The sequence below is a fragment of the Bombus flavifrons genome, chromosome 16, assembly GCF_040668555.2.
Source record: "Bombus flavifrons isolate JBK064 chromosome 16, iyBomFlav1_principal, whole genome shotgun sequence".
Lineage (NCBI taxonomy): Eukaryota > Metazoa > Arthropoda > Insecta > Hymenoptera > Apidae > Bombus > Bombus flavifrons.
In genome coordinates, this window is record NC_138457.1 from 3,910,568 (window position 1) to 4,054,746 (window position 144,179).

Consider the following 144,179-nt stretch of genomic DNA (forward strand, 5'->3'; position numbering starts at 1 on the left):
CAATCGCAAATATCATAAGATTGAATGATGGAAACAATATGATTATTAAGGTATTAAAGAATAAGGTATTAAACAATGTGATCATTGAATTTGTTCTTTCATGTTCTACGAGGATATCGAAAAATAAACATAGGTTTCTATTTAAAAAAATGGTGATTACCTTGAAATACTGTCACTTCGTTCTAAGAAGTTTTTTCACATAATAATAAATAAGGCAGATATTTAGCAGTAGGTTATTTTTAGGAAATATAAAATGATGAATTTTTTAAAATGGCATATATTTATTATCACTTCCATTCCAATATAGGAAAATATATTTATATATATAATTTTTTTGTACAATGTCTCAAAAGTATAAAGGCTATGTATTTTTAATCGCAATAGCTGCTTTAATAATTCCTTTTTCTTTTTAATAAAAATATTGTAACATTTGGTGAATATTTCACTTTGTATATATCATTATTACATCATTAATATTACATAATAAAATAATTTGGTTCATCATCTCGTGTCTCTTCTGTACCAATATTATGTAGTATTATACAGGTATTACGCACGTTAAATGTAAAATTATATTTTAAATTTGTTATTGCACTCTTAATGAGTCCCAGAAAAATGTTAATGCTGCAATTATTTAACATTGTGATATAGAATAGATTTTTTTATACAAATACGTTAACTACTTATGTATAATAAATACAATTAGTGCTTGTATGATTTTGTTGATGTATACAATTATCAATTAGTACTTTAAGCGATTATATGTATATCGTACAATTGCACGAAGATGATTATCGTTAACCTTTCTCATAAAGGCATATTTAAAAAAAATTTTAACAATTTAAGTTATAAATATTCGTGACATCATAAATTAAATACCCTCATTCAACTCCATACATCACTCGAGTAACGTTTCTGTGAGTCCATTTTCTTGATGTAATCTGCAGCATCTGATTCTGACATTTTTCCTTTTTCCATTACAACTTTTAATAAAATATTGTGTACATCACGTGCCATATTTTTTGCATCTCTAAAATACAAACAAATATACATATATTTCATGAATATATATCACGAATTACTACACAATAAAAAAATATATGTACATATATATGTTGCAAATATTTTTGTTAATATGATTTTATACTAACCCACACACATAGATATGCCCATTTTGTTCACCGATAACTCTCCACAATTCTTCTTTATTCTTTTCCAATAAGTGTGTAACATATATTTTTTGAGCCTGCTCTCTACTAAATGCAGTATGTAAGATTAGAGTACCACTCTTTACGTACTCCTCAAGTTCTTTTCTGTAAAGAAAATCTTCATCTTTTTTTCTACATCCAAAATATAAAATCGTATCTCCAACTTCTTTTCCTAAAAGATTAAAAATGATACATTTATTTAATTTACGATTTATTTAAAGAAATACAAATAAACTTAACTTTTTTTTGTATTGTATTTACCTTCCTTTCTGGCAAAATCACGTTCTTGTATAAATGCTCTGAATGGTGCTATACCAGTACCTGGACCAACCATGATTATTGGAATCGACGGTCGGGTTGGTAAACGAAACTGAGATTTTCGCACAAAAATAGGAACATAACATGGTGGATCTGAAGGATGCTTTTCCTTTAACCAACTAGTTGTTACACCTTTGTTAACTCTACCTGTAGGTGTTTTGTATTCCACTACAACTGCAGTAATATGGACTGATGTTGTGTATAGCTGAAAATTAATCAAGAAATTGTTTTAGAACTCCCTAAAAAGTTTTATTTAATTACAACAATAGAGAACAAAAAATTAAGAACTGTACTTTTTATATAAATTATACAATCTTATTATTTTACTATGTTTAAATATTTAATGTTATGTAATATTGCTTATATTATTCAATGTTCATTTCAAATTCAAATTCAAGTTTATGCAGTAACTTGCTGCAAAATAATTCCAACATACCTTGGGAGAAGAGGAAATCGAATAATATCGACATTGCAATCTTGGTAGAAGTTCACAAAGATGATCTAAGGCGGGCTTTAAACTAGGAATGTCTTCCAAGATATGTACAATATTTCTATTTTCTTGAACTACCCATTGCTGATATGCAGCTTTGCCTTCTGCGCTGGTTAACGCCATTAATTTTAATTTTTCTTTGTCGTTTGGATCACTGCAATATTCCGCTAATTCCTTAAGAACATGGGTGCGCGGATTACTAGTAATATCTAAGTAATGTGTCAAAGCAGTTCTGTAAGAACATGGACAAGGGAATGGATGCTTCTTTGTAGATTCCTCTGTAATATATAAAAAAATTCACATTATAAAGACACTAATATTAATTAAATTCATATTTAGTTGATTTCTAACTTACCATCTGTATTCGTAAGAGTGAACACTGTGTCTAGATGTACACCACACTTTTCTCCAATTTTATTTACTAGTTCTGCATTATTTACAGGGTATACTGCTAAATGATCACCAGCTTCATATCGCATTTTTGATCCCTCTATGTAAAATTCTATATGCCTACATGATCTTTCTGAAGTTGGGCCATGAAGTTCACGGTTTTCGTGTACTGGAGCTAAATAAGGATTCTTCGCATCAAAAGGTCTGTAGAAATTAAATTAAGTTAGATAAATATTTTTATGATCTCGATATATTTACAAAGAGATAAATTAAACATACGCTCTTTGATTCTTAAATGAGTGAAGACGAGCTATTTCACCAGTGTAAATGCGTTCAGGTGGTATGTCAACGTGTTCAGTTAGCTTGTATTGTCTAATGCTAACATCTTCACCCGTACCTTCGATTCCAAAGAATTCACAAACTGTTGGCCAGAACTTGTCCTTCCATGTGATGAAATCATCTTCTATACTATAATTATTTATTTTATATATTATTATTTATTATATGTATATACATATATTTATTGTATATATATATATTATAATTTTATATATTTTATTTTGGTGTTATCTTGTATAAATTTATACAAGTAACTTTACCATTTGAGATATGAAACTGTTATTGGTATTTCTATAAACTTACTTGGCATCGTCATCTCCCAAACCAAGTTCGAAAACACGCGTAGCACCAAGTTGCTCTAATCTATGATCGACATATATAGCTACCTCATTGTAATGTTCATATGTTTTATTTCCAAGACCAAATACCTGCAAAGTAAGGCGAAAAGAATGATAAATAATAAATGAATGTATACTTTTTATACTTTATGCAGTAATCGACGAAAATATTTGAATACTTATCATAGAAATATTGTATATATATATATTACGAATGTGTTATATAAAATATTTAAAAATTTTATTATAATGGAACATGAATAAATATATGACAAATTTTAATAAAATATGTTTATAAAATTTAATTGTAAAAATATAAACATCGGTAGACAAATTTCTAAATATTAGTTCATGTACCTCAGACGTTGGCGCTAAAACTAACATTGAAAAGCGCCGTTGGGTAGCGCTGTTGCATCTATAATGCTTCATCATCACTCGGAAGAATTTGTCGAACTTTTTTACGTTCATTGTCAGAATGTTTTTCGAGGAATGTTTTACAACTTACTAAAAGTTCTGCTGCTATTATAACCGTAATAATTATAATAAAGAATTATTTTTTCACAATAAAGGACACTATCACACGTTAATAAATGCTATCTATGTAGCTGCACACGTGACTGCTATGAAGTACTTATGTAATATTCCATTATTGTTACATAAATGAAAATTTCATCACAGAAGAAAGTAATTGATGATATTATTTATAATGTAACATAGATTATTATAATATTTAATGTAATGCTCAACGCAAATGAACAGTATAACAGTACTCTGATTTTGTATTACTCTAATGCTATAACCATGTGAAAAGATATACAACGCCATCTAACAACACGAAAATAAGTTCTAATTTACTTTTGCATCATACTATATTTTACTTGTTATTTTAAATTATGATTACAAATATGCACACATTTGCACGATTGTATTATAATTTTAAAAATGTATTTTTAAAATTAAATGTTATTACATATATAGATGTAATACTAAAACCATATAATTATAATTTCAACTTCAATATCAGATATAAAGTACTTACAGCATAATTTAATCCATTCAAATCAGCATCTCCATTTTTTAGCCAATCAACGAATTCCATAGCATTGTCCGTAGGATCACCCTCTCCATACGTAGCTAAGCAAAATACTGCCAAACTGTTTGGAATTGTTTTCAAGTGTATTAACTCTTCCTGTTATAATAAATTACAATTATTTAAGATCACGAATAAGTGAATAAAATAACGAAGCATCAAAGTAATTTCTCTTTTGATTTACTTAATTTATACTTAAATTCTACTACATATTATTATTGGCTTATTTATTTCATACTTGAATTTTATTATTGAATTTATGTCGATAAATTCTAATGACAATCAAATATGTAGTGGAATTAAGGTATAATTTAAATTACGCAAATCAAAATATCAATGAATATTAAGTGTGATAAAGATAACTGAATATTAAATATAAATGAAATTAATCAATTTTCTACGAAATTTAATTTAATGTTCTAACTATATAATCAATTTTTATTGAAATGAATTAATTTGAAAAAAGAAAATGCTACTTCTTAAATGAAACAAAGATTAAGATTAGTAGTTTGTGTTTCTGTCTTAACAAATAAATCAGTACCATATCACATTCTTCAGGATCAGCCACCATGCCTTTCATTTTATACCGGATGCCTTCTTTGGCCAGTCTACCGGCAAATTCTTCACCGGTTCCGGTTTGACTGCCGTAAAATACTACTAAACTTCTCCCGGAAGCCTTCAACTTTTTTATGAATGAATTTTCTGATGTTTGTACCGCAGGGAACATAGTTGGCCTGTAACACAAAATTTATTATGACATTCCGCCATAGGTCCTCTATAACAGGGAAATCGCATAATGCAGGACGTATCTCCCATGTTATATGAAAGATACTACATACTGCATTTATAGTATTGTACATACTTATAGTTATATATATGATTATATTAACAATGGCTGAGTGTCATCCGAATTTTATAGATTTTTCTCTGCGAGCTGTAATAGGTTTAAATATACTATACCATGACATTTAATTAATGCAAAACTACTCAAAAATGTTTAGTCCATAATATTCATCTTGTTTTAATTATTCGAAAAAATTTAGCAACGCGGGTCACCGATATTCTCTGTCTCAATCAATATGTTAATGATATTAGTAATAATAATTCATTATTACTGGATGGAATAGGATTTCGAGATGGCCGCGTATTCTTCTTGTTTGTTTCTGCGCATCAACCACCATAGTGCAGCCAATAAAAGGGCAGTGAGCAGTATGATGTCGAGGGTGTTGAAGAGTGGTTCCTCGAGAACCTCTGTCTTGTCCTCCATCTCCAGCACCGGAGAACCTGCCATTCTTATTGCCTTTGGTTGTAGCGCGTCTGCAGTCTGAAACAATACAAGAAATTGTCACATTAATTATCATAATATAGTTAGTTAACTAATTGGCTCTATTAATATTAAACAAGTAATCAAGATTTTATTTGATATTTTATTATTCCGGGGGAATCCATTCATTTTGAAATATTGACTGAAAAATTAATATTCTTTAGGATATACAACGAGTTATTAACTTTGAACAGATTAAAATAATCCATAAAATTTCTTCTAGAAAGGTGATAATGTTTCTATATGTATTCATGGATATTTGGTATATTTTATGATACCTTTGTGGCTAATATTTTACTATAACTGAAATTTACGTACTTTGGGATCCCTTTGATTAGTAATATCGTACATGGTAATTGATTATTGTAAATTTAAAAAAGACTCATTATATCATTTGATGCGTTATTTGAAAACATTAAATTTTATTTTATGAATTTTTTTCCTACTTTCAAATCAACTCAGAGCGACTCAATTAACATTTACAGGACTGCAGGTTGTGTAAACCAAATAAATGTCATAGTTTAATAAATCTCATTTAGTTGGTAGAGTCATTTAATAAATTGACGTTAAAGTCAGAAAAATATAATCTAATTTAAAAATATAATCTAGTTGCATTTATCGCTAACGACTGCAGTAATATACAACACGTAGTAAATTTATCACTTGGATTTATTTATTCCTAGATACTGAAACTCACTGCGTAATTACTTCAAAATAGCATATAGTCAAATAAAATGATACACTATTTAACACTTTGACTGCCATATTGATCATATATGACTGGAGCGGACCTTGAACTTCTTACAATTGTAAAAATTGTATGAAAATTGACGGTTAGGGCATTTTGAATATAACCGATAAATAGAAGGTACTTTGAAATAAGAAGTAACCCATTGAACAATTAAACATTTTTATTAGAACATCAATAAAAAAAAAAATGAGAACAAATCTTGCATCTAACGGTGCACTGTGTTTGCCATATATTTGAGGGGTCATCTACGAATATTATTATAAACACAACTTAGAAAATAATCGTAAATGCTGCTTTATAATCATATAATTGAAGTTAGAAGTGTGTGTATACCTTACTATTATATATATATATATATATAAGCAAATGAATGAGCAAATACTGTTTACTAATATCTTCTACACGTTTCAACAATATATCCTGGACGTTTTGCTTACGATGAAGCAATGAATGTGAATGGTTTATTGAAATAAACGAAACCTTATTATATGTCGCTATTAACTGTTACCAAGACGCCACGGTGGTTAGCCGTGACCCCCAATAAGATAAACGGTCCATTCGGGAAGAATGTTGTCTTACATCATTAATTTATTATTGTTTTGCCACTATGTGTTTTGAATAATAAAAATACTCCCGTGGCATCCTGAGCGAAACATGTGATTTCGGCGTGGTAGTCAGTGTTAAGCAATTTAGCATTTCATGACATTCTCAAATATCTGAATATCTGAATATTATAACCGTGCGATGAAAAAAACATTCATATGAGATTTTTAATAAAAGTGAAAAAGAAGCATAAATATCAAAGGAACGAAGTCTGATTTATCTAACGACTGGTTCCAAGCGAATCATTAACAAAATGACACGTGTAAGCGTTCTCTTGAATCAGTTCGGCTTCGGTTCTGTTGTAATCGAGATGAGTAAGCATTTTCGTATTGCTGGAATTTGACAATTATAATTTTGCCGAGGGCACCGTTCAACATCTAGGTCATCAATCTTTCCTGCTATCTACGTGACTACCTGCATAAATTATATTTGTCTCTTATAAATAATACATACGAAGGGACCACCAAGGAAAAAGGGGAAATATCAATTTTAACGAATTTCGAGTTTCACATTTTCTCGTACGCTCCGGCGTATGCTCATTACCACTGAATATATCGCATTAATTTGAATAAAAATTTTTCGAGTTTTACAGTAGTTACATAATAAATTTAGGTATACAACGTACTTTTCACTTTGTACAGTTTAATGTATTATATATTTTTCAGAATTATATGTACAAGTTGAAAATGATGTAGAATAAAGTGAAGAATAAAGTTAAATTATTTTGATATAATATCTATGAGGAAATATGAGATTGTGATATTACATATTGAAAAATAAATTTTCGTTTATTGATAAATTTTTAAAACTTGACATCGCTCGTTTCTCTTCTGATCCCTTCGTATATTTGCGTGAATAAATGGAACGTTTTGTTCGCGCAAACACAAAATGTTATTCACGTAAAATGTATTTATGTACAAAATGTTAAAAATATGACAGTGATTGAAAGAGTTGTCAGATAAACTTTTGAGACGTGCAAACTGAAAGAAAGACTGAAAAACCTTGAGAATAATGGCAATTTAAATTTGAAGCAAATTTACAAGGGAAAAATCGTGCAAATTTACCAAAATGTATCATACTAATGACTCAACAAACAGAACGTAAGTAGCGTAGTAATAAACCATGTATCAATGTATCTGATAACAATGTCAGACTCTCACATGATTATAGCAGTTATATCATCAGTGGATCTAATGAAAATGATTTTTTTAAAGTAACAATGTTGCTCTTATGTTTAAAAATTTAAGACAAAGATTATCTAACATGATATTAACAATTTTATTTCTATTTCAGTGCTTGTTTTGCTTCTGAAAAAGATTCCTGACATAATTGTAATGGTAATGAACTCTTTATATCGTCATATTTAGCGATACCCTAGTATCTATATGTTACAACAGATCCTTCTACGAATAACGATATCTATCAGAACAATTTTACCCAGTAAAGATATTTTTTGTATTCAGTATTGTATTGTATTCAGATATATTCGCGTAGTTTGCGTCAGAAATTCATTGATTCGACCTCCGAACTTTTTGCGTCATAATATAGTTAGTCGTATGATAGCAAAAATTTTTTTTTGATTAGATATGTATTTGAAAAAATATGAATTTACGTAATTTGACCTTTTTTTCCATTTATTTCAATACCACATCCTCAACTACAGTGCCTGAAATGTCGATAAAGCCGCTATACTTTTTGGTGAAATCTTATAATTATTCCATTCTAACAACGAGTTTGTATACGATACCATTTTGGGAACAAATAGAAGAGAAATACACATCTCGATTGCGGTAACAATAGAAGTGACGTTTACACGCACGCGCACACACACACGTTAAAATGTAATTTAACAGGAAACAAAATATAAAATTTCTATAAAGCTACACGCTTTTTAAATAGATAAAATAAAACTTAAATAACAAGTTTGTGTAATTGCCATTTTTTTTCGAATTACATCAAAGATTGATAAAATCAAATTTTGTAAATTTTTGTCTCAATGCGTGAACCGGAGCGTTATCATTTTGATAAATAAAATTATCATCTTCAATTACTTCCGCGAATGGTATTAAAATCATTTCTGCATATATGTTTCTTTTCCAGTTTTTCCAAAATGGTATCATACACATGTGTATAGGATAACACACCGAACAAAAGATTACATTCTTGTTAAAATAATTTATACTTTGAAATTATATTTATTGAAATGATTTATAGTTAAAAGTCTTTGCCACTGCTTTTTATGCAAATGGAACTTGTTTTTTTATATTAAAAGTGACCTCATACAAGATAAGAACAATAATAATGATATACATAGATAAAATATATTTCTTCCTATATCACGTCTTTTCCCAGTAATCTTTATTTATGGAAATTATTTATGATATGCATACAAATTTCCTTGTGACTCACTCTACCTTTAAATCCAACTTTTTGTTAGTATTCAAGATCCTAAAAAATCTGGAGTAATTTGGAAAAGTTGAATTTATTGTAAAATTCCTAAACTATACGCTTTAGTTTGTATAGAATATTTATACATTTTATATTATTTTATTTTATCCTCGCTGAACTATTTTGTTATTTTATTTTGTGTTATATATTACAACATATCTCAAATGTTATATAATAACTTCATCAATTTTCATAGTAGCAATTCGGCAAATAAAAACTACATTCGTCAACTGAATTCGCCTATGAAAACCGTTCGAACGTAATAGTATCATTACAGTCATTTGACACAATTAAAAATTCTATTCGCATAGATGAAAGTGACCTCGAATCACTTTATTGTTTTCCCTTGATATCGCTAAAACAATCTTAAAAAAAGAAATAATATCAAAGATTTTTATCAGGTATTGATAGATTTGTTCGGTTTATAATTTACTGATAAATGATTATAATCAGATCAATATTGTGATGATTCGCTGTCACATGAAAGAAATTGTCCACTATATTGGATAAAAATCTTTTAGATTGTAAAGTTAATTATACTGGTTTTTGTTAAATATTTGCTCAATTTTTTGAGTAGAAGAATCAAGTACCCTTGGTGCTGAAATCGGAATATCATAACTGACTAGTCATAATTTTATTTAAGATAATTTAATAAACGATAAGAAGTTGTATCGAGAGATAATATTTTTGTGATATTATTGTAATCATTCTCCAATAAGAAAATTTGGAAGATGAAAGTTTTAGACATCAGTTGTGTGCAGTTTCAATATTGTTTCCAATGAGGAATTACATATATATGCTGTCTCATACGGAAGCATGGCAGAGCTTAACTCAGCAATAATTATAGTTAATGCTTTCACTCGTAATATTGTTTTAATCAGGTCACGAAAGAGCTCACTATAATAAAATAAAAATATTCATTAATTTAGCAGATAAAATTGTAAGTACTTTCAACATAACATTTAGTTGAATGGTGTTTAACCATAAGAGTTAAATAAATTGCAAAACGAACTGTTATCAAGATTACAAATTATTTATATAAATCGACTCGACTACCCTACGAAAAATTAATCTCCCGTAGCATAAAAGAGAATTGAGAAGATTTATGACAATTGGTGTGTGTATGTGTGTGTGTAAAAATGTCGTTTCTCTAAGTATCGTCTTCCTTCAGCTGCTATTTGCAAGTCTGCAATTGAACAGTTACCGAGATATTGGCTCGCGCAATAGGTTACGTAGCAGAATAGACCAATAAGACAGGCATTTTTCCACTTTATCGTCTCGTTAAATGTCTTTGCTGCAGCCCTATTGTAAACGCTACAATAAAAACAAATAGTATGATCAGGATTCATTTTTAATTAGATTATCTTATCCTTCATGCATTACTAATTCTCTTTATTTAATTACTTCGTTATTTCTAGACTTAGAAGCTGAAATTGCTTTAATTAAGTTTTCTATTAATATGTTCTGAAAAGAACGTATTATCTTTATTATCTATTTATCATTTATTTTATTATCTATATTATGTACTAACTTGTGTTGTATCGAACAAAGATCTGTATTGTTGGTTAACAAAATTTTTTATTTTAATCAAGACGACATCATTGTATAATATTTCCTTCGTCATAAATAATATACTACTTCCTTAATTTACATGCAATTTTAAATATTATCCATTTAATGCTAAGTTAATAAAAGAGTATATAAGAACGTTTTAATTTAAAACAATATTGTCTATAGTGTTTTAATAATTAAATGCGACAGACATCCTAATTTATTTACAGAGGATCAATTCCGTAAAAACAGCAATAAAGTTTAACAACACAAAAAAGAAAATTAAGAAAATTAATAATCTTGTCGAAACGTAATAACTAAAATTATTATCAATTATTAAATATCAGTCAAAGTTTCAAATTTAAAATCATAATTGGATTGGTATCATCAGAAATTAAACGTATATAAAAATTGAAAACTTCAACATGGTTAACTTGTTATATATAAAGAACGAGCATATCACAGCATCATCTATTTCAACCATTTCAATATTTTGCAAAGTTTTTTGTTTCGACTTTAACACTATTGTACAATTTTTTATTATAAAATAAAATTAATAGTAATAAGTATCAGTTGATGTATGCCATTAACATAAAACGACTCTAAAAGCACCTGCTAGAGCTTAAAAAATTATTTCCATACTGTTTATCAATATTAATAAACACTAAACGCATGTGAGAACATTTGATGAAAATCACAATACGCTAGTATAAATAACAGATGATTAGAAATACTTGTTGTAAAATATAGTTAATGTAGTTAATATAAAATATTAAAAAAGGAAATCATGAAATATTTCTTTTCAATTATATTGCAAATATTTAACTGTAATATACTTCTTGTTGGATCTAATAATAATAATAGTAATAATATAATAGTAATAATAATGGCAATAATAATAATAGTTGCTCATTTTCTTTTTGTTATTGAGACCTTATGTAGTGGATACAAAGATTTTTCTCATTTTATACTCCTATATTCTAATTACAATCATCCTTAAATCTATTTACTTAAATAGAAAGCTTCAATATAAATAAATATAAAAATAATGCAGGTCTACAAGGAAACTGAAGGATATTCTCAAGTATCACCATCACCAAGTATACTTCTCGTTATTAATTCGTGTTTATCATAACAATAAATAAGGAAGCTTATCATATTTCGAAATGAACTTTTAAGTGGTTGATGTTTCCAAATTCATAACATTTTTTATTTTACCTAATAAAATGTTTGTAAAATCTTAATTTAACTGAAAAAGATTTTTTCACTCGACTGAATAAAGTTATGGTTATATTCCTATGATAATAGATTCTCGATCTAAACTGTCAGCACTTAGCATACTAAAGAAGTTTTTTCTGTATCTCACGCGCACTCAATGCTTCTCATTCTAACTTTAAAACTCATCCAGATGCAAGCGAGTTATAGAAAAACAGATAATCGTTAATTTCACGAGAGATCGCTTGCGAATTTAGGTCATTCAAATAGCTATAGAGATAACTAGACTGCGGATTTTTATACAAATTTGCTGCATTTATGAAAAGATTTAATACGCATTCTTTGTGCCATTAAATTCTGCATAAATATATAAAAATTGGCTGCCAGGATATAACATTTCAAATTAAGGCTAACTAAATGAGCAGGAAAATAGTAAATACACAATGTTCATGCGCTTACCGGTAAATCCATGCTTCCAAAAGACGTCGCGATGCCTCGTATCGATAAATAGGAGAAGTTATTAAACTAGAGCGAGTTCTCAACGCGACGATCATGCACGGCCCGTTTCGAGACGACACAACATACTCACGCCACAACGAACACGTAACTGCCACCACGTTCGAGACACGCTGAACTGATGCACAAGCAGGACGAAACGAAAAATCAGCGAGTCATTGTCGACCGAGTTTGTGTTTGTAGGATGTATATGTATCTACACAGTGTCCCTCGCAATTGGTATTTTTTGTTATCGTATGGTACATTCTGATACATATATTATCGAGCATGTCCAATGCGCATAAATATTTTCAGACAAAATATACTTCAAATAAGACACGTTAATCTATTTTTCTATATTTTTCCCGTCTATTTTTTAAATTAATTAAATTAATTTTAATTCTAATTTTCACCTTTGATCTTATTTCAGGCAATCGTACACAATTACTAGATATTAATAAAAATAACTAGTTGATATTAATTAGTATAAATAAAAAAAGAATAATTAAGGTGGATAAAAATTGCTTCTACAGGAACACTTAAATTAAGCGACTTTATGTTGAGATCTTGGAATGATTGAAAAATATCAATCTTTTCGCTAAATCGCTTCAAATATCCAAATACTTACATATTCTGTCTTATCTATAATTGCTTCGAGCACAGTGTTGTATCAGTCTTATCTCTGCTTTGTTTTGTATAGTTATACCTTCAGTGTAAATATCATATAGTAATCACATTGTTATATTAGCACCGAATGCGTTAAATACATCATTTACCAATTGTCTGAAACACCCTGTACAGTATTTGTACACGAATCTACGTGAATAGCACATTGGGTACATACACAGCGACACAATACGTATGTATGTACTTACATTTCCGTATTATATACACTTTAATAATGTTCGATCGTAACACGTTCGTGCAACTGATTGCTGTTCTATTGTCGTTTTCTTCACATAGTATTTAAATTTCTCGTCATAAGATTTAAATCGAGTTCATTTGAAAACGCTTACGTAACGTGCGTGAAAATGTTATCGATAGACTAGACAGTTCGTTTTCTTGCAGCATGACGGCAGATTTTTCCCCGTTTCCCCAAAACGTTTCCCCACTATTATTTCTAACAGGTCCACTGCCCTCTGAAATTCCCCCAGAATAAGATTCTTATCATTGAATAATTTTCTAACTGTTATTTAAAAATAAGGCTGCGTTTTTTTAGGTTACTTAAGTTAGAATAAGTATGAAAACTCTATGTTCGACCTTGAGATTGGAAACGACAAATGATATTAGCGAAACAGAAATATACTTTGGTAAATGTTATTCACAACTTTCGAATATAAAAAAAGCTTTCTCGTTAAGCAACGATACAAAGTGGGTCAACGATACATAAAAATAATATACATATATAAATGTATAATGCAATATGTAATATGTATAATATACCATTGTTTTATATTATGTTCGTTGATAAGACAGTTGGCCGAGAAGGAAAATTTTAATTATATATCAAATATATGCAATTACATTGACATTTGTTTCTGAGAACAAAGCGAATTTATCTACTAACCTTCATCGACTACACGTATATTGTTACATTGTATAATTCATGATAAAATACTTAACAGATGTTCTTTGTTTTCTGATTAGTTTTCTGCTTTTAAATAAGAGCATTATTAAATATCAATTAATAGTTGATTTAGTGTTTTATAATTAATCAATAGATTCAAGCGGAATTGTTCCAATCCAATTTCATTGATATCATTAATTCAATTCTGCAAACTGTATCATTTGTATGACAAAGAAATGATCTACCAAATCAATCTCAATGACATTACTACAAAGAAAATCATGCAGTAACGTAACCCAAATCTAAATGTATAAAATAAAAGATCATAATTAAAATTGATAAAATGAAAGTTATTATGAAATATATAGAAATATAAAATTTGTATGAACTGAGCAACCTAACCTAAGTATAAAACAAACGTAATTCCTCGAATAACAATTAATCGAGCATTACGGTAATAATGCATGTATGTATTTGTAAATTGATAGCCTTATTGATCTCGTGACGAAGAAGTAGAAAGCTGAGATACCAGTATTTTGCGAAAGTATTAACGCGATAAAAATCCAACAACATAAACGAACGACATGCATAAATTTATCTCGCCGGAGAAAGTGAAAGGTAACAAGAAAACTGAATCGTTGCCGTTGTAAAAATTTCACTGGTAAATATAGTTTGATGTTCCATTATATGACGCTCGGTAGCGACTAGACTATTAATGAAACAAGCTCTATTTAAAATTATAAGAATAATTTCCTGGATTATTAAGTGATAACTCGACTTTATTCAATCCTTATCATTGATCATTATGTATTCCAAGGAAGAAGTATGTACTTTCTCTTTCGCCTTATTCACGGTTAAGGAATATAGGATGTTTTATTTATTTACGTTAGTATCTTCCTATTTTTAGACGCGAGTTATCATGTTTTTCTTAATTTTTCTTAATTTATTTTCCGAGTTACTTATTATTTGATCGCTTGCATTTATATTAATATTATTTATTATTATTCATACCAATAAGCAAGCGTTTAATAATATTCGTCAAACGATACATACATTATAGGAAATCAAAGGATGAAGCAAATAAAGAAGATAATTTGTAATCAACCTGCGATAATGTTGATTATTTATGACCTACGTAACATGTTACTTTAATCCGGTTTGCATACAGAATTCGATACGTATGCAACGCAAGTCATTACAACAGCGATTGTCATCTGTGTCGTCCAACATTCGATTCGATTAACTATGAACGACTGAACAGTGAACATTTTGATAGAATTAATAAGACTGAACATTGGCCTTCTTCATAGCGAAGTTCATTCGAAGATTGCTCAATCGAGATTCTTTAACTAGTGATGAACTGCGACTATGATCTGGCAAAGGATGACTTTGAAATGCTTACATAATACGTGTGGTATAAATGTAAGGTTGAGAATGTCTTCTCGACATTGTTTCTTCAAATCCTTGAAATCGTAACTCTTTTGAAAATTTTAGCACTTATTTATTTTAATACGACTACGTTGATGTAATAAATGGAGCTATATTGCCATATTTTGATAAAAATGTTTTTATTCTATATTTAGGAGAAGAGATCGAAGATTATTTAGCTATTATAAAAGTAGATCGCGAATCAAAACAGATTGGAAACTCCTAAGTTATGAAATATATTTGATATTGAAGCTCTATGGTATAAATATTTGAAAGTATCTGTTCAAGCTACAGTGAAAAATTGATAAGCAGTATTCTAAGTTCCAAAATCATTATAGCAATTTTAGACAATTTTATTGATTGTTAATTGCTAGATGTATTTGTTAAGTATATATAATAAGCGTTTTATAGATGGATATGTAATTTTGTCCGTTTCCAACTGAATAAGTTATATGTTAAATAGCATTTGCTTGGACATTAATACACACTTTACTAATGTATATAGCTTCCTGAACAACATCTATTTCATAATTTTATTTGATTATATCATATATGATTTCATTTTTTTACTGTCACTGAAAAAATATAATTTTGAAGTTTTAATCAACTTTTTTATAACATTGATTATTAATTAATTCATTGCTTGATTTTATCTATAGAAATTTCGATGGCACACTGTTACTCGTTACCTAATATCAATAAGACAGTGTAAGATTTTACTGTCACTTAAATGACTGTATTACTCAACATGAACCGTGGTTGAAAACAAGAACTAGATAATTGTAAGGTAAAAAAACTTCTTATTACGTTTCATCATGCTTATATAAATATATAATGTACTCCCTGGAAACATATTTCGAATATCATCCTAAATCACAGATTAACTGAAAAATTGCGTTGGCTTATTACGTGAAATGAATTACGTTCGTAGAAAACTTATTAACGTCATGATAATACCTTTCCCTAATTGCATTGTCTCTTTTCGTATTGTAACTTCATATTATAATTGTTTTTGATATTATTATTAAATCATTAACCGAGACGAATTTTTGTTTACTAATACGTACATATTCCGTTTATCTAACACGTATTCAACATATTATTTTTACACCATGATGTAATATTTTTTTACCGAATAACGATTGTTCTCAATGTCATTTAAGTTTTATTTACAACCGCTTTCAAAAATAATATATTATTGGATTTCAATCTTTTTAATTGTTCTAAAGATATAATATTTTTATCTATTTTTTTATTTGTACGTATAATTTATACATACTTTACGAATGAGAAAATTCCCTACAATGCGTTATTGTCAATTTATAAAATATCTATCATAATTATCTGTATTGATAGATAAAATTATCTATTACTTATAGAATAATAATCTGTACTGTACATACATTTTTTACGACGTATATTTCTGCATTAAATTTTACCACTTATTACAGTTGTGTCATTACAATGCTAATAAAATCCTCAAAAACCTCGTGTGGCGTATATGATATGCATAGTTGTAAAAGTTTCTCATAGTTAATGTTCAAACGATTTTTTGAGTCACTGTATATAATAAAGAAAAATCGAAGCAATATTCATTTATATATATTTGTCATTGTTTATGATTGATGTACCAATTCCTTATGTTTCAAAATTATGTCAAGACATTTAGATAGAGATATTAGACATACAGATGTTTATGAGGTATAAACATTTAATGGAAATACCGTTAAAGCATATAACCGTTAATTTTTTTTAATCTACGTTGTCATTCTATATATGTGAAATTGTATTTTATTTATATAATTCATAATAAAATATAATTTACAATAATATAAATACAAATATACTATTTTCTGCATCAAGATAAGCTAGTCTATGCGAATACTTTTAATCGTGACTGAGTATATTACAAATATTGTATTTGTATATACTGTATTGTGAAATTTCAAGAATTATGGAAAATTAATGCTAAAACTGTTGTACCTGATAGTGATATCTACAAGATTGATAGTGATAATGAGTTTTAATTTTAACTTAATATTTTTTAATTTTAAGAAATCAAGTTTCCTTTTTTTGAAAATGTTCCCCATTGATATATTTCTATGTAGTAAAAATTATATGATATTATTTGTAGAAACGTTTGTGTATAGTATATTTTTATTATAATATAGCAAACATCACGGACGAAATATTATAAGAATTTAACGTACAAAACCTAACTTGTCATGTTGATACAGAATAAACAGCGTCGGCAAAACAGTAAGTAAATATTGCTTACCAAAAACAGGAACATCTTATAAATCAACTGTCATAAAACCGTTTTATAAGCACTTTTTGAAACTCATTTCAATATATGCTTATGCCTTCTATCTACTTTGTTATTATAACGCATGACGCACGTAAATTTGAAATGCATACAATCATAAAAGTCTACATACATCTAAATATTTTGTACTATCCTACCGAAAAAGTTAAAAACATACTTTGTTCACTATTATCTATAATTACATATCAATATAAATTACCCTTAATGAGTTTAAAAAGAAATTGAAGTTAAAAGAAAAAAGTGAAAGTTAAGTTAAAAAGTTAAGTTAAAAAGAAAATGAGTTTAAACAAAAATTAAAACGATTCACAGAAAAATCTTGCGATAAAGTTATATCATAAATTACAAAACTTCTAATGAATAAATCAGATTTTATAGTATTGTGAATTTATATTTTTCCTTAGCTATACAAGTTAGTTTGAAATAACTGGAATTTTGATATCGTTTGATCTACTGAAATTTTATGAATGTAAAGAGATAGAATGATATAATATTGTACTATAAGAAGTAACTCAAAAACAAAAATGCATATTATTTATTTCGATTATGCCGAAAATATACTCTTGATAAAATGAAAAGAGGCATGAAAAGAGCTGTGCTATTTTTTAAATATCTTAAGCAAGTAATACTGTCTTAAGAAATTTGTATCTGACTGATGTGATAACGCTATCAATTGCCGATTATACAAAAAAATCGCAGATTATAAAATATATGTATTAAGATAATATGTATAACATATACTATACTTTCAATTTTTAATTTACAATATAAAGTCACTATAGCGTTATCAATAAAAAGTTATGAATAGTGAACAATTATATAGTTAATCCTAATAGAACAAATGAAAAATTACTATATATCAAGTGAAAAATTATAACAAAAATATGAAATAACAACGAACTAGTTGTTTGATAAATGATACATTTGTGTTAGTTCGACTTCAAGGTATTGAAATGCAAAAATTGAATTCATTACATGTTAATTTCCTCCATTTTCGCTGAGAACATTACGAATTCTTTCTTAATTCCAGATGCGTATTAATTTTTATTGTGCATAAACATTATTCTTTAAAATTCTCCACAAATAAAAATAAAACAATTGCAGTGCATTTCAAAATGTGGAAAAATCGATCCATTCTAATATTCATAACATTTTTTTCTCATTTTTCCTCGTAGAATAAATTTGTATTGTTTTATGAAAAAATAACTTTTGGTATATATAAAAAATTATTTAATTTTATAGAAATCAATGTAGGAAATGAGTTTCTGAACACGATTTATGAAAATGCATAAAATAAATATTATAATAAATATAAATATTTAATTCATAATTACTCATAACAAAAAGAATATTTAACTCCAAAAATTTTTATATATAACTTAATCAATTTAATAATAAATAATTAGAAGTAACGATTCAAATTAAATAGAGTTAATAATTAAAACAACATATCTGTACACAAGTACATATAGTAATGATAGAAATAACTGTAACATATACATTTTCGAGAATTAACTGAAATTATATCAATGATTATAAATCTTATTGAAAACTGATTTTTATTTCATGAAGATATATATGTATACTTACAAGTAAGGAGAATATACTATATTTTTCATAAGAAAAGCAAGAAGCAATGCCGAGAAATTACCGTTATTACATTCCACGAACTTTTCTTTTACACATTTCCTCGATCGTATATATAATGTATACAAGTATTAGTAACTACCACCTGTTGGAATGCAACATAACACTTACCTGAGGAATTGTCTTCGAACGAAGGAGATTTTAATTGAAAATTTCTGTCCGATCTCTTTCAGGGAAGGTACGCAATGACCATGTGATGACACTTTTTTGTCAATTCGGTTCTTCGCTTGATCCGTTACACTCGCGGAAAGACAATTCTAATTGCACTGGATTCACCACTGATCGAAATTCATATACGTGCAGACGTGCGCGTGCCAGACACGTCGACATCGAACACATGAAGCGATTTCTTTCGTCTAATATTATCGCCAACTCTATCTATCGAGTCTATCAGTAAAGAACGTACTTTTTCCGAGTAAATTCGATCTCGAGAAAGACAGACAAGTGCGAGTAAGAAAGAAAGACTGCCGGATGGAGTCCATATACGTTACGTAGCCGGAAGATTGTCTCACGCGCGGGGTATTTAAATAACGTTACGATAATAAATCTATTTTTGATAATTAGACTGATTATTATTTTTATGATTTATTATTTTTTGGATTTTTATGCATTTATAAGAAATATGAACATGCAAAATTACTCAGAATATCTATACACGATATAAATTAGCAGTATGAATTACATATTGCAGATATATCTACCACATATATATTACTTTGTTTTAATTAAAGTCTTAGTATCTGATACTATTGTTCATGAGCAAGTTTTAGTGGTTAATAAATTTCTGAGAAATATTATTCACGTTGAACAATCGAAACAAGTATTTCTTCTTTTCCTTGTTTTAATTCTTTCTCGTTGATCATTTAAAGCTGAAATATGAACGTATTTTATCATTTTTAATTGAATGAGTAAAAATTAGAAATAAAAAATTAATACAATCCAAATCAAATTAATTTTAAATAGTAAATAGCTGATAGCCAGATTTAATGGCTTAAGAAAAGATTGTTTAATGTCGTAAGGTATTAAAACATTTTAGATATAATAATATATTATAATTAAATATAATAATAACATTTTAGATATATAACAAATATTCATGATTTCGCAAAATATTTCTATCTATTTTATAGCTATATTACTACGTACTTATTAAATCGGAACCAATGTTAATTGATTCCGGCTTCATATTTTGTAACTCATGTAGTATCATGGCATGAAAAGATAATACGGTTGCTCTTGTGAATAATTCTGATACACCGTCTCCAGTTCTAGCGGAAACAGCCCAAAACTCAGCTTTCATTCTCCGCGCTACTTCAGCCGCTCGTTTTTCCATTATTGTATATACCTGATTGGACTAAAAACATTTATTTTATTTTGTAGTTATAGTCAATCAATGATAACAACATAATTTAAGTATTTCGTAATTATTGTAATTAAAGTAATATTAAATAAAACTACTGTATTAAATTATTGTAGATTATTGTATAAATAATGCAATTTTTAATTAATATCCTATACAAAAATTTGAAGGTCTTCTTTTTGCTAATTTAGTTAATCATCTATTGCATTAGAAATTTAACTATTTCCTTATAATTTACTTTCGATTTTTGTATATGTCAATAAATTCTGCGTGATTTACCAGTAAATCTCGTTTTGTGCCTATTAAAAATATGTAATATGGCTCCGTGTTACTTTGAGCAGCTTCATTTAACCATTGTTGACAGTGTCCCAAAGATATTAAGTTGGCCAAGTCAAAAACAACCATGATTACTAAAATAAAATATTTATAACATAAAACTTTGATACAATTTTTATATTTTACTACACATTTATAACAACAAATTTTTTTATACCATTTGCACTTCTGTAATAAGATGCAGCGATGGATTTAAATCTTTCTTGTCCCGCAGTATCCCATCTGAAATAAGTAAGTAAATAATAAATTTCTATTTTTTAACATAATATTTGTTATGAATATTGTGAAATTAAATAATAAAATATGTTGAAACGCGAAATGAACGCACATTTGTAAATGAAAAGGTACACCCAGAATATCAAACCTTTCTACTTCAAAATCAACACCGATTGTTGCTTTATAGTTATTGTCAAATATTTTGTGGCAAAATCTGGAAAGCAAACAATGTTATGTTTATTTTTTTCTTCATGTAAAGTAATAATAGATATTGTGGTATATTACCGATTTACTAGACATGATTTTCCAACCGAAACATCGCCAATTACAATTGCTTTTGCAATTTTCAAAGATACGCGTTTCGTTTTGCATGAACGTCTAACAATTGGATCAAAATCTCTTTCATTATATTTCGTCATATCAGATGAAAACGGTGGTGGCCAATTATTAACCTAGAAAACGTTTTTATTTTATTATTTGGTACATTTATCTCAAAATTTAACTTTTTAGCAGTATATGTGACTGAAATTAGAAATAAACTTATTATTAAATATCTAAATATATTTTTAAATGTTTTAATCTAAAATAAAGAAACATAATTGCTTCTTGTTCCCTATTTTCATAATTATTATGTTTTGAAGAAAAATATTAATCGATAAAATTACTGAATCGAATTTTGAATTTGATTTGAATTTAATTTCCACCGGATGTCCGGCAGCAATTGACATACTCAGTCTGATTTAAAAATGTTTATCAATAGTATAATTATAAAGTTATGAATTGTTCATTATTTTTCATTAAAAATTATACTCGTATAAGAACAAAATTTTTAAGTCATACCTGTCTATCATCACGTGCCACTTCAATCATTTTATAAATAGCTGAACGTGTTTCTAACATTATTTACACTGTATACTGCTCAATATTTCTTATATTGTAATGCAAATATATACAATTGTACAGCCTTTTATATTTACAATATATATTTATAAATTATTATATTATATTTTATTTATATAATTTCACTTTGAAACATGAGTACAATACACATTTGAAGACTCCATATGTTTAATATTTATGCTATGTTTAAATACATATTTATACAGTAAGAACTAGAGAAGTATTTGCGTGTTATATGTTGCCTACCCATCGCTAACATAAGTAATTTTGAACTAAATGAAAACATTGGTTGCTACGGCAGGTGTATACCATCTAATCTACTCTGCTACAAATCAATTACATATTCTAAAATTAAAATAAAATTTTTCTCATAAGTTTTCGATAAGTAAAATTTATCTAAAATACCAATACCAAAATGTAAAATGTATGTGCAAATACTCTTTTTTTATTAAATTGCATTATCGTATTAAAATATTTTTTTTTGCATAAATTATAAAGTATAAATATTTTACTACTGTAATTGAACATGGAATGTTTCGAAACGCACAATTTTGTATTATAATTATATAGTTATTATTTTATAAAATTGAATTTATACGTAAACGTCTAACGTAGTTCACTGATTATACACATGTCTGTTTCCGGCTAAGACTTTCTTTCTTTTTAGCAAGATGGCTCCTAAAGCGAAGTCCACGGAGAAGTCAGGTATATTTAAAAGTTTTTAATAACATTTAAATTCCGTCTAACAAGTTTGAAAAATGTTTTAATTTAAGCAAACTTATAAAACATGATTAATGCGAATTTGTGATGTAAAAAGTTTGATTAATAAACACGTGTTCAATTTTAACCCTAAACATGTGGCTTGTTGTCTGTTTTGTATATATTTAAAAAAAGTATCGATATGTATATAATTATATTATTGTTCTATATTATTAAAATATTTATTATATCTATTCGAATAGTAAATTTGAAAGAAATTTATAATTTCAAATAAGCTTTTGCATGTTTTACATAACCTAAAAATTATCCACAACAATTCCTTAAAAACTTTGTGTTATAAATATTTGACTAATATAAGATGTAGAATGTATAATATTTTGATTATTTATTTTATTTTTTCTAGCCGGCAAACCAGCTGAGAAAAAAGCAGAAAAGAAAACTGAGAAGAAGCCAGCTACTGCAGCTTCTACATCAAAAGTTACAAAACCAGCTGCGAAAACATCCACCACAGCAAAGAAAACTGCAGCTGCTAAAACGACAACTTCTGTAAAGCCTGCAGCAAAACCAGCAGCAAAACCTGTGCCTAAAGTTGCTGCAAAACCAGTAGTTGCAAAATCTAAGAAAAATGTTCAACCTCCGAAGAAAACATCTAAGGGTGGAAGAACAGCTGCCCCACTTCAAAAAGCACTTAAAACTCAGAAGAAGGTTAATATACATAATATCAATGAAAAAAATTTGATTAATTGTAAACTTAGTAAATTATTTCAATATACATGATGATAAATGTTGGGGAATCTCGTTGAATGACTGTGATAAAAATATAGTCTACTGCTGATATATCAAATCATAAAAAGTGAACTTTTTGGTTTATCATATATATATTTGTATATTGATCATTTGTATTTATTTGCAGGTATTGAAAGGTGTTCATGGATCAAGAGTAAGGAAAATAAGGACATCCGTCCACTTCTACCGGCCAAAAACATTTAGGCCACCAAGGGACCCAAAATATGCGAGAAAATCTGTTCCAAATAGAAATCGGTAAGCATTAAATACTTTTTTTTTTATCTACCTACTTACATACATTTAATTTTATATATTTTATGACATGTATCATTTTATTTATTTATTTATTTATTATAATTTTATATGAAAAATATCTAAAATGATTTTATTTTTTTCAGTATGGATGCATTTAATATCATCAAATTTCCATTGACCACTGAAGCTGCTATGAAGAAGATTGAGGACAACAACACGTTAGTTTTTATCGTGCATACTCGTGCGAATAAATACCATATCAAAGCTTCCATTAAAAAACTGTACGACGTTGATGTGGCTAAAGTTAATACGTTAATTAGGCCAGATGGTAAAAAGAAAGCGTATGTACGTCTAACTCGTGATTATGATGCGCTTGATGTCGCTAATAAAATTGGTATAATATAAATGTACCTATATATGATGAGTAAGGAAGTGTATCTGTATTAAAAAATACCTCTGTACAAAAAATTTTGTTGTTGTATTTCTTTAAAAATTTTACAATATTTCACACATTTCATTGAAAATCTGAACAATTATAACCCTAATCTACTTGGAGTTTTACGATAAGGAGCAGGTGTACCCGGTTCTCTGATACCTGGCGTCAATATTTCCTTCCTGTAAACAATATAAAATAATACCATAAAAATTAATGATACAAAATATCAGATAAATATTATAAAAAACTTATATTAAGCTTTCTATGGTAATTCAAATACTTTTATGGGACACTGATGTATTATAAATTTGAAACACAAGAAACTTACTTCCTGATAGAAGCTTGTTCGCGTTCAAGTTGTTCTTGCGCCCTAGCCTTCATTTCTTCCTCCGCTTCTTTCATCTGCCCTTCCATTTCATGTAAATGTTGCATGGCTTGTCGTCTTTTTGCTCGTCCGCTTCGTCCAGTTTCCTTTACGCTAAAGAACATAGGACCCAACTCGGCTAGCCAGTGGCCATCAACGGCAGTCACACATTGCATGTACTCCTTGCCAGTCATCACAAGTTCATGATACACCACGTAGTCTGGCGTGAAGCCCATACCGAACAAAGCTGACGTCGGATGAAGATGGCATGGCATTCCAGTACGACAATTCACGTATTCGCCAATACCTTTCAAACGAGCTGCTTGGTGAAAGTATGCCGAACAAATACATTTCCGTACAATGTCCCAGTCCGTGCCACAGCTTACAACTTCCATTTTTTGTTGTTTCAGAATTTCTTCCAGCTGTTGTCGAACTTCTCTTACTTTCCGCATAGCTTTCGCGTGAATAAAGTGAACGTTACACCAAGAACTGGAATAACCATTCGCCTTCCACTGATTGTACACATTTAGATATGTTAGGTGGTCAGACTCTGGTACTTGAAATTTCTCTCGAGCTGAATCAGAATCTTCTTCGCGACCTTTGGGTCGGTAGAATATCGAAGGCACTGACAGCATAGAAACTATAATAAGTATATCTGCAGTGCAACCGAGTTGAGAAGCAACAATGAGCATCTGACATTGTGGTGGGTCTAGTGGAAATTCTGCCATTTGTCGTCCCAAAGGTGTTAAACGTCCTGTATGATCTAATGCACCCAAAATCCACAATTGATACAGAGAATTTAATATATTATCTTGTGGTGGAGGATCCATAAAATGAAAACCCAATAAATCTTGAACACCTAAAGACTTCAGTAACAATACAGTATTTGCTAAATTGGTTCGCTGTATTTCTGGAACTCCAGTTAACAGTAGTTCGTCTAAATATTGCCTTCGCGTGTATAATCTGTAGCAGGTACCAGGACCAGTACGTCCTGCTCTTCCTGCTCTTTGATCAGCATTTGCTCTGGACACTGGATATACTTGTAAAGCATCCATACCAATTCGTGGGTTATAAACTTTCAACTTGCAATAGCCCGAGTCCACGACGAATACAATTCCGTCGACAGTTAATGAAGTTTCGGCTATATTTGTTGCTACAACGCATTTTCGTAAACCTCCCTCTGAACGTTGAAAAATTTTAGCTTGTAAATCCGAGGGTAGTTGCGAGTAAATAGGTAAAATGGAAAGTGGAGGAGCTGATTCGATCTCTGCTAAACGTTCTTTCAAAGCCTCACAAGTAACTTCAATGTCTTCCTGACCAGGCATAAAGACCAATACATCACCTGAACGGGGTTGCAAATGAATTTGTAACACTTGTTTCACCGCAGCATCAACATAGTCTTCTACTGGGTTCTTGGCATGTAATACTTCAACTGGAAATGTGCGACCTGGGATTTGGAATGTTGCAGCATTTCCAAAAAATGCTGAAAATTTGCTAGAGTCCATTGTAGCGGATGTTACGATCAATTTCAGATCATGTCGTCTGGCTACAACCTCTCTCAATAAACCAAATAGGACGTCAGTAGATAAAGATCTTTCATGAGCTTCATCCATGATAATTACACTATATCGATCCAAATCTCCTTCCCTTAAGCTTTCTCTTAATAAAATACCATCAGTCATATATTTAATAACAGTATCTTTTGAAGTGCAATCCTCAAAACGAATAGCATAACCAACTTTGTCTCCTAAACCAGTAGCCATTTCATCAGAAACTCTTTTTGCCACGGACATAGCTGCTACTCTTCTTGGTTGTGTACATCCAATTATACCATAGCGACTATAACCATCTTCATGAAGATATTGAGTCAATTGAGTTGTTTTTCCACTGCCAGTTTCTCCAACAATAACTACTACACTGTTTTCTCTAATTACATTTAACAATTCTTGTCGTACAGCAAATACTGGAAGACTTCTCCTCTGGTGTTGAATAGACCTGTATTTAGCTTCTCCAGTAACTTCGTCTCGTATATGACGCGCATATTTTTGACCAGCTTTGAAGTCAGTTTCTTGACCTGGATCTTCCTTATCATCTTTATGTCTATCACGTACACCCATGATATTACCAATATGAGTTCCAGCTAGTTCCCAATGTTTTTTTTGCGCCCTTTTCCGCTCTTTTTGCTCACGATATGCTCGTACCAAGGTCGACCCTTTTCTTGCTACAAGTGCCATATCAGAAGTAGGATCACGTACAGGTACAACAGGCTCCGGTTGTTTAGTGAATACAATTCGACCATCCAGAAATGGTGGAACAACATTATGGACTAAGAGATGTACTCTGGTTTCTCCTTCATCATCAGGATCATCATCATGATCTAAAGAACTGATGACACCAGATGTTAACATTCTGTTACGTTCCCACAATTCGTTATCTTTATTTATCTGTCGCTGTTGTGCGGAAAGACGCTTCTGCCTTTTTGCTTCCAATTCCATTTCCTTTTTACGGGTGTATTCTTCAGAAACGTCAGCAAACGCATGATTTTCTCCATCATCCAAGGCATACCATTCTCTATCCAGTCTTTGTTGCTCTTCTTCCCACAAGTCCCACATTTCTTTTTCTTCCCCAAGTATGTTAGGTGTAGCACCACTAGCTTTCCTATCTCTATTCCAAGGGTTATATTTATATGAAGGTGTAAATTCACTTCTAACACTGTCTTTACCATCTCTAATATTGTATAGGTTGGGTGTTGGATGATCCCAACTGGATTTTCTTGGTTCTTCATCTTCATCATCATCCCAATTACTTTTAGATGTTGAATCCTTTGTTTTAAATATTGGAGTTTGAGGTTCATCTTTAAACCTTAAGGGTGTTTGTCTACTACTATCTCTAATACTGTCTCTGCTTCTACTCCTTTCTCTATCCCTATCTCTGTATCGATCTCTATTCCTATCCCTATCTCTATTCCGATCTTTGTCCTTATAATTGTGCCTATGATTTTTGTCCTGTGCACTCAATCTTTGATGCTTTAATCGTGCTTCTAATCTTTGTTGTGCCTCAGTGTTCACCCCACCAGTATGAGTTGGAGTTTCTTCAGCATAAGATCTGTATTTTCTTTCCTTAATCTCTGATTTTGGTGAACTTGATTCAGATTTCAATGAGTTAACTTCCTGTGAATTTTCTTGCCTTTTTCGTTTTGCAAGTTTGTCAAGACCCAAGACAGATACCTGAGGCTTCTTAAATGTATGATCAGAGGGTTTCTTCCGAATAATCAAACCTCCTGCTTGATTTTTCTCAATCCCTTCTAATCTATACAAATTCGACTCATTTGATATATCCATCTTTTTACACTGAGTAATATTCGTTACTAAATTTTATATGTTTAATAGCGCACAAAGTAGTTATTTTTTAGCAAACATATATAATACAACACTGTAGTATAAAATTACGCTTTAGACACTACGTTTTAGACACTATCCTTTAGACACCACATTCTAGACGTCATCTTACAGACGCTAGGTTTTAGACGCCATCTTAGACGCCATAACTGACTAATTAACTAAGTAAAACTAAATTAGTTTCATAATCTATGGATGGATCTATAGTAAGAGAAAAAATACAGTCAATGACATTCATTGATAGCAATTCATTAAATTCCCTAGAAATTATTATTACTAGTTATTACATATTCATCTGAATACATTATGAACATCTCATCTATTATAAATAAATAAATATATAATATATATAATATATAATATATAATAATATAATATATAATATATATAATATAAATAAAAATTTTACTTGTGAAATGAATTTTCGGCAAAATAATTTTATATTTTATATTTCAAAACTGTAAATGCACTGATATATATTATGAACGGGTGTAGACCTGTAGCTCCTTCTGGCGTGAATATCTTGTACTATAATAGGGTAAAACCTAGTGCGCCGCATTTAACTGCACAACATCGTGGCAACGAACAAAAGATTATTTAACAATTTATTGATTAAATATCAAAATTATTAATCAGTAATAATTGCGATCACTTTCAAATTTCGTATTTACTTTCGTTACCATAGGAAGAAACATTGTCAAGACATAAATCGATCGCTTTCTAATATTATAAACTCCAATTAATAAATTAATGTTTATCAGTATTAGTTAATGGCAACTTATGTTATTGGATAATAAACAAATCGTAGATTGTCATGTAAAACTCGAGTAGATAAATAGGTTATTCTGTGAACCAAGAAGGTAAAATCGTTGAATCGTAAAATCGTTAGAACCGTCACGCTGAGCAAAGAACCTAAGTAAATTTCATTAAATTTCATTAAATTTTTGCTACAAATTAAAAAATTTTTTAAATTGAAAAATGCAATCTATTATAATTCAATCTTAAATATAAATTATTGTTCACGTTAATTTTTCTCGGTGTGCATTTTTTCATTTAAACGTCGAGTTAGGTTTTCGAATTGTTTGAAGTTAAAATGCGAGCAGAGTGCTGAAGCACTTTACGTGCTGCAACCACGCGAAATTCTTCAAAATTTTGGAAAATTCACACAATACGTCAATGCATAAATGCAATCCTATTTTCCCTAGACTTTGATCACGTGGTTTTATTTACTTATGACTCAACTCGTTGGTCAGACGATACAGTATAGTCTGTATAGTGCAGTACTATCAGCTATCAACCTTTCATGATATCCACTTTCCAATTTTGTTTTTTGTAAATATGTAAGAAATGATAGTGTCATAATAGTAGTTAAAAGTAATTATAAAAGGTACTGCTTGAAAGTGATGCTGGAAAAGTATAGGGTGGTACTAAAACATATGTGAATTATCAAAAGATACGTCACAAATTTGAAAAATATATTTTACATGTCATTTATTTAAAATCAGTATTTTAACATATTTCGATTAACATTAGCAAATATACGAAGTAATAATGATAGAATCATCAGCATGGAATTCGAAAAAGGACGAGACCATATACAAAGCGGCAGGTTCGATACATTTACGAAAATATGGACAGTTTTTTGAGAATTTAGCTAAGCAAACATGGAAAAGAGATTCTACATTAGAATATTTCATGGAAGGTCCTCTTCGGCTTGTATACAAACCTGTTGAGGATATCAGCTTGATAAATTTAATAGAAATGGAAAATAAATATTTATCAAAGCTACTTGCTGCAGTTGCTGGTACCTGTAGAGAAATTAGGCTTCTTGTGATGGAAGCTAAGATGTTCTATAAAAAATTGTTTACTCATGGTGAAAGAGGGGCAGAGAATGATCAGAATAACATCACATCTCTTTTGTCTGATCTGCAAGATCTATTTGTTTTTGTGAATAGGATATGGACAGTAGCACACTTGACAACGGAACAGTTATCTAGTCTAGCGGGTGACTCTAATGATATTTATTTACCTGTATTAATAGAACATTTTATTGATTTGTTTATAATCGTTCTGACATTGGATGAAATTATTGAATCCCAGCCTTCATTGTTAGAACAGTGGAAAAAGTACAGAATGAATGTGCGTTCTATCATGCACAATCCATTGCAATTTGGCATAAGTGAATCTAAATTACATACACTGAATAAGTTATTAAAAGATTTACAAGAGAATTTATTAAAGAAAGTTTTATTTTCCAAGACGATTGAACGTATAATGGATGTGAATAAAGGACCTATAATGAGTGAACAGATTACCAATTATTTGAAAAATTTAATGGTAGACATAGAAAATAAACCAAATGATTATGTTTCATTGAATAAAAGTTGGATCAAAATAAATATTGGAATTGTTGTAACAACAAAATTATTTGGCACCTGTGATAGAAGATTAATTAAAAGAGTGCTTGAAAATAATAAAAAATTTTATGCTGTAAATTTAATAGGAAATGTCATATGGATTCCCAGTAAATTTTTAAGTGATTTTTTGCCAAAAGAAGCTGGTAATGCCATTGGTCAACAAGTAGGAGAAAGAATACTATGTTTGAGGATACAAAAACTTTCCCAGACTGTGAATGGCTTAATTCAGAAAGCAGTAACATGGTGCATTGAAATGCAAAGTATTTTAATGAAAACAAGTCTTCAGATTTCAGATATTGGGCAGAAACAAACTTTATTAATTGATTTAGTTGCATTGTTATCTCAGATTAAAGAAATTGTATCTTTTATAATAAATATGCATGCGATTCTTATTAAACCAATGAATCGTAACACTGTTCAATTAATTTGTAGATTAATAGAAGTACAAAAGTCTTTGCAGACTACGTTTTACATATTGGGACCAGTTATAGTGCAATCACAAAGTCAAGTATTACAATACTTGAGTTATTATATTTTAATTACATTGGAAACTGCTCGGAAGAGTTTAATTCAGAAGGATAAAGGTTATAGCAGAGAAAAATTGGATGCATTGTCACTAGTGGGTTTAAGTATGAGATTATTAAATGGACCACCAAGTGCAGATAGAAGATTAATAATCAGATGTGCTCTAGCATGTGCTAGTCAATTAACAGATACTTTTAAGGAAGAGGACATGGTGAAATTGAGATTTTCATTGAACAATTACGATATTGTTGCTGAATTGTATAATATCATTACAGATATCTGTGATTACTCTATATTACTATATCATCAGAATATAATTCCAGCTTATCTTTCTTCTGTAATAGATGGTAATTTAAGTATAAATCACATAGTTCATTTGTTTAATGCATTTAACAGCACCATTAGTGAACAAGAAGGATTAAATTTAAAACAGAAAAGAATTATGCAATTAAGAGAAATGTTGACTAAGAATATATTAGAACCTGTTTGTCACGAGATTGAAACTAATCTAAGACTTCATGTCCATGCACATTTAAAATTAGATTCTACAAATCCATTCAATATTGGGGCAAAAGATGGTGGAAGAATCGTACGATCATTACCACTACCTTTAACAAATAGTATGATATACGCTAAAAGATTCATTGAACATTACCTTGATGATATGTTTTACAATCTCACTACAGTAGCACTACATGATTGGAGAACATATAGAATGATGCATGCTTTGGCACATTATAAATTAAATCTAGATACTGTACAAAACTATTTACCTACACAGACCTTGGAACAGGGCTTAGATGCTTTAGAAATTATGAGAAATATTCATGTATTTGTATCAAAATATTTATATAATTTAAACACTCAAACTTTCATTGAACATACTAGTAACAATAAACATTTAAATACCATTGGAATTCGACATATAGCAAATTCTATCAGAACACACGGAACTGGTATTATGAGTACAACAGTTAACTTTGTATATCAATTTCTTCGTATAAAATTACATACATTTTCACAATTCCTTTTTGATGAACATATAAAGTCGAGATTAATGCGAGATATAAGGTTCATCAAGGTTCAAAGAGAAAATGGTAGAACGCCTTATACATATGAAAGAGCAGAAAAATTTCAGAAAGGGATCAGAAAATTAGGTATGACACCTGATGGTTTAAGTTATTTAGATCAATTTCGACAATTAATAACTCAAATTGGAAATGCATTGGGGTATGTACGATTAATTAGATCTGGTGGATTGCATGCTAGTTCAAATGCTATTTCATTTCTGCCAAACATCGATTCATCTGTACCATTTGAATTAATGTGTAAAAATTTACGTTATGGTGTAACAACTCAATCAGCAGCAAAGTGTTTAGAAAATAATATTGAAAATTTAATACGAAACTTTACAGAAGGAATACAATACTTCAAACTTCTTGTTGATGTATTTGCATCTGCTTTTCGAGATACTGAATCACATCATTTGCAACAATTTTATGCTATTGTACCTCCATTAACATTAAGTTTCATTGATAACTCAATATCGAATAAAGAAAAAATGTTTAAGAAAAATCAAACAGGTGCAGCTTTTACTGATGATGGTTTTGCAATGGGAATTGCTTACATAAATGCTCTTTTAAATCAGTCATCAGAATTGGATAGTTTACATTGGTTCAAAACAGTTGAACAGCATATAAATGCAGAACAGCAGGCTGCAGAAAGTAAAAATGTTCAAGGAGATGAAAAATTGCAACAAACAAGAGCATTAACATTAAAACGCTTAGGTGAAAGAAGTGCTGAATTCCAATTGCTCTATTATAGTTTGTCTGGCGCTAGAGTATTCTTTAAACAGTCTGATATGTAATATTCCACAATCTGTAAAATGTATTATGGAATTAATTAATTACAATGTGATTGTTAAGTATTTTTGTTTCATATTTCTTATTACTATTGTATAAAGAATGTCAAATTATATACTGTATAATACTATTATGTGCTTTATAAAAAATAGCTTTAAAACACTTTATATGCTATAAATTTACTTTATTTTCGTAATCCTTTTGTAACTTGTATTATATATATATATATATATATATTACAATAATGAGAAAATAAAAATACAGGATAACATGTCAAATGAATCTTAACTTATTAAAGAGACACTAAAAATTACGTAGTTTATTTTTAAATAGTTAAGTTCGGTATTCTTAAGCTTATACTTATGCCTGTGGCACATACTGTGTTTAATTACACTCATTTATATATATAAAGGTCTTCTACACCAACATATATATATGTATAATTGCAATCCTTGATATTTATTACTCAATAAGTAGTATGGCTAGATGAACAGACTAGAATTTATTACACTTACAGCTCTAAATAGATAGGAGTTTCTCAAAAATGTAATTATAAATATGAAAGCGTCGTTATTAATCCGCATAGCAATATAAAAAGAAATCTATTTTTATATCAGCAAAAAATCACGTAAAAATCAAATATGAAGTCACAAATTCGCCAATTCTAAAATGCTCTTTCTTTAAATGTTTACTTTAACATTATGGATAGAAATTTTTTACTATAATTCATTTGATACCTATAAATATAATTTATTTTATATTTTAACAATGTTTACCAATAACTATACAAACTTTTTTTTAAATAAATATAAACTACAACAAAATTTTGTAGAAAAAACAACTACACATTCTAAATCATTGTCAACGATCAAATATAAATAATATACATAAATAATATCAACTATCTGTAAGTACATTGTTTGTAAAGCTTCACAATGTCATGTTAAAAAAAGAAAGAAAATATTTATAACAACATTCGACAGATCCTTATTTTAACAGTATGACTGTTGTAATTATTGTACTGTTACTATCTATAATGTGTACTGGTTCACAGTACATTATTAAAATACGAAATATTTTGTAGTTTTGCAATTTTTTCTTAGATAATATTTAGGGCTATTATTCCTACATTTTATCTTTTGATCTTTCTGTGCTCTTGAATTAAACAGTTATTCAAGCAACTTAATAATATCATGTTAATTAAACTGCACAGAATATGAGTCTTACTAATTGTTTTCTAATTTAAATAATCCGCATTAATAAAACTATTTCCATCTAAATTTTCTTTGCAATTTGCCATTCAATTATTCATATTAATACAGATATGCTTCTTTCTCATTTCTGGACTGGATAAATTGCTGTAAGTACCAATTACTGAAAAATTGTCTTTTCTGGTAGAATAAAGGAAGTGTTATAATTTCTAAGATTGAAATCTAGACGACTCCTCTGGGTCCAATAAATCGTCACAGGAAGCTGTTGGGGGTAATAACTGTCTACCCCCTCGTTTTTTACTGCGTGTAAATACTTTAGTAAGTTGTGCAAACTTACGTCGAGATACTAGAATATAATTAAAATAATAAAAGTAAAATATAAATTCTGTAATTTTTACATTTGTTATATAATAATATACAATTGCCAAAAATACCTTTGCCCATATTTTTTAGTCTTTCTTTAAAAAGATCTTCATCATCATGACCAATTTGATTGCCACACTTTTCAAGGCTTGTTCCTTGAATTTTTGTATCTATGATAAAGATAATGTAAATAATTTTATGTCTTTTCCACATTGTTTGCACTATAAAAATTATAACTGCATATTACAAACCATTTTCTAAAGTTGACAAAAAGTCTTCATTCCAACGTAGTTCAGCCATAAATTCTTCATTTTGAAGAAATATAGCAATTCTTTCATCTTCTAACATCGAATTTTCTTGTAAACATGAAGAATCTAAACTATCTTCACAAACTTGTTGAGGAAGCCGAAGGAATGTATCTGGTAATGGACCTAATAAAGCAGGTTGCCATTTACGTATACTTTTTAAGGATATTGTTGACTCTGCTTTCTGTGACTTAGAAGTACTTGGTGATTTTTCATTTTGCTCTAATTCACTTCTAATTTTTTCATTTTCATTATCTGTACTCATAGTAAGCAACTGATCGATTGTCGTATCTACGGCACCTTGGTTAGATCTTAACACAGCCTAAAAGTTTTGAAATAATTTCTTCATTTATTATGCATCATTATGCATCATTTCAGAACATACATTTAGACTGAAGACAGTTTCCAGTTACATAATGTAATTTAATACATTTATTAAATGAATTTACCTCAATCACATCATCATCCATTTGTGGAAACATGTTTTTGAAATCAGCCATTGCTTGATAAAATTCTAAAGTTGTTTGTTGTTGTTGTTGCTGCTGTTGCTGTTCCATAGCAGAGGCCATTATGTGGTGATTGTAGAATTGTTAATCTAAGTGAAACAATTAGCTTAATTAGTTGCAGTTAGGAAGCTTTCAACAAAGATTTCGTAATATGACGTTATTTAATTTTACTTTAAAGATTCGATAAATCTAAAACGTTCCGAAAACATGAATAGACAAATCGTCATTCATAACGAGGGATATCGGTTTCTGATTATTACGTGAATGTCATGTTATTTGTTTGGGGAAATTAATTGCATCTTATTTTGCCTTTGTGTTATAATTAGTTATACACCGCTGAGTTATACGAAATATCCATGCACATAATTGAAAACCGAGACAAGACTGTACCCTCTCATTACGCATGCAAGGAAGGTGACCAACTGTCAAAAATTTGGTGAGTGAGACCTTTCTTATGAAAAGTAAACCTATTCCAGAATTGCGAAACCACAGAACGGTATCACGATTTATCTAGTGATTCGAACTTGATTTTTATTGGTGTATTCTGGACAATTTATGTAATATTTTTTCATGTTATTCCAACACGAAATATTTAATATTAACTATTTTTAAAATAGCATGCAATAAATATAAATAATTGCAGAAACGAACAAATGAAATATTATTTATATAGAAGTAAGGGATAGTAACTTTTTGCATTTTTAGGTTAAGTTGATTGAATTTTTGAACGAATGGCCCGACCAGGGTCATATAAGTTATAAACAGATCTGAACCGTGACTCACATATATATTCATATAATAAAACCGAATACATATTCATACATGTGGGGATGTTTACAACTCTGAAGTTTAATACTTCGAAATGAAAAGATTACCTGTTACATTACCTGTTTTCACAAGTTTTCTTTCATATGTTGTTAATTGAATAAAAATTATTATATTAAGAGCAAAAATCATTTCGAACACACATATATCTTTTAGTTTCAGAAAATAAATATTTATGACAAAATAATTGTTTTTGTGTTATTTCATCTTATTTATGAAGCATCATAATTTAAAATTATGCGTGAAAAATTAATAAAATATTATTGATAGAAATAAATATAAAATTTTATTAATTCATGTATGAGACATGGACAATAAAATGAATTGTAACTCGTTTAACGTGGATAATTTAATTAAACATTTCCTAAATTGTACACCAATAAATACAATAGACATTCTTGTATGTAAATTTTACAATCAATCTATAAATAATCTTTCAAAGAATTATAGAAAATTCACATTTCTATTTTAAAACTTGCAGATTTCAGAAGAAAATATTAATTGTCTAGTTAATTCAAAAAAACAACAGGAGATTTTGGAAAGAACAGTAAATAGTGACTTAATTAAAAAATATCCAATTAAACAATCTTATCAGAGGGCATTTTTAAAATGGCTTATGAAAAAGGTATAAATAAATTAATATTTATAAAATAAATTCATTTCTAGAGTTAAAGATTTAATTTTTGTAATCTAGATTGAAGATGAAGGTGGTGAAATTTACGAAGGTATTTATACAACATATTGTAATATAATATCTTCCACTATAGAAGAATCTATTCACTATCGGCATTTTCTAATAGAAGATAATTGCATTAGTATAAAAGAAAGCACGAATATTATATCAGAAGGTACAACAGGATTGTGTAGTTGGCAGGTATTTGGAAACTATGATTGTACAATATGATTTTTCAAATTTCCAATTATAATATCATTCATAATTTGCAGGGAGCCATTGAGTTAAGTAAATGGTGCTTAGAAAATAAACAAAAATTCTTTGGAAAAGTTATTTTAGAACTTGGTTGTGGTGTTGGATTAACAGGATTATCCATTATTAAGACGTGTTTTCCTAAACAATATATATTTACAGATTGTCATAAAATTGTTCTTGAAATGGCTTCTGAAAACATTAAACTTAATTTATCATGTAATGAAAGGAATATAGAATCAGAACTAAAACGTGATAGATTGAAATTGCAATTAAGGTATAATCATACAGATGTTAAAATAGAAGAGCTAAGATGGGAAGATATTAATAAATATGTGAATGAACAATGGGTCTTACCAGATATAATAATTGGAGCTGATATTTTATATGATACCGATTCATTTTTTGGATTAATAATGGGATTAAAAGGATTTTTATCTTTTCCTAATAGATGTGCAATTATTGCAGCAACAATTCGCAATGAAGACACTGTTTTACAGTTTCTATATCAATTAGGTATATTTTTTACTCTTGGATATTATATTTTCTACCAAATACATATTAAAAATTAATATTCTTTTTTTAGCATATTATGATCTTTCTTTTGAAGAATATAAAGTACCACAGCAAACGGTACACCAAAAGTCAGTAAGTGAGCCTGTTAAAATATTAAAGATTTTCCAGAAATAAACTTAAGATAATAAATTTTTATTGATATAATGTTTTTGACAATAATTATTTTAAAATGATCTTACTGGATTTCAAAGGCAATTTGTTGAATACCTATTATATAGTAAATTTTACTTAATACTTGTTTTATATATTTACATTTGCAAATAAAGAATATTTACTATAAATGTATTTAAATATACTTCACCAACAGGGAAAAATGTATACAGTAATTATTTATATTTCAATGCAAATTATATAATAAAAATTATTTATTTGTAAACTTACTAATATCAAGCGGATAACTTTATTTATTTCTTCTACTTACCAGAGAGATTTTCTCTCAATGTCTCTCAGATTCACAAAAAAATTGTACAAATCCTGTTTTATTGAATGGAATGATATATTTAATTTACAACATTTAAAATACTCATAAAAAGATCGCGAGAATTGTCATGTATTGACTTCAACACAATTTTAAATGTAAATAAAAACCTGAAAAATATATAATGTAAAGATTTATATAAATATGAATATAATTGCCAATAACCATTGCTTTACATTTGAATGAAAAATAATGAGGGACTTATATGAAATGAAAGTTGTTTATGTTTGTATCAATATTATGTGCTTCTTTTTTTAATAGCTCCTTTTTGGTAACTGATTTACTACCATATGTTATTGCGACTATCTCTCAAAAACCTCACGCCATAATAAATATTATTATAGATATAGTTTTCTAGTGCAACATCCTTATCGAATCATTAAGAGCAAAAGCAATATATATTCTTATTAATTTTTAATCTTTTTTTTTACTCATATTAAATTGTGTTAATAAATTATAGTTCTATTTATATTACCATACTTGTTATATATTATTATACGTATTGTATGTATAATCAATCATTATCATTAATAATATACATTTTATAATAATATGTAACAATATACATATATATAATAATATGCCAGTAAATTGAAGTAAACGATATTGTGTTCCTTAAATAAAGCAATAAATAAAACAGTTGTTGCAAAAGATTAACATTATATTTTCTTCTGTTGCATTATTTCATAAATATTTAGGTTTAGTAAAAAGCTAATTTTTAGTAATCAATTGTCAATTACTTTGGTCGAGTCTTGCTGGTTTCAAATGTAACCTTTGAATTACATATTCAGGCATGCAATATGTCGGATTGATCTTTTTCAGAGGATAATCAGTATTTAAAAGGGAGAGTGCAGTTAAGCCAAAAAGAGTATGAAAAGGATCAGCAATATCTCCTGGACGATCACTAAATCCTCCTGATTCTGTATCTTGACATGCCAGTACAAATTTTACCTGTAAATTAATGTTGTAATAAAATTTGATTAACTTCGTCCATTTTTAATATAATATTAGTATTTTTTGCATTCTTTAATTTTTTTGAAGAAATACATACCAATTGTTCTTTATCAACCCAATGAAGGCGTCCTAAAATTGTTAGTGCAGAAAGGACCCACCAAGAATAACAAACATCAGGTAACTTTTCTGGTCTACCATTTAAACCCCCAGATGGAAGTTGTCTTTCACAAAGCCACCAACTTAATTGATCTGCATCTACTAAGTGAAGATTACCTGGCAATATTTAACACTTTATGTTATTTAATTTGTAAAAAGAATTGTATATATTTTTTCTCTTTCTTTTTATTTTATTATATTGATTTTGTTATATACTAGCCGAAGAATAATTAAAAATAAAATAAAAATTACCAGTTATTGATAAAAGCCCTATGGAGCAATAAATCATACCAGCATGACTTTCAGCTCCAGGTTTTGATCCAAATCCACCATCAAAATTCATACATTTCATCACAAATTCAACTGCCTTATCAACATCTATTGCATCCAGTCGATTCTAAAATAATATTATTATAGTCTAAGTTAATTCATAAGCTTACTATTTTTGTAACTTTAAGTATTATATTATTCTATTATCATAAAAAAATATACAAATACAGAAATATAGATATAATTTAATACATTTTTGCACAGATTCAATATCTGTCAACATTTGTCTAATATCTATCAATAGATTAAATCTCTTATTACTATATTTATTTACCAAAAGTGATAAAGTTGCCACAGCACAAAAAGAAAATCTTGTATCAACTTCACCCCAGATATCACCTGTGAAACTTCCATCTGGTTGTTGTCTTTCCTTTACATATTTTACAACTCTTTCTATGTCAATAGTATCTAATGCATTATAGATACAAAGTATTTGTACTGCACTCAAAGTGTAAAGAATATGTGGATCATGTTGTAAACTTGCAGCTATACCACCACTGTCTGTTTGACATTGAGCAATAAATTCTAGTACCTCATTTCGATTTGTCTCTTCAAGTTTACCCATAAGATCCAGTGCTGTTAAACCCCAGTACATTCCAGACATTCTCATATGTTCTGTCATACAATACATCTAAAATTTATTATTTCCATTAATTTTACATTAAACCTAATTTAATTATATATATGCAAATAATCCTTATACTACTTATAATATAAAAAATATAATACATAAAACTTAAAATAATATAATATACTTACATATTCATCTTTATCAGTGCCGTAAGAAAGTAAAAAGTTTGCATGCTTTTCCAATAGTAATTCAGGAACTGAAGCTGGAAGTTCGATGTCATGTTTTAGCACTGGCTAAAGCATAAATTAAAAAACATTGTTAGAGCATGTATGATGTAAATAGTAATAAATTTATACTTGTATAAATAATATCCTATTTTATTCTAAGTTTTTTTTTGTAAAAACTTATTCTAGAAACTGTATAAACCATATTCTATTTAATAAAAAAATCTATAAAATAAAATCATTGTAATAATATAATACGCAAAAAAAGGATAAATTAACCTAAGACAGAATTAATGTTTTAACCCAGAATAAATAATTTGTATTAAACTCTTCGTCCACTCACCATGTTACAAAGTTATTTTTTAAAAAGTATGTAAATTACTATGTTTTATTAATTTTCATTCATTTAAGTCAAATTATAAAAACTTTTTACACTTCTTATACCTCTGATAAAAATATACCTCATTCTTCATTGAAGAATAGCTTCATTTTCAGCCTAACCTCAAAATAGAAATCCTTAGTGATAACAAAAAGGCGCGGATTTCCAAAAAAAATTTTGAAAGAGAAAGGAATAAAAGATTATAATAAGTTTACGTAAAGTAATAACATTGAAGTTGTAGTTATTTCTATTTTCCTTTTAAAAAGGTTTGTTTATTTTTAAGTAAATACTTATTGTTTATTTTTAACTTAAAATCAGAAGTATGAAATAATTTCTCATTTAGAATAGATAATATATATTTAATAATTTGAATAGTTTTTGTAGAAAAACGACATTTATTTAACAATTTCAATATTTCAATTGTTTTCTCTTTTTCGCCATATCCATTACATTCAGGAACTCCAATGTTCACTAAAACAAACAAGAACTGAATTTAGTAATGTCATTGTGTGGTAAATTGACCTATACTAATTTTTCAAATAGTGATTCTGATATAATATTGTAATAAAATAATTTAGTGAAGCATTTAAATTAATTCATGTAAACTGCAAAATATTTAATCGTAATTTAAAACCAATAATTTTTTATAATTTCGTTTTTTATTTTACCTCAAATTAATATTCAGCTGGATACAGATTCTTCATCATCATCAACATTATCATAATTAGAATTCGTACTTGTGACATCCTCATCATTCTCCTGTTCTTGGTCACCTGGATCTTCTTGCTCATCTTCATTGTCCTCTTGATTTGACATTTCTTCCCATTTCTCATCTGATTCGCTTTCCAAATCTTCATCTTCAACTCCACCATCTTCATCTGATGAATCTATTTATATTTATTTATGTTTATTAATTTCAGCTTTAAATAAATACTATAAATGGTAAAAATAGTATAATATATCAAATAAGACGGGAAATTATGTATTATTAATTTTTATACAAAAAGAAGATTTTGTCCAAAATTTATTTTAATTTATAAATTGTATTTTGAAAAATAGTTTTAAAACATCGATTGCAACAAAATAATATTTTTACAGATACAAACCTGTATCTTGGTAGACAAGACAATTTTCGCTAATGTCTTTGTCGTGTTCTTCCATTGTTTGAGAAATTTGACCTGTGATAAGAGATACTCGACCCTTAAGTTTCGAGAGCTCTGTTAAAAGAGTTAGTTTAGCATCCATTAAACTTAAAATTGGCCCAAATAATTCTACAAGGTCTGCTTGTGACAATAAATGTCCCGCGTGAGTTGTTAATAATACTTCCAACCATCGTACAGCAATTTTACTCCTATAATATAATCAATTAATAAGAATTAAGCACGATTTTTAGGCTTCTATAGTTAATGATTTTAAATATACTACAAAAATTAGTTAACGTTTGATAATCTTACGTGTACGTTTTACCCTGAAGTAGGATGGTAAGTTCTTTAAGAAGAGGACCAATTGCTTGAATTGGTAACTTGGCAATAGTATTCCTAATAATAGTCTCATTTTTCGTGAGAAAAATGTTGCTCAAAATAGCTTTATCTTTACTATTTAAGCCTTGTACCAAAAGTTGTGCTCTACTATTACCCGTGCTCGTGATTTTGCCTGTAGGATTGCTTTCAGCACTTAAGCTTAAGTTTTCCAATCTATCTTTTAATAATAATTGTGACCCACCACTGCTTTTAATCTTTTTTTGTGTAGTTTCAATTATTCCTACAACAGATAAATCAAAATTAAATTACAAATTTGATTTACTGTTGTGTATAAATGTTACTCTGTTTAAATATCAAAGATAAATACCTGGTGTAAGATATTCAACATTATCTTCAATTATAGTGGACTTCACTTTAGAAATTTCTTCTTTTCTGTCTTTGCTTTTTTTATGTTCTGAACGTACTAGATACTGTACTTTATCAGAAAAATCTGGTGTCACTTTTTCAAATATAGGATTAAGATATGTTCCATATGCTAATAATAATTTTTCATCTTCTGTCAATATTCCATTTAAGATAGAAATTTGTTGAACACTATCTTTTTGGCTTATATCAGAAGCGACTGCAATATTTAAACTTGGCTTCAAAGGTTTTGACCGACCATTTGGTTGGTATTGAAATAGATGTGCTTGGCCAGACCTTGTTACTACCAACACTATCACTTGAAAGTTTTCAGAAATGTGTGTAGAAACACTTATTGGATCATCTTGCAAAGCTAAACTTGCCACAGCAGTTCTTTCATTTCTTTGCTGAAAATATTTTCTTAATTAGTAGATATAATTGCATATTTAATTAAAATTGAATAAAATTTTGAAAAGAACACATATAATACTTCTCTTTTTCTAGAAATTAATTTGGGAGCTCTAATAAAATCATATTTAAAGTCCATTATCAGAACTTTTTAAAAATTAACTAGATTTGTATTTTATATTGTTAACAATAATTTTTTTTATTTAGGTATATGGAGAAGTTACCAATACACTACAAATTGTCAAATGATTAAATGATTCTTTCTTAGCATACTCTCCTTATAATGCAGGGAAAGGACAGAAAATATATACCTTTATAAAGAATTGTCAATTCTCATATAATAATGTGTTATGGTTAATAAGTACAGCATATTAAAAAATATTATTGAGAATAAGAAGTTTAAAAAATGCATCTTACTTCATCCAATGCCCAAACATTCAGGTAACCATCCCCACAAGCACCACTGATAACATAATTGTTACCAGATGTCATTTGAACAGTATGAAGACATGACACTTCATTAGCATGGCCTGTGAATGTCCTTACTAACTGCTTAGTATCTAGATTCCACCATTTAATAACCCTTTCTCCTGATAACAAACTCTTTCCATCTGGTGAAACTGCTAATGATACAGTTTTTCCTTTGCCTGATTTCCATTTACATCTTACACCATTTTCTTGCAAATTCCACTGAATAATGTGGTGATCATCTGCTGCAGAGAATAAGCCAACATTTTCAGACCAAGTCACTGCAGTAACAGTACCAGAATGACCATTTAATTGTGCAGTAACTAAGGAAGTTGTTGTATCATAAAGTGCGACTCTTCCATTTGTTGAACCCATGGCAACAATGCCCTTTTGATTGGATTCTTCTGAAATTGATTTCTTTCTGCGTTTTTTCCATGGTGAAGGCTAAAAATAGAATAAAATGACTATTTTCAATTATATAGTCAAAAGACTTTATTAATTAAATTAATTTTATTATTATAAATTAAAATAAATTAGTATTATTATAAAATATTCTATATTTTCTATTTAATAACTAGTACTAATTATACCAATTTATCTTATGTTAAATATACTATTAATTCATAAGTAAATATATTATTACGTTAAATATACTATAATTTGGTTCTCAAACTGTTCATTAATATTTAATAACTTATGAAGTAACGTATATTTCTAATATCCAAAGTTGATTGAAAAAGGAATGGTATCAATCTATTTTAAATTTTTATGTCATACTGTTATACTCAAGAAATTGAAATTTTACAATAACATAAATATTTATACTATGTACAATTATAATACAAAGATCTTAAAAATGATTTATTTAATATTTCGTTTATATTACAAAACAAAATACCTTTATAAATAAAGATATTACATCTACACAATATATAGTAAAATATTATGAGAACAATAATAAATTTATTGCGTATTCTGATATAAATGTAATAAAGAAATGAACAAAGATTATAACCTCAAATACCATTTAATTAAAGAAACATAACTTAATAATAAAGGCAAGTGAAAAGGAAAAATTCATGAAATAAAAGATATTCACAACTTAAAATACTTCTGTGAAAGTCTCATTTCAGTGTTTATTTTAGTATAAAATTTGTAAAAAATTGCGAAACGCATGGAAAGCATAACCTCTAAAAGTGCTGTGAAGTATAACTAATTAAAGATTATAAACATTCATGATTCATGATATGATTTAAAAGATAGGTTGAGTTCGGAAAAAGTTTTATTTTATCATAATATACAGAATAAATCTACGAAAGAATAAGAAAATCTAACATTTGTACGAATATATAGAGTAAAGAAGCACATGGTTTACCGATGTATTTGTTGTTCGAGAACTGACGTAAAGCCAAGCCAAAACACAACATGGTGAAGAAAGATGAGAATTAGAAACATATTCTTGTTTCAAACGGCCAGTGCCAGTGTCCCAAATTTTTAATTTTCCATCATTACCGCAATGTGCAAAATATTCACCGTCGGAAGAAAAAGCGTAATTAGCGGTAGTCACCATTTTTGAACTATTACTACTACCAGAGAGGAAATGAGAGTGCTCACGCCCGTAGTTTCAGTTATTTCACAGTACAGGTGCTGCACCATGCGGCCAAGTGCTGAGTTTAATTGACATTAACATGTACAAGAACCTATAAAATTAGGGATCTGTCCTTTTTGGTTGGAATTTAGCATATACAAGAATCTATGTATTTAAGCTTAAAGTTTCTACCTTAAACTTAAGTAACTTAAATTCTCCTGGAGAATGTTCATAATTAGTAGTTAAAAATATTCTTGGAAAATTGATAGTGAAACTATCATGAAAAGAGAAATTAATTTAATTGAAAGTAATTTATCATTGTTTACTTTCCTATTAATTGATGTATAGCTTATAAAATTTTTATTTTGTAATACCGGAGAGAAAATTCCTCTCTGCTAATACATATAAGTTTCACGTGGTGAGACCCGGGAAATCATTTTTATTTGACATATAATTACTAATTGTATCATATTATATGATACAATTATGAATTATATAGCAAATAATGTGAGCTAATTGGTTGCTATCGCGATTATGTTTTCATAGGTAAATTGCTTCAGTGATTCTAGGAGCATCCGAAGGAGAGATTTCCGTTAAAGCTGAGGAAGATTTGTCCCTGAGAAGATATCAACAAAGAAGACCGCAAGTCTCAAAAGTCAAGAGCAAGGGCGAAGAGCAGTTAGGATTTTGTCAACGGCAGAAATTTATTTATTTTCTTTGTTTTTTGTTAACAAATTATTATAATCTGACATTTTGTATTATTTCTAATACTGCTTTATATGTGTCATCGCCCAAAAATGTAATAAACAATTAATTCCTCTTTCCTAGGCAACTTATAATAGTTTCATTATTGCACAATGTTGTCATTTTTATACTTTTCTATCGAATAGAATAGCAGATATGAACCTTTCCGTAGAACCGTACGATTAAATAGGTTCTCATAGCTTGGGACTCAATAGGTTCTTATCTATGCTAGTGTACAATCACACAGGGCAGATCCCTAATTTTATAGGTTCTTGTATATGCTAACGTGAATTAAACTCAGCACTTGACCGCATGGTGCAGCACTACTTCGTGAACAACCAGGTCCATAAGCATGAACTTTAATTTCCTCTCTGTTACTAACCAGCTATTCAACTACTACAAAGTAAAGTTAGCTACGAAGTACCACAATTATTCGGTTTCCCTTATGTATTCATTTTCAATTTGTGCTTAAAAACTTGCTTTTAAAAATTTTAAACACTTTGCGTCTTATGTATTAATACAACCACATATATATTACGTGTTGGGAGAATTTTTTTTAGATAAAAAATATTTCTACATGTTTCAAGTTGAAATATAACCACTATGCGAGTAGTAAGAAAATTTTAAATACTACATCCCCCACCATCAAAATTTCTAAGAATTGCTGGAACTTTGTATACGACATATCTTAACATAATCTTGAAATAACATGATCTATAATTTTAATCTATAATTTTTATGTAATTATATACATCATACATTAATAAGATAACTTACAACCTTAATAACTATTTTAATAACATAACCTACAGCTCTACTATTAATTTTTTTTAAGAATTTGAGTTTAATTGAACTATTTTATTTTTGCTATATTTTTCTAAAAAGTAACATAAATCTAAACTATTTCTCTTAGTTTAATTAGCAAATGATCTGACAACGTTTATATAAATTCCAAAACATTATTCAATATATTTTTTTCTTCCATATGACATTATCACTTAAAAATTTGTGATTACTTTAATATTAAATGTAGAATATTAGTTTTTAGGAGTATCCAAATATATGAAAAGAAGAATAAAATAAAACGTATTGGAAGATAAAGAAAGTAACGTTTATTGCAAAATTATGAATATTATAAAAATAAATGTGAGAGATACAAGAGAAAGAGAAAGTAATTAATAAGTAATGTTTATGTCGAATTCCTCCTTGTGATAAATAAGAATGTCTTTGAATAACATGTTAGGTCCATCATAGTTGAAATTATCAAGAGGTTTATCTAGTGGAAAACCAAATGGTCTTTTGTCAAATTTATAATCACCCCATATTCTAGAAGTGAATTGGTATTCCGTAGAAACTGGGCTAACATATAAGAACAGTTGGAATGGCATCCCTTCTTTTTTACCCTTTGGTAATAACAGTCTTTCTGGGAATCCAAAGATTCTTTCATAGTAATTGAATGTTTTGTCACCATAGAGAGATGCTTCGAGTTTGCTATAGAAAACTTCACTTGGTTCTTGGTCATTGATTGTAAAGAAGCATTCCTGACTATTACGTGTAATTTTGTTCAGACCAGCATTCACTGTTGAAAATTTGTGAAGAATATTAGTTATATATCTAAATATTAATCATAACAAAAATTTATACATTAAGGATTAAGGGTAATAGTAAATTAAGATAATTTTATTAATTATAATGACTTTCCAAAAATGATTTGAAAAATATAAAACCCCTTTGTTAATCTAAAAAAATGTTTGTATTTACTTAATACCTTTTAATTTGAAAATATATGAAAATAATAGAATATTTTTAGAAAAGGAAATAAGGGGGAATCAAACTAATAATTAACTAATAAATAAAATTGAATAAACTTACAGTCAAGGATCCAGTTGTCAATTTCATAGAAGTATTTAAGATTTTCTGGAAGTTCATATAGTCTGTGGTGTGAACTATATTTGGGTCCAAGGAAAATTCTGATAGCTGCTTTCATTGCTTTATCAGAATTGATGGTAATGTGGAAATTAAATGGTTTGTGATTCAGACGAGGCTGTCTAATTTTAATTAATGGCAATTTGTCATCTTTTTGTGCATCCATAAACAACCCATTGCTGATTGTTGTATCAAATTGCTCAAAATATGTAATGAGTTTATCAATAGAGAAAGATTCAATTTTCAAATTAGGATAGATGAGTTCATCTTTGTTGTATGGCGTCTGATGCATTTTGTACCTAAAAATAAACGTTTTGTTAATTAAAGTCACAAGTAACTTTGTTACAATGTAACAATGTAAATAAATATGAATAAATAAAAGGAAATGTTTAGAATTAAGCTAACTATGTTTAAAAACAAACTAAACTAAACTAAACTAGAATTACCTGTAGTAAAGGTCCACTATTCTCTTATAGAGACGATAGAAGGCAGGGTCTCTTAAAGAAGTAGAAAAGATTTCCAAGGCACTGGGAAGGATTTTATACTTGCTTGATGGTTCTAGATTGTAACCAAGGATTTTCCTGCCAAGAGCATCAATACTACCATAAAATTGTTGGTTAAAGGAATCTTCGTTGCCTTCAATTATATTTCCAAGAATGTTCAAACCATCCTCGTTATAGATGTAATACTTGGTAGTACCATTGCCGAATACATAACCAGTATCAATTGCAGACATTATTCTTGATTCTTTGTCTTTGATGTCCTGTAACAAGTGAAATTATATTAACCCTTGGAAGGCGAGCGGCTCGATCGACTACATGCAGTGCTACGGATCGTTCGGACGCAACACGCAATTTATAACACACATGTGAGATTTTAAAGAAATTCAAAATTAAAAATTTCAAACTTGTTAGTTTTTTCTTACCGTAATGTATTTGTATTTGTAGCTAGGGAAGTTGCTCCATTCTGGTCTCTGAGGGAATGGTAATCCATTTTGGTATGTCATAGTAGGATAATAACCAGCATAGAATGGTTTCTCCCAGTCGAAGTCTTCGAGATTAGGTAATTCATTCGTAAGTCTTTCTAAATAGTATCTGTTCATTAATTGTTGATGCCCATACAAGTATTCTGCTCCACGATAATCTTGAAAACCAAATTCCGAGGATGACATCCAGAATGGGAATGATTGTCGGAAGAAGAAGTAGTAGGCATTTAAGCCGATATCTTCCATGAAGTAATTCAACTTATTTTCCAAGTAGTATTCACGATTCATGTACCAACCGGAATAGTTTGCCCGGAATATGTATGTCTTGTATTCTCCACTTGTTTCTAAAGTGAAATAGTTTGCAATTATGTTAAATAGTACGACGAAAATAAAAAGAAAGAAACTAGAAACAATTACCACGGAGGTCAAAAAGTGATGTGTGATGGCTTTTTTGCAGGACTTCCGAGTTAAAGAAAAGGTATGGACAGAGTTCGTATGGGGGTGGCAATTGAATGAACTTAGTGTCTTGTCTTCTGATTACTGCATTGTAGAAGGCTATGATATATTCGCCCTCGTTTATATTGTTTCTTGCCCAAAGAGCTGTTTTGTAGAATGTTTCGAAGTCGTTTGCATAATAAAACAACCTGAACAGGGCTACCATTTCTTTAAGGAGATATGGATAGTAAAGTGAGAACACTTCTCCTCGCGGAAGCATACCGTTCTTGTACATGTAAAGGAATTCCTTTACCGCGGCCTGAAAATTCATCAAGAATATTCACTTTACACAGGGTTGGATATTATTAGATTTTTGTTCAAATAATTATTTAAAAATTTGTATTTGTTTGTTATGTGCTCGTTATTTTGTTGACGTTAATTGGTATCGTTAATTTGTTCGTTATTTGCTTTGTCACTTTATTTTACTACGTTGAATGCCATTGGCGGTCCACGCTGGATTTTTTATTTGACCATTGTAGTTATTTTTTATGTAAAACAAAATTTGGTCACGAAATGTTTTAGAATGTAGTCAACTGATATGCAGACACGACTATCGTGATTATGAGCAATATAATCATGATAGCTGTGTCTCATTACATTATTAATGAGATTTCAAAATATGTACTTTTAAACTATTGAAAATACGAAAGAATGTTTCTTATGAAATTTGTTTGATTTCGGAGGGAACATATTCTGATGTTATTAGATTCTCTGTAGGTAAACACGTAAATGTTGTGTGAAGAGCAACTTCGTTTTCTTTTTTTAATGTATTAAAGAATATACGATTCCATAGAAAAAAAACAAAGTTGTTCTTCGCACAACCCTTATGCGCGTATTTACAGAAAATTTAATAACATTAGAATATGTCCTCCCGAAGTCGAAAAATTTCATAGGAAACATTTTTTCGTGTTTTCAATAGCAAGGCAATTATCATCAATAATCAATATTTTTTTTTAATTGATAATTACTAACCGGGTTGGAGTACAAGTTGATGTTCGCTTCGATGTCCCATTTTTGACCCTCTTCGTACCACGTGTAGTTGATCTCGGCTGGTTGGGTGATGTGATAGAGCAGATTGTAGACCTTCTTCTGTTTCAACAAGAAATCCTTATCAGCGGTTTTCGTGTTGTAATATTCTGCATTGACCAAACTGCAGGCCAGTAGCCCCAGCAGCCACAGCCGTGGAAACATTTTTGAAAAGTGAAAACCGCGGAATCCCAGAGCGCGGATGCTCAGCGAGCAGCTACTCTTATACTCCGTCATCCCCTCCCTCGATTAATTCTTACTTATTGCTCCATTAGATATTTTACATAAATTGTTATCTAATCTTGATGAAAATTTCTTTCGCGACACCCTCCACCGGAATAGTTCCAATGAATAAAAGAAATAATCTGTGCAGAATTTCAGCTCGTTTGGATAGAGAAAAGGCGTGCCTCTCAGCCCTTAAACGTCGAAATAATTATTTAAATTTTTAAATGCATATAAAGTCGATTTTATTCGATTATCTAATATAATGTAATATAACATATCCTATGTAATAATATATTTCTAATATAACATATCTAATATAATATAACAAAAGCACGTCAGACAAAAATTGTAGATCTAAGAAAGGAGAGCATCTTTGATGTTCTACTGCCTTTTTCTCGCGTGGCGAACGGTTTACGAAAAAAATGAAAAAGAAAGTCTAGAAGAAATCGTTACGATTTTGTTCGAAATTTTGGAAATTTAAACGTGCCTCGGTCAATTTTTATGAGAAAAGGCTAAGGAAAAATGCGTAATTTTTTATTTCGAGCGTTAGAAGGTTCTCTTTTTTTTATTATAATGTACTTCATCGTAATAAAGTTGTACGATATGGCAGCAGTAAACACTGTTTGTTCATTGACGATTTAACTTCGATCGAAATTCGTGTTTTGAATAATTTTATTTTCCCGATTACAGATTATGTGTCAATTTTGGGCCAATCTAAATTAAGAAGAATAAAACATGCATGCGCTATCGCTGGTGTGGATTAATTAACTGGGAGACAAATTTTCAATTGATTCATTACCTATGTAACAGGAAGTATATTATTATATAATATAAGCATAATTGAGAATTTCTCGATATGGAGTAAGGTAGCGATTATTATGTTTACTACAATTCAATATTATGTGACAGGATAGTATGACAAAAATCGATAGCGTAGAACAAATACTTCTCCTTTAGCTGCATTGTTGTTTTAATTATTCAAGCTTAATCAAAAGTTTTGTAATTTGCATGAATGTTCGATCAGAAAATATCAATCGCTGTAATTTCGGCGTCTTACCCAAGGCAACTTTTCTTTTATCAATATGTTCTATATTTAAATGCAAGAAAATGAAAAAGTAAATATCCAGATATCGGTGCAAGCACGAAATCTGTTTCACACTTTGACAATGAGACGAGCATTGCGGATATTTCGTTTTGCTAAAAGAAATTCGTGCAATTTTTATTCGACTGATGCATACAATACATTTTATATATTCTACAGATGCATAATACGACAAGGAATGAAATATAAAACAGAAGAGAAACTATCATGTCGATTATGCTACATCGGAGAAATACAGAATAGAAAATATATACTAAGAGACTGCGCAATATATATAGGAATCATACCAATCACACTGTGAAGTAAAGAATGGACAGAAATAACGATAACAACAACCGAAAATGAAATATGGAAACTGGTAAACATCATAAAGGGAAGCATGAAGTTGAGTTTTCTGCATAAACAAATAAAGAAATCGAAGAAAAACGAATAAGGATGAAACACCAAAGACTGATATATAGTAACCTCTATAGCAAAATTAAAATATAGATGTATTTATTGTTAAATGAATAGAGAAGTAAGATTTAGCTTTGAGGAATAAATTAAGATAGAAACAAAATGCAATAAGCTAGGAGATACGCGAAAAAATTGTAATAGGCATCAGCCTTTAATACAACGAACAAATACAATACAATGCTCCACAGATTTTAAGGAATTAAAAGTTGTACATTTCATTTTTCTTAGGAGGGGAAGTAGCAGAGGTATTGTTGTTATTTCTGTATTCAGAGGTAGGATCACAATAGTTATTATTTTATTCTTTGGATAAATCTATCACACCGTTCTGAGTCGAAAAACCTTTATTGCACTTCCTTACATGGACTAAGGATAAAAACAAAAGAACATCTTGAACCTATCGATGAAATCTATCGATCGTATCTAGAACTATCTTCTAGTTACTATTTATTGTAACTAGCGCATCTGCATATGAATGGCGAGCCCGAATTCACGTTGTCATTTTCAACAGGGATTGTAGTTAATTATGTTTTCAATTCTTATAAATTAATTTTACATTATATACATATAAATTGAGAATCGAAATTTATAATAAGTTTTTTTCAAGAAATATTTAATGCACATATTTCCAATACTCATTATTTCAAAGTTCAAACAACTAAGAAATTATATTTTTTCTGTCTGTCTTTATAGACTTAACTAGATAGAAATATTTGCTTACTGATGTTCTATGATAAATTACAAAAAATCTAAGATGAAAACAAATCTAATTTTACACTATTTTCCTTATCAGAACAAACTTTGCCTCTCAGTTCACGATGATAGCGATTACGCCTGTTATAATATCCACTTTAAAATTTGTAAAAATTAATAATAAATTTATAACAACCGGTCTATGGATTTTTACGCATTTATAGGAATTCTGAAAGTGCAAAATTGCACAGAATGCACATAATATGAAAAAATATATAAAGTATCCAAGTATAATGTTTCCTAGAATACCTTGTGAATAAAACATTTTTCTACCGGAGTTCTACTTTTTTAAATACATATATTCTCAAAAAATATGAATTCGCATAAAAACCTGCTTTCTAGTAATAATTTTTATATTATATCTAGTTAATTTAGTAACCGAAAAATGATGTATTATATCGTACAGAGTACCAATAAGAACAGAGAAATTGGTACGAAGAACACGAAATAATATAGAAATTAAAAAAGGCGTTCTTGAACTTCGGTACAACTAGAAAGCAGTTGCGCATGCGCGCACGTATCGGTACGCATTTCTATTAACGTAAGTTGCAAACATACGTAAGTAAGAGAAATGCGTATGCAAGAAAACTTGTATATACAGGGTGAGTTTTATCTACATTGAACTTTTAGCATGCAATAATTACTTTCACGTAATCGCGTTTAATTACACGAATGTATAAAAATACGTTATCGTTGTTTGATTAGCATTATCGTATGATTCGTATGGAACACTTGCTCTCACTTTTTTCTCTTATTAGTCTGGATAGTTCCTTTAATAATAATTCACGAAGATAATATTGTCTCGACGATAATTGGATATGATTTATGCCGGAAATGAAGTTCTCTTGTCTGCACAGCTGTTGTTTTGCCGTGTGAACGGACGTTTGATAGTTCGATAATTAGATTGGTCAATAGTCTGGTCTTTTAATTGCTGTTTAATATCTCGACAATTTTGCTAATATCTCTACGCCTTATCTCTGTTATACTTAATGCAATGTTTCAACTGAATAAGATCAACTTTTGAAATTGATTTTTATTTTTTGTTAATTTTAAAGGCATTACGCCTGTGACATGACCGTTGTTTGGTTATAAGTACATATGTATGGCTTAGTATCGTTAGGTTTGGTTATTCATAGTGGTTCCAATTATGCTTTCTTTCGATTGATATAACCTGCGTAAGTTTAGGATGTTTACTGCATTTAAATTAATCGCTGTGATAACTTTTTTTCTGTTTCACTAAGGCTTTTATAGGATAAGTTGATTTCCGTCTCTAAACGAAACATTAGTTTAACGATATAATTTTATCACTTACCGTTGAATGATATGGATCAATGATAATTATTAAATATCGTATCATGCAAAGTTTAATTATTAAAAATTGAAGAAGAGAAGTTTAAATATACGTAATAAACGCTTATATTCGCTAGAATATTCTAGTTCAAGTCATAAAAAATGTGATCTTTTTTGACCACGTTTAGTTATTATTATTATTATTATTATTATCATTGTTTAGTCCGTGCCTTTCGGCTTTAGACGAACTTTCGGTTTTATATCTCTTATGTCTATTTCTCTTCTTATATGTCTACCTCCCCTCTTTTCCACTCTATTCTATTGCACTACCTTACTTATTCTATCTCTAAAAACTAAAACTAGAAACTACAAATTAGCAACTAATGACTAAAAACTATTGCAACTTTTGGTCTTTCATCTCCTTGCTGTGCATCCTTCCTGTCGTTTGCCCTTCTCTTCTCTATTATTGCTTTCAGTTCTGTTAAACCTTCTCCAGTCTCATTTAGCGTTTTTCCTATGTCCTTTGGTTCTCCCGTTATTTCACATTCTTCTATTACATGTCTCAGGTCTTCTTCTTTCTTTCTACATAGTCTGCATCTTTTTTCTCCCTCTTCTTTCCAGTATTCTCTTGCTTTGGTCGACCACGTTTAGTTATTTTAGTGAGTATACAAAGAGTTAAGTTCGAAGACAAAAATATTGAAATATCATTCCTTCAACTTTTACGTTAAATATTATTCATCAGACGCAAATGTAGATATGCAAAAAATCAAGTAAAAGCCAAAGAAACAAGCGAACACATTAGACGTTTGAAATGGATAATCAGTTTTAAAAATTGCTGATGTAATTACAAGAAGCAAAATCAGCAGACTAAGCTAATCAACTATTGAACCATCTATGTATCCATATCAATATTTATTCTTCATAGATAAGACTAACGCTGCTTATACATCGCAATATAGGATAATAAAATAGTGAAACATCCAAGCCAATAATTTTTACATTATTTTATTTCGTCTCTTTCTACATCTCTTTGTCGTTTCCTCTTTAAGGAAATTATTAAGGAGTTATTAAAGAATTAACATTTACGAAATAACTTAAAAAAACTACATGGAAAGTTTTGTTTCATCGACAGTGTTCAGTTCCTGCTCAGTTCCATGATGAACCAGAACTTCCGTGAGATGCATGTTAGGCACGTTGAAGAGTAGAGAAGTGACAGGCCTGTCTAGAGGGAAGCCCATAGAACGTCCATCGTCGGTCATGTGACCCCATATGGGAGAATCTACTTGGACGGTGACTGACTGGTCGACCGGCGAAATGATGACGAAAAGGTTGTAGGGCATACCGCCCTTTTTACCTCTTGGCAGAAGGAGTCTTTCAGGGAAGCCATAAGGCTGTTCAGAGTACTTGAAAGTTGCGCCATCTTCGATGCTATTTACGAGCTTTTTGTAAAGAATGTGGCTGGCGGTCTCGTCAGGAACAACGAAGATGGATTCGTGGCTGCTTCTGTCGATTTTGTTGATTCCAGACTTCACTGTAACACGAATAATCGAACAAACATTAGCGTTGGACGTGAACATTAATATGAATTGATGAATAATAAGAATAATAAAATATATATACGTACGATCAATCATGAATTCATCCATCTGCATGAAGTTCATGTAACTGTGGACCAAGTCAATTTCATGACCAAATTCATCGTATTTTGGACCAAGGAAAATGCGAACTACACCCGTGGTGGCTTTGTCGCAGTTGACGGTAATATGATAGGTGAATGGTTTGTGATTCAGACGGTATTGACGAGCCTGGATCAAAGTGTTCTTGGCTTCTTTGTAGCCACGAACGGACATTCCGTTGCTGAGCAGGGACTCAAAGTGATCGAAGTAAGTGACGAGTTTGTCTACAGTTACGGATTGAATGGTCACACCAGAGAAGCCCAATTCATCTACGGTGTAACTGGGAACATTTTCCTTGTATCTGGAAGAAGAATCTTACTTATTGGCTCCTCTATTCTTGGGATCTCTTGGAGGAAGATTTAAAAGAGTAACAATGATACATGACAAATGTAAGACAAACCTGTGGTAATAATTGAGGATAGTCTTGTAGATGCTGTAAAACACGGGATCTCTCAAACTGGTGGACCAAAGTTCGAGAGCAGATGGTACCACTTGGTTTTTGACATTTGATTCATAACCAAATCCAAAGATTTTTCTTACGAGCATGTCCATCTGTCCGTAAAATTGCATGTTGATGCTGTCAACGTTACCTTGAACGATGTTACCAAGAACGTTCAATCCGTTTTTTTCGTAGATATTGACACGGTTACCATTGGTGTCCAAGACGAAACCGAGATCGATGGCGGTTGAGATCCTAGTGTGCAAGTCCTGAAGCATCTGTAAATAGCGTGTACGTAGAATGGAATTTTCACATTTGATTTTGATTTAATTTGATCGAAAACGATGGGTCGTACGAAAAACTTTTACTTTATATTTTCGAAAAATATATCTTTTCTACTTTCCCGGAATCACCTTCTTCTCGACCGGCGATTATTATTGAATGAATATAAAACTTACCTGGACGTATTTTTGCATGTGAAGAGGCACAACAGCACCGGTTTCTCTCTGTGGGAACGGAAGCCCATTGCGGAATTGCATGGTGGGATAGTATCCAGTTACTATGGGGTGGTTTACGCTCACGTAACTAATTTCACCCATGTCGTTACAGAGTCTCTCGAGGTAGTATCTGAAAACATGAATTTTAAATAGCAGCCATTAGAAGCGATGTTAATTAGTATTATTTTAAATTTCTATAAAGTAAATTTACATCCGCATGAATGGAACGTCTTCTTACAAATAAATTATTCTGTTACATTTTTGTACGAATGAAATCATATCTTGTAAAAGAAATTGTTTTTCCAAAATTTATGCAAATCACTATATTATTATTAATGTCGTAGGAAAGTGTCAAGACCCGTGTTTTTATTTGAAGTAAATGCAACGCATAATCGAGCAATTCTTAACATACCTGGCCAACAATTGCTTGTGGCTGAAGAAATAATATTCACCACGGATTTGTGGGGTGTGAAGCATCTCGGAAGACATGAAAGATGGGAAATCGTGGTTGATCATGAAGTAGAAGTTATTCAGGCCAACGTCTTCGGTAAAATAGTTCAATTTCTGTTCGGGTACATTGTGCCTCGTCAAATACCATCCGCTGTAGTTGGCCAAAAGTACGTATTGGTCGACATTACCCACGGTTTTCTTTTCGTCAACTGTTCAAGTTCAAACAAAAACGTTGCGTAGCAAACAAAACAAGTTTCTAATATTTGAAGAGCATATTTAACGTAAGATTCAACATTCAAAAATCATGCATATGAATAACAACTTTTCCATATTCAACTCGGACTTGAGCTATCTTTTAATGTTAAAAGAATACGCTCGGGTCAAGAACAAACGAAAGAACGGAGCGGGGTTAAAAAAGAAGAAAAGATTATTAACATAGCCAACCTGTGCTGCCCATGGCGATATCGTAAGTTCTTTGCATGACATCGTCGTTGAAGAAAAAGTGTGGAAGCACTTCGTACAATGGCGGCAACTTGATCAATTTGGTGTCATGTCGATGGATCACAGCCACGCTTAAAGCGTACGTGTACATTAGCTCGTTTACGTAGAATCTAGCCCAGACAGCGGTGTTATAGAACACGTCGAAGGTTTTGGCACTGTACAAAACACGGAAAAGCGTCACAGCTTGGTGGCGCATCTCAGGGTTCATCACGGTGAACACTTGTCCACGTGGTAGCATTCCATGTTTCAGGAGCTGAATGAACTCCGTCACTGCTTCCTATTATATTATCAATTATATGTTAATCGTTAGCAGCGAGAAGATGATTCTTCCAATTAATAGACCGCAGATTTTAATATTTGCGAGTTGAATACCGAACATAAGACTCGATTTTCTGCTTTTGCTGCGTTCAGTTAATAATACTTCTATGCGAAAAGAGTTCTTGGAAACAGAAAGAAACAATTTCTTTCTTTTAAAGAGATTTGCGTTTCAATATGTGAGAAAAAGAAATGCGTTCAACGCTACAGAAATTATTCGAGATGCTGCAAAACAATATACATTTGCAAGCATATTTATTTGGTCCGTAGTCTACTCGTTACTAATGAAATTTATAAATGTACAAGGTATATGACCATAAATTGTTGCGCAAAATTTAAAGATATAACGATTCGTAACTCATCTGCATCAGAATATTCGTTATAATTTTTAACATGCAAGACGAATCTCTATTTCTTGAATTCTATTCATAAGGGTATAAGTTTGTATAAAAATCTGCAGTCTATTCACGAGTCAGCCGTATATCCTACCTGGTCGTTGTATTGGACGACGTTCTCCGCGATGTTGAAGGTGCGAGCCTTCTGGTAGAGTTCAGGATGGTATACAGTGGGTTGGTCGACGTGCCAAAACAGTTCGTAGATGTTCTTCTGCTTGGTCAGATAAGTAGTGTCAGCGACCTGGCTGGGCAGTTGGTGCACTGCCTGGGCCAGCAAGCAGAAACTGGCGAAAATTACTAAAGCGGGCTTCATCGTTGAACAGCGGTTGGAGGAGACCGGTTCGGTGATCAGTTTATATACCGGACTCAAAATGTTTGGACTTCGATAAACAAATCTATAATCTGTATCGGGGTCGAATTAGGGTAAGGTCGCGAGGGTGGTGAAAGTAAACGACTTATCACGCGTTCGGTTTCGTGTCGCAATTGCTGATAAAGACAAAGGATGCAATTTGGCTGATTCGATCGGTATATCGGTAGAGTTTCGCAATTCAACGAAAAACTACGGTTCGTTGTGAATTTGGTAAATAGCTGTGGTTAATTTTTAGTTGATGCAGTGGCGGATGAAAGAATGGATAGACTATGAATTTCAGTAACTTTTCTGCTAAAAATTTCTACTAAAAATTGCTTACCATGTTTATAACAGCCGTCTATTCGACGCTACATATTATTTATACGTTTATTCGTTGCTCTTATTAGACATAAGTCCATTTTGTAAAATTATGCTGTCTTTCCATACTTCTTAGCTTGCAAACTTTCCTTTGTCTGCCACTGTACGAGGAAGGATCTAGTGTAAATACTTTAATCGCGTTCATGTTCGCTGATGGTTACAGTGCTATAGACGAATTGTTCGTTCGAATATCCTTGTATTTAAGTATTTAGATGTTCTTCGATTCTATTAAGGATATACTATCAAGTTTTCTAATAAATTTAACTATAGTGATATAGGATATGACAAATGCATGGATAAATATTGTCCTGTCAAACTGAAACCTGAAGAATTTCAAACTTCGTATGCATCAAGCTAATAATTTTGCAATTTCGAATGCACGAATTAAAAATTAAGAAACTATTTTTTCTGGAAAGAACACGATTACATAAAAATCAGTCTCGGGTTGAAATAAACAACCATTTTTATCGTATATTATCGCAGTCGAGATTGATTCGAAGACCTATGTTAACAAAATATTTTCTGCTCGTTTCTACAAACACTACGTCCACCTAATCGCCCGGCAAACGTTCCGAATCATTTTTTGAACGATAACGATTCGATTTTAATTACACAATTTGCAATTAACGAGAATTCTGATTTAAGAATTTTTCGTTCTTCTAGTCGGCTTTAGACATTTTTGATTAAAATAACGATGACAAATAAACAAGAAGAATAATTGCTTCGATAGAAAATAATAGATAAAAATATTCGAAAATATAGATTCATTACACAGATATTTAATCATTTCGGACAATAGGAAAATAACAATAGGAAATAAAGATTAATTTGCTTCCAAATAGCCTAACATTGGAACGTTTCGTTAAATGAAGAAATTGAAAGGAAAGCATAAACGCTAGTGTAGTATAAAAGTAAACACTGTTCGATAAAAGAAAAACCATTAAAAAACGAGGCTGTCTGAGATCATGTTGAAGATCATTTGGAAGTTATCATGTTTTTGCATAATATTTAAAACAGCTTTTTATTACGTTATATCATAATCGAGTTTAGTGACCTATGACACGGTGATGTCAGAGAAATCCTTTCTTATAATATACCTATCACATATTTTGCACTTTTGGCATTTCTTTTATATATTTCTAGTACATATGCATATAATATATATATATATATATATATGTATATTTTTTTTTCCTATCGCTATTACTCTCAAGTACCTTTGTAATAGTCTGTAAATTAACGACAAGTTTATATATATAGTTTGTATATATTATTACAAGCAGCATTTTCTACCTTCTCTACGGAATTGACAGATTATACATTTAAATTATCCGCTAATTAGCTGTCTTAGATCGGTTTGCGAGTGGCTTGGCGAATGATAGAGTGAGAACCGATACCACGACGGTGTTAAAAATCGTAGAAGCGAATGAACTTTCTGTGTGTCGAATGTGAACGAACTTGTTACATGTTAAGTTGCATCTGAAGTATGTTTAAGATATAGTGCAAGACTATGCGCGAGACATTGTTATAAAAGATGGTCCAGCTAAATGATATCAAAGCGACGAATATCTTATTTATTTTGTTGCGCGAAAAAGGTTCTCGAAACGAAATTCACGCTATTTAAAGGGACACATGTAACGGTGAGAAGAATCTTTCTTCGCGGTAATTTTTTTACGAAATTCGAAGGTCGTGGATATTTTATTAAATGAAACTCTATTTTTCGACCAATTGTGCGATAAGAACTATTCACAATGTGAATTAAACTGGCAATACGCTGCAATAGCCATGTGACCAAAATCTAAGGAAAGTAGTTTTGTGTGGATTTTAGCCATATGCAGTTATCTATCTATTAATTAATATCGTATATAATTTATGGATCTATAGATTTTAAAGTAGTAAAAACGCGATAACGTCGTAACAAGTTATGAGTCCTAACATCTTATCGACAGGAGACGCGAATTCGCGTCCTACATACTTGATACGCTATCCTATAAAAACGTTAGCTACTGTTGAATAAAACAGTAAAAAAAGCAACGAATGGTATAAATAAAATGTTACGAATGTGTTTCTACATTACATACTTGAATAATACGAAACTGTTATCAATACATTAGATATAATACTGGTCGCTCGGAAAGTTCGTTTTGATTTTTAAGGGATTTAATAAAATAATAAATTTTGCTCAGTTTTACCTCTCCATTGGGGAAATTGTCCTTAAGCATATCGCACTAAAAAACGTTACTAGAAGTATCTTTAAACATGCTCATTGATTTCTAATAAAATATTACATTCGTTAAATGCTGGTGGGAAAGTTGGTTCGAATTTTTAAGAAATTTCGTCGATATGAAAAATCATATTGCAAAATTTTTCGTCAAGAAACCTGGAAGGTTCCTGAACGATAGTCGCGCGAAAGATGAAACAAAGTATCAGTTATGTAATTCAGTAAACGTATATCGAATCGAAGTGTAAATCAGAACGAACATTCCGAGCGACCTTTTCAATCTTTTCGATCGCTCCAAAAATACGCGGCAATTTGGAGTGTTGCTTTTTTTGCCTTCAAAGTGTTAAGAATTTTGTAGTTTTCGGCGTGCTCATATGTACAACGTCTGGGCTTCTTAATGACAGGGATAGCGAACGTAAGAGAAATAAATGAAACAAAGGGAATCTTCTGTAGCTGGTCGAAATGCATATTCCCATAAATGCGTATTCCCTGCGATCGGAAGTATAAAAATAATAATTTGCAATGTTGAAAAATATTGCATCATTCGTTTTATGTAGTACGTTGAGTTAGGAGTAGATCTAGAGCAGTTTCAGTTTGTTGTTTGCAGAGTGAACGTTATAATTGTTGACTTTGTGCCAGCGGCGAAATAAGAGTAAAACTTGAGTCTCGAAACCGATTTATTCTTAAAGGATAAGTAGGTTTGAAAAGCATCAATCAGGATGTAAAAACGAATGTTTAAACCGGTATGGTTCTTAAGTTTGGGTGCTGTGAAATTTCTTAAGTATTAGGCTGTTCCAATAGTTTCTTTCGTTTTATAAGGAAATAATAGATGCACAACATTTTTATTTGTAGCAATAGAATAAAATGGACCGTACAGAATTCAATAAAATAATATAAAACAAAAAATGTTGTGCATCTGTTATTTCCTCATAAAACGAAAGAAACTTTTCGGACAATCTAATAGTTCGGTAAAATGTTAAAGTTATGTGTATTCGTAGGAAGAGGTGATGAAAGTGCGTTGAAAGTGCGTTCTCTGTCTGTGCTTGGAGACAGAAGATTGAAAATGATAGCAGACGCGGCGAGCACGATACGGATGTTGGAGAGAAAAAAAGTGCGAAGATGCGATTCGTGAACTTATTGGCTGATCAAAGTACGTATACAGTGGCTCACGAAAGTACTCGAGCACACACACATATAAACTACAAACTTTATATGTATACATATATTATCCAGAAACATTAAAATTAAAGTTCATTAGCACCATATCACGAGAGGCGACTACGTGATTATATTGATAAAACTTGAAAGGCATCTGAAAATGTATGTAAAAGTTACGAGATATTTATTGGAAGCATACTTCGCGCAAAGATATCCATATAGTATTTGAATGGTAAATTATTCGCTATATTAATAAGCCACGATATTCAGCGAGGCACTAGTTGTATGTTTCAAACTATTATTCATGTTGTATGCTAATTTTCCTCCAGGTGTTTGCGATAAATGTCTCGTACTTTCACGTTTATTTACGAATTGGTTTCAAATTTTATTATTACATTTAATCACGATAGTTGTGACTCATTGCAGGGCTAACGAAATTTCAAAAAGTCCCCTTTAATGCACGTAACACAGTAATACAAATTTTTTGCGTAGGTGTTCGAATATTTTCATCGAGACCAATCCAAGATTCATGGAGCTGGGAAGCCTACTAATAAAATGTATGCAATAATTGGTTCATTGTACTTACCAGATATTCGATCTTCAACTATAATTCGTATAAATCTTGTGTTTTCTATTGTTGTTCCCAGTTGTTCCACGTTTGTTCTACGTTGTTAGAAAGCAAATAATGATTTATATCAAAAGATCTCGGAAGCAACCGCAAAAGGTTGCACTTTTCACCGGCCCTGCATTTCTTAAAAATCGAACGTATTTTACATATTTTACATTAGAAGATGTTCCTCAACCTGTTCAATCGTTTTAGCTGTTCTAGACATTGTTCCAAAATATCGTTTCAATATCGTACTTAGTTTAGGAAAAAATTAGCGAACGCTAACATCCGTAACACAATGGATATTTCTCTTTATTTTAACAACAATAATGTACAGGCAAAGGGTTCTTCTTTTGGAACACGTACATACATCCCTAGAACAACTCGGAATAAAAATTTGAACACCGTAACACAAACACAAGGCTGACTTTACTCTAGCCTCGACAACTTCCATTCTCGGAAAAGTTGATAAAACGTCGTCAACGAGGGAGTACAGTCGTTTCGTCGACTGAAACTGTCGTTGAAATTGAATTCTTCCAACAAAAGGAAAATTATACAGAATCGTAGACGGTAAACGGAATTGCTGTAAATCTTATTTGAACGATTGTCGTACTCGTAGCTATTTAAGAACGATAGCCGAGAAAAATAACTTTGAGCGAATGGAAGATTTATAAATAGATACTCGTGAAGTTTCAAACTTGTTCGGCCAATATTTAAATTCTACTGAAAACTTTACCGATCGATAGCCGATTAATCGGTTTTCTGTCACCGACGCTTACCGACCGATAGCCTATTAATCGGCTTTTTGTCGCCGACGATCTTTCTCGTTATTTGAGCAGTAATTTGTTATTTAGTACTAAGGTACCTTGCTCGGTTGCGTCAATTGCGTTGCTTTGAAAGCTCCCACAGTTTTATATCAATTTGAAAAACGTACCGTTCGCAATGAACAAAAAGAATGGTATTGGAGAGTCTAAGCCGAAACAAAGCCGGCGTTAGGGAGAATCTGCGCCTGAGATGCCGGTCGAACGTGCGTATGCTGTTGAATCGCTAGCGGTCGGTAAAGTGTTAATAATACTTTCTTTATCTCCAAGTATCCGTATAGGGTTCGAATATGTCGCGTTTAGCTTCGAGTCTGCTGGAGATTTCGAATTCATTCGATGAATGTTCGAACCTGTTTGTGACTACTTGAGGACATCGTTAACGATCACGCTAATACAAGAAACGAACACATAAATATATAACGTACGAGGAGACCGATAAAGTTAGAAGGCATAACACTAAAAAATTATTTGATTAATTTTGGAATGATCTTATGAAGAAAGCTGCTGATACAACGTGTATAATAGAAGGCCAATACGTAAGCAGAAATATAACATAAAAGTTCGTTTCATTCAGAATTCTTTATTCGAAGAATCTTTTGCAAGATCGTTAACAATCGATAAAGGGAAAACACTGTTTATAAAAATCTCATCGGTTTAGTAATTCATCCTTTCTTTTTCGTACGGGCGATTGTAAATGTACACGTCCTTGAAGAACATGTTAGGAATGGTGTAGTTCCATGCGAACATGGGTCTGTCCAATGGGAATCCGGATGGCATGTTGTCGAACATCATTTTTCCATACAGAGGCATTTCGTACGAGTTCATGCTGTTTTCTTCCAACGAGCTCAGGAAGAAGAACATCTTGTACCTTAAACCTTCTGGTTTACCACGTGGCAGAGTGAGGCGTTCTGGGAAGCCGAACACCCTTTCGGAGTACGTGAACGGCTCGCTTCCACTGATTGCCTTGTTCAGTTTGTCGTAGTATATGTCACTTGACATCATGCCAGGTGCAGTGGTGAGGGATTCCGAGCTGCGACGTTCGATGCTGTTGCTTCCAGAATGGACTGTGAGAGTAAACAGAAGGCTCGATTGAATATCGATCTTTAATTTTCTAATAGTAATAATAATAATAATAATGAAGGTCGAAAACAGCTTGCTTCATCGCGAGCTGTCTTCTCGCATCGATCAAGAACTAAAGAGGTTCTTTAAGCTTGATTGATCAAGTTAGCTGTTTTTGACGAGTATACTCGTCATGAAGAAATTGCAGTATTTTGTGTTAGGACGAGTCCTACCAGTAACAAAATTAAAAAACAGTCATTTCGTTACAACTTAATTCTATATTGTGACAGCCACGCAGACTCTGTGTTGGACGAGTATACTCGTCATTGCTTACCTTTTGCGATACGTTTTAGGTTCACGCTTTCCAAAGAGGTCGCAACAGCTAACTGGTTAACACTAACATTACCAAGCCCGGTCAAATGACCGGTTTCAAAATTTAATTTAAAATTGTACATTCGTCGTTATTTCTTTTGTTCATCTAACATCCTGTTCTTACATTAGTTCTTACATTAACGAAAATTGAGAAATTGATTAACCAGATAATATAAGAATTTACATAAAGTTAGAAGAAGAAAAGAAGTAACGATGAATGTACAACTTTAAATAAATTTTGAAATTTGACCGGGCCTGATAAGATTAGCGTTAAATAGCATATTGAATAATATATTATTCGTACGGAGAATAATAAAGAAAAATAAATAAGATACTAACGGTTCACGGCGAATCTGTCCATTTCCACGAAATAGTAATAGTACTTCTGTAAATAGATTATATCCTGTTGCACCTCGTCGAAGGCTGGCCCAAGGAAGATTCTCAGCATTCCCTTCATTTCTTTGTCGGAATTGATGTTGATTTTGTAGGTGAACGGCTGGTAGTTGAGGCAGGCGCGTCGTGCCTTCAGACGAAGGTTCATTCCACCCTTGAAGCTATCCACTGATACTGCATTGCTGATCAGAGTGTCGCAGGTGTCGAAGTACGTGTTCAGTTTGTCGATATTCACGGATTCGAATTTCACACCTGGCACTTGCAGTTCGCTCTGAGAGTACTGAGGCTGGAATTTCTTGTATCTGCGCGAACATAACGTGTAACAATTAGTAAGAAGTAGAAAATACATAAAACTTCTCAAATTATTGTAAAGGGTAGTTGAGATTAATTATAATTGCAGATATTCATGCGTACAGATGATTATTATCTAATGAGACGTATTTAAATCGAATCTTATGTAAGATACTGATAAATTGATTGAAAAGTTTGTTGCAGGATAGCAAAATTTAGCTCTTCGTCGAGACTTCTGCTTGTAACGATACGAATACGTTAATAACGATCTGATGTCGTTCACATATCTTTCTGACATCTAAACAGCCAACATACCTGAAGAAGTAAGTCATGATCTTTTTGTAAAGCATATAGAATGCCGGATCTCTCATGCTGGTACAGTAGGATTGGAGGACGCTGGGGATCACCTTGTTCTTGTTGTAGAAGTCGAAGTTGAAGCCAAGGATGTCACGTGCAAGTGCGTCGTACATGCCGTAGAATCTGGTGTTGCAAGAGTCTACATTCCCTTCTATCACGTTGCCGAGCATGTTCAAACCTTCCGGTGTGTAGATGTCTACCTTCTTTCCATATTGGTCTACCAGATAGCCAGAGTCGATGGCGTCCATTATACGCAACTCCAGGGCATTGATTTCCTGGAGAATCGAACGTGCACTTTGAATTTTCATTTTACTCTTCATATCAGACGTCACGATTGTTATTTTCGGAAGATTCAACGTATACTTTGAATTTTCTTCTTTGTTACTTATATTGGCCGTTGTTGGCATATTTTGCTCCTGCTAATAATTCTTGCAAAGTAAATAATTTGCCTTTTATCGACGATGGCTTTGTGAATTATATTATTGAAATTTTTTCAGTTTAAACTGAAGGTTGTCAGGTTTTAAGAAGTACTAGCTGTTTTTTTTGTAATTAACTTAGTCGTAAAGAAGCAAACTTTTAAGCTTGTTGTTATTGCGATAAGATGTAATACTCACCTTAAGATACTTGTATTTATAATAGGGTAGAGCCGAATATCTGTCTCTTTGTGGGAAAGGTATGCCATTGGGGTACATCATCGTCGAGAAGTATCCAGGGTAGATCGACTTGTTCCAGTCGAAGTCCTCTATCTTACCAAGGTCGTTTGACATTCGTTCAAGGAAGTACCTGGCCAATAATTGCTGGTGGATGAAATAATAAAATTGTCCACGTATCTCTTTAGGCATGTTGTATTTGCTGCTGGACATCCAGAAGGGGAATATCTGTCGGATGTAGTAGTAATACGCGTTTATTCCGATATCCTCCATGAAGTAGTCGAGTTTATATTCGTCGTCCATGTATGGCATCATGTAACTGCTCGAGTAGTTGGCGGTCACTACGTAAGTTTCGATGTTGCCCATTCCGGCACCAGTTCCTGAAAGAAGAAGGTTGACTTTATTTATTTAAAATCGAAAGATGGGGACTTTTCCAAGACTTTCCGCTATTAGAATCTTTATAAAAAATGTCCTTTGTTCCCTTTTCTATATTTCGTAGATTCTCGTTTAGGACAAAACAGGGTCTGAATATGTTACTCGAAAAATAGATTGCTTGCTACTCACGTATTAGACGAATCATTTGAAATTCAATTTCAGATTACTATTTTCAACTACTCTATCTAACTACTCTATATGTAACTAGTAGTATGTAACTACTTACATTTACTCTATAACTATACTGCAAAATAGAAAGGCATAGCTACCTTGAGACATCTTCAAGTATTGTGCTTCTTGTATCACGCTTGAATCGAAGAAATAGTTAGGGTAGATCTCATAGATCGCTGGCAATCTCATGTATTTGCAGTCGCTTCTGTAGAACACGGCAACGGAGAACGCCGTAGTGAACATGTCGCTGTTCATGCGAAGTCGGGCCCAACAAGCAGTTTTGTAGAATGTTTGGAAGTCCTTGGCGTTGTAGAACAACTCGAACAGCATTCTCATTTCGTACATGTGCTCGGTGTTGAATGGTGTGAAGATGGCATCACGGACAAGGAACATTCCTTGCTTGTACCACCAAAAGAACTTTTGTACGACATTCTGAAACAAGTAGATGCAAGACATATATAATATATATATATATATAATAATAATATATATATATAATATATATACATCCATCGTAGTAGAAATTAATGCATCATGATCGATTGTTATTTTAATCGAATGTTGTTAAATTATAATGGTTAAACGTTCGGGATCGATTCGATGAAATGGTAACAGGTATAACTCATCGAATAATTATAGCTATGGTCATGAAACCGTGAACATGGAGAATCACCTTGTCTTTGTACATGTCCATATTTGTTTCCATGTTGTAGTTCCTTCCTATGTCATACCATTCAGCATCGCTTAGGTCTGCCTGTCTAACGTAGAGCAACAGATCGAAGATCTTCTTCTGCTTATGGAGGAAGTCCATGTCGGCGGTGCGACTTCCGGAGAACGATGTGCTCTGCACTACGCAAATAGCGGCTAGCGCCGCTAACAAAGTTAACTTGAACATCCCCGCGATGAAAATTCGGCTACACCCTGGATTCAGTTGGTCGCTGTGTACCGGTTGACGATCCACCGCGTGCTTTTATACTTATTCGGAATACAATAATCACGCTGAACCTCTGACCCACATCATGCTCACGGAGATACTGTGTGTCATCAATATCCCTGTATATTTGTACGGTCGATTATTAACAGGCACATCCGTCGAAAGGAAAAGATTCGACATAGGATTGTGCGCGAATACCATTTCGATACGTTTGAAACTAGCACGTGCAATCATATAGCGATCAGTTTACGTCTACTTGAAATATTTCGATTCTTAGTAGGATACCGTCGATTATCTTCGTATTTTATTTCTGGGGAAAATTTTGTAATCCGTGAGTCGGCTCGAGATGCACGGAGTTAATCTTGTTGCGATTGTCAAATTCTTTATGTTTTAAGCTTCTACCAATACGTTACAAATATTCTTGTTAATTTTCTTTGGAATTCATTATTATTACTATTATTATTGATTATTATTACGTATTTATACGATGCATTATTTATGTTACTTATTTTACTACTTGTTTCTAGTGGCGGATTTAACCCTTTGGCGGTCTGAAGTCATCGTACCGATCACGTCGATCATAATCGATGTTTAAACCAATAGAAAATTAATATTTAAAGATCCCTCGGCTGATCTACCAAATTTTAATATTCACCTAGACGGTGAATATCAACTTCACGCGTAGTAATTAAAATACTCGCGATGCAATGGCCAGTTGAAAACTGCTTTCAAGACTCCCCTGGTAAGCGTGTCTCGTTGGAGGACCTAATTATATTTCACGCATTTAAAAAAACGCAAGAATCGTCCGAAGAACGCTTCAGAATGAGCCCATTGAATGCTCAATGGACGTTTCGAATATTCTAACGACTATACGTGTTGATTCAACGAACATCGTTTTGGCCAAGCTAGAACTTTATCCCAGTCTGTGTATATGTATATTTTATGTAATCCTGATAATCGTTTAGTAATCTAAAAAGATGACAAGCACTTTTGAGAGCCTCGTTATAGTGTTATTAGCGTCAAGGTAAATACATTTATTTCTTATTATTATTCGTTATGTATTCCTGTCTACTTTTTTATTAAGCATTGTTAATGGAAACAATTATTAATCATCTGTGTTCTACTTTCTGTTCCTTTCTAATTAAATCGTAGAACGTTTCAGTCACTCTATTGTGAATTTTCCAGACTGCCCCACTACGTTAGTTAACGTAAAGAGAGTTATTTGAATGGAAAATTCTTCTATGATCTGGCAGCGAGTAAATATGCTGACCAGGCTCGGTATGTTCCTTCATGTATGTTTAACATTATATCCTTCTCTTCGTAGAACAATAAACGCTTCGAAATTGGAGTATAAATTTGTAATCAAATCATTCGAACGTATATTATATAATTCACGATATTTAACGAATAAATAATTGTTTCTTTCTTTCGTTATTTGCAGCTACATCAATGCAACAATATTACGATTATTAGAGCGTTTTACTTAATTTAGTAATTCTTATATTGATCCGCGATCTTTTAAATTATTCTCTATGCTGGCTTTTATACTGAATTATTTTCTATACGCAGAATATATCTCTGTCATTTCTTAAATCGAAGTATGAATTTCTAATCTGATCAAGTGTATCAATCAAATGTATATTATATATGTAGCTGAAGATATCAAGTAAAAGTACGCCGAGGACTGACAAATTTCCTTACACGAACGAACGTAAAACGATCTAAGCGATAAAAGGGATACAATGATCCTCAGAACCAATGACACAGGTCCATAGAAATTTTTTAAATTACTTCTATTAACTATAGGAACAAAATATATATTAATAACGTGGAAAGTAATTAAAACGGATTAGCGTATCTGTTTCTCACATTTCTGTCGGTTTTTTTATCTCAATAATATTCAATGTCGCAGACGAATATGTAATTCACGGGTCAGTGAATAAGTAAATAACATTTGTTTCTTAATTGCAGAGCGTGACGTGGATTAAAGGCAAAATACGAGCACGAAAAGTGTTATTGTTTCAATAGATTAATGTGAGAATAACAGGCATATGGAAAAACACTAAAGTTAATGGAATGGATTTCTCAGACTTTTACGGAACGGTATGTTGAATGTAAAAAAGAAGGAAAATATAATTATATTTGTCGCTTGATTGCTGTTTTTCTGTAAACGAAATAGATTTATACTATTTTCGAAAGTTTATTAATTAATATGGTGGCCATATGATAAAAATGTTATAGTATTGTTTGGGTTAAGAATAATGTTGAAATAGGATTTATCAGAAGTCAAACATTTATTCGTACATAATCTTGTAAATGGCAAAATAAGATTGTGTAATAAATAAAAGAAGAGGGAAGATAAAATGAGAATATTTTTCTGTAAGACTTATACTACAATAACATTATTTATATTTGTATTATTATTTATAATATTATCTGTTTTTATTATTCATGTTTTAATATTAACAAAATATATTAACGAAAATTATGCTTAACTTGATGCTTTTCGTTGATTTATTTTGTTAATATTAAATCATGGATAGTACGAATAAATAATATTATGAATATTATCATATTTACAGAAAATATTAGAATATAATTAATTAAGCATCTATTATTAGACAGCGTTTAATTATTTTTTCAAAAATATTAAATATTGTACTACTTCTAGTAAGAAATAAGAAGAAGATAAAAATAAACATTTTTCTTAATAATCATTTATAAGGTTATTAGTTAATTCTTTAATTTCATTATTCCATTCTTTTGGACATACTTTCGTTAAAATAAAAATACTTTCGTAGAATAAATAAAATACACATAGGTGTATAATTTCGTTATTAATTTAATTGATAAATATGGTGCACAAGGTCAATGTCTTGAACATTCGATTCAAGGGAAAATTTCGTACACCTTATCTGCTGCACTGATAAGTAATGAAATTATACATACATACTTTTACTTCAAGTCGGTAACTAAGGCAACAATTCTACAATGTTATAATGCAAATACATGTTATAATGCAAACTTATAATACTAACCGACATTTATAAATTGTATATTAAATTGTAATATGTGAAACGTTAGATTTTGTTATATCAATTTTGTTGTAGTACATATGAAAATTTAATGTTTATAAATATCACATTTTTATTTAATGTGTAACTAAATTCAGTTTGTTTACAGCAAAAATGTTATCTATTTATTTTATTAGTCATTTTGAATACATAAATATACTTCTTTAAAAATTCAAAATAGTAAGATTTATATATGAACATATTAATTTGGTAAAGGTAAGGTAATAAATCATAATATAGAACATAATACAAAATTAATATACTATGATTCATTATTACTATTATTACTACTACTACTGTTATAATGGCGATTTAATATATAGATTTTTATGTTTTTTTATTAAATACTGCTTCAAAACTAAGTGCTGAATATTTTCCAAATAAGAATATAGGAGCAAAATTATTTTAAATTAATTTAAATTAAATTTTCTATCTCTTATAAAATTGAACTGTATTTGAAATAAATTTCATTATATAAACCTTAACCTATAAATAGATGGAATATTTTCTTGAATTTATTTCAGTATCAAAAACTTTTACCTCAAGAACTATATAGTTTCTAATTCGAAACTAAGTAACGATTTCATACATTAAAATTACAAGATATTTTATTTAAAATATTACTTATTTTAGATATCAAATCACTTAATATTTTGAAGTCGGGTAATAAAAACTTGTGAGAAATGCACCTTCCACTTTCAGAGAAAGATATAATTCTAGCATCCTCTGAGTATGCTAATATGGCCATAGCACTTAAAATAATTATTGAAAGATTAAAAAATAATATACAATGCCTACACAGACATAAAACTTTTGAAAACAGCTTGTTATCATGGGTGACAGAGATGCAGGATCGCTTTAAAGAATTTGAGTTGTATGGTAGAGTAAGTTATAGTTCTTATGCCCTATTTACAAAAGTGAATCATTGTTAAATCTACTTTAACTATACTTTTAAATGATGGTAAATAATGGTGGATTAATATCATTATTAAAAAGATGAGGGAGAGTTTTATTATAGTAAATAATTAAATTTATATAAATTTGCTTAAAATTATTGTTATTACTTATTACAAATATATCAATAAATAAGTTACATGCAAATATTTTCTTATTTATGTTTATTAATTTTAAATTGAAAATCACAATGAAGTCAGAATTGATTGTGTTGCTCTTTTTTTTACAAATTGATTATATAAAATATAACATGAAACATAAAATATTTCAAATTACATAAAAGAACATGTATTTCAAAATATTACAATGATAACCCAGGGAATTTTTCTAAAATAAATTTTTTAAAATATGCTAAAATTAAAATCAATTAATTTCTATGAATATTGCATATGTACTTTTAGAAAGTTACCACACTCAGAACATTCTTGGATCCTAGTAACTATCTATACATTTTGCGATCACCTGTGACTAGAGATAAACAACGCAGCAACATACCAGTGTACAATATCACATTTCCAAAGCACGAAGAAAATAAATTATCCTCTGCATTGTATAAAATGAAGAAGAAATTTAAACAAAGATGCACAGGTAAAAACTTAGCTAAAAGTTCTGTCTGTGGAGCAAAACCAATAGAATATTCATAAGACGTTACTTAATGAAAAAAAGTACGTCTAATATTTAATATATTAAAAAATACCACTGGTTCAATAAATATAAATATTTCATATAAGTATAAATGTGAACTATTTCTTTCTACATCTTTTATATACATAATAATATCCAAATTTTTTTCTGTGAAACACTAGAGTCCTTAATTGAATTTACAGTCCAATAATTATCAGTTACCAGTCCCAACTAAGAAGAGGAACAAAATGTTATAAAAACATAATTACAATTTTGTTCTAAATTTTTTCATATTCAAATTCATATTCATATTTTTCATATTCAAATACTATTCCATACAATTATACGTCACTTTATTGTCCGACTTTTTGGAATGTGACAAGATTATATCACACGCTTTGCCAAGAATTATCAAGCTATTTAAGATCTTGAATGTGACCAGAATAAAATAGGCTAGAAGCAACAAAATTATATTGGCTGGTTGAACAGGTGGTGTAATAGTCGTACAAAGAACTCTTCCTATTGCAACTCCTAGAGGAAGGGGAATAAAACCCATCCTACGGGCTACTACATCTGATGGATCAGAGAAGGCGCTCTCCTGCCGAGTTTGAGCCATATCATAGGCTACTTTAATAGTATAATCTCTGTATACTGTTGAATGAAGTTCATTGAAACGAGTTATAAAGGCGTGTTTAACCTATTGTAGAAAGTAATTCGATAAATGACTTAAAAAGACAAGTCTCTCTCTGATGGTTATCTCTGAAAACTATGATAATCTATTTACCCAATCTACAAGGACTTCAGCAGAGAGCAACATTATACAATCTGGAAGAAGCACTGCGAGTCGTTCAGCTTTCCATGCATATTCCTTCATTGTTTGAAGATTTACAGCAAGAAGCAGCATCATTAAATGAAAACGTTCCCTTACGTCTGCACAAGATAGTTGAAAGAGATTGTTCTTGTCAAATTTCTTAAAAACAGAACCTTTCAATTCTACAAACTGAAATAGAAGTTCACGCAATAGCATTATTATGTTCCACTGTAGAATGTGTGTTTCTTGATCTTTCTTATTATTTTTATACAAATAACTTTTTTTATTCAATTCTTTTAAAAATGCTCTATGAAGAGTAACATATTAGTAATGACTTACATTATTAGACATCATTATAGTGAGCAGAGCTTTGTTGCTACTGTTTATAGCAACATTTAATGTCGTGGCTTGGAAAAGTACCAAAATACTGTGTAATACTATGAAAGTAAATATTGCATAGGAAAATATTAAAATTATTTATATCTCAATATAATGCACTCCATATAATATAAATGAAATATTTTCAATTTTTAGTGATAATAATGCACTATAAAGTTTGATATGAATTGTAATTATTATTTTGATATTTTCAAGATTAAAAGGTCTTAAAAAATTTAAGTGATACAATTAATATTTCCAATACTGTAGTTGTAATAGTGCTTTAATTTAAACATTCATTAAAATATAGAAAACTAGTATTTCCAGTAATAAACCTAAATCAAAACCTCATAGATTCTAATAAATCTTCCAAAGTAATATTAAATGTAGTACAAAATTCTCTCCTACACCCAATGTTTATAGAAAGGATACAAACATAGGTAAAAGCAAACAATAGATGAGGTAGGATGCCCAAATGTTGAGATCTTGCTTGTGACTTTGATCTAGGCTCTGTAGCTGTCCAGAAAAGGGCATCTATTATATCTTGCCCAAAAGCACTGAATAATTTATCACCAACTTCTAACATATTATAAAATATGTAGAGTTTTATCACAGACTGACTTTTCACCAGATGGTACATCATCGAAGTGTCAACCTTCCATGTAGCTGCCCAACAGCTGATCACCACGATTCCTTTTAAAAGGTCACACATTTCTGCTGGTCTTAGGTATCGTTCTCCAACTCTTAAATCCCTCTTCTTTCTAGACCATAAATTTATTTTATATAGAATAGAATATGTATAATCAAATTTTAATGTGGTATGAATGAACATTTGGGAGTATTTATGAATAGCTTTTGTCCCTTTTATGATTCATTATTTGTATAAATCTATAAAAAGTGATACTTAGCAATTGACCCAGGCTATATGAGCATAATAAATAAGGCAGATATTTAGGTGATCCCATTTAGCTGAGCCACCTTGTATATTACTTTAACTTTCAATCAATATCAATTTTGTTTTTCTATACACTTTCATATGACTTTATTTTCCTGATATCTGTGGATATTAATATCTTCCTTAGATGTATATATGACAATGTTTTTGTTTAGATATTCTATTGCATATATATGACATTGCCAATCTTGAACATGTTAACCAATATAAATATAAATTTACCCGAGACAATGCCATAGGGGTCTTGTAACCATTGTCCATAGTGCCATCATGAATCTTAGTGGTAAAAATGTATAAACAAATAGAAAAGAATCTGCACACTGCAACAGAAAATTGTTCTATTATACACTTATCTTTAACACACATACATATATATGACATAGAAGAACATTAATCTTAAATTCATGAAAGCATTAAGATTATGTGAAATACTATAAAAAATAATTAGATTACTTTTATAAACTGCATATTAAACTTATTTAATACTTATAAAAAGACATTCCATATATGCGTACTTGTAAAAATCCATAGGCCATGAATTTTTCAACTTCTTTTGGAATTTTCATAAATGAATAAAGTTTTTCTCTTCTTGCAGAGAAACTTTCCTCATCATTCTCTAACTGATAGCCTCTTGTTAATTCTGTTCGTAGAAATTGTGTAAGAGACACACCTGTAATGACAATGAAAAACATTTACAATACAAAAATTTACAAAAAAAGAAAAGATTGCTTTTAGAACCTATATTTCTTAAACATTTTTATTCTTCTTAGTGAGCACCATAAGCTCTTAAAGTCTTAGATCCCTCATTTTATAACACTCTGTACATTATTACGAAAAATTTATAATTTCATGTTAATAAACAATTTACCAAACAGATGACAGTTCAAACAAAATTACCTGGTTTTCTATGCTGATATTCCCCAACGTTTAATTGGGCTTTCATATCTTGAATTTTATTAATATGACTATCCAATTGTTTCGTAGGTTTAATTTTTATGTATGTTTTATCAGTATAACTTCGCCAATTTTCTTCGGTATTCATTTCTGCGTATTTTTTATTTTGTTATTTCCTAACCTCAAAATTTCTTGTTTCACTATAGGACCGTTTTTAACTTTAAATTTCTCGTCTCCTGTTGATTTATTCCGAATTATTTAAATTACTTCTTTACTTCTAAATCTCGATTCGCCGATTATGTAAAGGATCAAGTTATAATTTTCTTTGCAAAACATTATATAAATTAAAATCGCTCTATATCCATGAACATGAACTAACACGGACGAATAAGAACATTTAGCATAAAAATAATGTCTCTACCTATGGATAAATAATCGTTTGCGTAAGTGACGTTTATATTGAACTTTTTGCAATATTGACCCTCAAGCGTTTTTTAAAATGTAAATTGTTTTATATTATTCTTGTATCTTGGATTTATTTTATTTTGTTTTGATTCATTTTATTACATAATAAAGAATTCATCGATAGTACAAATTACTACTACAATGTAATATATAATATGTCATATACTATGTACTATATAATATAATATAATATGTTACTATACCCAAGTACCAAATTACTGAATGTAACACGTTTAGTCTGTAATTGAAATATACGTATTGGAAGATACATTATATTATAAAAATAATCTGATAGCTAAAATTTTTAAATAGAAAATAGATATTTATCTAATCTAAATTTATCAGTTTGCTAAATAATATCTTATAACCTTCAAATGTTTAAATATAAGTTAATCATTTACTGTATGCTAATTTTGAATTTGTAATGTAACTCATAATATGCTATTACTAATTATAGCTTAATATAAATAATTACTACTTAATAAGTAATGTAATATAAATAAATAATATAATATATATATATATATTTATATTTATATGAAATATAAATTAATATTAATGAAATGATAAGTTACAGGATATAGGTTATAAACTTATTTATAATAAATTTCACAACTTTAACTGAAGTAGTTGAAATAGTTCAGTTGTAACTTATAAAATTTATATGTATAACATGCTTTATTACTGAATTTACTCTTGTTATGCAAGAGAATTTACTACTGGTACAGTAAATTTATATATGTAGCATAAACATACAAATATGTAAAATAATATGGAATGTTAATTTGACATTTTGTGATGAGAAGTTTACGTCCCTGAATATCATAGTTTTCTTCTCTACAACTTTTATGAAGTAAATTATCGCCCATATGTTGTTTGGATTAAGGATTACTGTGCACTCCTTTGCTTAGGCGGCTATAGCCTTTCTTTCGTGTAAAGAGGTTTGTTCGCGTCAGGGATATTTTGTCCGATTTTTAAATGTCAATAACTAAAAACAAAGTCAAAAACGCAATTTCTTTATTCTTAATTTTCGTCTTATTTCGGCATCAAGAATCACCCCTTAAATTACGAAAAATCTGTAGCAAACACCCTGTTTATATGAACTTGTAGTAGATATGAAGATTATACATATTTAAAATATCGTAAAAATAGTCATCTTTATGCTTCCTATCTATTAATCAATTTCATTTAATTAAATTAAATATGACACATATTAAATTGCTAATATGTAATTAGTGCAGGTAATTACATTTCAAATCCTTAAATTTTCTTCGTCCAAAATAGACATATTATCACACGTGTGTTTACTTTTCATGTGCATAGACGCATACTTATGTTTCAGTTTAACCTATTATGTATTTCTTTGTTTGGAATATAATATATACGTTCACTTTATTATTGAAAAAGTAAAAGGTTTTCAGGAATCTTATGACTCCTATTCGTACACAGTTGACTTACCTCACGCCCCGCCTCTTCCATTGAAATTGAGGGGGCAAGCTACGCAACAGTTGTATGTCGAAAATCGAACCGATGAGATGTTTTTAATGTCACTCCACGTCAGGTATCGATTCTTCCAGTACTTCGTACATTCTTTCACGCTTAACTTCATCTAATTAACGTATGTACGTTCATATTCAATAATTTTTAGCATTCTAATCTATTCTAATCTATTATCTGACCATCTCTCTTTCTTTGTCCGTATTTTTGGTCGTGACATTTGCCGGTAGTTCGTATAATGAGCTTTCAAAACGCAATTTAGTTTTGATCATTGTTTTATTTTATATAATTTATTCTTTTTATACATTTATTTTATATTTTTATTTTATTTTATTTTATACATTTATTTATTTTACTTTTGTGCATATTATTGGTCCATTGCGAGGAAAACTTGGATGCATTAGAGTGGATTAGAGAACGTTACGAAATTCGAAAGGGCGCTGTGATCGATGATGAATCCGATAACTTGTAATGATTTGGTAACATTTGATTTATTTTAATAAAGGTAAGTGTATTTATAAGTTTATCTCTTATGAATCATTGTTAACACTTATTCAAGTATTTAATCAATATCTGCATTTTTAACGAATAATTAACGTTACTAACACGTAATAAGACAAAGTATGCGATAAGAATACGAATATCAAACTACGCTAAGAAATTATTTCTTTTTATTTTGAGTATAAATTAGTTTTTTATTTCAAGTAAATTGAACAATTTTTTTTCGTTGTTTAATACTAATTTAATATGGATTTTCTATATTTTGTCATATTTTACGTTTTGCTGCCTTTTTCGTCAATTTTCTATAATAATGTCGTCATTTTACCTTTTTCAGGAATTTTTCTAATATTTAATAAAGAGCGCTGTCAGAGGCATATTTAAACACATTCTAAGCATCGCATCTTTTTCCTATTGCGCAGTTTTGTTTAACCGTTAAAAAAAACACACTATGCTTTATTAGTATGAAGCATATTTGAAACTGTAATGCTGGACATTCAGAGCATATTTTGTACAAATCAATTTTTTGAAATATTGGTAGATATTTGATAATATTAGAAAGTATTGTACAATGCATAATAATATTTTACATTATATATTCCACATTATTAACATGATATTCTTCTATCTGTGATAAATTAGTAATAATTAATCAACGATTCTATAAAAACAACGTTTTCTTCAACGAACACTTGATACTCGGTACGAAGATGGAGAAAACTCCTACCCTTCAAAAACTTTTCTTTTAGAAAATTTCTATGATCACGTGCAATGTGGTCGGTAGAGTCAGTGTTCGCTGTGTTTTATCGTTTTCAATATCTTTTTTCACGAACTCTCATTAAATTTAATTGCAATAATCATACACAAAATTAGAGTCAGTGTGTCCACCAATTGTGATATAAACGGACGCGACTTTTATTTTTGTTTTTTCTTATACATCTTTTTTTAAACATTTTAAATCACAAGTCTCGCAAGAGAATAAAGCCTATCCTGAAGTTTAAGAATATAAGTATTTTTGTATATTGCACTATAATTTAATTTATTATTTGTGTTTTAACTAAACTACTAGCAACTTCTTTTAAAATAAGATGTTAAAGATTTAATAATGAAATATACTTTGTACATGTTTTACCTTGTTCACAAATCATTAGGTTCTCAATTCCTACATCTTCAATCTGTATCTTAGAGTTATTAGCTGTTGATTTTCGTCTTACGAGAATTAAAGGTCATGGTCTGGACGTCGTACACGATTTTTTTTTTTTTGTAGATTATTTACAATCAATTCTCTTTGAGAATTATAAGTAAATTCTTTTGGCGTAGCACTGTAACTTGGATTATAATAGTTTATAGTATGTTTGATTCTAGTTGAATCTAATGCTTCAATCTAAAAGGTATTGCCTTTTTAGTCTACGGATCTGATCCGTCGTGTCAAGTAGTTGGGTAACTAATAGGTTTTGGTGGTTGTTAACTCTTATATTATATCTGTTTCTGAACTTGTATATTTCTTCTTTAACTGTGGGTATCTTAAGGTCGCGATGTATTGTTTCGTTGATAACATACCAAGGTGCATCTATTAAGGATCTTAGAGTTTTTGATTGGAATCGTTGGAGAATTTCTATGTTGGAATTACTCGCTGTTCCCTATAGTTGGATCCCATAGATCCAAACAGGTTTCAATATGGCTTTATATAGCATTATTTTACTCTGCATGTTTAAGTTGGAGCGTCTGCCAATGAGCCAGTAGAATTCTTTTACTTTTGTTTTCAGTTCTTTAGATTTATCTACGATGTGCCGTTTCCATGTCATTCTTCTTTCTAGAATCATCCCCAGATATCTGACTGTATGTTTGTTTGGAATTGGAATATTATTTATGGTCGCTTGTGGGAAGGATTGTTTTCACAGCGTGAAGATTATATGACAGGATTTATTTTCATTTATTTTGAAGCGCCATTTGCGGAACCACTTCTCCATAGAGTCGAGACCTCGCTGGAGAGTTGAGGAGGCAATTATCCGGTCTGAGTGGGATGCTAATAAAGCTATGCCATCAGCAAATGTCGCTGTGGTTATCTCTGTTAAGGTTGGTAAATCGGCAGTGTAGATGGTGAACAACAGAGGTCCGAGGACACTGCCTTGGGGTATGCCAGCTTCTATTGGGAATGTTGCGATTATAACGTTTAAGTTTAATCATGAACAGCCTATTGGTTAGATATGATTTTAAGATGGAGTAGTAGTGTGTGGTAGGATTTTCTTTAATTTGAACAAAAGTCCTTCATGCCACACTTTGTCGAACGCCTGCTGAATGTCTAGGAATACCGCAGAGCAATATTTTTTCTTTTCTAAATTTTGGCTGATTTTATGAGTTAGACGATGAATTTGCTCTATCGTAGAATGTTGCTTCCGAAAACCGAATTGATGATCTGGCATTGTTTTCAAATCCTCTAAGAGTGGAAGGAGTCGTTTCGTTGGCTTCTTCTCAAATAGTTTGGACAAAGTGGGTAGAAGACTAATTGGGCGATAAGAGCTAGTTTCGTGTATTGGTTTTCCAGGTTTAGGGATAAGTGTAATTAATGATATTTTCCAGGACTGAGGACAGTATTCAAGGCGAAGAATTGCATTAAAAACAGAGGTAATGAGAGCAATCCTTTTTATAGGAAGCTCCTTGATAGCTTTGTTAGTTATCTGATCATGTCCCGATGACATATAGTTTCCTGGGATATAGATGACTGATTAATTCTATAACTTCCAGAGATGAGGAAGGTTTAATAGGAGGAGACATCTGAAAGGGAGAGTGCAAGTATTCCGTTATTTCGGCGGCAATAGTGGAGGAATACGGTTTGAAGACATTAGTTAGGTGACTTGCAAATAAGTTGGCTTTTTGTATAGGGCTACGCGCCTTGCGGACAGCGAATTGGAGGGATTATTTGCGGAGGACGAGTGAGTTTCCTGGATGCCTTCCATAGTGAGTAGTTGGAGTCAGCTGTGGGAGACAGATTAGCAAGATATTTTTGAAAACAGTCATTTTTGTAATTTTTGAGGATTTTGGTTAGTTTTCTTGTTGCGTTATTTAGCTTACGCTTGTTTTCATGTGTTCTATGACTTTGCCATACTCTTCTAAGTCTGCGTTTTTCTGCGATTTTTATTATTATGTAATGAGGGCATTCATGTTTATTGACAAAACATTTAGTAGGGGTGGAAGAACGGATCGCGTTTATTATGCTGGTGTTTAAATATTTCGTGGCTGCTTCTATATCTTCATTTGTTTTTAGGGATATTGAGGCTGATGTCGAATGAGATGTTGATGAGAGCTGCCAGTTTGTGAGTTGGCTATGAATAAAGCCATTAGGTTGATTTTCGATAATTGTTGAGTTAATTGTTGCTATGACGGGTGAATGATCTGAAGAGAGTTCCACAGAAGAGTTGATTTGGATATATCTTGGCGAGATGTTTTTAGTTATAAAGAAGTCTAATAAGTCAGGTAGTTTGTTAGTGTCAGTGAGCCAGTAAGTGGGTTCGTTTGTACTGAGGTAATTATGTCTGTTGGCGTTAATGCATTTCAAAAGATTTTTACCTCTTACTGTGATAAGTCTGCTGCCCCATTGCGTATGCTTAGCGTTATAGTCTCCTCCAGTTATGAATCTATTACCCAGGTCTTCGAGGAATTTATCGAAGTCTTCTTTGGAAATAGAATGTTTAGGAGGGCAATATACTGCTGATGTGGTGATTGGACCATGTCAATCTTCTATTGCCACGTTTGTAGCTTGGAGGTAGTCCTTCTGGAATGATGGAAGCTCATAGTGTTTTATGCTGGTCTTGATGATAATTCCGGTGCCGCCGTGGGCCTTTCCACTGGGATGTTGGGTATGGTAAAAGTTATAACCATTTATTTTCAGGTAATTTTTATTGGTGAAGTGAGTTTAAGATATAAGCATTATATTAACTTTTTGTTGTTTTAGGAAGAGTTCTAGTTCGTATTTATGCTGAACTAGACCGTTAGCATTTCAAAGAGCTATGTGTATTGGTTTTATTTTACGTCAGAGCGTGTTAATTTGTCCACGATGATTGTAAGCAATTATAGCAAGTTATTAATTTGCTCTGTTTGTTTCTCGATTAATTTTTCAAGCCTATTGAAGTTATCCGTGTTTTGTGAATTGGGAACACTAGTTTGTGATTGATCACCATAGATTTTCAGTCTGCTTTGATTTCCTTGAACTACCTGTGCATAAGAGATTGAAGGAGTAGTGAATTTTTGTGGATTGAGTGCTTGGTTGGTTAGGTTCTTAACTCTGGGTTTGGGGTACTTATTTTTGTATATTTTGACGTACACTTCTCGTCAAAGAGATAGCCCAGGTGAGCTATCTTTAATTTCTCACGCTCCTAGACCTTAATATTATTGAAAATTGCTGGGCACTTCTTCACGGCGTATACGCGAATGGAAAGCAGTATCAACACGTACAAGAATTAAGAAATGCAATTGTACGTGAATGGGATACGTCAAGTCAAAATTATATCCAGAAACCACATAAATCGATACCAAATCATATAATAGAAGTAATAGAAAATAAAGGGGGATGCACCCATTATTAAATAAGTATATATGTTTGATAAGTAATTATTGTTAGTTACAATTTATGTTGATTATTATTTTCTTATTGTACATGTGCTATCATATCGTTCTTAAAATAAAACAATTTTTTTTTTGTTACACACTAAACCTCGTAATATTTTTAATTATTTTCAACGAACTGCATATTCTGAACTCATAATGTTTTGATATTATACGTTACAGACGAAAAACTCCTCGCGTCATTGAGAAATTAAAGATAGCTCACGTAGGGCATCTCTTTGACGAGGAGTGTAAACCAAAGGTCGTTCGTTGTCTGGCTGCCACATACGAAGGACAAAGGTGCCAAGAAGCAGTCATCAAGAGTAGGATTATTCCTCCGCTTTACGATACTCCCAGCTGATGGTATGACCGCCGGATACGATGGAGCAGATTTATCTAGTCAGATCCGTGTAAGCAGATTTACAGATACCAACAATCAGTTGTAGTGTACGGTTCTCCTCTGTCTTACGAAGATCAACGGTCATGGATTCGTAATGGATTCATCAAGTACGGCTCGTCTCTGTCTCACGAGGTTCAAAGATTGTGATCTGACCGTCAGGTACGACATAACAGTTGATATTGTATTATATCTAGAAGGGACAGCCCCTTGATAGTCACGCATCCAACAAATTCATATAGTCCACTTTGTCCTTCGCAATCTAATTGTGAGTTGCATGCATTTTTATTCCTCTGGTCACTCAATCATGTCGCAGAAAGTTACATGCATTTTTGTTCCTCTCGTTACACAGATGAAAGGTCCGAATCGACACGGGTAACTGACTGTAATATATAAAATTTTCGACGAGCATAGTGACCATGGTTATTCATTATGACAGCAAGTAGTACCTTTTTTATGTCTTGCTTTATTTATGTTTTATTTACTAGTTCAAGATAGGTTTTCCTACTTGTTTTTAAATCTTGTTTTTAAATGCTGATAATGTATTAATAACTAATATATATATATATATAATTATAATATTGACATAATATTACAATATAAGAATTGATATGAATAAATTAATATTAATAATTAGTATATGTATCTATGATTAAAAATTACAAAATAAATTCATTATACGTAATGTATAATCTTTTGTAGTGAAGAAGTCTGATACCCTCAAACTCCGTTACTATGAAAATTGATATATAATTTTATCATTCGTTTTGTCATAATATGGTGAAACTTTATCACTCGAGTCCCATATCCAGTACAATTTTAGTAAAATTTGAAACGTGAAATGTCAAAGTATCGAAGTCTAACTTTGTCCGTTCAATGTATCAAATTTCACGTGTAAGATTACACTTCGGAATAGACAGATATCAGAATCAAAACAAGGTTTGATGGTTCTTTGTGTTTCTAAAGGTGTGTTTTGGTATTTGGGAATCGCCTAAAGATATTTCTATTAATATTTCACTTGCTAGAATTCACTATTATTCATTGAAGTAAATATTATTTGCATTGAATCTTAATCTGTTTGGTAATAAATATATTCTTTATTAATTTCTTTCATCCAAGTTTAGCAGTTTAATAATGTAGTCACTTAATAAAGTAAAGTAGAGTATAAAGTAAATTTATTAAAATTTGAAATGAAATAAGAGTAGAGAATCAAAGAAAATATTATTTAGCCTGTTAGATGCAAAGTACAATAGATAGATACATTAATCCTACCTTATTCACCTTACCATTCTTACCTTATTCACGTGCTCAGGTGCTACTTGGATAGCAATAGGCATGATGACTAATTTATAAGCTTAAACAGTTCCTCAACGACTGAATTGCAACTGTTCGGTTAGGGTTGCAAACCTTGAACAATATTAACGCTCAAGATACAAGGAGAGCAACGATTTCTAGTATGCTTATGATTTGTATGTTTATTTATTTAGTATTTGGTATGAAAGTTTAGTTTAAACGTAAGCGAGAGTCTTTAAACGTAAGCGTGAGCGTGTTGAACCTTCAGTCCTTTCTCGAAGCGCCTGGTGCTTATATCTTAGGTGTCGGTTTAAGGAGTGGGTTTTTTGTTAACGTTACCTGTTTAGGTGAGAATCTGTGTCTGTCCAATCCTGTGACTATCAAACTGTCGTGGGCATCTCGCAAGTAGTGCGCCTTGTTCGTATCTGATCGAGGGTACGTAGCGTAACGTCCCGTTAGGGACATTATCCGATGATCTGTTGTCGAATTCTCGTTAGGTATGGAAGTTTATGCTACGCCGTTTGCTACTGAGCGAATCCGCGAAGCGTTTAAGAAAACTAAGTTATCGACGTGGTCCGAGTTGTAGACTTTATAATGTACAATGTGGCAAATTTCACCTTCTCAAAAACAGCAGTTGTGCTATCCGTATCGTAAACTAAATATAATCTTATATCCCCAACATAGAGGATAATATATTTTAGGGACCTTTGTCGTCTTCATTTTCTGTCGTGTAAAGTTTAGTTTAGAATAGATTAATTTTTCATTAATCTTACGATGAATAGTCATATGCTTCCCGGATATACATCAGCGCATTATATAGCCACATAACATGGCCGTTATTTTACGTATAATTTTATGACTATATCGTTAATTTTATAGCACCGCAGTTTGCAGTATCATGATATTTTAAAGCTTTTTGTTAATATACAAGGTGTTCAGTGAAATGGTGGTGGTCTACGTTATCCCCTTTAATCGAAATTTCGAAGGGTTTTAGCCGCCCTCGTGAGAAAGTTGCTAATGGAACATACCAGACGTGAGGAAAACCAACTTTCCGTGTTAACCCGTGGTAATCAATAAACGTTAAATATTCAGCCACTAAATATCATAGCGATTGTTTTGGATATTTTATCATTAGACTGAGGATTTTTGTGCCAATTCATATTTTTATGAACCTAATTAAACAAATGGAAAGTAGAAATTTGACGGTAAACATTAGGCAGCTTGTTTTAAACGTGGCAAAATAGCACGGCAACGGTGCTATCCGGTATCCATTGAGACAAAGTCTAGAAGTATTTAAAATAATTTATCACCCAATGAATATTACAATAAGCATTGTGCTTTGAATATCTTTTATACGTTCGCATATTATCTGCATAATTTCTACTTTCGCATTTCAGGATAATCTACAAACATAGAAACTTTTGCAGTCTACACATATAGATGATACTGCGTTATCGGTCAATGAATTTTTGTCAACGAAAGATGATCGGAGATACGAACTAATTCTCTTATCGAGTAGGTTTCTTTCCTTTATTTTTCTTGTCGGTTTATTTTCCTGTGGCGTCGTCTTATCGTATAAAATTAAATAACACTTCCGACGATTGAAACACATACTTCGATCATTCTAACGTTTCGATATCGAGCAGACACATTTTGAATCAGATGATTCTGCATGGTCGATCGATCTCCAATTATGGTACTGCGATTCATACTGATTAATATGAATCGTGGCTTTCGTCGATATCTAATGTTATAACCATATAATACATATTATATATATTGTTCGTATATATCAGATTCGTTTCAAATTTTGCCAATATAATAATAATAATTATTATTATTATTATATTATTATTATTATTATTATATTATTATTATTATTATATATACAATATATATATATATATTGAACCAGAACTTGTGACAAGTACGGATTCAATACAATAAAAAAGAAGAAAAAGTTTATATAAACGCATGACATAACCTTGTTTTCGTGTTACAGCTTATTCTGTGATATTACACATTACATAAGTAAAAAATTTCGTAAGAAACGGATGGGTCATGCTGTTTTCAACCTTAATGTCAGCTCGCTTATCAGATCTGAATCCATTCAATTACAGGTTACAGAGATATTTAATGTTTATTGTTCACAAAACGTCAGTTGATGGCGTTAGAACGTTTTGTCAACGCAACGATCAAAGTAACTAACAAATCAGTGTAAGCTGTTCGAACAATTTCACGATCTATAATACCATACACTCGCGTTTCTGTCGAAGCTAAACCTGTTTCTTTAAAGATAAATGAAACAGCAAAACTATGCTTATTTACATCTTTGTTACATTCTCTGCGTCACTTTATGCAAAGATTGCAAATTATGTACTAGAAACGTTGCATGCGAATAGCTAATTACTGACTATATATCCAAGTTGCAATGCATATTAAGATCAGTTAAGAGATGTATACATATATTGACCCACACATTGAAAAGTTCAAGATCACTGTTAATTTATTCTAATTTTTCGCCAAGTGTACGTTTGCAATAAACATAATCCACAACATATACACAAATGCAAAGAACTACAGTCTTGTAACTTTTGTATACATTTTGGAAGTGAACGCAAATTTCATTATTAGGATCACCAGTGTTTCGTTACGGTGTAACGAATTTTCAACAAGTTTCGTCTGACGCATACAATATATGCTTATAAATTTCTCGCGATAAGCGTATCTATACGTAACAGATATGAATCTCATACGCGATTGTAAGAGTTTAAAAAAGAAATATGAAAAAAGTAAGAATATTTAAATGTCAGAATTTTTCTAATTAAACATGGTTCTTTTTTCTACGACGACATAAGGCGGCGGTTCTCCTCGTATTAAGTTTCCATTCCCGTGCAGATATCGTTTAGCTCCAGTAAGAAAGGTCAACTCGACGATTTTTACAATTCCTACCAAGTTCTATTTATTTCTATAATCGCAGCGAAGCGATTAACGTTAATAATATCGGACAAAGTTATTAACATTCGTATCCGAACGTACAATGTATATATATATTTTGTTTTTCAGTTTCGTTTCAAACATAATTACGATAGCTGTGATTCATTACATAGTTAATGGGATTTCAAAATGATTTGTAGGAAGGAAGGAAATATAGATGCACAATTTTTTTTGTTTTATATTATTTTACTGAACTATGTTATGTAGATGCCGCGAATCGTGCTTTAGAATCGAACTTCTGTATTATGGGAAGTTTAGCGTTATTCACAGATTTAAATGACCTCGAGCTTTCCGCTCGGTATTTATTTTGAAAATAATTTCAATCTATTACAATCAGCAGCAGCATTTCCATTAAGCATTATGGCGATTCGATCTTTCGATACCTTAAACCCTTTCTCTTCTTCAGGAATGGAGCTTCTCCTAGACATTCTTTTTCAAAACAAACCTTTCGCAAGCTCTCATGAGCATTAAAAACACTTTTATCACAATTTTGTGCCAGTCGCACAGGTCCATTAAATCCACTAAGCTATCCATTACTCGTAACGAGAGTTTGTATTCTTTTTTCATCTGCAGATTCGCCCTTTAATTTATCAAAAATTAACTTCGCCCGATAGCATATTGTTCTCCGATCAAGTGGACATTTTTTAATCCGTAATTGGTCGCCACGTCATAACTTTAGCAAAGTTCCCGTTTCAGCAGCGAGCGGACCTCATAAATCAACCGAATGACCTTCCTTTATCACTATTACAAAACGTCTAACAAGTCGTTGGAACTTTGACTCCATTTTCGAAAAGTTTTATGATTTCTAATTAAGCCTGTAAGTTTATAACGTTTCTTTTCTCGTAAATAGAATTCTGTGATGAAGGAGGTGATTAACGTCTCGATGACATCATTAATGATATTTTTAATTAATTTTACTTCATACCATTTGACTATAAATATGCTGCCATTTATGCTAGTTTTATAGCATACGTAACTACAATCTTATAACGTAAGTTGTATTATTTAACAACGTTATAAAAATTGTAACGTTGCGAAAATTATATACAAATAAAATTGCAATTATAATATAATATTTAATATTTAGTTACTTATTATTATTGTTATATAATATAATTATAATGAAATACTATTATATATTATTATATTATAATACAATATTATTATATAGTATTATATATGTCGGGTTATGGTTGTAATTTTGGGCGCGTAACAACTCTTCACGTGAATTAACCATTGTTTTACACAACCGAGATTATATTTACACGTATACACAAGTCTACTACAAAGATTAACAAATAATAAGTCTAGTGAATAATAAGCTTAACAAATAATAAAGTTAGTGGATAATAAGTTGAACGAATAATAAGTCTAACAAATAATAAGTCTAATGAATAATAAGTTTAACGAATAGTAAGTTCAATGAATAGTATGATTTACGAACAATAAGTTTAATGAACGCTATTAACAATATTTTTTGAGTTCAAACGAATTCACGGCCAACGGGATAACTCTTTACTAAGCGTAGACTGATCTTAAGCACAGAAATACGATGGTTGAAAACTCGACGTGTCACTCTCCAAAGCAGTCGCGAGAATGACAGCCTCGTCGAGATTTTTCTCGCTGTACGATTGCATTTGTTTTTCTATACCCGTTTGGAAGCATCGAGAAGGTTTCAAACGCCGTTGCTAGACAGACTCGTTGGAAGCATCGAGAAAGTTCCAAACGCCGTTGTTAAGCAGTTTCTGCCTGGAGTTTGATTAGTAATACAATGTATGACCCATTGTATCACACGTGGCTAGGCCCGCTCCCGAGGCCGCATGCCGCCACAACCACATATCTCGGAAAACTCATACAACCACTCCAGACCTCCGTTAGGCAAAACGTACATCCCGTGACCGTGGCTACGTTCGGCGACCAATTGTCACCTCGAACCCAATCTCGCTATCACAAATCTCGAACAATTACAGCTATGATAAAATCCAGGCTAGAGTACTAGAGGATGTTCCCAAAATTTCCAAGGAACGGCTTCGGCTTTCCTTTCATCTCCGACATATAATAGTATTAGATAATATAATTTTATTAATTATTATATATCATATAATATAATTATAATATAATATTATTAATATATAATATAATAACACAATAACCGTAATATTGCAAATTACATTAATTGCTATACTAATAATATAATAAAATAGGTTATAAATTTCTAATTACAGATTATAAGTATCACTGAAATTGTTTTTCTTTTTTTTTAATCTATTGATATAGGCATATATTTCTTTCAATAGTTCAACGTTTCTTCAATGATATGGCTCTTTTATTTATAATAATTCTCCAAATATTTCAAGAAATGTATTCGATTCTAATTCTAAGAGCTGGCTTCACCGTCGATGTCATTGATTGTATCATGAAAAATCGGCATGGAAAAATCAAAAAATCAAATATTGTTTATTTCCCTGGTCAACGTTATCTTGTTAAGTGTATCTTAAGTGTATTCGTAACTTTCGTAATTTTCAGGAAGTACTACATTGTAGATATATGCAAAAAATCTGGCGAATGACTGGAATGTACTGTAATCACACCATCTGTTTCATATGTATTCATTAATTTGATCCCAGGAGTGGGATAGTACACACTGTAGGTCGACTAGAAATTTATCACATAATTATTGGTAGTCATAATTAGTTGGTTATGCGCGCTCGCAGATATAAAACTTGGCGTGGAACGCTTGGATTATTTTCATCGAATTTAGGAACTATCTGTACGAAAACTCAACACCAAAGTGAATTATTGCCTGGAAAAAGAAGAACCGTGTTTAATGATATAATCGTGTAATTAACTGTAAGTACTGACACCCGAACGTCTTCTCAAAAAATTTAATCTAAATTCTAAAATTAGAACACAGTATCTTCTGTAACAAAGTAAACATTTCTTTTTTTTTATTATTTAATTTGTACTTCACAATTTGTCTAGGTAAACATGAAATGAAAAAGTTTTCATCAAGATTTGTAGAATTATTGATAAAATTATGGACAGATTTATTGTTTCTGAACAATTTAAAACTTATTTGTAATATTAGAGGTATCTTCAACTTTTAAACAATCCTGCGAATTTATCGATTACTTGTATTTTTTATTTTTTTCTTAGTGTCGACGCGTTATTTCGTTTCTTAACTTTATATTTTAAGCATCTTCTTTCAAACGTCGAATAAAAATAAAATAAGGATGAAACTGCAGGAAAGTTACCCCCTCTCCGATTTCGATGATTTTAATATACTTTTTTAAATTATTATTTAATTTGTACTTTACAATTTGTCCTGAACATTCGGTAAATTTTTCAAGCTGATTTTAATATATGTTACAAAAATTTTGAGCGACCTTTTCTACAAATATAACTGGCATAGATGATATTATATAATGTTAATTTATATTATGTAATATATAATAGCAGTATTATATGAATCTATTATATAAGATATATAATATTTAATAATATAGTATTATATGTAATATTATAACTGATAATACCTTTAATATGAATAATTAATATTATAATGATGAGGAATTTCCTACCGTGATAGTCTACGTGTGTTTGGCTCTTAATATTTGGCAGAAGCCCAAAATTTAATTATATTATTTACGTTCCTTAGCTTTCCAAAATTTTGTTTCTTTAATACTAATAATTTTTCGACATAGATACCTCATTAACTTTTTATAAGGAATTAGTCTGTTCTAATCTTTGATTTTGATGAATGGAACCTCTGATTATTCAGAACAAAAATCTCAACATACTATTTGTTACATTTAGAAAAATCCAAAGTTATCCCTGAGAAATTAATTGGCTATACTGTTTTGTCTTAATAAATTTGTTCTGCTAAGTCTGCAATTCTTCGAATTTAGGAAAAAATCTTAACCGTTTGTTTTTCTTTTCAGACAACTGACAGTATCCTCTCTTAATTTTGTTAAGGTGAACGAGTGTAAAAAATATTACAAAATGGACGAAGTGAATTATTTCATGAATGTCACTGGTCCCGAGCACTGGATAATCTTTGACTTTGAAACAACTGACTTTATCTGGAACGTTCTGATATGGATGAGGAATTATTGGTGGAAGTGCTTTTACTATACTGCTATTTATTTAGTCGTCATTTTCACAGGGAAGCTTTATATGGCAAATAGACCAAAGTTTGATCTGAGGAGTACACTCGCATTATGGAGCGGATTGCTTGCGATATTCTCCATTATAGGAACTATAAGAACAATGCCAGAATTGGTTCATATATTATACAATCACGGATTTTACTATAGTATTTGTTCGAACAGGTAATTTCTATCTTAAAGTATTGAAATATTTTTGAACGAGTTGTACATTGAAAGTCAATCGTTAATTAAACTGTTGTTACTCGCTCGTTGCACTCTCGAATCATCAAATGTCTCTGTTAAAAGCGTTTTTTGATATCTTAAAAGCGAGCGATAGTTCGTACCAAGCATTCTAACGACGTCGTTGCCTTTTAAGCTTGTATTGGTCTTCAGGTCGACCGAATGACGTCGTTAATTGGAAATTGCATTCATTGTAAAAACGTCGATTTTTGCCTGCACTTTTGATCTCATTTCCGCGCAACGAACGAGTAACCATATTTCTAATTTCGTATTTGAAACGACACGCGCATTAATAAAGCGTTAGTCAAATAAGATTTCTTACGTTCGTTTATTCATTCGTGAAATAATTTTCTGAAAATATTTTATGTTTATTATTCTAATGTTTCGCGTTATATGCTTTTAGTTACTATACTCATGATAATGTGTGTGCTTTCTGGTCAAGCTTGTTCGCCTTATCAAAGATCGTAGAACTTGGTGATACTGTGTTCATTGTGTTACGAAAGCAGCCATTAATATTTCTACATTGGTACCATCATATAACGGTTATCTATTTCACATGGTACTCTTATGCGCTACTCATGGGAACATCCAGATGGTATATCGTGATGAATTACTTTGTCCATTCCTGGATGTACTCTTACTATGCTCTTAAAGCAATGGGAATCAAACCACCAAGATTCATCGCCATGATGATTACTACGATGCAGCTAGTGCAAATGGTTGTAGGTTTCTTTGTAACTGGCGCGGCTTACTATTATATAACGAATGGCGAGAAAGAATGCCACGCTACGACTTTCAACGCCGTTTGCGGTTTGCTCATGTACTTCAGTTACTTCATTCTATTCGCTATGTACTTTTACAAGACTTATCTGTCTGGTAATAGGAGGACGAAAGTCGAATAGGAATACCATATCAATAGCACAAACGATTTTGCAGAAATGCTATTTAAAATCGTGTTACTTATACTGCGTACAATATTTACGTTTGTATTTATAGTAGTTTTATTGTATTTTCGACCAATCGCTGGGAGACGCAATCGCGAAGAAACACGTCAACGGGAGTCGTAAATTTCCGTTACGATTATAATAATCGACGCCGCGAATAGATCGATCCCTTGATTTCCGTTGAGATAATAGGGGTGGTTGAGAGGATATAACACTGCGATTAACAGGGTTGTAAACAATATATTTTTAACACTTAAGTTACACCGTTGCTTGTGATATACGTCGTAGAAAATGATTTGGCGTAGAGAGATGCGATACACTGGCACAATATTCGTTGGTAATCGAGCAAGGCTTAAAGTTTTTTGTTATAGTTGACGTAGCAATAAGGGAGACTGACCCGGTACTGACATGTTGACTATTCTAACGTTGAAGAATAAGTAAAGTACAGTGACGATGCTGTATCAGAGGAAAGCTAATGATGGGTGTGTCTAGCGCACGGGACCATCGGATTTGTTGATGACACTTTTAGTTAGGAAAGTGAAGGCAGTAGACATTGCTTCTGATTGGATAAAAGAAGGTTGGTGGACTAGGAAGGGTCTAGGGTAAGATCTTTCTGATTGAAACGAGACCAAACACGATATAATTTGAGTTACATTTACTTATTGATATGTATTTAATTATCGTTTATCAAGTAAGCAAATATGCTCAAAATTATATCGTGTTTGGTCTCGTATTAATCAGAAAGATGTAACAAACATATCGATAAAAGTTTCATTGATCATAAATTAAAAATAGAAAATATTAATTTTTGAGATCCGAGCTTGTTGCGAGCTTTAAATATTTGTTGACCGCTTTGACTCTCGATTTTTCTTCGTTTCTTACTCGTGTTTACGTTCTTTTCTACGTTCGGTATGTCTAAGATCTGAGTTTTAAGGAATAGGATCGTTTCTGCATCTCCATAATTGCAACACTTAGGTCTCGATTTTCGTGCAATTATCAAACGTTTGCATATGTAGAAGTTACAAGATATTTATTGAAAACATACAGTTCGCAAAAACCACGAAGGTATTTGACAGTCAATTATTCACCATATTAATAAGCTATAATATTCAGTCCATCCTTAGCACTAACTATATGTTTAAGGCTATTATTTATACTGTATATTTACTTCTATATGTATATGTTACGGGTGAAATCCGCAAGACACGCGGATACGATTTTGTCGGTAGAGTGCAGAATTAAATGTCGGCCATTTAACAGTACAACGCCTCGGGCATCAACATATTCACAATTATAGCTCATGTAACAGCTTAGTACCGGCACAACAACGTTGACTTATCCATGCGTCGGTAACATACGAGATCACATTTCCAACTATTGCCCATTTTACAAAAGTATCGAAATTTACTATTAAAGAAACGGCTATAATAGAATTGTTACTTGATGAGAAAGAAAACAGTAGAAAAAGAGGAGAAAATACTGAGTATATAGGAGTCTGGGATTAAGAAAGAGCGAAGGTGAATTTCATACACTACATATATATGTAAATATGTCAACGACCCAATTTCAGATATTATTTAAAAAAATCGAAAATGTTATACAAAAATGAAATACAAATTTTAGACAAGCAATAACGTCCATAGAGAAACTGGCAATATATTTAATTCTCGCTTGTCTATAATTTCACATCTTAATACGTCCCTCGGTGACTATTTGTCATAAGAAATGAATGAAATGAGAAGATAAATAATGTTACAAATTCTTTTATCGAATATAAGAAAATAAATATTTAGGCTATTGAGATTTCGCATTCTTCACAAAGAATAAATTTATGTGATGGGCATACAGCTCTTTCGTTCTTGTCACAGTCTGCACTATGCACATTTGCATTCTGTTTTTTCTTTTTCAAAAATATGACAATGACTCTTTTTCGTAGAAATCGTATGTCTCTAATGACCATTATAAGACGCCGCTTGGATTGATATTCCTTGTACATATATTGTGTATAATTTACAGAGCATTAGAATCGCGAGCGACATTTGTGCGTGATGCTATGTATGGTTACACCAAAGAATGTACAATTTTAAGTAGAAAAAGATATGATTGAAGGTATGAGAGAAAGGTGACTATGCTATTGAGGATAAGTGGGCGCAGTTCTATGTAAATAATGTGAATTTGTCTATGTTGGTCTGAAATACGATCGAATATATAGGCTGGACATTCTAGGGCGGGTAAGGATTGGGGTAAGGGTTATGTTAGGGTTAGGGTTAGGGTTAGGGTTAGATGTAGGTTTAGGTTTAGGTTTAGGTTTAGGGTTAGGTTTAGCGTTAGATTTAGGTTTAGGTTTCAACAAGACTCTTGACAAAACAATCCTGGGAATTGTGCTTTACAAGTCGCTTTTACAAACAGACACTAGAGGACGCTGCGATCGAGAAGTTAACGCCATCCTTCGGGGAAAGTGTTAAACATAAAAAGAATAAACTAAATTGAGATTATTCAATGTAAAGTAAACTGAATACAATTACAATGTAAAGTGGCTAAAATAAACTATTCCTCATAGTTTTTCACCAATTATTTAAAGTATTTGGTAGAGAAAAATGTTGTTTAAATAAATATCAATTATGAGCCATTATTAAATATGTATTATTACTTCCAACAAAAAAGTTGAACAAAAATATAACTTCCAAATCAAATGAGTACCCATATATTTAATAATTTATATTTGTCGCGTATATCGGGAAGTAAACTTTAGCTTTTTTTTAATGCATTAAATTACTGTGTTACTATTAACACTCTATAATGTGTAAATAGTATCTTGTCCAAAGTATTATTCATAATTGAAACATTTCAATGTTATTAAATTTTGTATTGAATTATAGAGCCTACAAAGGTTTTTAATAGTAAAAAAAACTATGTATATTATATGACATTTGATAGATATTAATTAGATGCAAAGTAATAGCAATATAATCGTAGTAATAATAAATTTAAGACAGAAGTCGGTGACTATTACCATTATCGTGGTACGGCTTCTCCTTCCATCCTTCTTGCCAGTTGGTCCGCCGTGGGTCGAGTACGAGGAGATATTCGACAACCGTGAGATGGAGTTTCGACGTCGACTGCTAATTGTGATGAAGTTCGGTTAAATAGAAAGCTCCATGTAATTTTAACAGGAACAGAAAAGGATTGTAAGGTGTGTTCTTACCGAAACAAAGCAAGAGAGAGACACGAAACAACTTATAATTGCCATACTTGTCCCGCCAAGCCAAGGATGCATCTTGGCATATGTTTTATAAATTATCGCAAAAAAATACATAAAAATATTAAAAAATGATGTGTTCAAAGATGTAAATATATATAGATTATTAAAATATAATGTTCTTTTAAGTTAATTTTTGTATAAAATCATTTTATATTACCTACAAGACACTCGTCACATACGCGCAAAATCACCTCGAGTTGCTGCTACGTCCGACCGAAAAGGCCGTCGAGTGCAAAAGGTTAAATCTTATCTTCTCGACCCAAGCACGTTACTGCGGATAAATTGATTAACATAGTCCGGTCTCTAGGACCCCCCTGCCATAGAATTTATTATATAGATATATTATATTAAATTATGTTATATTAGATATTAGAATAAATTTTGTATGAAATTTGTATAAACATTGTTTATATGTGCTTTTATTTATTAATTATTAATAAAAACAAAGAATTAGAGGAAACATTAGTAATATCTGCTCGAAAATTCCGTGAGGCGATTTTTGACATCGCTGTTATGGATTTTAATGAGCAGGTAGGTATAATGTTTAAAGTAGATACGCCCGCTGGAGAATATGGGACAAGGGAGAAGACTCGACCGATCAGACGGCCCCAAACGACCTAGGAACCCCCGAGAAGGACGCGTGGAACCAGTGGCGATCCCAGCTGATCAACGAGAGAGACGAACATCGAGGCGCGGAGGCGGTCCTCCCAAACTGGGAGACATAGAGAAGCAGCCGCGGCCCCCGCTCACCTACAGGATGACCAAGGTGTTCACTGGACACGGCGAGTTCGGTGAGTACCTGAGGAAAATCGGACGGGAAAAGACGGACATCTGTCACCACTGCGGGGAGGGCACGGATACAGCGCAGCACACGCAGGAGCTCTGCCCGGAGTGGGAGATGCCCCGTTCTACCCTGGGCACGTCGTAGGAGAAAGACTGACCCCCTCGGCGATAGTAGAAGCGATGTTCAGAGGGCCACAGGAATACGAGGCCGTCCGCCTCTTCTGCAAGCGAGTTATGCTCGCGAAGGAGCGAGCAGAAAAGGAGATGCGTTATATGGTATAACGTTATAACGTATTACGATATATAGTATAACGTTATATGGAATAACGTTATAACGTAATACGTTATGTGGTATAATGTTATAACGTATTACTTTATAACGTATTACGTTATATAGTATAACGTTACATGGTACATCGTTATAACGTATTACTTTATAAAGTATTACGTTATATAGTATAAAGTTATATGGCATATCGTTATAACGTATTACGATGTGTAGTATAACGCTATATGGTATAACGTTATAACGTAATACGTTATATGGTATAACGTTACAACATAATACGTTATATGGTATAATGTTATAACGTATTACGTTATATGGTATAACCTTATATGGTATAACGTTATAACGTATTACGTTATATAGTATAACGTTATAACGTATTATGTTATATAGTATAACGTAATATGGTATGACGTTATAACGTATTACGTCATATAGTATAACGTTATAACGTAACAAGTTATATGGTATAACGTTATAACGTATTACGTTATATAGTATAACGTTATATGGTATAACGTTATAACGTATTACTTTATAACGTATTACGTTATATAGTATAACGTTATATGGTATAACGTTATAACGTATTACTTTATAACGTATTACGTTATATAGTATAACGTTATATGGTATATCGTTATAACGTATTACGATATGTAGTATAACGTTTTATGGTATAACGTTATGTAGTATAACGTTTTATGGTATAACGTTATAACGTAATACGTTATATGGTATAACGTTATAACCTAATACGTTATATGGTATAACGTTATAACGTAATACATTATATGGTACAACGTTAAAACGTATTAAGTTATAACGTAATGCGTTATATGGTATAATATTATAACGTATTACGTTATATCATATAACGTTATATGGTATAACGTTATAACGTATTACGTTATATAGTACAACGTTATAAGGTATGTCGGAGAGGAAAGAACACCGGAGCCTCTGGAATGCTGGATAATCCCGCAACATTGTAACCTAGAGCCTACTATAGCTGTAATTAAACAATTGTAGTTATTCAACCTAATTGTAATTGTCCGAGATTTGTGATAGTGAGCTTGGGGTCGAGGCGACAGTCGGTCGCCAACGTGCCCGCGGTCAAGGGATGAACGTTTTGCCTAACAAAGGTATGAAGTAATTCTATAGCTCTCCTTAAAAGAAATATCTCCGACGACACACGACAGTAAACATTCCAACGGTCTCTGTCCCGTGGCCACACGCAGTTCCTATTCTTCGAGAAAGATGATTGCCAGATGTCGATGTCTCTCCACAGTACGTGATCAGCTAGCCCGAGGGCCGTTATAAACACTAATATCTAGTTACCTAAAGTCCTTCGAACAGATAAACAGTCTTTGTCTCAACTACGGGAAGATAGGGGAGATCTATTTCTTTCAACGAACGGCGTCTCCCACTAGCAACTTTCCCTCGAGGGCGGCTAGCATCTTTTCTAACCACCGATATGGAAATTGACCAATTAGCAGCAACGCCAATTTCCCTTACTCCCTGAACGAAGGCTATCCTCGACGAATCCGATGATCTCGTGCCCTTAGACACACCCCGATATAGTTTTCCTCTGTGGCATCATCGGGACGGGAAAGGCATTCTTTCACGGGATCTCATCGACTAAAGGAGTAACGTCTTTACGAATTATTATTGTTCAGACTTAGACCTCGCGAGCACGTTCGTTCATCATCCCGTTGACCGCGGATTCGTTATCGAACCCGAGACCATTGTTACTAGTATCGCGGGTGACTAATCACCATAGTCGATTGTTAAACTTGTATCATCCGTGCCTGTGCTAATAAACTGTGTCTTTATTATATCGCAACGATGGCTAATTTCAATGAAGACTCACCAAACACCCACAATCCTAACCGCAACGCCACTCCGACATATAGTATAACGTTATATGGTATATCGTTATAACGTATTACGATATGTAGTATAACGTTTTATGTTATAACGTTATGTAGTATAACGTTCTATGGTCTAATGTTATAACGTAATACGTTATATGGTATAACGTTATAACGTATTATGTTATATAGTACAACGTTATATGGTATAACGTTATAACGTAATACGTTACACGGTATAGCGTTATATGGTATAACGTTATATGGTATAACGCTATAACGTATTACGTTATATAGTATAACGTTATATGGCATAACTTTATATGGTATAACGTTATAACGTATTACGTTATATAGTATTACGTTATAACGTGTTACGTTATATAGTACAACGTTATATGGTAAAACGTTAAAGCGTAATACGTTATGTAATATAACGTTATATGGTATAACGTCATAATGTAACACGTTGTATAGTATAACGTTATATGGTATAACGTTAAAGCGTATTACGTTATGTAATATAACGTTATATGGTATAACGTTATAACGTAATACGTTATATGGTATGACGTTATAACGTATTACGTTATATAGTATAACGTTATAACGTATTACGTTATGTAATATGACGCTATAAGGTATAACGTTAAAGCGTATTACGTTATGTAATATAACGTTATATGGTATAACGTTATAATGTAATACGTTATATGGCATAACGTTATAACGTATTACTTCATGTAGTATAACGTTATATGGTATAACGTTATAACGTATTACGTTATATACTATAACGTAATATGGTCTAACGTTATAACGTATTACGTTATATAGTACAACGTTATATGGTATAACGTTAAAGCGTATTACGTTATGTAATATAACGTTATATGGTATAACGTTATAATGTAATACGTTGTATAGTATAACGTTATATGGTATAACGTTATATAGTACAACGTTATATGGTATAATGTTATAACGTAATACGTTAAGTGGTATAACGTTGTAACGTAATACGTTATATATTATAACGTTATAACGTAATATGTTATATGGTATAACGTTATAACGTAATACGTTATATATTATAACGTTATAACGTAATACGTTATATGGTATAACGTTATAACGTATTACGTTATATGGTATAACGTTATAACATATTATGTTATATAGTATAACGTTATATGGTATAACGTTATAACGTATTACGTTATATAGTATAACGTTATATGGTATAACGTTATAACATATTATGTTATATAGTATAACGTTATATGGTATAACGTTGTAACGTATTACGTTATATAGTATAACGTTATATGGTATAACGTTACATGGTATAGCGTTATATGGTATAACGTTATAACGTATTACGTTATATAGTATAACGTTATATGGTATAACGTTACATGGTATAGCGTTATATAGTATAACGTTATATGGTATAACGTTATAACATATTATGTTATATAGTATAACGTTATATGGTATAACGTTATAACGTATTACGTTATATAGTATAACGTTATATGGTATAACGTTACATGGTATAGCGTTATATGGTATAACGTTATAACGTATTACGTTATATAGTATAACGTTATATGGTATAACGTTACATGGTATAGCGTTATATGGTATAACGTTATATGGTATAACGTTATATGTTATAACGTCATAACGTATTACGTTATGTGGTATAACGTTATATGGTATAACGCTATAACGTATTACGTTATACAGTATAACGTTATATGGCATAACTTTATATGGTATAACGTTATAACGTATTGCGTTATATAGTATTACGTTATAACGTGTTACGTTATATAGTACAACGTTATATGGTAAAACGTTAAAACGTATTTCGTTATATGGTATAACGTTATAACGTAATACGTTATATGGTGTAACGTTATATGGTATAACGTTATATCGTTATGCGTTATGTGGTATAACGTTATAACGTAGTACGTTATATAGTATTACGTTATATGGTATAACGTTATAACGTAATACGTTATATGGTATGACGTTATAACGTATTACGTTATATAGTATAACGTTTTAACGTATTACGTTATGTAATATGACGCTATAAGGTATAACGTTATAACGTAATACGTTCTATGGTATAACGTTATAACGTATTACGTTATGTAATATAACGTTATAAGGTATAACGTTATAACGTAATACGCTATATGGTATAACGTTATAACGTAATAAGTTATATGGTATAACGTTATAACGTATTACGTTATATGGTATAACGTTATATGGTATAACGTTATAACGTATTACTTTATAACGTAATACGTTATATGGTGTAACGTTATATGGTATAACGTTATAACGTATTACGTTATATACTATAACGTAATATGGTCTAACGTTATAACGTATTACGTTATATAGTACAACGTTATATGGTATAACGTTAAAGCGTATTACGTTATGTAATATAACGTTATATGGTATAACGTCATAATGTAATACGTTATATGGCATAACGTTATAACGTATTACTTTATGTAGTATAACGTTATATGGTATAACGTTATAACGTAATACGTTATATGGTATAACGTTATAACGTATTACGTTATATAGTACAACGTTATATGTTATAACGTTATAACGTAATACGTTATATGGTACAACGTTATATCGTATAACGTTATATGGTATAACGTTATAACGTATTACGTTATATAGTATAACGTTATATGGTATAACGTTATAACGTATTACGTTATATAGTACAACGTTATATGGTATAACGTTAAAGCGTATTACGTTATGTAATATAACGTTATATGGTATAACGTTATAATGTAATACGTTATATGGCATAACGTTATAACGTATTACTTTATGTAGTATAACGTTATATGGTATAACGTTATAACGTAATACGTTATATGGTATAACGTTATAACGTATTACGTTATATAGTACAACGTTATATGGTATAACGTTAAAGCGTATTACGTTATGTAATATAACGTTATATGGTATAACGTTATAATGTAATACGTTATATAGCATAACGTTATAACGTATTACTTTATGTAGTATGACGTTATATGGTATAACGTTATAACGTAATACGTTATTTGGTATAACGTTATAACGTATTACATTATATAGTACAACGTTATATGGTATAACGTTATAACGTAATACGTTATATGGTACAGCGTTATATCGTATATCGTTATATGGTATAACGTTATAACGTATTACGTTATATAGCATAACGTTATATGGTATAACGTTATAACGTATTACGTTATATAGTATAACGTTATATGGTACAACGTTATATCGTATAACGTTATATGGTATAACGTTATAACGTATTACGTTATATAGTATTACGTTATAACGTGTTACGTTATATAGTACAACGTTATATGGTAAAACGTTAAAACGTATTTCGTTATATGGTATAACGTTATAACGTAATACGTTATATGGTGTAACGTTATATGGTATAACGTCATAACGTATTACGTTATGTGGTATAACGTTATATGGTATAACGCTATAACGTATTACTTTATGTAGTATAACGTTATATGGTATAACGTTATAACGTAATACGTTATATGGTATAACGTTATAACGTATTACGTTATATAGTACAACGTTATATGGTATAACGTTATAATGTATTACGTTATATAGTATAACGTTATATGGCATAACGTTATATGGTATAACGTTATAACGTAATACGTTATATGGTATAACGTTATAACGTATTACGTTATATAGTACAACGTTATATGGTATAACGTTAAAGCGTATTACGTTATGTAATATAACGTTATATGGTATAACGTTATAATGTAATACGTTATATGGCATAACGTTATAACGTATTACTTTATGTAGTAGAACGTTATATGGTATAACGTAATAACGTAATACGTTATATGGTATAACGTTATAACGTATTACGTTATATAGTACAACGTTATATGGTATAACGTTATAACGTAATACGTTACATGGTATAGCGTTATATGGTATAACGTTATATGGTATAACGTTATATGTTATAACGTCATAACGTATTACGTTATGTGGTATAACGTTATATGGTATAACGCTATAACGTATTACGTTATATAGTATAACGTTATATGGCATAACTTTATATGGTATAACGTTATAACGTATTACGTTATATAGTATTACGTTATAACGTGTTACGTTATATAGTACAACGTTATATGGTAAAACGTTAAAACGTATTTCGTTATATGGTATAACGTTATAACGTAATACGTTATATGGTGTAACGTTATATGGTATAACGCTATATCGTTATGCGTTATGTGGTATAACGTTATAACGTAGTACGTTATATAGTATTACGTTATATGGTATAACGTTATAACGTAATACGTTATATGGTATAACGTTATATGGTATAACGTTATAACGTAATACGCTATATGGTATAACGTTATAACGTAATAAGTTATATGGTATAACGTTATAACGTATTACGTTATATGGTATAACGTTATATGGTATAACGTTATAACGTATTACGTTATATGGTATAACGTTATATGGTATAACGTTATAACGTATTACTTTATAACGTAATACGTTATATGGTGTAACGTTATATGGTATAACGTTATAACGTATTACGTTATATACTATAACGTAATATGGTCTAACGTTATAACGTATTACGTTATATAGTACAACGTTATATGGTATAACGTTAAAGCGTATTACGTTATGTAATATAACGTTATATGGTATAACGTTATAATGTAATACGTTATATGGCATAACGTTATAACGTATTACTTTATGTAGTATAACGTTATATGATATAACGTTATAACGTAATACGTTATATGGTATAACGTTATAACGTATTACTTTATGTAGTATAACGTTATATGGTATAACGTTATAACGTAATACGTTATATGGTACAACGTTATATCGTATAACGTTATATGGTATAACGTTATAACGTATTACGTTATATAGTATAACGTTATATGGTATAACGTTATAACGTATTACGTTATATAGTATAACGTTATATGGTATAACGTTATAATGTATTACGTTATATAGTATAACGTTATATGGCATAACTTTATATGGTATAACGTTATAACGTATTACGTTATATAGTATTACGTTATAACGTGTTACGTTATATAGTACAACGTTATATGGTAAAACGTTAAAACGTATTTCGTTATATGGTATAACGTTATAACGTAATACGTTATATGGTGTAACGTTATATGGTATAACGTCATAACGTATTACGTTATGTGGTATAACGTTATATGGTATAACGTTAAAGCGTATTACGTTATGTAATATAACATTATATGGTATAACGTTATAATGTAATACGTTATATGGCATAACGTTATAACGTATTACTTTATGTAGTATAACGTTATATGGTATAACGTTATAACGTAATACGTTATATGGTATAACGTTATAACGTATTACGTTATATAGTACAACGTTATATGGTATAACGTTATAACGTAATACGTTACATGGTATAGCGTTATATGGTATAACGTTATATGGTATAACGTTATATGTTATAACGTCATAACGTATTACGTTATGTGGTATAACGTTATATGGTATAACGCTATAACGTATTACGTTATATAGTATAACGTTATATGGCATAACTTTATATTGTATAACGTTATAACGTAATACGTTATATGGTATAACGTTATAACGTATTACGTTATATAGTACAACGTTATATGGTATAACGTTAAAGCGTATTACGTTATGTAATATAACATTATATGGTATAACGTTATAATGTAATACGTTATATGGCATAACGTTATAACGTATTACTTTATGTAGTATAACGTTATATGGTATAACGTTATAACGTAATACGTTATATGGTATAACGTTATAACGTATTACGTTATATAGTACAACGTTATATGGTATAACGTTATAACGTAATACGTTACATGGTATAGCGTTATAACGTATTACGTTATATAGTACAACGTTATATGGTATAACGTTATAATGTATTACGTTATATAGTATAACGTTATATGGCATAACGTTATATGGTATAACGTTATAACGTAATACGTTATATGGTATAACGTTATAACGTATTACGTTATATAGTACAACGTTATATGGTATAACGTTAAAGCGTATTACGTTATGTAATATAACATTATATGGTATAACGTTATAATGTAATACGTTATATGGCATAACGTTATAACGTATTACTTTATGTAGTATAACGTTATATGGTATAACGTTATAACGTAATACGTTATATGGTATAACGTTATAACGTATTACGTTATATAGTACAACGTTATATGGTATAACGTTATAACGTAATACGTTACATGGTATAGCGTTATATGGTATAACGTTATATGGTATAACGTTATATGTTATAACGTTATAACGTAATACGTTATATGGTGTAACGTTATATGGTATAACGTCATAACGTATTACGTTATGTGGTATAACGTTATATGGTATAACGCTATAACGTATTACTTTATGTAGTATAACGTTATATGGTATAACGTTATAACGTAATACGTTATATGGTATAACGTTATAACGTATTACGTTATATAGTACAACGTTATATGGTATAACGTTATAATGTATTACGTTATATAGTATAACGTTATATGGCATAACGTTATATGGTATAACGTTATAACGTAATACGTTATATGGTATAACGTTATAACGTATTACGTTATATAGTACAACGTTATATGGTATAACGTTAAAGCGTATTACGTTATGTAATATAACATTATATGGTATAACGTTATAATGTAATACGTTATATGGCATAACGTTATAACGTATTACTTTATGCAGTATAACGTTATATGGTATAACGTTATAACGTAATACGTTATATGGTATAACGTTATAACGTATTACGTTATATAGTACAACGTTATATGGTATAACGTTATAACGTAATACGTTACATGGTATAGCGTTATATGGTATAACGTTATATGGTATAACGTTATATGTTATAACGTCATAACGTATTACGTTATGTGGTATAACGTTATACGGTATAACGCTATAACGTATTACGTTATATAGTATAACGTTATATGGCATAACTTTATATTGTATAACGTTATAACGTATTACGTTATATAGTATTACGTTATAACGTGTTACGTTATATAGTACAACGTTATATGGTAAAACGTTAAAACGTATTTCGTTATATGGTATAACGTTATAACGTAATACGTTATATGGTGTAACGTTATAACGTATTACTTTATATAGTATAACGTTATATGGTATAACGTTACATGGTATAGCGTTATATGGTATAACGTTATATCGTAATACGTTATATGGTATGACGTTATAACGTATTACGTTATATAGTATAACGTTATAACGTATTACGTTATGTAATATGACGCTATAAGGTATAACGTTAAAGCGTATTACGTTATGTAATATAACGTTATATGGTATAACGTTATAATGTAATACGTTATACGGCATAACGTTATAACGTATTACTTTATGTAGTATAACCTTATATGGTATAACGTTATAACGTATTACGTTATATACTATAACGTAATATGGTCTAACGTTATAACGTATTACGTTATATAGTACAACGTTATATGGTATAACGTTAAAGCGTATTACGTTATGTAATATAACGTTATATGGTATAACGTTATAACGTATTACGTTATATACTATAACGTAATATGGTCTAACGTTATAACGTATTACGTTATATAGTACAACGTTATATGGTATAACGTTAAAGCGTATTACGTTATGTAATATGACGCTATAAGGTATAACGTTATAACGTAATACGTTCTATGGTATAACGTTATAACGTATTACGTTATATAGTACAACGTTATATGGTATAACGTTAAAGCGTATTACGTTATGTAATATAACATTATATGGTATAACGTTATAATGTAATACGTTATATGGCATAACGTTATAACGTATTACTTTATGCAGTATAACGTTATATGGTATAACGTTATAACGTAATACGTTATATGGTATAACGTTATAACGTATTACGTTATATAGTACAACGTTATATGGTATAACGTTATAACGTAATACGTTACATGGTATAGCGTTATATGGTATAACGTTATATGGTATAACGTTATATGTTATAACGTCATAACGTATTACGTTATGTGGTATAACGTTATACGGTATAACGCTATAACGTATTACGTTATATAGTATAACGTTATATGGCATAACTTTATATTGTATAACGTTATAACGTATTACGTTATATAGTATTACGTTATAACGTGTTACGTTATATAGTACAACGTTATATGGTAAAACGTTAAAACGTATTTCGTTATATGGTATAACGTTATAACGTAATACGTTATATGGTGTAACGTTATAACGTATTACTTTATATAGTATAACGTTATATGGTATAACGTTACATGGTATAGCGTTATATGGTATAACGTTATATCGTAATACGTTATATGGTATGACGTTATAACGTATTACGTTATATAGTATAACGTTATAACGTATTACGTTATGTAATATGACGCTATAAGGTATAACGTTAAAGCGTATTACGTTATGTAATATAACGTTATATGGTATAACGTTATAATGTAATACGTTATACGGCATAACGTTATAACGTATTACTTTATGTAGTATAACCTTATATGGTATAACGTTATAACGTATTACGTTATATACTATAACGTAATATGGTCTAACGTTATAACGTATTACGTTATATAGTACAACGTTATATGGTATAACGTTAAAGCGTATTACGTTATGTAATATAACGTTATATGGTATAACGTTATAACGTATTACGTTATATACTATAACGTAATATGGTCTAACGTTATAACGTATTACGTTATATAGTACAACGTTATATGGTATAACGTTAAAGCGTATTACGTTATGTAATATGACGCTATAAGGTATAACGTTATAACGTAATACGTTCTATGGTATAACGTTATAACGTATTACGTTATGTAATATAACGTTATAAGGTATAACGTTATAACGTAATACGCTATATGGTATAACGTTATAACGTAATAAGTTATATGGTATAACGTTATAACGTATTACTTTATAACGTAATAGGTTATATGGTGTAACGTTATATGGTATAACGTTATAACGTATTACGTTATATACTATAACGTAATATGGTCCAACGTTATAACGTATTACGTTATATAGTACAACGTTATATGGTATAACGTTAAAGCGTATTACGTTATGTAATATAACGTTATATGGTATAACGTTATAATGTAATACGTTATATGGCATAACGTTATAACGTATTACTTTATGTAGTATAACGTTATATGGTATAACGTTATAACGTAATACGTTATATGGTATAACGTTATAACGTATTACGTTATATAGTACAACGTTATATGTTATAACGTTATAACGTAATACGTTATATGGTACAACGTTATATCGTATAACGTTATATGGTATAACGTTATAACGTATTACGTTATATAGTATAACGTTATAACGTATTACGTTATATAGTACAACGTTATATGGTATAACGTTAAAGCGTATTACGTTATGTAATATAACGTTATATGGTATAACGTTATAATGTAATACGTTATATGGCATAACGTTATAACGTATTACTTTATGTAGTATAACGTTATATGGTATAACGTTATAACGTAATACGTTATATGGTATAACGTTATAACGTATTACGTTATATAGTACAACGTTATATGGTATAACGTTAAAGCGTATTACGTTATGTAATATAACGTTATATGGTATAACGTTATAATGTAATACGTTATATAGCATAACGTTATAACGTATTACTTTATGTAGTATAACGTTATATGGTACAACGTTATATCGTATAACGTTATATGGTATAACGTTATAACGTATTACGTTATATAGTATAACGTTATATGGTATAACGTTATAACGTATTACGTTATATAGTATAACGTTATACGGTACAACGTTATATCGTATAACGTTATATGGTATAACGTTATAACGTATTACGTTATATAGTATAACGTTATATGGTATAACGTTATAACGTATTACGTTGTATAGTATAACGTTATATGGTACAACGTTATAACGTAATACGTTATATGGTACAACGTTATATCGTATAACGTTATATGGTATAACGTTATAACGTATTACGTTATATAGTATAACGTTATATGGTATAACGTTATAACGTATTACGTTATATAGTATAACGTTATATGGTACAACGTTATATCGTATAACGTTATATGGTATAACGTTAAAGCGTATTACGTTATGTAATATAACGTTATATGGTATAACGTTATAATGTAATACGTTATATAGCATAACGTCATAACGTATTACTTTATGTAGTATAACGTTATATGGTATAACGTTATAACGTAATACGTTATTTGGTATAACGTTATAACGTATTACATTATATAGTACAACGTTATATGGTATAACGTTATAACGTAATACGTTATATGGTACAACGTTATATCGTATAACGTTATATGGTATAACGTTATAACGTCTTACGTTATATAGTATAACGTTATATGGTACAACGTTATAACGTAATACGTTATATGGTACAACGTTATATCGTATAACGTTATATGGTATAACGTTAAAGCGTATTACGTTATGTAATATAACGTTATATGGTATAACGTTATAATGTAATACGTTATATGGCATAACGTTATAACGTATTACTTTATGTAGTATAACGTTATATGGTATAACGTTATAACGTAATACGTTATATGGTATAACGTTATAACGTATTACGTTATATAGTACAACGTTATATGGTATAACGTTAAAGCGTATTACGTTATGTAATATAACGTTATATGGTATAACGTTATAACGTAATACGTTATATGGTATAACGTTATAACGTATCACGTTATATAGTACAACGTTATATGGCATAACGTTATAACGTATTACTTTATGTAGTATAACGTTATATGGTATAACGTTATAACGTAATACGTTATATGGTATAACGTTATAACGTATTACGTTATATAGTACAACGTTATATGTTACAACGTTATAACGTAATACGTTATATGGTACAACGTTATATCGTATAACGTTATATGGTATAACGTTATAACGTATTACGTTATATAGTATAACGTTATATGGTATAACGTTATAACGTATTACGTTATATAGTACAACGTTATATGGTATAACGTTAAAGCGTATTACGTTATGTAATATAACGTTATATGGTATAACGTTATAACGTAATACGTTATATGGTATAACGTTATAACGTATCACGTTATATAGTACAACGTTATATGGTATAACGTTATAACGTAATACGTTATATGGTACATCGTTATATCGTATAACGTTATATGGTATAACGTTATAACGTATTACGTTATATAGTATAACGTTATATGGTATAACGTTATAACGTATTACGTTATATAGTATAACGTTATATGGTATAACGTTATAACGTAATACGTTATATGGTATAACGTTATAACGGATTACGTTATATAGTACAACGTTATATGGTATAACGTTATAACGTAATACGTTATATGGTACAACGTTATATCGTATAACGTTATATGGTATAACGTTATAACGTATTACGTTATATAGTATAACGTTATATGGTATAACGTTATAACGTATTTCGTTATATAGTATAACGTTATATGGTATAACGTTATAACGTAATATGTTATATGGTATAACGTTATAACGGATTACGTTATATAGTACAACGTTATATGGTATAACGTTAAAGCGTATTACGTTATGTAATATAACGTTATATGGTATAACGTTATAATGTAATACGTTATATAGCATAACGTTATAACGTATTACTTTATGTAGTATAACGTTATATGGTACAACGTTATATCGTATAACGTTCTATGGTATAAAGTTATAACGTATTACGTTATATAGTATAACGTTATATGGTATAACGTTATAACGTATTACGTTATATAGTATAACGTTATATGGTACAACGTTATATCGTATAACGTTATATGGTATAACGTTATAACGTATTACGTTATATAGTATAACGTTATATGGTATAACGTTATAACGTATTACGTTATATAGTATAACGTTATATGGTACAACGTTATAACGTAATACGTTATATGGTACAACGTTATATCGTATAACGTTATATGGTATAACGTTATAACGTATTACGTTATATAGTATAACGTTATATGGTATAACGTTATAACGTATTACGTTATATAGTATAACGTTATATGGTACGACGTTATATCGTATAACGTTATATGGTATAACGTTAAAGCGTATTACGTTATGTAATATAACGTTATATGGTATAACGTTATAATGTAATACGTTATATAGCATAACGTCATAACGTATTACTTTATGTAGTATAACGTTATATGGTATAACGTTATAACGTAATACGTTATTTGGTATAACGTTATAACGTATTACATTATATAGTACAACGTTATATGGTATAACGTTATAACGTAATACGTTATATGGTACAACGTTATATCGTATAACGTTATATGGTATAACGTTATAACGTATTACGTTATATAGTATAACGTTATATGGTACAACGTTATAACGTAATACGTTATATGGTACAACGTTATATCGTATAACGTTATATGGTATAACGTTAAAGCGTATTACGTTATGTAATATAACGTTATATGGTATAACGTTATAATGTAATACGTTATATGGCATAACGTTATAACGTATTACTTTATGTAGTATAACGTTATATGGTATAACGTTATAACGTAATACGTTATATGGTATAACGTTATAACGTATTACGTTATATAGTACAACGTTATATGGTATAACGTTAAAGCGTATTACGTTATGTAATATAACGTTATATGGTATAACGTTATAACGTAATACGTTATATGGTATAACGTTATAACGTATCACGTTATATAGTACAACGTTATATGGCATAACGTTATAACGTATTACTTTATGTAGTATAACGTTATATGGTATAACGTTATAACGTAATACGTTATATGGTATAACGTTATAACGTATTACGTTATATAGTACAACGTTATATGTTACAACGTTATAACGTAATACGTTATATGGTACAACGTTATATCGTATAACGTTATATGGTATAACGTTATAACGTATTACGTTATATAGTATAACGTTATATGGTATAACGTTATAACGTATTACGTTATATAGTACAACGTTATATGGTATAACGTTAAAGCGTATTACGTTATGTAATATAACGTTATATGGTATAACGTTATAACGTAATACGTTATATGGTATAACGTTATAACGTATCACGTTATATAGTACAACGTTATATGGTATAACGTTATAACGTAATACGTTATATGGTACATCGTTATATCGTATAACGTTATATGGTATAACGTTATAACGTATTACGTTATATAGTATAACGTTATATGGTATAACGTTATAACGTATTACGTTATATAGTATAACGTTATATGGTATAACGTTATAACGTAATACGTTATATGGTATAACGTTATAACGGATTACGTTATATAGTACAACGTTATATGGTATAACGTTATAACGTAATACGTTATATGGTACAACGTTATATCGTATAACGTTATATGGTATAACGTTATAACGTATTACGTTATATAGTATAACGTTATATGGTATAACGTTATAACGTATTACGTTATATAGTATAACGTTATATGGTATAACGTTAAAGCGTATTACGTTATGTAATATAACGTTATATGGTATAACGTTATAACGTAATACGTTATATGGCATAACGTTATAACGTATTACTTTATGTAGTATAACGTTATAAGGTATAACGTTATAACGTAATACGCTATATGGTATAACGTTATAACGTAATAAGTTATATGGTATAACGTTATAACGTATTACGTTATATAGTACAACGTTATATGGTATAACGTTAAAGCGTATTACGTTATGTAATATAACGTTATATGGTATAACGTTATAACGTAATACGTTATATGGTATAACGTTATAACGTATCACGTTATATAGTACAACGTTATATGGTATAACGTTATAACGTAATACGTTATATGGTACAACGTTATATCGTATAACGTTATATGGTATAACGTTATAACGTATTACGTTATATAGTATAACGTTATATGGTATAACGTTATAACGTATTACGTTATATAGTATAACGTTATATGGTATAACGTTATAACGTAATACGTTATATGGTATAACGTTATAACGGATTACGTTATATAGTACAACGTTATATGGTATAACGTTATAACGTAATACGTTATATGGTACAACGTTATATCGTATAACGTTATATGGTATAACGTTATAACGTATTACGTTATATAGTATAACGTTATATGGTATAACGTTATAACGTATTACGTTATATAGTATAACGTTATATGGTATAACGTTATAACGTAATACGTTATATGGTATAACGTTATAACGGATTACGTTATATAGTACAACGTTATATGGTATAACGTTAAAGCGTATTACGTTATGTAATATAACGTTATATGGTATAACGTTATAATGTAATACGTTATATGGCATAACGTTATAACGTATTACTTTATGTAGTATAACGTTATAAGGTATAACGTTATAACGTAATACGCTATATGGTCTAACGTTATAACGTATTACGTTATATAGTACAACGTTATATGGTATAACGTTAAAGCGTATTACGTTATGTAATATAACGTTATATGGTATAACGTTATAACGTATTACGTTATATACTATAACGTAATATGGTCTAACGTTATAACGTATTACTTTATATAGTACAACGTTATATGGTATAACGTTAAAGCGTATTACGTTATGTAATATGACGCTATAAGGTATAACGTTATAACGTAATACGTTCTATGGTATAACGTTATAACGTATTACGTTATGTAATATAACGTTATAAGGTATAACGTTATAACGTAATACGCTATATGGTATAACGTTATAACGTAATAAGTTATATGGTATAACGTTATAACGTTTTACGTTATATGGTATAACGTTATATGGTATAACGTTATAACGTATTACTTTATAACGTAATAGGTTATATGGTGTAACGTTATATGGTATAACGTTATAACGTATTACGTTATATAGTATAACGTTATAACGTATTACGTTATATAGTACAACGTTATATGGTATAACGTTAAAGCGTATTACGTTATGTAATATAACGTTATATGGTATAACGTTATAATGTAATACGTTATATGGCATAACGTTATAACGTATTACTTTATGTAGTATAACGTTATATGGTATAACGTTATAACGTAATACGTTATATGGTATAACGTTATAACGTATTACGTTATATAGTACAACGCTATATGGTATAACGTTAAAGCGTATTACGTTATGTAATATAACGTTATATGGTATAACGTTATAATGTAATACGTTATATAGCATAACGTTATAACGTATTACTTTATGTAGTATAACGTTATATGGTACAACGTTATATCGTATAACGTTATATGGTATAACGTTATAACGTATTACGTTATATAGTATAACGTTATATGGTATAACGTTATAACGTATTACGTTATATAGTATAACGTTATATGGTACAACGTTATATCGTATAACGTTATATGGTATAACGTTATAACGTATTACGTTATATAGTATAACGTTATATGGTATAACGTTATAACGTATTACGTTATATAGTATAACGTTATATGGTACAACGTTATAACGTAATACGTTATATGGTACAACGTTATATCGTATAACGTTATATGGTATAACGTTATAACGTATTACGTTATATAGTATAACGTTATATGGTATAACGTTATAACGTATTACGTTATATAGTATAACGTTATATGGTACAACGTTATATCGTATAACGTTATATGGTATAACGTTAAAGCGTATTACGTTATGTAATATAACGTTATATGGTATAACGTTATAATGTAATACGTTATATAGCATAACGTTATAACGTATTACTTTATGTAGTATAACGTTATATGGTATAACGTTATAACGTAATACGTTATTTGGTATAACGTTATAACGTATTACATTATATAGTACAACGTTATATGGTATAACGTTATAACGTAATACGTTATATGGTACAACGTTATATCGTATAACGTTATATGGTATAACGTTATAACGTATTACGTTATATAGTATAACGTTATATGGTACAACGTTATAACGTAATACGTTATATGGTACAACGTTATATCGTATAACGTTATATGGTATAACGTTAAAGCGTATTACGTTATGTAATATAACGTTATATGGTATAACGTTATAATGTAATACGTTATATGGCATAACGTTATAACGTATTACTTTATGTAGTATAACGTTATATGGTATAACGTTATAACGTAATACGTTATATGGTATAACGTTATAACGTATTACGTTATATAGTACAACGTTATATCGTATAACGTTAAAGCGTATTACGTTATGTAATATAACGTTATATGGTATAACGTTATAACGTAATACGTTATATGGTATAACGTTATAACGTATCACGTTATATAGTACAACGTTATATGGTATAACGTTATAACGTAATACGTTATATGGTACATCGTTATATCGTATAACGTTATATGGTATAACGTTATAACGTATTACGTTATATAGTATAACGTTATATGGTATAACGTTATAACGTATTACGTTATATAGTATAACGTTATATGGTATAACGTTATAACGTAATACGTTATATGGTATAACGTTATAACGGATTACGTTATATAGTACAACGTTATATGGTATAACGTTATAACGTAATACGTTATATGGTACAACGTTATATCGTATAACGTTATATGGTATAACGTTATAACGTATCACGTTATATAGTACAACGTTATATGGTATAACGTTATAACGTAATACGTTATATGGTACATCGTTATATCGTATAACGTTATATGGTATAACGTTATAACGTATTACGTTATATAGTATAACGTTATATGGTATAACGTTATAACGTATTACGTTATATAGTATAACGTTATATGGTATAACGTTATAACGTAATACGTTATATGGTATAACGTTATAACGGATTACGTTATATAGTACAACGTTATATGGTATAACGTTATAACGTAATACGTTATATGGTACAACGTTATATCGTATAACGTTATATGGTATAACGTTATAACGTATTACGTTATATAGTATAACGTTATATGGTATAACGTTATAACGTATTACGTTATATAGTATAACGTTATATGGTATAACGTTATAACGTAATATGTTATATGGTATAACGTTATAACGGATTACGTTATATAGTACAACGTTATATGGTATAACGTTAAAGCGTATTACGTTATGTAATATAACGTTATATGGTATAACGTTATAATGTAATACGTTATATAGCATAACGTTATAACGTATTACTTTATGTAGTATAACGTTATATGGTACAACGTTATATCGTATAACGTTCTATGGTATAAAGTTATAACGTATTACGTTATATAGTATAACGTTATATGGTATAACGTTATAACGTATTACGTTATATAGTATAACGTTATATGGTACAACGTTATATCGTATAACGTTATATGGTATAACGTTATAACGTATTACGTTATATAGTATAACGTTATATGGTATAACGTTATAACGTATTACGTTATATAGTATAACGTTATATGGTACAACGTTATATCGTATAACGTTATATGGTATAACGTTATAACGTATTACGTTATATAGTATAACGTTATATGGTATAACGTTATAACGTATTACGTTATATAGTATAACGTTATATGGTATAACGTTATAACGTAATACGTTATATGGTATAACGTTATAACGGATTACGTTATATAGTACAACGTTATATGGTATAACGTTATAACGTAATACGTTATATGGTACAACGTTATATCGTATAACGTTATATGGTATAACGTTATAACGTATTACGTTATATAGTATAACGTTATATGGTATAACGTTATAACGTATTACGTTATATAGTATAACGTTATATGGTATAACGTTATAACGTAATACGTTATATGGTATAACGTTATAACGGATTACGTTATATAGTACAACGTTATATGGTATAACGTTAAAGCGTATTACGTTATGTAATATAACGTTATATGGTATAACGTTATAATGTAATACGTTATATGGCATAACGTTATAACGTATTACTTTATGTAGTATAACGTTATAAGGTATAACGTTATAACGTAATACGCTATATGGTCTAACGTTATAACGTATTACGTTATATAGTACAACGTTATATGGTATAACGTTAAAGCGTATTACGTTATGTAATATAACGTTATATGGTATAACGTTATAACGTATTACGTTATATACTATAACGTAATATGGTCTAACGTTATAACGTATTACTTTATATAGTACAACGTTATATGGTATAACGTTAAAGCGTATTACGTTATGTAATATGACGCTATAAGGTATAACGTTATAACGTAATACGTTCTATGGTATAACGTTATAACGTATTACGTTATGTAATATAACGTTATAAGGTATAACGTTATAACGTAATACGCTATATGGTATAACGTTATAACGTAATAAGTTATATGGTATAACGTTATAACGTTTTACGTTATATGGTATAACGTTATATGGTATAACGTTATAACGTATTACTTTATAACGTAATAGGTTATATGGTGTAACGTTATATGGTATAACGTTATAACGTATTACGTTATATAGTATAACGTTATAACGTATTACGTTATATAGTACAACGTTATATGGTATAACGTTAAAGCGTATTACGTTATGTAATATAACGTTATATGGTATAACGTTATAATGTAATACGTTATATGGCATAACGTTATAACGTATTACTTTATGTAGTATAACGTTATATGGTATAACGTTATAACGTAATACGTTATATGGTATAACGTTATAACGTATTACGTTATATAGTACAACGTTATATGGTATAACGTTAAAGCGTATTACGTTATGTAATATAACGTTATATGGTATAACGTTATAATGTAATACGTTATATAGCATAACGTTATAACGTATTACTTTATGTAGTATAACGTTATATGGTACAACGTTATATCGTATAACGTTATATGGTATAACGTTATAACGTATTACGTTATATAGTATAACGTTATATGGTATAACGTTATAACGTATTACGTTATATAGTATAACGTTATATGGTACAACGTTATATCGTATAACGTTATATGGTATAACGTTATAACGTATTACGTTATATAGTATAACGTTATATGGTATAACGTTATAACGTATTACGTTATATAGTATAACGTTATATGGTACAACGTTATAACGTAATACGTTATATGGTACAACGTTATATCGTATAACGTTATATGGTATAACGTTATAACGTATTACGTTATATAGTATAACGTTATATGGTATAACGTTATAACGTATTACGTTATATAGTATAACGTTATATGGTACAACGTTATATCGTATAACGTTATATGGTATAACGTTAAAGCGTATTACGTTATGTAATATAACGTTATATGGTATAACGTTATAATGTAATACGTTATATAGCATAACGTTATAACGTATTACTTTATGTAGTATAACGTTATATGGTATAACGTTATAACGTAATACGTTATTTGGTATAACGTTATAACGTATTACATTATATAGTACAACGTTATATGGTATAACGTTATAACGTAATACGTTATATGGTACAACGTTATATCGTATAACGTTATATGGTATAACGTTATAACGTATTACGTTATATAGTATAACGTTATATGGTACAACGTTATAACGTAATACGTTATATGGTACAACGTTATATCGTATAACGTTATATGGTATAACGTTAAAGCGTATTACGTTATGTAATATAACGTTATATGGTATAACGTTATAATGTAATACGTTATATGGCATAACGTTATAACGTATTACTTTATGTAGTATAACGTTATATGGTATAACGTTATAACGTAATACGTTATATGGTATAACGTTATAACGTATTACGTTATATAGTACAACGTTATATCGTATAACGTTAAAGCGTATTACGTTATGTAATATAACGTTATATGGTATAACGTTATAACGTAATACGTTATATGGTATAACGTTATAACGTATCACGTTATATAGTACAACGTTATATGGTATAACGTTATAACGTAATACGTTATATGGTACATCGTTATATCGTATAACGTTATATGGTATAACGTTATAACGTATTACGTTATATAGTATAACGTTATATGGTATAACGTTATAACGTATTACTTTATATAGTATAACGTTATATGGTATAACGTTATAACGTAATACGTTATATGGTATAACGTTATAACGGATTACGTTATATAGTACAACGTTATATGGTATAACGTTATAACGTAATACGTTATATGGTACAACGTTATATCGTATAACGTTATATGGTATAACGTTATAACGTATTACGTTATATAGTATAACGTTATATGGTATAACGTTATAACGTATTACGTTATATAGTATAACGTTATATGGTATAACGTTATAACGTAATACGTTATATGGTATAACGTTATAACGTATCACGTTATATAGTACAACGTTATATGGCATAACGTTATAACGTATTACTTTATGTAGTATAACGTTATATGGTATAACGTTATAACGTAATACGTTATATGGTATAACGTTATAACGGATTACGTTATATAGTACAACGTTATATGGTATAACGTTATAACGTAATACGTTATATGGTACAACGTTATATCGTATAACGTTATATGGTATAACGTTATAACGTATTACGTTATATAGTATAACGTTATATGGTATAACGTTATAACGTAATACGTTATATGGTATAACGTTATATAGTATAACGTTATATGGTATAACGTTATAACGTAATATGTTATATGGTATAACGTTATAACGGATTACGTTATATAGTACAACGTTATATGGTATAACGTTAAAGCGTATTACGTTATGTAATATAACGTTATATGGTATAACGTTATAATGTAATACGTTATATGGCATAACGTTATAACGTATTACTTTATGTAGTATAACGTTATAACGTATTACGTTATATAGTATAACGTTATATGGTATAACGTTATAACGTAATACGTTATATGGTATAACGTTATAACGGATTACGTTATATAGTACAACGTTATATGGTATAACGTTAAAGCGTATTACGTTATGTAATATAACGTTATATGGTATAACGTTATAATGTAATACGTTATATGGCATAACGTTATAACGTATTACTTTATGTAGTATAACGTTATAAGGTATAACGTTATAACGTAATACGCTATATGGTCTAACGTTATAACGTATTACGTTATATAGTATAACGTTATATGGTATAACGTTAAAGCGTATTACGTTATGTAATATAACGTTATATGGTATAACGTTATAACGTATTACGTTATATACTATAACGTAATATGGTCTAACGTTATAACGTATTACGTTATATAGTACAACGTTATATGGTATAACGTTATAACGGATTACGTTATATAGTACAACGTTATATGGTATAACGTTATAACGTAATACGTTATATGGTACAACGTTATATCGTATAACGTTATATGGTATAACGTTATAACGTATTACGTTATATAGTACAACGTTATATGGTATAACGTTAAAGCGTATTACGTTATGTAATATAACGTTATATGGTATAACGTTATAACGTATTACGTTATATACTATAACGTAATATGGTCTAACGTTATAACGTATTACTTTATATAGTACAACGTTATATGGTATAACGTTAAAGCGTATTACGTTATGTAATATGACGCTATAAGGTATAACGTTATAACGTAATACGTTCTATGGTATAACGTTATAACGTATTACGTTATGTAATATAACGTTATAAGGTATAACGTTATAACGTAATACGCTATATGGTATAACGTTATAACGTAATAAGTTATATGGTATAACGTTATAACGTTTTACGTTATATGGTATAACGTTATATGGTATAACGTTATAACGTATTACTTTATAACGTAATAGGTTATATGGTGTAACGTTATATGGTATAACGTTATAACGTATTACGTTATATAGTATAACGTTATAACGTATTACGTTATATAGTACAACATTATATGGTATAACATTAAAGCGTATTACGTTATGTAATATAACGTTATATGGTATAACGTTATAATGTAATACGTTATATGGCATAACGTTATAACGTATTACTTTATGTAGTATAACGTTATATGGTATAACGTTATAACGTAATACGTTATATGGTATAACGTTATAACGTATTACGTTATATAGTACAACGTTATATGGTATAACGTTAAAGCGTATTACGTTATGTAATATAACGTTATATGGTATAACGTTATAATGTAATACGTTATATAGCATAACGTTATAACGTATTACTTTATGTAGTATAACGTTATATGGTACAACGTTATATCGTATAACGTTATATGGTATAACGTTATAACGTATTACGTTATATAGTATAACGTTATATGGTATAACGTTATAACGTATTACGTTATATAGTATAACGTTATATGGTACAACGTTATATCGTATAACGTTATATGGTATAACGTTATAACGTATTACGTTATATAGTATAACGTTATATGGTATAACGTTATAACGTATTACGTTATATAGTATAACGTTATATGGTACAACGTTATAACGTAATACGTTATATGGTACAACGTTATATCGTATAACGTTATATGGTATAACGTTATAACGTATTACGTTATATAGTATAACGTTATATGGTATAACGTTATAACGTATTACGTTATATAGTATAACGTTATATGGTACAACGTTATATCGTATAACGTTATATGGTATAACGTTAAAGCGTATTACGTTATGTAATATAACGTTATATGGTATAACGTTATAATGTAATACGTTATATAGCATAACGTTATAACGTATTACTTTATGTAGTATAACGTTATATGGTATAACGTTATAACGTAATACGTTATTTGGTATAACGTTATAACGTATTACATTATATAGTACAACGTTATATGGTATAACGTTATAACGTAATACGTTATATGGTACAACGTTATATCGTATAACGTTATATGGTATAACGTTATAACGTATTACGTTATATAGTATAACGTTATATGGTACAACGTTATAACGTAATACGTTATATGGTACAACGTTATATCGTATAACGTTATATGGTATAACGTTAAAGCGTATTACGTTATGTAATATAACGTTATATGGTATAACGTTATAATGTAATACGTTATATGGCATAACGTTATAACGTATTACTTTATGTAGTATAACGTTATATGGTATAACGTTATAACGTAATACGTTATATGGTATAACGTTATAACGTATTACGTTATATAGTACAACGTTATATCGTATAACGTTAAAGCGTATTACGTTATGTAATATAACGTTATATGGTATAACGTTATAACGTAATACGTTATATGGTATAACGTTATAACGTATCACGTTATATAGTACAACGTTATATGGTATAACGTTATAACGTAATACGTTATATGGTACATCGTTATATCGTATAACGTTATATGGTATAACGTTATAACGTATTACGTTATATAGTATAACGTTATATGGTATAACGTTATAACGTATTACGTTATATAGTATAACGTTATATGGTATAACGTTATAACGTAATACGTTATATGGTATAACGTTATAACGGATTACGTTATATAGTACAACGTTATATGGTAAAACGTTATAACGTAATACGTTATATGGTACAACGTTATATCGTATAACGTTATATGGTATAACGTTATAACGTATTACGTTATATAGTATAACGTTATATGGTATAACGTTATAACGTATTACGTTATATAGTATAACGTTATATGGTATAACGTTATAACGTAATACGTTATATGGTATAACGTTATAACGTAATACGTTATATGGTATAACGTTATAACGTATCACGTTATATAGTACAACGTTATATGGTATAACGTTATAACGTAATACGTTATATGGTACATCGTTATATCGTATAACGTTATATGGTATAACGTTATAACGTATTACGTTATATAGTATAACGTTATATGGTATAACGTTATAACGTATTACGTTATATAGTATAACGTTATATGGTATAACGTTATAACGTAATACGTTATATGGTATAACGTTATAACGGATTACGTTATATAGTACAACGTTATATGGTATAACGTTATAACGTAATACGTTATATGGTACAACGTTATATCGTATAACGTTATATGGTATAACGTTATAACGTATTACGTTATATAGTATAACGTTATATGGTATAACGTTATAACGTAATACGTTATATGGTATAACGTTATATAGTATAACGTTATATGGTATAACGTTATAACGTAATATGTTATATGGTATAACGTTATAACGGATTACGTTATATAGTACAACGTTATATGGTATAACGTTAAAGCGTATTACGTTATGTAATATAACGTTATATGGTATAACGTTATAATGTAATACGTTATATGGCATAACGTTATAACGTATTACTTTATGTAGTATAACGTTATAAGGTATAACGTTATAACGTAATACGCTATATGGTATAACGTTATAACGTAATAAGTTATATGGTATAACGTTATAACGTATTACGTTATATAGTACAACGTTATATGGTATAACGTTAAAGCGTATTACGTTATGTAATATAACGTTATATGGTATAACGTTATAACGTAATACGTTATATGGTATAACGTTATAACGTATCACGTTATATAGTACAACGTTATATGGTATAACGTTATAACGTAATACGTTATATGGTACAACGTTATATCGTATAACGTTATATGGTATAACGTTATAACGTATTACGTTATATAGTATAACGTTATATGGTATAACGTTATAACGTATTACGTTATATAGTATAACGTTATATGGTATAACGTTATAACGTAATACGTTATATGGTATAACGTTATAACGGATTACGTTATATAGTACAACGTTATATGGTATAACGTTATAACGTAATACGTTATATGGTACAACGTTATATCGTATAACGTTATATGGTATAACGTTATAACGTATTACGTTATATAGTATAACGTTATATGGTATAACGTTATAACGTAATACGTTATATGGTATAACGTTATAACGGATTACGTTATATAGTACAACGTTATATGGTATAACGTTAAAGCGTATTACGTTATGTAATATAACGTTATATGGTATAACGTTATAATGTAATACGTTATATGGCATAACGTTATAACGTATTACTTTATGTAGTATAACGTTATAAGGTATAACGTTATAACGTAATACGCTATATGGTCTAACGTTATAACGTATTACGTTATATAGTACAACGTTATATGGTATAACGTTAAAGCGTATTACGTTATGTAATATAACGTTATATGGTATAACGTTATAACGTATTACGTTATATACTATAACGTAATATGGTCTAACGTTATAACGTATTACGTTATATAGTACAACGTTATATGGTATAACGTTAAAGCGTATTACGTTATGTAATATAACGTTATATGGTATAACGTTATAATGTAATACGTTATATGGCATAACGTTATAACGTATTACTTTATGTAGTATAACGTTATATGGTGTAACGTTATAACGTAATACGTTATATGGTATAACGTTATAACGTATTACGTTATATAGTACAACGTTATATGTTATAACGTTATAACGTAATACGTTATATGGTACAACGTTATATCGTATAACGTTATATGGTATAACGTTATAACGTATTACGTTATATAGTATAACGTTATATGGTATAACGTTATAACGTATTACGTTATATAGTACAACGTTATATGGTATAACGTTAAAGCGTATTACGTTATGTAATATAACGTTATATGGTATAACGTTATAACGTAATACGTTATATGGTATAACGTTATAACGTATCACGTTATATAGTACAACGTTATATGGTATAACGTTATAACGTAATACGTTACATGGTATAGCGTTATATGGTATAACGTTATATGGTATAACGTTATATGTTATAACGTCATAACGTATTACGTTATGTGGTATAACGTTATATGGTATAACGCTATAACGTATTACGTTATATAGTATATCGTTATATGGCATAACTTTATATGGTATAACGTTATAACGTATTACGTTATAGAGTATTACGTTATAACGTGTTACGTTATATAGTACAACGTTATATGGTAAAACGTTAAAACGTATTTCGTTATATGGTATAACGTTATAACGTAATACGTTATATGGTGTAACGTTATATGGTATAACGTTATATCGTTATGCGTTATGTGGTATAACGTTATAACGTAGTACGTTATATAGTATTACGTTATATGGTATAACGTTATAACGTATTACGTTATATAGTACAACGTTATATGGTATAACGTTAAAGCGTATTACGTTATGTAATATAACGTTATATGGTATAACGTTATAATGTAATACGTTATATGGCATAACGTTATAACGTATTACTTTATGTAGTATAACGTTATATGGTATAACGTTATAACGTAATACGTTATATGGTATAACGTTATAACGTATTACGTTATATAGTACAACGTTATATGTTATAACGTTATAACGTAATACGTTATATGGTACAACGTTATATCGTATAACGTTATATGGTATAACGTTATAACGTATTACGTTATATAGTATAACGTTATATGGTATAACGTTATAACGTATTACGTTATATAGTACAACGTTATATGGTATAACGTTAAAGCGTATTACGTTATGTAATATAACGTTATATGGTATAACGTTATAATGTAATACGTTATATGGCATAACGTTATAACGTATTACTTTATGTAGTATAACGTTATATGGTATAACGTTATAACGTAATACGTTATATGGTATAACGTTATAACGGATTACGTTATATAGTACAACGTTATATGGTATAACGTTAAAGCGTATTACGTTATGTAATATAACGTTATATGGTATAACGTTATAATGTAATACGTTATATAGCATAACGTTATAACGTATTACTTTATGTAGTATAACGTTATATGTTATAACGTTATAACGTAATACGTTATTTGGTATAACGTTATAACGTATTACGTTATATAGTACAACGTTATATGGTATAACGTTATAACGTAATACGTTATATGGTACAACGTTATATCGTATAACGTTATATGGTATAACGTTATAACGTATTACGTTATATAGTATAACGTTATATGGTATAACGTTATAACGTATTACGTTATATAGTATAACGTTATATGGTATAACGTTATAATGTATTACGTTATATAGTATAACGTTATATGGCATAACTTTATATGGTATAACGTTATAACCTATTACGTTATATAGTATTACGTTATAACGTGTTACGTTATATAGTACAACGTTATATGGTAAAACGTTAAAACGTATTTCGTTATATGGTATAACGTTATAACGTAATACGTTATATGGTATAACGTTATAACGTATCACGTTATATAGTACAACGTTATATGGTATAACGTTATAACGTAATACGTTACATGGTATAGCGTTATATGGTATAACGTTATATGGTATAACGTTATATGTTATAACGTCATAACGTATTACGTTATGTGGTATAACGTTATATGGTATAACGCTATAATGTATTACGTTATATAGTATATCGTTATATGGCATAACTTTATATGGTATAACGTTATAACGTATTACGTTATAGAGTATTACGTTATAACGTGTTACGTTATATAGTACAACGTTATATGGTAAAACGTTAAAACGTATTTCGTTATATGGTATAACGTTATAACGTAATACGTTATATGGTGTAACGTTATATGGTATAACGTTATATCGTTATGCGTTATGTGGTATAACGTTATAACGTAGTACGTTATATAGTATTACGTTATATGGTATAACGTTATAACGTATTACGTTATATAGTACAACGTTATATGGTATAACGTTAAAGCGTATTACGTTATGTAATATAACGTTATATGGTATAACGTTATAATGTAATACGTTATATGGCATAACGTTATAACGTATTACTTTATGTAGTATAACGTTATATGGTATAACGTTATAACGTAATACGTTATATGGTATAACGTTATAACGTATTACGTTATATAGTACAACGTTATATGTTATAGCGTTATAACGTAATACGTTATATGGTACAACGTTATATCGTATAACGTTATATGGTATAACGTTATAACGTATTACGTTATATAGTATAACGTTATATGGTATAACGTTATAACGTATTACGTTATATAGTACAACGTTATATGGTATAACGTTAAAGCGTATTACGTTATGTAATATAACGTTATATGGTATAACGTTATAATGTAATACGTTATATGGCATAACGTTATAACGTATTACTTTATGTAGTATAACGTTATATGGTATAACGTTATAACGTAATACGTTATATGGTATAACGTTATAACGGATTACGTTATATAGTACAACGTTATATGGTATAACGTTAAAGCGTATTACGTTATGTAATATAACGTTATATGGTATAACGTTATAATGTAATACGTTATATAGCATAACGTTATAACGTATTACTTTATGTAGTATAACGTTATATGTTATAACGTTATAACGTAATACGTTATTTGGTATAACGTTATAACGTATTACGTTATATAGTACAACGTTATATGGTATAACGTTATAACGTAATACGTTATATGGTACAACGTTATATCGTATAACGTTATATGGTATAACGTTATAACGTATTACGTTATATAGTATAACGTTATATGGTATAACGTTATAAGGTATTACGTTATATAGTATAACGTTATATGGTATAACGTTATAATGTATTACGTTATATAGTATAACGTTATATGGCATAACTTTATATGGTATAACGTTATAACCTATTACGTTATATAGTATTACGTTATAACGTGTTACGTTATATAGTACAACGTTATATGGTAAAACGTTAAAACGTATTTCGTTATATGGTATAACGTTATAACGTAATACGTTATATGGTGTAACGTTATATGGTATAACGTCATAACGTATTACGTTATGTGGTATAACGTTATATGGTATAACGCTATAACGTATTACTTTATGTAGTATAACGTTATATGGTATAACGTTATAACGTAATACGTTATATGGTATAACGTTATAACGTATTACGTTATATAGTACAACGTTATATGGTATAACGTTATAATGTATTACGTTATATAGTATAACGTTATATGGCATAACGTTATATGGTATAACGTTATAACGTAATTCGTTATATGGTATAACGTTATAACGTATTACGTTATATAGTACAACGTTATATGGTATAACGTTATAACGTATTACGTTATATGGTATAACGTTATAACGTATTACGTTATATAGTACAACGTTATATGGTATAACGTTAAAGCGTATTACGTTATGTAATATAACGTTATATGGTATAACGTTATAATGTAATACGTTATATAGCATAACGTTATAACGTATTACTTTATGTAGTATAACGTTATATGGTATAACGTTATAACGTAATACGTTATTTGGTATAACGTTATAACGTATTACATTATATAGTACAACGTTATATGGTATAACGTTATAACGTAATACGTTATATGGTACAACGTTATATCGTATAACGTTATATGGTATAACGTTATAACGTATTACGTTATATAGTATAACGTTATATGGTACAACGTTATAACGTAATACGTTATATGGTACAACGTTATATCGTATAACGTTATATGGTATAACGTTAAAGCGTATTACGTTATGTAATATAACGTTATATGGTATAACGTTATAATGTAATACGTTATATGGCATAACGTTATAACGTATTACTTTATGTAGTATAACGTTATATGGTATAACGTTATAACGTAATACGTTATATGGTATAACGTTATAACGTATTACGTTATATAGTACAACGTTATATCGTATAACGTTAAAGCGTATTACGTTATGTAATATAACGTTATATGGTATAACGTTATAACGTAATACGTTATATGGTATAACGTTATAACGTATCACGTTATATAGTACAACATTATATGGTATAACGTTATAACGTAATACGTTATATGGTACATCGTTATATCGTATAACGTTATATGGTATAACGTTATAACGTATTACGTTATATAGTATAACGTTATATGGTATAACGTTATAACGTATTACGTTATATAGTATAACGTTATATGGTATAACGTTATAACGTAATACGTTATATGGTATAACGTTATAACGGATTACGTTATATAGTACAACGTTATATGGTATAACGTTATAACGTAATACGTTATATGGTACAACGTTATATCGTATAACGTTATATGGTATAACGTTATAACGTATTACGTTATATAGTATAACGTTATATGGTATAACGTTATAACGTATTACGTTATATAGTATAACGTTATATGGTATAACGTTATAACGTAATACGTTATATGGTATAACGTTATAACGTATCACGTTATATAGTACAACGTTATATGGCATAACGTTATAACGTATTGCTTTATGTAGTATAACGTTATATGGTATAACGTTATAACGTAATACGTTATATGGTATAACGTTATAACGTATTACGTTATATAGTACAACGTTATATGTTACAACGTTATAACGTAATACGTTATATGGTACAACGTTATATCGTATAACGTTATATGGTATAACGTTATAACGGATTACGTTATATAGTACAACGTTATATGGTATAACGTTAAAGCGTATTACGTTATGTAATATAACGTTATATGGTATAACGTTATAATGTAATACGTTATATGGCATAACGTTATAACGTATTACTTTATGTAGTATAACGTTATAAGGTATAACGTTATAACGTAATACGCTATATGGTCTAACGTTATAACGTATTACGTTATATAGTACAACGTTATATGGTATAACGTTAAAGCGTATTACGTTATGTAATATAACGTTATATGGTATAACGTTATAACGTATTACGTTATATACTATAACGTAATATGGTCTAACGTTATAACGTATTACGTTATATAGTACAACGTTATATGGTATAACGTTAAAGCGTATTACGTTATGTAATATAACGTTATATGGTATAACGTTATAATGTAATACGTTATATGGCATAACGTTATAACGTATTACTTTATGTAGAATAACGTTATATGGTGTAACGTTATAACGTAATACGTTATATGGTATAACGTTATAACGTATTACGTTATATAGTACAACGTTATATGTTATAACGTTATAACGTAATACGTTATATGGTACAACGTTATATCGTATAACGTTATATGGTATAACGTTATAACGTATTACGTTATATAGTATAACGTTATATGGTATAACGTTATAACGTATTACGTTATATAGTACAACGTTATATGGTATAACGTTAAAGCGTATTACGTTATGTAATATAACGTTATATGGTATAACGTTATAACGTAATACGTTATATGGTATAACGTTATAACGTATCACGTTATATAGTACAACGTTATATGGTATAACGTTATAACGTAATACGTTACATGGTATAGCGTTATATGGTATAACGTTATATGGTATAACGTTATATGTTATAACGTCATAACGTATTACGTTATGTGGTATAACGTTATATGGTATAACGCTATAACGTATTACGTTATATAGTATATCGTTATATGGCATAACTTTATATGGTATAACGTTATAACGTATTACGTTATAGAGTATTACGTTATAACGTGTTACGTTATATAGTACAACGTTATATGGTAAAACGTTAAAACGTATTTCGTTATATGGTATAACGTTATAACGTAATACGTTATATGGTGTAACGTTATATGGTATAACGTTATATCGTTATGCGTTATGTGGTATAACGTTATAACGTAGTACGTTATATAGTATTACGTTATATGGTATAACGTTATAACGTATTACGTTATATAGTACAACGTTATATGGTATAACGTTAAAGCGTATTACGTTATGTAATATAACGTTATATGGTATAACGTTATAATGTAATACGTTATATGGCATAACGTTATAACGTATTACTTTATGTAGTATAACGTTATATGGTATAACGTTATAACGTAATACGTTATATGGTATAACGTTATAACGTATTACGTTATATAGTACAACGTTATATGTTATAACGTTATAACGTAATACGTTATATGGTACAACGTTATATCGTATAACGTTATATGGTATAACGTTATAACGTATTACGTTATATAGTATAACGTTATATGGTATAACGTTATAACGTATTACGTTATATAGTACAACGTTATATGGTATAACGTTAAAGCGTATTACGTTATGTAATATAACGTTATATGGTATAACGTTATAATGTAATACGTTATATGGCATAACGTTATAACGTATTACTTTATGTAGTATAACGTTATATGGTATAACGTTATAACGTAATACGTTATATGGTATAACGTTATAACGGATTACGTTATATAGTACAACGTTATATGGTATAACGTTAAAGCGTATTACGTTATGTAATATAACGTTATATGGTATAACGTTATAATGTAATACGTTATATAGCATAACGTTATAACGTATTACTTTATGTAGTATAACGTTATATGTTATAACGTTATAACGTAATACGTTATTTGGTATAACGTTATAACGTATTACGTTATATAGTACAACGTTATATGGTATAACGTTATAACGTAATACGTTATATGGTACAACGTTATATCGTATAACGTTATATGGTATAACGTTATAACGTATTACGTTATATAGTATAACGTTATATGGTATAACGTTATAACGTATTACGTTATATAGTATAACGTTATATGGTATAACGTTATAATGTATTACGTTATATAGTATAACGTTATATGGCATAACTTTATATGGTATAACGTTATAACCTATTACGTTATATAGTATTACGTTATAACGTGTTACGTTATATAGTACAACGTTATATGGTAAAACGTTAAAACGTATTTCGTTATATGGTATAACGTTATAACGTAATACGTTATATGGTGTAACGTTATATGGTATAACGTCATAACGTATTACGTTATGTGGTATAACGTTATATGGTATAACGCTATAACGTATTACTTTATGTAGTATAACGTTATATGGTATAACGTTATAACGTAATACGTTATATGGTATAACGTTATAACGTATTACGTTATATAGTACAACGTTATATGGTATAACGTTATAATGTATTACGTTATATAGTATAACGTTATATGGCATAACGTTATATGGTATAACGTTATAACGTAATTCGTTATATGGTATAACGTTATAACGTATTACGTTATATAGTACAACGTTATATGGTATAACGTTATAACGTATTACGTTATATGGTATAACGTTATAACGTATTACGTTATATAGTACAACGTTATATGGTATAACGTTAAAGCGTATTACGTTATGTAATATAACGTTATATGGTATAACGTTATAATGTAATACGTTATATAGCATAACGTTATAACGTATTACTTTATGTAGTATAACGTTATATGGTATAACGTTATAACGTAATACGTTATTTGGTATAACGTTATAACGTATTACATTATATAGTACAACGTTATATGGTATAACGTTATAACGTAATACGTTATATGGTACAACGTTATATCGTATAACGTTATATGGTATAACGTTATAACGTATTACGTTATATAGTATAACGTTATATGGTACAACGTTATAACGTAATACGTTATATGGTACAACGTTATATCGTATAACGTTATATGGTATAACGTTAAAGCGTATTACGTTATGTAATATAACGTTATATGGTATAACGTTATAATGTAATACGTTATATGGCATAACGTTATAACGTATTACTTTATGTAGTATAACGTTATATGGTATAACGTTATAACGTAATACGTTATATGGTATAACGTTATAACGTATTACGTTATATAGTACAACGTTATATCGTATAACGTTAAAGCGTATTACGTTATGTAATATAACGTTATATGGTATAACGTTATAACGTAATACGTTATATGGTATAACGTTATAACGTATCACGTTATATAGTACAACGTTATATGGTATAACGTTATAACGTAATACGTTATATGGTACATCGTTATATCGTATAACGTTATATGGTATAACGTTATAACGTATTACGTTATATAGTATAACGTTATATGGTATAACGTTATAACGTATTACGTTATATAGTATAACGTTATATGGTATAACGTTATAACGTAATACGTTATATGGTATAACGTTATAACGGATTACGTTATATAGTACAACGTTATATGGTATAACGTTATAACGTAATACGTTATATGGTACAACGTTATACCGTATAACGTTATATGGTATAACGTTATAACGTATTACGTTATATAGTATAACGTTATATGGTATAACGTTATAACGTATTACGTTATATAGTATAACGTTATATGGTATAACGTTATAACGTAATACGTTATATGGTATAACGTTATAACGTATCACGTTATATAGTACAACGTTATATGGCATAACGTTATAACGTATTGCTTTATGTAGTATAACGTTATATGGTATAACGTTATAACGTAATACGTTATATGGTATAACGTTATAACGTATTACGTTATATAGTACAACGTTATATGTTACAACGTTATAACGTAATACGTTATATGGTACAACGTTATATCGTATAACGTTATATGGTATAACGTTATAACGTATTACGTTATATAGTATAACGTTATATGGTATAACGTTATAACGTATTACGTTATATAGTACAACGTTATATGGTATAACGTTAAAGCGTATTACGTTATGTAATATAACGTTATATGGTATAACGTTATAACGTAATACGTTATATGGTATAACGTTATAACGTATCACGTTATATAGTACAACGTTATATGGTATAACGTTATAACGTAATACGTTATATGGTACATCGTTATATCGTATAACGTTATATGGTATAACGTTATAACGTATTACGTTATATAGTATAACGTTATATGGTATAACGTTATAACGTATTACGTTATATAGTATAACGTTATATGGTATAACGTTATAACGTAATACGTTATATGGTATAACGTTATATGGTATAACGCTATAACGTATTACTTTATGTAGTATAACGTTATATGGTATAACGTTATAACGTAATACGTTATATGGTATAACGTTATAACGTATTACGTTATATAGTACAACGTTATATGGTATAACGTTATAACGTAATACGTTATATGGTATAACGTTATAACGTATCACGTTATATAGTACAACGTTATATGGTATAACGTTATAACGTAATACGTTATATGGTATAACGTTATAACGTAATACGTTATATGGTATAACGTTATAACGTATTACGTTATATAGTACAACGTTATATGGTATAACGTTATAATGTATTACGTTATATAGTATAACGTTATATGGCATAACGTTATATGGTATAACGTTATAACGTAATTCGTTATATGGTATAACGTTATAACGTATTACGTTATATAGTACAACGTTATATGGTATAACGTTATAACGTATTACGTTATATGGTATAACGTTATAACGTATTACGTTATATAGTACAACGTTATATGGCATAACGTTATAACGTATTGCTTTATGTAGTATAACGTTATATGGTATAACGTTATAACGTAATACGTTATATGGTATAACGTTATAACGTATTACGTTATATAGTACAACGTTATATGTTACAACGTTATAACGTAATACGTTATATGGTACAACGTTATATCGTATAACGTTATATGGTATAACGCTATAACGTATTACTTTATGTAGTATAACGTTATATGGTATAACGTTATAACGTAATACGTTATATGGTATAACGTTATAACGTATTACGTTATATAGTACAACGTTATATGGTATAACGTTATAATGTATTACGTTATATAGTATAACGTTATATGGCATAACGTTATATGGTATAACGTTATAACGTAATTCGTTATATGGTATAACGTTATAACGTATTACGTTATATAGTATAACGTTATATGGTATAACGTTATAACGTAATACGTTATATGGTATAACGTTATAACGTATCACGTTATATAGTACAACGTTATATGGCATAACGTTATAACGTATTGCTTTATGTAGTATAACGTTATATGGTATAACGTTATAACGTAATACGTTATATGGTATAACGTTATAACGTATTACGTTATATAGTACAACGTTATATGTTACAACGTTATAACGTAATACGTTATATGGTACAACGTTATATCGTATAACGTTATATGGTATAACGTTATAACGTATTACGTTATATAGTATAACGTTATATGGTATAACGTTATAATGTATTACGTTATATAGTATAACGTTATATGGCATAACTTTATATGGTATAACGTTATAACCTATTACGTTATATAGTATTACGTTATAACGTGTTACGTTATATAGTACAACGTTATATGGTAAAACGTTAAAACGTATTTCGTTATATGGTATAACGTTATAACGTAATACGTTATATGGTGTAACGTTATATGGTATAACGTCATAACGTATTACGTTATGTGGTATAACGTTATATGGTATAACGCTATAACGTATTACTTTATGTAGTATAACGTTATATGGTATAACGTTATAACGTAATACGTTATATGGTATAACGTTATAACGTATTACGTTATATAGTACAACGTTATATGGTATAACGTTATAATGTATTACGTTATATAGTATAACGTTATATGGCATAACGTTATATGGTATAACGTTATAACGTAATTCGTTATATGGTATAACGTTATAACGTATTACGTTATATAGTACAACGTTATATGGTATAACGTTATAACGTATTACGTTATATGGTATAACGTTATAACGTATTACGTTATATAGTACAACGTTATATGGTATAACGTTAAAGCGTATTACGTTATGTAATATAACGTTATATGGTATAACGTTATAATGTAATACGTTATATGGCATAACGTTATAACGTATTACTTTATGTAGTATAACGTTATATGGTATAACGTTATAACGTAATACGTTATATGGTATAACGTTATAACGTATTACGTTATATAGTACAACGTTATATCGTATAACGTTAAAGCGTATTACGTTATGTAATATAACGTTATATGGTATAACGTTATAACGTAATACGTTATATGGTATAACGTTATAACGTATCACGTTATATAGTACAACGTTATATGGTATAACGTTATAACGTAATACGTTATATGGTACATCGTTATATCGTATAACGTTATATGGTATAACGTTATAACGTATTACTTTATGTAGTATAACGTTATATGGTATAACGTTATAACGTAATACGTTATATGGTATAACGTTATAACGTATTACGTTATATAGTACAACGTTATATCGTATAACGTTAAAGCGTATTACGTTATGTAATATAACGTTATATGGTATAACGTTATAACGTAATACGTTATATGGTATAACGTTATAACGTATCACGTTATATAGTACAACGTTATATGGTATAACGTTATAACGTAATACGTTATATGGTACATCGTTATATCGTATAACGTTATATGGTATAACGTTATAACGTATTACGTTATATAGTATAACGTTATATGGTATAACGTTATAACGTATTACGTTATATAGTATAACGTTATATGGTATAACGTTATAACGTAATACGTTATATGGTATAACGTTATAACGGATTACGTTATATAGTACAACGTTATATGGTATAACGTTATAACGTAATACGTTATATGGTACAACGTTATATCGTATAACGTTATATGGTATAACGTTATAACGTATTACGTTATATAGTATAACGTTATATGGTATAACGTTATAACGTATTACGTTATATAGTATAACGTTATATGGTATAACGTTATAACGTAATACGTTATATGGTATAACGTTATAACGTATCACGTTATATAGTACAACGTTATATGGCATAACGTTATAACGTATTGCTTTATGTAGTATAACGTTATATGGTATAACGTTATAACGTAATACGTTATATGGTATAACGTTATAACGTATTACGTTATATAGTACAACGTTATATGTTACAACGTTATAACGTAATACGTTATATGGTACAACGTTATATCGTATAACGTTATATGGTATAACGTTATAACGTATTACGTTATATAGTATAACGTTATATGGTATAACGTTATAACGTATTACGTTATATAGTACAACGTTATATGGTATAACGTTAAAGCGTATTACGTTATGTAATATAACGTTATATGGTATAACGTTATAACGTAATACGTTATATGGTATAACGTTATAACGTATCACGTTATATAGTACAACGTTATATGGTATAACGTTATAACGTAATACGTTATATGGTACATCGTTATATCGTATAACGTTATATGGTATAACGTTATAACGTATTACGTTATATAGTATAACGTTATATGGTATAACGTTATAACGTATTACGTTATATAGTATAACGTTATATGGTATAACGTTATAACGTAATACGTTATATGGTATAACGTTATAACGGATTACGTTATATAGTACAACGTTATATGGTATAACGTTATAACGTAATACGTTATATGGTACAACGTTATATCGTATAACGTTATATGGTATAACGTTATAACGTATAACGTTATATAGTATAACGTTATATGGTATAACGTTATAACGTAATACGTTATATGGTATAACGTTATATAGTATAACGTTATATGGTATAACGTTATAACGTAATATGTTATATGGTATAACGTTATAACGGATTACGTTATATAGTACAACGTTATATGGTATAACGTTAAAGCGTATTACGTTATGTAATATAACGTTATATGGTATAACGTTATAATGTAATACGTTATATGGCATAACGTTATAACGTATTACTTTATGTAGTATAACGTTATAAGGTATAACGTTATAACGTAATACGCTATATGGTATAACGTTATAACGTAATAAGTTATATGGTATAACGTTATAACGTATTACGTTATATAGTATAACGTTATATGGTATAACGTTATAATGTATTACGTTATATAGTATAACGTTATATGGCATAACTTTATATGGTATAACGTTATAACCTATTACGTTATATAGTATTACGTTATAACGTGTTACGTTATATAGTACAACGTTATATGGTAAAACGTTAAAACGTATTTCGTTATATGGTATAACGTTATAACGTAATACGTTATATGGTGTAACGTTATATGGTATAACGTCATAACGTATTACGTTATGTGGTATAACGTTATATGGTATAACGCTATAACGTATTACTTTATGTAGTATAACGTTATATGGTATAACGTTATAACGTAATACGTTATATGGTATAACGTTATAACGTATTACGTTATATAGTACAACGTTATATGGTATAACGTTATAATGTATTACGTTATATAGTATAACGTTATATGGCATAACGTTATATGGTATAACGTTATAACGTAATTCGTTATATGGTATAACGTTATAACGTATTACGTTATATAGTACAACGTTATATGGTATAACGTTATAACGTATTACGTTATATGGTATAACGTTATAACGTATTACGTTATATAGTACAACGTTATATGGTATAACGTTAAAGCGTATTACGTTATGTAATATAACGTTATATGGTATAACGTTATAATGTAATACGTTATATAGCATAACGTTATAACGTATTACTTTATGTAGTATAACGTTATATGGTATAACGTTATAACGTAATACGTTATTTGGTATAACGTTATAACGTATTACATTATATAGTACAACGTTATATGGTATAACGTTATAACGTAATACGTTATATGGTACAACGTTATATCGTATAACGTTATATGGTATAACGTTATAACGTATTACGTTATATAGTATAACGTTATATGGTACAACGTTATAACGTAATACGTTATATGGTACAACGTTATATCGTATAACGTTATATGGTATAACGTTAAAGCGTATTACGTTATGTAATATAACGTTATATGGTATAACGTTATAATGTAATACGTTATATGGCATAACGTTATAACGTATTACTTTATGTAGTATAACGTTATATGGTATAACGTTATAACGTAATACGTTATATGGTATAACGTTATAACGTATTACGTTATATAGTACAACGTTATATCGTATAACGTTAAAGCGTATTACGTTATGTAATATAACGTTATATGGTATAACGTTATAACGTAATACGTTATATGGTATAACGTTATAACGTATCACGTTATATAGTACAACGTTATATGGTATAACGTTATAACGTAATACGTTATATGGTACATCGTTATATCGTATAACGTTATATGGTATAACGTTATAACGTATTACGTTATATAGTATAACGTTATATGGTATAACGTTATAACGTATTACGTTATATAGTATAACGTTATATGGTATAACGTTATAACGTAATACGTTATATGGTATAACGTTATAACGGATTACGTTATATAGTACAACGTTATATGGTATAACGTTATAACGTAATACGTTATATGGTACAACGTTATATCGTATAACGTTATATGGTATAACGTTATAACGTATTACGTTATATAGTATAACGTTATATGGTATAACGTTATAACGTATTACGTTATATAGTATAACGTTATATGGTATAACGTTATAACGTAATACGTTATATGGTATAACGTTATAACGTATCACGTTATATAGTACAACGTTATATGGCATAACGTTATAACGTATTGCTTTATGTAGTATAACGTTATATGGTATAACGTTATAACGTAATACGTTATATGGTATAACGTTATAACGTATTACGTTATATAGTACAACGTTATATGTTACAACGTTATAACGTAATACGTTATATGGTACAACGTTATATCGTATAACGTTATATGGTATAACGTTATAACGTATTACGTTATATAGTATAACGTTATATGGTATAACGTTATAACGTATTACGTTATATAGTACAACGTTATATGGTATAACGTTAAAGCGTATTACGTTATGTAATATAACGTTATATGGTATAACGTTATAACGTAATACGTTATATGGTATAACGTTATAACGTATCACGTTATATAGTACAACGTTATATGGTATAACGTTATAACGTAATACGTTATATGGTACATCGTTATATCGTATAACGTTATATGGTATAACGTTATAACGTATTACGTTATATAGTATAACGTTATATGGTATAACGTTATAACGTATTACGTTATATAGTATAACGTTATATGGTATAACGTTATAACGTAATACGTTATATGGTATAACGTTATAACGGATTACGTTATATAGTACAACGTTATATGGTATAACGTTATAACGTAATACGTTATATGGTACAACGTTATATCGTATAACGTTATATGGTATAACGTTATAACGTATTACGTTATATAGTATAACGTTATATGGTATAACGTTATAACGTAATACGTTATATGGTATAACGTTATATAGTATAACGTTATATGGTATAACGTTATAACGTAATATGTTATATGGTATAACGTTATAACGGATTACGTTATATAGTACAACGTTATATGGTATAACGTTAAAGCGTATTACGTTATGTAATATAACGTTATATGGTATAACGTTATAATGTAATACGTTATATGGCATAACGTTATAACGTATTACTTTATGTAGTATAACGTTATAAGGTATAACGTTATAACGTAATACGCTATATGGTATAACGTTATAACGTAATAAGTTATATGGTATAACGTTATAACGTATTACGTTATATAGTACAACGTTATATGGTATAACGTTAAAGCGTATTACGTTATGTAATATAACGTTATATGGTATAACGTTATAACGTAATACGTTATATGGTATAACGTTATAACGTATCACGTTATATAGTACAACGTTATATGGTATAACGTTATAACGTAATACGTTATATGGTACAACGTTATATCGTATAACGTTATATGGTATAACGTTATAACGTATTACGTTATATAGTATAACGTTATATGGTATAACGTTATAACGTATTACGTTATATAGTATAACGTTATATGGTATAACGTTATAACGTAATACGTTATATGGTATAACGTTATAACGGATTACGTTATATAGTACAACGTTATATGGTATAACGTTATAACGTAATACGTTATATGGTACAACGTTATATCGTATAACGTTATATGGTATAACGTTATAACGTATTACGTTATATAGTATAACGTTATATGGTATAACGTTATAACGTATTACGTTATATAGTATAACGTTATATGGTATAACGTTATAACGTAATACGTTATATGGTATAACGTTATAACGGATTACGTTATATAGTACAACGTTATATGGTATAACGTTAAAGCGTATTACGTTATGTAATATAACGTTATATGGTATAACGTTATAATGTAATACGTTATATGGCATAACGTTATAACGTATTACTTTATGTAGTATAACGTTATAAGGTATAACGTTATAACGTAATACGCTATATGGTCTAACGTTATAACGTATTACGTTATATAGTACAACGTTATATGGTATAACGTTAAAGCGTATTACGTTATGTAATATAACGTTATATGGTATAACGTTATAACGTATTACGTTATATACTATAACGTAATATGGTCTAAAGTTATAACGTATTACGTTATATAGTACAACGTTATATGGTATAACGTTAAAGCGTATTACGTTATGTAATATAACGTTATATGGTATAACGTTATAATGTAATACGTTATATGGCATAACGTTATAACGTATTACTTTATGTAGTATAACGTTATATGGTATAACGTTATAACGTAATACGTTATATGGTATAACGTTATAACGGATTACGTTATATAGTACAACGTTATATGGTATAACGTTAAAGCGTATTACGTTATGTAATATAACGTTATATGGTATAACGTTATAATGTAATACGTTATATAGCATAACGTTATAACGTATTACTTTATGTAGTATAACGTTATATGTTATAACGTTATAACGTAATACGTTATTTGGTATAACGTTATAACGTATTACGTTATATAGTACAACGTTATATGGTATAACGTTATAACGTAATACGTTATATGGTACAACGTTATATCGTATCACGTTATATAGTACAACGTTATATGGTATAACGTTATAACGTAATACGTTACATGGTATAGCGTTATATGGTATAACGTTATATGGTATAACGTTATATGTTATAACGTCATAACGTATTACGTTATGTGGTATAACGTTATATGGTATAACGCTATAACGTATTACGTTATATAGTATATCGTTATATGGCATAACTTTATATGGTATAACGTTATAACGTATTACGTTATAGAGTATTACGTTATAACGTGTTACGTTATATAGTACAACGTTATATGGTAAAACGTTAAAACGTATTTCGTTATATGGTATAACGTTATAACGTAATACGTTATATGGTGTAACGTTATATGGTATAACGTTATATCGTTATGCGTTATGTGGTATAACGTTATAACGTAGTACGTTATATAGTATTACGTTATATGGTATAACGTTATAACGTATTACGTTATATAGTACAACGTTATATGGTATAACGTTAAAGCGTATTACGTTATGTAATATAACGTTATATGGTATAACGTTATAATGTAATACGTTATATGGCATAACGTTATAACGTATTACTTTATGTAGTATAACGTTATATGGTATAACGTTATAACGTAATACGTTATATGGTATAACGTTATAACGTATTACGTTATATAGTACAACGTTATATGTTATAACGTTATAACGTAATACGTTATATGGTACAACGTTATATCGTATAACGTTATATGGTATAACGTTA

At 29.7% G+C, this 144,179-nt stretch overlaps 14 protein-coding genes and 5 long non-coding RNA genes across 29 annotated transcripts; 9 read left to right on the top strand and 10 right to left on the bottom strand.

The window, feature by feature from the left end:
* Positions 1-259: 259 nt before the first annotated feature.
* On the bottom strand, positions 260-19,867 carry Cpr (Cytochrome P450 reductase). Of its 2 annotated transcripts, none has more exons than XM_069129993.1 (11): positions 19,637-19,867; positions 5,289-5,497; positions 4,715-4,907; positions 4,123-4,272; positions 3,049-3,173; positions 2,686-2,874; positions 2,372-2,610; positions 1,963-2,294; positions 1,470-1,731; positions 1,152-1,380; positions 260-1,030 (listed from the first exon to the last, which is right to left on the bottom strand). In XM_069129993.1, exons 2-11 carry the CDS (start codon positions 5,462-5,464, stop codon positions 886-888), a joined length of 2,040 nt encoding a protein of 679 aa, XP_068986094.1. In that variant the 5' UTR covers positions 5,465-5,497; positions 19,637-19,867; the 3' UTR covers positions 260-885. The 2 variants fall into 2 exon arrangements, with proteins under 2 accessions (XP_068986094.1, XP_068986093.1); XM_069129992.1 differs by lacking the exon at positions 19,637-19,867 and adding an exon at positions 12,525-12,685.
* Positions 19,868-20,063: 196 nt separating this feature from the next.
* On the bottom strand, positions 20,064-22,837 carry LOC138188326 (ras-related protein Rab-34). The gene is made up of 7 exons (XM_069129994.1): positions 22,278-22,837; positions 21,723-21,889; positions 21,550-21,651; positions 21,379-21,443; positions 21,165-21,295; positions 20,672-20,879; positions 20,064-20,394 (listed from the first exon to the last, which is right to left on the bottom strand). Exons 1-7 carry the CDS (start codon positions 22,335-22,337, stop codon positions 20,324-20,326), a joined length of 804 nt encoding a protein of 267 aa, XP_068986095.1. The 5' UTR covers positions 22,338-22,837; the 3' UTR covers positions 20,064-20,323.
* A 116-nt stretch (positions 22,838-22,953) lies between these two features.
* RpL23A (ribosomal protein L23A) lies at positions 22,954-24,566 on the top strand. The gene is made up of 4 exons (XM_069129996.1): positions 22,954-23,042; positions 23,461-23,762; positions 23,971-24,098; positions 24,242-24,566. Exons 1-4 carry the CDS (start codon positions 23,009-23,011, stop codon positions 24,501-24,503), a joined length of 726 nt encoding a protein of 241 aa, XP_068986097.1. The 5' UTR covers positions 22,954-23,008; the 3' UTR covers positions 24,504-24,566.
* l(1)G0007 (ATP-dependent RNA helicase l(1)G0007) lies at positions 24,485-28,486 on the bottom strand. The gene is made up of 2 exons (XM_069129991.1): positions 24,863-28,486; positions 24,485-24,713 (listed from the first exon to the last, which is right to left on the bottom strand). The coding sequence occupies exons 1-2, from the start codon at positions 28,237-28,239 to the stop codon at positions 24,632-24,634; spliced, it is 3,459 nt and encodes a 1,152-aa protein (XP_068986092.1). The 5' UTR covers positions 28,240-28,486; the 3' UTR covers positions 24,485-24,631.
* Positions 28,487-29,530: 1,044 nt separating this feature from the next.
* On the top strand, positions 29,531-33,280 carry SWIP (strumpellin and WASH-interacting protein). The gene has a single exon (XM_069130294.1). It carries the CDS (start codon positions 29,848-29,850, stop codon positions 33,103-33,105), a length of 3,258 nt encoding a protein of 1,085 aa, XP_068986395.1. The 5' UTR covers positions 29,531-29,847; the 3' UTR covers positions 33,106-33,280.
* Positions 33,281-33,389: 109 nt separating this feature from the next.
* LOC138188490 (CUE domain-containing protein 1) lies at positions 33,390-36,003 on the bottom strand. Of its 3 annotated transcripts, none has more exons than XM_069130304.1 (5): positions 35,876-36,003; positions 35,429-35,574; positions 34,926-35,301; positions 34,746-34,844; positions 33,390-34,657 (listed from the first exon to the last, which is right to left on the bottom strand). In XM_069130304.1, the coding sequence occupies exons 2-5, from the start codon at positions 35,546-35,548 to the stop codon at positions 34,521-34,523; spliced, it is 732 nt and encodes a 243-aa protein (XP_068986405.1). In that variant the 5' UTR covers positions 35,549-35,574; positions 35,876-36,003; the 3' UTR covers positions 33,390-34,520. The 3 variants fall into 3 exon arrangements, with proteins under 3 accessions (XP_068986405.1, XP_068986404.1, XP_068986403.1); XM_069130303.1 differs by having other exon boundaries at positions 35,820-35,955; XM_069130302.1 differs by lacking the exon at positions 35,876-36,003 and adding an exon at positions 35,657-35,792.
* Positions 36,004-36,269: 266 nt separating this feature from the next.
* Positions 36,270-38,195, top strand: LOC138188488 (protein-lysine N-methyltransferase EEF2KMT). Of its 3 annotated transcripts, XM_069130299.1 has the most exons (6): positions 36,469-36,710; positions 36,792-36,935; positions 37,005-37,035; positions 37,111-37,184; positions 37,256-37,751; positions 37,822-38,195. In XM_069130299.1, exons 1-6 carry the CDS (start codon positions 36,618-36,620, stop codon positions 37,923-37,925), a joined length of 942 nt encoding a protein of 313 aa, XP_068986400.1. In that variant the 5' UTR covers positions 36,469-36,617; the 3' UTR covers positions 37,926-38,195. The 3 variants fall into 3 exon arrangements, with proteins under 3 accessions (XP_068986401.1, XP_068986400.1, XP_068986399.1); XM_069130300.1 differs by lacking the exon at positions 36,469-36,710 and adding an exon at positions 36,270-36,362 and having other exon boundaries at positions 36,799-36,935; positions 37,005-37,184; XM_069130298.1 differs by having other exon boundaries at positions 36,474-36,710; positions 37,005-37,184.
* Positions 38,196-38,929: 734 nt separating this feature from the next.
* Positions 38,930-41,028, bottom strand: betaggt-II (geranylgeranyl transferase type-2 subunit beta). The gene is made up of 6 exons (XM_069130301.1): positions 40,868-41,028; positions 40,489-40,593; positions 40,004-40,360; positions 39,652-39,796; positions 39,341-39,516; positions 38,930-39,240 (listed from the first exon to the last, which is right to left on the bottom strand). Exons 1-6 carry the CDS (start codon positions 40,868-40,870, stop codon positions 39,022-39,024), a joined length of 1,005 nt encoding a protein of 334 aa, XP_068986402.1. The 5' UTR covers positions 40,871-41,028; the 3' UTR covers positions 38,930-39,021.
* Positions 41,029-41,216: 188 nt separating this feature from the next.
* Positions 41,217-45,276, bottom strand: LOC138188487 (WD repeat-containing protein 43). Its single transcript, XM_069130297.1, has 7 exons — positions 45,038-45,276; positions 43,612-44,106; positions 42,752-43,193; positions 42,358-42,664; positions 42,010-42,254; positions 41,572-41,790; positions 41,217-41,374 (listed from the first exon to the last, which is right to left on the bottom strand). The coding sequence occupies exons 1-6, from the start codon at positions 45,230-45,232 to the stop codon at positions 41,585-41,587; spliced, it is 1,890 nt and encodes a 629-aa protein (XP_068986398.1). The 5' UTR covers positions 45,233-45,276; the 3' UTR covers positions 41,217-41,374; positions 41,572-41,584.
* A 1,117-nt stretch (positions 45,277-46,393) lies between these two features.
* On the top strand, positions 46,394-47,414 carry LOC138188491 (uncharacterized). The gene is made up of 2 exons (XR_011175516.1): positions 46,394-46,606; positions 47,036-47,414. It is a non-coding gene; the product is annotated as an uncharacterized LOC138188491 (long non-coding RNA).
* Hex70a (hexamerin 70a) lies at positions 47,084-50,641 on the bottom strand. Its single transcript, XM_069130295.1, has 6 exons — positions 50,373-50,641; positions 49,323-49,659; positions 48,846-49,249; positions 48,367-48,683; positions 47,867-48,219; positions 47,084-47,573 (listed from the first exon to the last, which is right to left on the bottom strand). The coding sequence occupies exons 1-6, from the start codon at positions 50,589-50,591 to the stop codon at positions 47,170-47,172; spliced, it is 2,034 nt and encodes a 677-aa protein (XP_068986396.1). The 5' UTR covers positions 50,592-50,641; the 3' UTR covers positions 47,084-47,169.
* Positions 50,642-53,435: 2,794 nt separating this feature from the next.
* On the top strand, positions 53,436-56,429 carry LOC138187910 (uncharacterized). Its single transcript, XR_011175289.1, has 3 exons — positions 53,436-53,561; positions 55,382-56,292; positions 56,348-56,429. It is a non-coding gene; the product is annotated as an uncharacterized LOC138187910 (long non-coding RNA).
* Positions 55,353-58,835, bottom strand: HEX70b (hexamerin 70b). The gene is made up of 7 exons (XM_069129175.1): positions 58,617-58,835; positions 57,756-58,089; positions 57,274-57,520; positions 56,823-56,991; positions 56,326-56,642; positions 55,874-56,226; positions 55,353-55,780 (listed from the first exon to the last, which is right to left on the bottom strand). Exons 1-7 carry the CDS (start codon positions 58,833-58,835, stop codon positions 55,353-55,355), a joined length of 2,067 nt encoding a protein of 688 aa, XP_068985276.1.
* A 2,641-nt stretch (positions 58,836-61,476) lies between these two features.
* Positions 61,477-72,637, top strand: LOC138187909 (uncharacterized). Of its 6 annotated transcripts, none has more exons than XR_011175284.1 (11): positions 61,479-62,251; positions 62,469-62,620; positions 63,121-63,185; positions 65,976-66,216; positions 66,366-66,494; positions 69,246-69,460; positions 69,530-69,742; positions 69,904-69,974; positions 70,160-70,316; positions 70,690-70,821; positions 72,426-72,637. It is a non-coding gene; the product is annotated as an uncharacterized LOC138187909 (long non-coding RNA). The 6 variants fall into 6 exon arrangements; XR_011175285.1 differs by having other exon boundaries at positions 61,480-62,251; positions 69,540-69,742; XR_011175287.1 differs by having other exon boundaries at positions 61,477-62,251; positions 66,376-66,494; positions 69,246-69,742.
* Hex70c (hexamerin 70c) lies at positions 64,593-68,804 on the bottom strand. Its single transcript, XM_069129173.1, has 6 exons — positions 68,458-68,804; positions 67,883-68,216; positions 67,143-67,558; positions 66,487-66,803; positions 65,827-66,182; positions 64,593-65,120 (listed from the first exon to the last, which is right to left on the bottom strand). The coding sequence occupies exons 1-6, from the start codon at positions 68,677-68,679 to the stop codon at positions 64,711-64,713; spliced, it is 2,055 nt and encodes a 684-aa protein (XP_068985274.1). The 5' UTR covers positions 68,680-68,804; the 3' UTR covers positions 64,593-64,710.
* A 775-nt stretch (positions 72,638-73,412) lies between the features above and the next one.
* LOC138187907 (protein TAPT1 homolog) lies at positions 73,413-76,821 on the bottom strand. Its single transcript, XM_069129174.1, has 7 exons — positions 76,412-76,821; positions 76,030-76,184; positions 75,737-75,834; positions 74,992-75,320; positions 74,521-74,618; positions 74,155-74,370; positions 73,413-74,067 (listed from the first exon to the last, which is right to left on the bottom strand). The coding sequence occupies exons 1-7, from the start codon at positions 76,554-76,556 to the stop codon at positions 73,699-73,701; spliced, it is 1,410 nt and encodes a 469-aa protein (XP_068985275.1). The 5' UTR covers positions 76,557-76,821; the 3' UTR covers positions 73,413-73,698.
* Positions 76,822-78,769: 1,948 nt separating this feature from the next.
* LOC138187949 (uncharacterized) lies at positions 78,770-82,263 on the top strand. The gene is made up of 3 exons (XR_011175293.1): positions 78,770-78,875; positions 81,614-81,826; positions 82,134-82,263. It is a non-coding gene; the product is annotated as an uncharacterized LOC138187949 (long non-coding RNA).
* An 8,499-nt stretch (positions 82,264-90,762) lies between these two features.
* On the top strand, positions 90,763-94,082 carry LOC138187955 (very long chain fatty acid elongase 6-like). The gene is made up of 3 exons (XM_069129261.1): positions 90,763-91,007; positions 92,099-92,488; positions 92,949-94,082. The coding sequence occupies exons 2-3, from the start codon at positions 92,160-92,162 to the stop codon at positions 93,445-93,447; spliced, it is 828 nt and encodes a 275-aa protein (XP_068985362.1). The 5' UTR covers positions 90,763-91,007; positions 92,099-92,159; the 3' UTR covers positions 93,448-94,082.
* Positions 94,083-95,743: 1,661 nt separating this feature from the next.
* Positions 95,744-96,126, top strand: LOC138187956 (uncharacterized). Its single transcript, XR_011175295.1, has 2 exons — positions 95,744-95,796; positions 95,827-96,126. It is a non-coding gene; the product is annotated as an uncharacterized LOC138187956 (long non-coding RNA).
* The last annotated feature ends 48,053 nt before the right edge of the window (positions 96,127-144,179 follow it).

Excerpts from the sequence above, each read along its gene's own strand:
- Cpr (XM_069129992.1), bottom strand. Across the intron at positions 3,174-4,122 it reads TGAATGGATTAAATTATGCT|GTATTTGGTCTTGGAAATAA; the intron begins GTAAGTACTTTA and ends CTTACTTTGCAG. Across the intron at positions 1,732-1,962 it reads CGATTTCCTCTTCTCCCAAG|CTATACACAACATCAGTCCA; the intron begins GTATGTTGGAAT and ends ATTAATTTTCAG.
- LOC138188326 (XM_069129994.1), bottom strand. The coding sequence starts at position 22,337 with ATGTTAGAAACACGTTCAGCTATTTATAAAATGATTGAAGTGGCACGT. Across the intron at positions 21,890-22,277 it reads TGGCACGTGATGATAGACAG|GTTAATAATTGGCCACCACC; the intron begins GTATGACTTAAA and ends AACGTTTTCTAG. Across the intron at positions 21,444-21,549 it reads GTACCTTTTCATTTACAAAT|ATGGGATACTGCGGGACAAG; the intron begins GTGCGTTCATTT and ends TACTTATTTCAG.
- RpL23A (XM_069129996.1), top strand. The coding sequence starts at position 23,009 with ATGGCTCCTAAAGCGAAGTCCACGGAGAAGTCAG. Across the intron at positions 23,043-23,460 it reads GAAGTCCACGGAGAAGTCAG|CCGGCAAACCAGCTGAGAAA; the intron begins GTATATTTAAAA and ends TATTTTTTCTAG. Across the intron at positions 23,763-23,970 it reads CACTTAAAACTCAGAAGAAG|GTATTGAAAGGTGTTCATGG; the intron begins GTTAATATACAT and ends ATTTATTTGCAG.
- SWIP (XM_069130294.1), top strand. The coding sequence starts at position 29,848 with ATGATAGAATCATCAGCATGGAATTCGAAAAAGGACGAGACCATATAC.
- LOC138188490 (XM_069130304.1), bottom strand. The coding sequence starts at position 35,548 with ATGGCCTCTGCTATGGAACAGCAACAGCAGCAACAACAACAACAAACA. Across the intron at positions 34,845-34,925 it reads TTTGTCAACTTTAGAAAATG|ATACAAAAATTCAAGGAACA; the intron begins GTTTGTAATATG and ends TCTTTATCATAG. Across the intron at positions 34,658-34,745 it reads ACTAAAAAATATGGGCAAAG|TATCTCGACGTAAGTTTGCA; the intron begins GTATTTTTGGCA and ends ATTATATTCTAG.
- LOC138188488 (XM_069130298.1), top strand. The coding sequence starts at position 36,618 with ATGGACAATAAAATGAATTGTAACTCGTTTAACGTGGATAATTTAATT. Across the intron at positions 36,711-36,791 it reads TAAATACAATAGACATTCTT|ATTTCAGAAGAAAATATTAA; the intron begins GTATGTAAATTT and ends TAAAACTTGCAG. Across the intron at positions 37,185-37,255 it reads CAGGATTGTGTAGTTGGCAG|GGAGCCATTGAGTTAAGTAA; the intron begins GTATTTGGAAAC and ends CATAATTTGCAG.
- betaggt-II (XM_069130301.1), bottom strand. Across the intron at positions 40,361-40,488 it reads GCACTGATAAAGATGAATAT|ATGTATTGTATGACAGAACA; the intron begins GTAAGTATATTA and ends AATAAATTTTAG. Across the intron at positions 39,517-39,651 it reads AGGGCTTTTATCAATAACTG|GTAATCTTCACTTAGTAGAT; the intron begins GTAATTTTTATT and ends AAATATTGCCAG.
- LOC138188487 (XM_069130297.1), bottom strand. The coding sequence starts at position 45,232 with ATGGTGACTACCGCTAATTACGCTTTTTCTTCCGACGGTGAATATTTT. Across the intron at positions 44,107-45,037 it reads CTCGAACAACAAATACATCG|CCTTCACCATGGAAAAAACG; the intron begins GTAAACCATGTG and ends TTCTATTTTTAG. Across the intron at positions 43,194-43,611 it reads ATGTTTGGGCATTGGATGAA|CAAAGAAATGAAAGAACTGC; the intron begins GTAAGATGCATT and ends AAATATTTTCAG.
- Hex70a (XM_069130295.1), bottom strand. The coding sequence starts at position 50,591 with ATGTTTCCACGGCTGTGGCTGCTGGGGCTACTGGCCTGCAGTTTGGTC. Across the intron at positions 49,660-50,372 it reads TCAACTTGTACTCCAACCCG|GCCGCGGTAAAGGAATTCCT; the intron begins GTTAGTAATTAT and ends ATGAATTTTCAG. Across the intron at positions 48,684-48,845 it reads ACAAATACAAATACATTACG|GACATCAAAGACAAAGAATC; the intron begins GTAAGAAAAAAC and ends CACTTGTTACAG.
- HEX70b (XM_069129175.1), bottom strand. The coding sequence starts at position 58,835 with ATGAAGCCCGCTTTAGTAATTTTCGCCAGTTTCTGCTTGCTGGCCCAG. Across the intron at positions 56,643-56,822 it reads ACATGCAAAAATACGTCCAG|ATGCTTCAGGACTTGCACAC; the intron begins GTAAGTTTTATA and ends CGCTATTTACAG. Across the intron at positions 56,227-56,325 it reads ATCCTCAATTATTACCACAG|ATACAAGGAAAATGTTCCCA; the intron begins GTTTGTCTTACA and ends TTCTTCTTCCAG.
- Hex70c (XM_069129173.1), bottom strand. The coding sequence starts at position 68,679 with ATGTTCAAGTTAACTTTGTTAGCGGCGCTAGCCGCTATTTGCGTAGTG. Across the intron at positions 66,804-67,142 it reads ATAAATACAAGTATCTTAAG|GAAATCAATGCCCTGGAGTT; the intron begins GTGAGTATTACA and ends TCGATTCTCCAG. Across the intron at positions 65,121-65,826 it reads GGACAGATTCGCCGTGAACC|TCCATTCTGGAAGCAACAGC; the intron begins GTTAGTATCTTA and ends TTACTCTCACAG.
- LOC138187907 (XM_069129174.1), bottom strand. The coding sequence starts at position 76,556 with ATGAATACCGAAGAAAATTGGCGAAGTTATACTGATAAAACATACATA. Across the intron at positions 76,185-76,411 it reads ATATCAGCATAGAAAACCAG|GTGTGTCTCTTACACAATTT; the intron begins GTAATTTTGTTT and ends TTGTCATTACAG. Across the intron at positions 74,371-74,520 it reads CTATAATGATGTCTAATAAT|TTTGTAGAATTGAAAGGTTC; the intron begins GTAAGTCATTAC and ends CTTCTATTTCAG.
- LOC138187955 (XM_069129261.1), top strand. The coding sequence starts at position 92,160 with ATGGACGAAGTGAATTATTTCATGAATGTCACTGGTCCCGAGCACTGG. Across the intron at positions 92,489-92,948 it reads TATAGTATTTGTTCGAACAG|TTACTATACTCATGATAATG; the intron begins GTAATTTCTATC and ends ATATGCTTTTAG.